Raw genomic sequence first — 128,827 nt, forward strand, 5'->3', positions numbered from 1 at the left:
TGGGACATTCCTACAGAGTTCTTGGCATAAAGATGGAGAAAAAAGATACTCTTTAGGAAGGAAAGGAGCTCTGGAAAAGCAAATAAAATCTTAAAGTGATCAGTGGTAGTAAAAGAGCTCTTAAATGGCCCCCAAAGAGATTTGCAGCAATTTCAACTTAGGAAATCCTTGCCTTTTACTGCATAAGACACAGTCTCAGCTTGTTTTAAAATAAGGCCAACATCAGGGAATAATCCAGTGGAACGGAACAGTGGCAATAGATGAAGCCAGACTGAAGCTGGCTGGTGGGTACATGGGTTCTTTATACATTCTCTCCACTTTTAAAAGATTGAAATTTCCCAGAAATTAAGTCCAACTAGAAAGAGGAAAACTCTTCATTATAGACCCTTTCATATATTTTGAATTTGGAATGTGACTGTCTTAACTATTCAATAAATAAAATTATGTTAAAATTGAATAAAAGACTGTATTAACACAATTCTGCTTTCTAAAAAATGTCTTCAGGACTTCCCTGGTGGCGCAGTGGCTAAGAATCTGCCTACCAATGCAGGGGACACGGGTTTGAGCACTGGTGTGGGAAGATCCATATGCCGCAGAGCAACTAAGCCCCTGCACCACAACTACTGAGCCCGCCTGCCACAACTACTGAAGCCTGTGCACCTAAGAGCCCGTGCTCCGCAACAAGAGAAGCCATTGCAATGAGAAGCCCGCGCACCACAACAGAGTAGCTAGCCCCTGCTTGCCGCAACTTAGAGAAAGCCCGTGCGCAGCAACGAAGACCCAATGCAGCCAAAAATAAACAAAAAAAAACTCCTTAAAAAATAAACAAGTAAAACAATATAAGGACCTATGGGAGACCTTTTCTTACTACTGACATTCTACTGGATGAAGAAGTGAACCAGGCCCTGAGACACATTATTAATCTAGGACAAGTTCAAAAGACAATCCTGAACTATACCCACAAGGCACTGCAAGCTCCCACTAAAAATACAGAGGAAGGAGCTGTTCCTTCACAAATCCCAGGGACCAAATTCTTCTTAAAACCTGGAAAGGGGTCCCCCGAAGACCAACTATTGCCAAAATGGAAGGGCCCCTATAAAGTAATCTGAACCACTCCCACTGCTGTCAAAGTGCAAGGGATATCTAGTTGGGTACATTTTTCCAGACTAAAGCTTTTACCTCCAGAAACCCCGCAGGTTACAACAGAAGAGCAATACACCTGTAAGCCAGTGGAAGGTCTGAGATACCTATTCAAAAGACAGGCACCATCGACAGATAAGTAAAATGATGTAGTGGGTTGGACTCCTGTTTGCCATTCTTGCTACTGTACTCAGCGGATCATACGTGAACATCTTGTTAGAAATGTTGTAGAGCTTTATATGCGTAATCATCAACATAATAGTCTGCTGTCCCCTAACTGTTTAAGTACTAACAACAGTTATGTCCTCCAAGGGCTATCCGGTCTTAACAACTGTGAGACAGACATTCAGATCTGCACCCGTGGAAGGGTTTGTTTTCCTCTGCGGACACCCAAACCATCATATGTTACGGAATTATCGACAGACCCTGTCTTTTCCAACCAAGCCATAGCATATAAATGCACTGACAATGTTCACTTCATAGGAGAGTGTGCTATAAGGACTACAGGGTTAAGAGGGATTTTTATCTGTAACAGAACCAGTCAGGCTCACCACCAAACCCAGAAAGCACTAGGAATGATCTTTATTCTCTATATATGTTTGTTTGTTTGGCTACGTGGAGTCTTAGTTGTGGCACACAGGATCTTTAGTTGCGAAACGCAGGATCTTTTCGTTGTGGCATGCATGTGGGATCTAGCTCCCTGACCAGGGATCGAACCCAGGTCCCCTGCATTGGAAGCACAGAGTCTTAACCACTGGACCACCAGGGAAGTCCCCTAGGAATGATCTTTGCAAAGGCAGAGCTGGCCACAGGACTGGCAGCTCCATGGGGAGGCTTTACCTATCATGAAGCAACACTGAGATCAGACAGCTTGGTTATATGATGGAACAGACAAGACAAGCCTTAATGGGACTTAAGACCTCTCGTTTCTTTGGCGAATTTAGTTCTTGACAGTCGTCTAGCTCTTGATAACCTTCTGGAAGAACAAGGTGGAGTCTGTGCGATAATACTTCCTACTGCACCTGAATTAGTGTGATAGGACAGGTGGAAGTTAACATTAAGGAAATATATGCCCAGGCAGACTGGCTTCATAATTTTAGAAGTGGCAATATCGCCTCCACTGCCTGGTCAACAGTTAAGGAAGCCCTCCTAAAGTTACCCTGGTTCCTTCCCTTTCTAGGCCCTTTAGTGGCTACTGGTGTTCTTCTCCTTTCTGGCCCTTGTTTGTTTAGCCTTCTGGGCAAGTTTGTGTTTTCTAGGCTCTAAGAGTTTCAGGTAAGACTCATGATGGCTCAAGGAATTCAACCCATTCCAGCAGAGGGTGGCCCAGGTCCCTACAGGTCCTTGGAACAGTCAGAGAGGGACTTCTACACCCCTAGGGTAAGCTAGGGTCTGCAGCCCCTGTCTGGCAGGAAGAAGTTCCAGATGATGAGACACTTGGCCCTTTACCCCTTAAGAATAAAAGGTGTAGAATCCCTCAGGGGATAATGAGACAGACTAGGACCTGGGACCCTTTGCTGCAGTGCTTACACCTGAACAAATGAAATACAAACAAAATACAAAGAAACTATAAGGGACTAAAAATAACTATATACATGCATGCACAGCTGGGGGAAGTTATAGACAAGATACAAAAAGACCAAAAAAAAGCCAACTGCCACTTCTGAAGAGCTGGGAGCAAAAGCAGGGGTCAGGAGCAAAAGCAGGGTCCTGTGCATGCCCCCTGCACTCACCACCACCAGAGTGGGGAGGCAGACCACCCAAGCCACCCCTCTGGCCTGACTCCTGGACCCACCCCTGCCCTCACCCCACATAAGGAACCAGCTCGCTGCCGGCCTCGGAGCAATCAAGGGAGACTGTTACTTGTTTTCACTCCCGCCTGCTGCAGCAGGAGCCCAATAAAGCCCTGCCTGAATTTTCTGTCTGGCTTCTTATAAATTTCTATTGATTAAGGAGGCCAAGATCCCTGGTTGGTAACACTTCACTAATGTTATCTCCACCCTCTGTCTTAATGGAAATGCAGCTCTCCTGAGGGAACTGTCACTGTCACACAGCCACCAGCCCTGTTCCACTGACCTCACCATCAAGAGGCACAGTCGGCATCCTCCTTGCTTCTGAACCATTACCACTCAGTCACACTTGGAAAAGATCCTGTTCCTTTGTGCCTTAAGTTAGCAGGCACGCCTACCTAGCTCCGGGCTACTTCCTATTAAGCCACAGGCACAGCTCTCTCTACATCCGGGTTCTGAACCCATACACATGGCTCTTCTCCCAACCTTTAACACCACCTTCTCTCTTCCTTCATCGAAGCAGATAATCTGTCTCATCTTGTTCCCCAAAACGCCACCTGTAAACCTCCCTGCATCAGCAAACCATCCCTGCCTTCCTTCACAGGGTCAGAAATTAATCCCTTACAACGGCCTGGATCCCCCTTCCTGCCCCCTTCCCCTGAACCGAGCTCCATCAGCTGTCCTCCCTCTTTCACATACCCTCACATTTACCTCCTTCTCCTCGGCATTTAGATGTGCTCAAGTACCCCCTCCCCCCGCCCAGGCGATTTCAGAAATAAAGCTCCAAAACACTCAATTAGCAATTTTTAATTTTTAAAATTCTAAAATGATGGTCCTTGCGAAAAATCAAAAACAGAAGGAAGATTTCTCTCCACTCAAAGGTCACCAATACCAGTATCAATTATATTTTCCCAGAATGTTATTATTGCAGCAATGAGCTGCCCTGATGTTTGCCACCACCTTTGTCTTAAGTCCTTTTTTTTTTTTTTTTTTTTTTTTGCGGTACGCGGGCCTCTCGCTGTTGTGGCCTCCCCGTTGCGGAGAACAGGCTCTGGACGCGCAGGCTCAGCGGCCATGGCTCACGGGCCCAGCTGCTCTGCGGCATGTGAGATCTTCCCGGACCGGGGCACAAACCCACGTCCCCTGCATCGGAAGGCGGACTCTCAACCACTGCGCCACCAGGGAAGCCCTTAAGTTCTTCTTTTATTACCTTGGTGGTGGCATAGTTGGCCTGTGGACTTTTTAAGCAAAAATTTCCTAACATGTATTTCACAACCTGTCTTTTTTATTTCCCGTCCTACTCTCTTCTGAACCAAAAGTGGTCGGGCTTCTGCCCCACCAGGCCACTGCACTCCTCTCACCAGGAACGCAAATGTTGCTCCTTTCCAAGGGCACTTTCTGGGCACCATCTCACTCCCTCCTATCCACACACTCTTTCCTTGTTTTCTGTGGCACCTTCTGCCCTGATCACTGGCCTCTCTCCTCTGCCCTTCCCTCTGTGTTGACGTCCCCCAGGGCTCCCGGAGGCCAGCTTCGCTTCCCCATCCACCACTGTTCAGGGTGATTCCCTTTCCTGCCATGACTGATGGCCTAACCCATAGCACTCCTGAGCCTTAGACCCGCACGTCTAGTGGAAGAAGGGCCACCTCCACTTGGACTCCCACAGGTCAAACTGAGCACATCCAAAAGGTAAAGCCATCTTCCCCAATCTCCAACTCTGCTCCACTTCCTGTGTCCCCCAGGAACACCATACACTAGAATTCTGGGTGTCATCCCACATTCCTCCCTTTCTCTCATCTCCTCTCTCCAGTCAATCATCAAGGCCTAACCAACAACCCTACATCCTAAATCTCCCTCCAGTGGATCTACTCTCCATCTCCACTGCCCTGAACTGAGCACAGCCCGCCATCCTCTCTGTTTACTGCAGAAGGTTCCCAACTGGGCTTCCCGCCTCTCATCTGCACACCATTCTCCCCACACAGAGGCCTGAGCACATCTCTGAAATGAAGATTCTAGGGACCTCCCTGGTGGCGCAGTGGATAAGACTCCACGCTTCCACTACAGGGGGCGCAGGTTCGATCCCTGGTCAGGGAACTAAGATCCCACATGCCGAGGACGCATCCAAAAAAAACACCAAAAAACAAAAAAACAGGATAGGAAACAATGGCATCAGAGTCTATTCCAGTAGGTTTGGCAGCGATAGCAAAGGAGTGAGATCAGAGGAGATAAGCCAGTAGAGAAGAAACGGAAAATGTCAAAGACAACAAAGTAAAACACACACCTAGTTGAAAGTAAATTACGTGTTTAATTTCTGCTAAGGAGAAGAATTCCTGCTAAACAATCTCAATACTGATGCTGGTTATGCTCAGATCTGCTTACACCAACAAGAGCAAGAGGACAGCTCCAACTCCTTCTGAGCTGTTCCTCTGCATGGTCACAACACCTTGTACAAATTGGCTGCTGGTCACAAGGGAGACTGGATGAGAAGAGACGGATTAACACAATATTTCCCACACCTGCCTCCAAATGAGAGCCACCTGGGACACGTGTTTTAAAACACACACACTCACTCACTCACTCACAGGCTCCCTCTCTGGAGATGCTGATCCTGCGGTCCAGGGTGCTGTATTTTTCAACAAGTGCACCAGGTGATCAGCCAAGTTTGAGAACTTAACACAAATCTCTAGCCCTAGGAACGTGTCCCCTTCAGCCCGGCTACCTCGCCGCCCCGCAGCCCCCGACAACATGCTTACAAGGCACGGGCGAAACGGGCGTGAAGATGCCAGAATCAAATCTCGGTGTCATACACATCAGGCCCAAAGGGTCAAACGTTGGGAAGAGAGCTCACCGCCCCGGCCTGGACGTTTCCACCTAACCTCACCGCTGACTCTGCAGCACTTTTACTGGTTAGTTAAGCACAAGCGGACCGCACGTTGCCACGCGGGAAAACAATTCCGCCTGCAGAGACGACCCACCTGGGCAAGCCCGACCCACGCTGGGGGGTGGGGGTGGGGGCTGCCTGCCCGAGGCGGGCCTCAGGAGCGAGGTTACCCCGGCCGCCCTGGGCATCCGGGCTGGGCTGCGGGCGCCTGCCAGAGCCGGTGCGCTGGCCCTGGGCAGCCGGGCACGGGTCCGCGAGACGCCACCGCCGCAGAGAGGCTGAGGGAGACCGGGCGACGCGCTGTCGGCCCCGGCGGGCGGAGTCCTGGCGCCGGGACGCGCCTTCCGAGGACCAGGCAGAACCGACGGGAAACGAGGGACGCCGGAAGCCCCCTGACCGAGACCACAGCGGAAAGCGGGGGCGCTGGGGGTCCCGGGCCGCCAAGGTCCGCGTGGACGGGGACGCCAGGGCGGCTCCGCAGCTTCTCCTTACCTCACGGGCGCCCTCGGGCTCCGCGCTCAGCAACACCCCGCCTGAAGCGGGGCAGCAGCCACAACCGTTGCCGGGGTTCCCGGGGTCCGGAAGGTGGGACGGGAGGGAGAAAAAAGCTCCCGTGACGCGAGAAGCCAGCTACGGTTTGCCGGCTCTAGTCCTCCTTCCATCCGACGTGCGCCGTGACGTCAGGGTAGAGCTCCGCCCCTGACACGTGGGGCCTGTTTGGGTCTCGCGAGGCCCCGCCCCTGGGTGCGTGTAGCGGGGAACCGCCTCTGCCAAGATGGCGGTGAGCTGCAGGCCTGGTGTTTCAGGGCCGCTTTAGGACTCTAGCCCCGGGCCCTGTTAAATTGTCCAGGTGCAGCCGGGATCGCCATGATGGCGGCAGCCCCGCTGCAGTGTGGGGAGGGCGGGGGTTCTCTCTTCCTTCTATGCGAGTCCCCAGGCCTGGTCCCACGAGGTCCACCGCCCAAAGACACTAGTCAGGGCGTAAAGAAGATTCTTGGACTGACTTTGTTTTTTGGAAGTCGCCCGGGTCTTCTTGGGCGAATCGCTAGCAGAGCAGATGGGAAATCCTGTCTGCTGGCCCGGCCAGACCTCGGAGGCAGGATAAGAAGACCTGAGCTCCGGGCCGGACCTTACTCTTTGCGTCTTCTCTGCGTGTCTGGACCAGAGGAAGAGGAATCATTCACTCCGTCTTCAGAGAAGCTCCCCATCACCTTGATTACTATCACATCGCCCTGTTTTCTTTCCTTTATAGAACTTGGCACTGAAGTAGATCAGTGTTTGTTGACTGCCTTTCCCACTAGTTGCAAGCTCTGCCCTGTGACGACAGAACCTAAATCTCGTGCAGGGCCATGTTCTCAGCACTTAGAACAGAGCATGGCACAAAGTACATATTCTTTGAATGGACAGCGATCTAATGGTACAGCCTCCCCTGCGTGTTGGGCCAACTCGCTAGTTCCCATTCTTTGGATTCAAGGCCATCTCACCACACAAGCCGATTTCGTTCAATGGATGGCCTCTTGTGGCGGGGCATCCTGCTGGGTGATGGGATAAACATTGCACATAAAACCATTGTCCTGTTACCGAAGTGTAAAAGAGAATTTGAGAACTGACATAGCGACGACACAAACGTTTACAAGTGTTACTCTCCATGCAGTGGGGGCATGGCTGGGGGAGAAACCCCATTCCTCCCCCTGAAGTTACTATCGCTGTCGCTGGACTTGACATCCAGCCTTACACTGACTCCATGGTAAGAACCTGGCACAGGGCGTATCCCCCACGCACCTGTGAGCCCATGTTTGTGTGGAAACCAGGGCTGTGCCTACACTCTTGTTCACACCTGTGGGGAAAATGCTCACTGTCTGAGAGAAGCAGCCGGTGTGCTCACCACACCAACCTGCACCCACAAATCATGGTGCAGTTTTGCAGTAAAACACCTGCTATGGACTCAGTGCGGTGCAGGGTGCTATTTCAGAGTCCCTATAAGACAGAGTAATTTTATAAGTGGCTCCTGTGCCCTAACTGCCTTGCCTTGTTGAAACTTCACCACAACTGTGTGAATTAGAGCAGAGTATCCCTGCTTGACCTGTGAGGAAAGTGAGGCCTAGAGAAGCACGTTCTCAAGTTGCAGATAATAAAAACCAGGCCTCACGTCTAAGTATTTATGAAGTAGTGAACTATTCAAGTCAGTGCTAAGAAATGTGGTAGAGACAGTGGTGGTGCATTAGAATCACCTGGGGAATCTAAACCCATATCCTCCACAGGAACTGGAATCAGTAAGGCTGAGAGACACATCTGTTCTTCTAAATAGCTTTCCAGGAACTCCCCTTGTATCCGGAATCCACTGGGTGCCAACTCTTGAAGAGTATGGAGGAGAAATAGTAGTTGTGTAAAGCTTTGTGGATGAGGCAGGACTTGATCTGGTTCTTAAAGAACCTCTGTTTGCCAAACTGTAAAATGGGGCTAACGCTGGAGTGGTCTCAGATCAGCATGATTCAGTCACTCTCTTTGTTCATAGAAACCAGCAGTAGGTGGCGCTGTGGCCTATGAAATGGGGTTTCCTGGGTTCAGAAAGCCCCTCATGGAGGACACACTGTGGCGATTAGTTAGAAACCCAAGTCAGACTAATATCTCCCCGGAGAGATGATAACTGACAACCCAGCGTGGTCCCTGTGACACAGGAGCGAATGAGGCTCCTTTGGTGTAGCCTCCCAAAGAGAGGTGTGCCCATCCCTCCGCTCTCTTTCCCATGAGAGGCTCTGTAGAGTTAGGGACCCTCAGACACTTGGATCTGCGGCATCATTTGACTGGAGCCTCTCAGAGTCCAAGCTGAAAGGGTTGTTGTGGTGGTTGGTTAAGAGTACAACTTTAGAGCTGGCCAGCACTGCCTCTTCCTTAGTGTATGACCCAGGTAGCCACCCAGGGAGGTGGTTACCTTTCCTGGACCTCTGTAGCAGTCACCAACAGAGACTAAATCTAAAGAGAAAGAGCAATTTTTAAATTGATTTAAATCAATTTTCAAATTGATTATGATAGGGCTTCCCTGGTGGTGCAGTGGTAGGAATCCACCTGCCAATGCAGGGGACACGGGTTCGAACCCTGGTCCAGGAAGATGCCACATGCTGCGAAGCAACTAAGCCCGTGCGCCACAACTACTGAGCCTGCGCTCTAGAGCCCATGAGCCACAACTACTCAGCCCGCGTGCCTAGGGCCCGTGCTCCGCAACAAGTGAAGCCACCGCAATGAGAAGCCCACGAGCCACAATGAAGAGTAGCCCCTGCTCGCCACAACTAGAGAAAGCCCACGCACAGCAGCGAAGACCTAATGCAGCCAAAAATAAATAAATAATTTTAAAAAATTGATTATGATAGTAACCAGTTAATACTTTCACTTGGGCAAAATGTCTCACAAGGATGGTTCAACATACACAAATCAATCAATGTGATACACCACATCAACAAAAGAAAGGACAAAAGCCATATGATCATCTCAATGGATGCAGAAAAAGCATTTGATAAAATTCAATATCCACTCATGATAAAAACTCTCATTACTTCTATTAAATATAGTGTTGGAAGTCCTAGCCATAGCAATCAGACAAGTAAAAGAAATAAAAGGTATCCAAGTTGGAAGAGGTAAAACTGTCATGATATGCAGATGACATGATGCTATACATAGAAAACCCTAAAGACTCCAAACAAAAACTACTAGAACTGATAAACGAGCTCAGCAAGGTAGAAGGATACAAGATTAAAATACAGAAACCTGTCGCATTTCTTTACATTAATAATGAAATATGAGAAAAGGACAGTAAAAAAGGAAAATCCCTTTTAAAATTGCATCAAGGGAATTCCCTGGCAATCCAGTGGTTAGGACTCTGCACTTTCACTGCTGAGGGCCCAGGTTCGATCCTTGGTAGGGGAACTAGGATCTCACAAGCAATGCAGCACAGATAAAGATAAAATAAAATAAATTTAAAAATAAATAAAATTGCATCAGAAAAATAAAAATACTTAGGAATAAACCGGAACGAGGAAGTGAAACACTTATGTGCTGAAAACTATAAAAATATTGATAGGGGCTTCCCTGGTGGCACAGTGGTTGACAGTCCGCCTGCCAATGCAGGGGACACGGGTTCGTGCCCCAGTCCGGGAAGATCCCACATGCCGCGGAGCGGCTGGGCCCGTGAGCCATGGTCTCTGAGCCTGCGCGTCCGGAGCCTGTCCTCCGCAACGGGAGAGGCCACAACAGTGAGAGGCCCGTGTACTGCAAAAAAAAAAAAAAAAAAAAAAAAATTGATGAAACTGAAGATGATTTAAAGAAATGGAAAGATAGCCCATGCTCTTGGATGGGAAGAATTAACATTATTAAAATGGCATACTACCCAAAGCAATCTACAGATTTAATGCAATCCCTATTAAATTACCCATGACATTTTTCACAGAACTAGAACAAATAATCCTAAAATTTACATGGAAACATAAAAGACCCAGAATTGCCAAAGCAATTCTGAGGAAAAAGAACAAAGAAGGAGGCATAACCCTCCCAGACTTCAGACAATACTACAAAGCTACAGCAATTAAAACAGCATAGTATTGGCACAAAAACAGACATATGGATCAGTGGAACAGAATAGAGAGCCCAGAAATAAATCCACACACCTACAGTCAATTAATCTTTGACAAAGGAGGCAAGAATATACAATGGAGAATAGACAGTCTCTTCAGCAAGTGGTGCTAGGAAAGCTGGACAGCCACATGTAAATCAATGAAGTTAGAACACTCCCTCACACCATACACAAAAATAAACTCAAAATGGCTTAAAGACTTAAACATAAGACATGGCACTGTAAAACTCCTAGAAGACCACATAGGCAAGATATTCTCTGACATAATCGTAGCAATGTTTTTTAGGTCAGTATCGCAAGGCAACAGAAATAAAAGCAAAACTAAACAAATGGGACCTAATCAAACTTATAAACTTTTGCACAGCAAAGGAAACCATAAACAAAATGAAAAGACAACCTACAGACTGGGAGAAAACATTTGCAAACAATGCAACCCACAGAGCTTAATTTCCAAAATATACAAACAGCTCATACAATTCAATAACAAAAAGACAAACAAAAAAATGGGCAGAAGACCTAAATAGACATTTCTTCAAAGAAGACATCCAGATGGCCAATAGGCACAAGAAAAGATGCTCAACATTGCTAATTATTAGAGAAAAGCAAATCAAAACTACAGTGAGGTATCATCTCACACCAGTCAGAATGGCCATCATCAAAAAGTCTACAAATGATAAATGTTGAAAAGGGTGTGGAGAAAAGGGACCTTCCTACACTGTTGGTGGAAATGTAAATTGGTGCAGCCACTATGGAAAACAGTATGGTGGTTCCTCAGAAAAACAGAGTTGCCATATGATCCCACAATCCCATTCCTGGGCATATATCGAGACAAAACTCAAATTCTAAAAGATACATGCACCCCAACATTCATAGCAGCACTATTTACAATAGCTAAGACATGGAAGTAACCTAAATGTCCATTGACAGATGAATGGATAAAGATGTGGTGTATGTATATACAATGGAATACTACTCAGCCATAAAAAAGAATGAAATAATGCCATTTGCAGCAACATGGATGGACCTAGAGATTATCATACTAAGTGAAGTAAGTCAGAAAGAGAAAGACAAATACCATATGATATCACTTACATGTGGAATCTAAAATATGACACAAATGAACTTATTTATGAAACAGAAACAGACTCACAAACATAGAGAACAGACTTGTGTTGCCAAGGGGGAGGTGGGGTGGGGGAGGGAAGGATTGGAAGTTTGGTATTACCAGATGCAAACTATTATATGCAGAATGGATAAACAACAAGGTCCTACTGTATAACACAGGGAACTATATTCAATATCCTGTAATAAACCATAATGGAAAAGAAAAACAAAAAACTGGGACTTCCCTGGTGGCGCAGTGGTTAAGAATCCGCCTGACAATGCAGGGGACACGGGTTTGAGCCCTTGTCCGGGAAGATCCCACATGCCGCGGAGCAACTAAGCCGGTGCACCACAACTACTGAGCCTGCGCTCTAGAGCCTGCTAGCCACAACTACTGAGCCCGCATGCCACAACTACTGAAGCCTGCATGCCTAGAGCCCATGCTCTGTGACGAGAAGCCACTGCAATGAGAAGCCCATGCACCGCAACGAAGAGTAGCCCCCGCTCACCGCAACTAGAGAAAGCTTGCATGCAGCAATGAAGACTCAACGCAGCCAAAAATAAAAAAAAACACAAAATAAATAAACTTATTAAAAAAAAACGCTATGTATTTGAAAAAGTTTTACTGCCAAGGAATATCACCTTGGACAAACATTGGCAGTGACTGTTTGAGCTTGAAACCAACTTGGGCCCCCAACCTTCTCTGAGATCAAAGCAGGATGAGAAAACTGCCTAGCCCTCGGAGATGTGGCGTATTCAGATGTGGCCAAGGAGGAGAAGGAAGGGGGTAGAATGAAAAGCCCAGAGGACAGAGTAAGGAGCTACAGAAAACAATGTGCTAGGGGCCTGCTCCCCAAAGCCAGAATGAAAATCTAATCATAGAATATTTTCCACCTGGAGAATAGAGGGCTCTTGTAACATTTGCATCCCAAGATTTCAGAATTACTCTGAAACAAAGAGTGCTGTGTGCGTCCCATCTTCTCCTTTTCCCAATGGGAATGTTGACTGTGGTGATCCTGTCCTGTTTGCTGGATGGCAGAGGAGGAAAGGCAGAACAGGGCAGAAGACATGTCTTGTTAATTAACAGGTCTTTCACTTAAGTAGAATGGATGCATAAGTTGTGGTATATTCACGGCAATGGAAAAGAACTACTGCCAAACCTAACTACATGGGTAAGTCTCATGGACATAATATTGTTATGTCTAACAAAACCCCAAAGAATACATGCTGATATAAGTTTATTTATCTGAAATTTCAAAAATAGTCAAAAAGGGCTTCCCTGGTGGCAGAGTGGTTAAGAATCCGCCTGCCAATGCAGAGTTCACGGGTTCGAGCCCTGGTCTGGGAAGATTCCACATGCCGCGGGGCAGCTAAGCCCGTGCGCCACAACTACTGAGCCTGCGCTCTAGAGCCCACAAGCCACAACTACTGAGCCCGCATGCCACAGTTACTGAAGCCCGGGTGCCTAGAGCCCGTGCTCCGCAACAAGAGAAGCCACCACAGTAAGAAGCCTGCACACAGCAACGAAGACCAACACAGCCAAAAATAAAGTAAATAATTAAAAAAAATTTTTTTTAATAGGCAAAAAGAGAGAGAGAACAAGTAGGATGTGTATATATGTAGAGGGAGAGATTTATCTCGAAGTGACTCATGGGATTGTGGGGCTGGCAGGTCTGAAATGCACAGGGCAGGTGGGCAGTCTGGAGACCCAGGGAACAGCTGATGTTGGGGGTCTTGAGTTCGTAGGCAGTGTGGAGGCCCAATTCCTTCTTCCTCCACAGGGTCTCTGTCTTTTCTCTTAAGACCTTCAACTGAACGGATGAGGCCCACCCACATTATGGAGGGTAATCTGCTTTCCTGAAAGCCTACTGATTTTACTGTTATTCACATCCAGAAAATACCTTTACAACAATATCTAGACTGGTGCTTGACCAAACAACTGGTCGCCATATCCTAGCCAGGTTGATACATAAAATTAATCATCACAGCCTCCGATTACTTGCTTGTAAAACGGGCAATGATACGTTTGGGTTTTTGTTTTTGCAGACTCAAATAATGCGTATAAAATACTTGGCCCAAAATTTGTGAAAAATTTTACACAACAGCTACTTTTATTATTATTCTTGCAAAGTGAGCTGCACGGCCTGGCACCTGAGGCTCCAGACTGTGGGAGGTGTGGGTGATGAGCCAAACTGAATGACCATGGAGGCTGGTGACATGCAGCTGAAGAGCAGAGACCTGTGCCCAGGCCTGTGAGCCTGACGCCTGTGGCGGGAGCTGGGCGGGAGTCCCCAGGTGCCCCTGGGGCTGATGCTTTGTGCTCATTATGACTTGTTTACGAGCTACTTGGGCTTGGTGGAGACTCACTCAATCAGGAGGCAGCCTGGGAATCCAGTGGGCTTGTCTGAGCTGAGTGAGCTCTTTCCAGGCCCAGGGATGCATGTGTGTGGATGACCTGTGAGCAGCTCTACTCTGGCCTCCGGTGATCTTGGCTGACTTGGCCTCTGTGCTTTCCAGCTTTTCCAGGGGCCTGAGTAGCACTGGACGTTTGTGCTTCATTCCCACTTGGACCAGCTGGCCCCCCTCTGCTGGCTACACCTCCTCCCCTGGGTGACCAGTTTGGACACCCAACCTCTGTTCCTACAGGCTCTAGGTTGGAACATCACAGCAGCCTCCCAGGAAACTTGTGTCCTGTCTCTCAGCCCCTTGCCACAAGCCCCTGCCAGCCTTGCTCCTTGAGGAGCAAAGACAGCCAGGACCCTTGGCCACAGAGGAGAGTGTGGATTCAGGGGAGCCTGGCCAGAGTCTCACCCAAGCAGAGGGCCCCCACTCGTGACTCGTTCCCCTTATCCTAGCAGCTTTTTAAACCGAAGCTCAGCAGAATCACAGGAGGAAGACACACCAGTGGCAACAAGCACGGAGGACTTGGGCCTGAAAAAGCAGGATCCCACTCTCCTCTCCACTCGTGCTCAGTGCCAGAGCTCTGGGCCTACAACACGCTTGCTTGTTCTGGGCTCCACCTTTCCTCCTCCAAATGCTTTCTAAATGTCTGGTCCACATACCCTTCTCATTAAAGGTTAGGCACAGTCTCTCTCCATATGACCTGGTGACACACCCCATCCCACATGTAAAATTCTCTTTGCCTAGCCAGGCCATGCTTTCCTCCTCCAGGCAGCCCTCCAGGATCTCCACCTGCAGATGCCCAGCCAGTCAGGAGCTAAGAAGAACAGAGAACAAGAGAGGCAGATGGGGATGCCACCTCCAGGCTCCTGCAACCTCTAAGCCCCACTGCACCACCTGAGGCAGGGGCAGGTTCTGTAGACTCGAGAGGGCTCGGGGCCAGTCCAGCACCCTCAGCAGCCAGGAACCCTCCACGGAGGAGCAGTTCTGACCTCAGGGAACCAGCCTTGGGTAACTCTGGTCTCCAGCTCAACCATGCAACCCAACCAGGCGAAGGTCTTGGGCTGCTGACTCACATAGGACCTGCTTATTATTTTCCTTATGACTTACGTATCAGCTTTTTATGACTGATTTTTAAGTTTAATTTTGACTTTCATCAAAGTAATACCCACACAAATTTTAAGTCAAGTAATACTACAAGTGATTCTCAATCTCGAGGGGTAATCGTCTGACTCTTACAGGTCTTTCTTCTGGTGATTAACTCTTTTTTTCCTAATTCATGCTTATCCTGCTATTTTATTGGTTTTCCAGTGTTCAGATATTCTCTGCTGACTTGGAAGATGATTTAGCTCCCACGCTGTATACACACACTCGTTCCTTCCACTTGCCACCAATTTTGTAAGCTTTGTTTTTATTTTCCTTTTGGATTAAATCCATATTATTTACATTTTTTGTCTTTATAAAAATTATTCTCAGCTGAGCCATACAAATTCATTTCCTTTTTTGCATTTTACTTATTTATTTTTTTGCGGTACGCGGGCCTCTCACTGCTGTGGCCTCTGCCACAGAGCACAGGCTCTGGACGCGCAGGCCCAGCGGCCATGGCTCACGGGCCCAGCCGCTCCGCAGCATGTGGGATCCTCCCGGACCGGGGCACGAACCCATGTCCCCTGCATCAGCAGGCGGACTCCCAACCACTGCGCCACCAGGGAAACCTGCATTTTATTTTTAAAGATTTCAAATGTACTGTAAAGTTAAAAGCATTTTACAGTGAATATCAAAATACTTAATGCTAGATTCTACCATTTTTCTAAACATCTTTTATCAGATCTTTATTCATCTATTCATCCTGATATCAATTCACTAATTTAACCTGGTTTTGGTGCATTTCAAAGTAAATTGTGGACATTAGTCCACTTCACCCTACATACTTTTCTTGTAATATCTTTGTCTGGTTTTCGTATCAGTGTAAGGCTGGACTCATAAAACGATTTGGTAAGTGTTTCCTACTGTTTGTTTGCTTTTTAAACAGCTTTATTAGGATATAATTTATCTTCTGTGAAATTCACCCACTGTATATGTACATTTGAATGACTTTTTGTCAATTTATACATCTGTACAACCTTCACCACAATCCAGGTTTAGAATATTTTATCATCCCCAAAAGTTCTGTCATAAATATTTATAGTCAGTCCCTACTCCCATCTTCATCCCCAGACAATCACTGACCTTTCTCCTCTAGAGATGTCCCTTTCTAGAAATTTCCTATAAATGGACTCATACAATATATCATCTTTTGTGTCTGACTTCATTCACTTAGCTAAAGGCATTTGAAGTTCCTCCATGTTGTGGCATGTGTCAAAATTTGTTCCTTTATATGATAATTATATGTCAATAAAGCTGGGGGGAAAGTTTGTTCCCTTTTATTGATGAATGATATTCTATTATATAGATATACCACAGTTTATCAGCTCACACCTTTTTGATGGAAATCTGGGTTTTTCCAGCTTTGAGCTATTACGAATGATGCTATGATCATTTGTGTATAAGTCTTTGTGTGGACATGTGTGTCTATTTCTCTTGGGCAGATAACTAGAAGTGGAATTTCTGGGTTTGGGGATAAGCATATATTTAACTTTTTAAGAAACTGCCGAACTGTTTTCCAAAGTGGCTGTAAAATTTACACTGCCCCTAGCAATACATGCAGGTTCCAATTCGACCACATCTCATTAAAACTTGGTATCATCAGTCTTTTGGACTGTAGTCAATCTACTGAATATGTGGTGGTACCTCACTGTGGTTTTAATTTTCATTTCCTTAGTGACTAATGATGTTTAGCATCTTTTCATGTGCTTGGTCTCCATTCATATATCTTTTTTGTGAAATGTCTATTAAAATCTTTGCCCAATTTTTAATTGGTTGTTTGTTTTCTCATTGTTTAACTGTGAGAGTTCTTTGTGTACTGCATATAAATCCTTTATCAGACATATGATTTGTAAATATTCTCTCTATGTGGCTTGTCTTTTCATTTTCATAATGGTGACTTCTCAAAGCCAAAAGTTTTAAATTTTTATGAAATCCATTTCATCAATTTTTCATTTTATGAATTGTGTTTTGGGTATTATAACTAAGAATTCTTTGCCTAACCCAAGGTCACAAAGATTTTCTCCAATTTTTTCTCTAGATGTTTTATAGTTCTAGCTCTTATACTCAGGTCTATGATCCACTTGAAATTCATTTTGTGTATGATGTGAAGTAGCTGTGTAATCTCATGATTTAGCATATCCAACTGTCCCAGCACCACTTGTTAAAAAGATCATCCTTTCCCCCACTGAATTGTCTCGGCATCTTTGTCAAAAATCAATTAACCATAGGAGAAAATATATATTTGCAAATGAAGCAACCAACGCGGAATTAATTCCAAATATATACAAATGCATAGATACAAAATATACAAACATGCAGCTCTATGTCAAAAAAACAAACAACCCAATCAAAAAATGGGCAGAAGATCTAAATAGATATTTCTCCAAAGAAGACATACAGATGGCCAAAAAGCACATGAGGAGATGCTCAGCATCGCTAATTATCAGAGAAATGCAAATCAAAACTACAATGAGGTATCACCTCACACCGCTCAGAATGGCCATCATCAAAAAATCTACAAACAATAAATGCTGGAGAAGGTGTGGAGAAAAGGGAACCCTCCTACACTGTTGGTGGGAAAGTAAATTGATACAGCCACTATGGAGAACAGTCTGGAGGTTTCTTAAAAAGCTAAAAATAGAACTACCATATCATCCAGCAATCCTACTCCTGGGCACATATCCAGAGAAAACCATAATTCAAAAAGAGTCATGTACCACAATGGTCATTGCAGCTCTATTTACAGTAGCCAGGACATGGAAGCAACCTAAGTGTCCATCGACAGATGAATGGATAAACAAGATGTATATATATTCCATTGGCATATATTTCATGGTATATATATTCCATTGTGTGTGTGTGTGTGTGTATATATATATATATATATATAAAAAGAACAAAAGATAACAAAATAATGCCATTTGCAGCAACATGGATGGACCTAGAGATACCACACTAAGTGAAGTAAGTCAGACAGAGATAAATATCATATGGTATCACTCATATATGGGATCTAATTTTTAAAAAATGATACAAATGAACTTATTTACAAAACAGAAACAGACTTACGATATCGAAACAAACTTATGGTTACCAAAGATGAAATGTTGGGGGTTGCATAAATCAGGAGCTTGGGATTAACATGCACACACTACTATATATAAGACAGATAACCAACAAGGACCTATAGTATAGCACAGGGAACTCTATTCAATATTCCGTGATAACCTATATGAGAAAAGAATGGATATATGTATATGTGTAACCAAATAACTTTGCTGTATACCTGAAATTAACACAATATTATAAATCAACTATACTCCAACAAAAAATTTAAAAAACCAATTAACCATAAATTTAACTATTTCTGGAGTATCCATTCTCTTCCCTTGATCTATATATCTATCTTTAATCCGTACCACATAGTTGTGTTTATTATAGTTTCATAGCAAGTTTTGAAATCAGGTAGTATAAGTTCTCCCATCTTTTACTTTTTCAGATTTGTTTTGGTTATTCCAATTCCTTTGCCTTTCCACATACATTTTAGGATCCAGTTCTCACTTTCTTTAAAAAAAAAAAAAAAAAAGGCGGGCTTCCCTGGTGGTGCAGTGGTTAAGAATCCGCCTGCCAATGCAGGATGGGTTCGAGCCCTGGTCCGGGAAAATCCCACATGCTGCGGAGCAACTAAGCCCGCGAGCCACAACTACTGAAGCCCGCGCGCCTAGAGCCCGTGCTCCACAACAAGAGAAGCCACCGCAATGAGAAGCCCACTCACCGCAACAAAGAGTAGCCCCAGCTCACCGCAATTAGAGAAAGCCCACGTGCAGCAATGAAGACCCAACGCAAAAATAAATAAATAATTTTTTTTAAAAAAAAGGTTGTGGTATTTTGATAGGAATTGCATTGAATCAGTAGATGAATCTGGGAATAACTGGGATCTTAACAATATTGAGTCTTCTAATCCATAAATATGAAATGTCTCTCCATCTATTTAGATATTTTTCCATTTCTCTCAGCAATGTTTTATAGTCTTATGCACTTAGGTCTTGTGCTTTTTTATGCCATTGTGAAAGGAAATATTTCTCAATTTCATTTTTGGATTGTTTATTGCTAGTTTACACAAACACACTTGATTTTTATATATTTATTTTGTATCCTGAGACCTTTGTTCTAGTAGGTTTTTTTTTTTTAAACATTGCTTAGGATTTTCTAAATACAGGATCATATCATTTGCAAATAAAGACTGTTTTACTTCCTCCTTTCCAATCTAGATGACTTCAATTTGTTTTTCTTGCCTTATTGCACTAATTGCACATTCAGCAGTACAGTGTTGAACGGAAGTGGTGAGAGTAGACATCCTTGCCTTGTTTCCGATCTTAGTGGGGAAAGCATTTAGTATTTCACCACTAAGTACAATGTTAGCTGTAGGGTTTCCATAGGGGCTGTATGAGTTTGCTAGGTTGCCATAACAAGGTACCACAGACTGAGTGGCTTAAACGACAGAAATTTATTTACTCACATTCTGGAGGCTAGAAAGCCAAGATCAAGGTGTCAAGAGGGTTGGTTTATTTTGAGGGTCTCTCCTAGGCTTACAGATGGCCATCTTCTGTGTCTTTACATGGTCTTCCCTCTGTGTGTATGTGTATCCTAACCTCCTCTTCTTATAAGAGCACGAGTCTGTGTCCAGGACTTCCCTGGTAGAGCAGTGGTTAAGAATCCGCCTGCCAACGCAGGGGTCATGGGTTCGATCCTTGGTCCAGGAAGATCCCACATGCCGCAGAGCAACTAAGCCCGCGTGCCACAACTACTGAAGCCCACGTGCCACAGCTACTGAAGCTCACACACCTAGAGCCCGTGCTCTGCAACAAGAGAAGCCCCCACTCGCCCCAACTAGAGAAAGCCCGTGCTCAGCAACAAAGACCCAATGCAGCAAAAAAAAAAAAACTATGTCCAAATGTAGTTACATTCTGAGGTACTGGGATTAGTATTTCAACATACGAATTTGGAGGGATGCAGATTGTATTAGTCCATAACAGGGACCCTTTAACAGGATGAGGAATTTCCTTTCTATTCCTAGTTTGTTGAGAATCATCATATGAAATAGGTTTGGGATTTTATCAAATGCTCTTTCTGTGTCTTTGAGAGGATCATATGGGTTTTGTCCTTTGTTCTATTAATACAGTGCATTACATTGACTTTTACATGTTAAACCAACCTTGCATTCCTAGAATAAATCCTACCTGGTCATGGTGTTAATCATTTTTTTATGGTGCTAGATTCGTTTTTATAATATTTCATTGAGGATTTCTTTAAATTTATTTTTTGCTTATTTGTTTAAATATTTATTTTTGGCTGCATCAGGTCTTAGTTGCAGCACACGTGATCTTTTGTAGTGGTGTACAGGCTTCTCTCTAGTTGTGGCATGCGGGCTCAGTAGTTGCGGCATGCAGGCTTAGTTGCCCTGCAGCACGTGGGATCTTAGCTCCCCGACCAGGGATCGAACCCACGTCCCTTGCATTGGAAGGTGGATTCTTAACCACTGAACCACCAGGGAAGTCCCTCATTGAGGACTTTTGTGTCTGTATTCATGAGTGATATTGATCTATAGTTTTCTTTTCTCGAGATATATTTGTCTGGCTTTGGTAGCAGGATAATACTGATCTTGTAAGATGAGTTGGAAAATCCTCCTCCTCTTCTGCTTTCTGAAAATGTTTATGTATGTTTGGTATTACTTCTCCCTTAAATATTGACAGAATTCACCAGTGAAGCCATTTGCACTTAAGCTTTTCTTTGTGGGAAGTCTTTTTCATTCAGTTTCTTTTGTTGTGATAGATCTACTTAGATTTTCTATTTCTTCTTCTTTTTTTTTTTAGATTTTCTATTTCTCCTTGAGTCACTTTTGGTAATTCGTCTTTCTAGGAATTTGTCCATTGTTCTTATGTTGTCTATTTTGTTGACATAAAGTTGCTGTTAATATTCCCTTACAACCCTTCTGATTTCTGTAGGATCAGTTGTGATGATGTCCCCTCTTTCCTTCAGGATTTGGGTAATTTTGTCTTTTCTTTCTTTTATACATGTTTATTAAACGGAAATTTTAAATTGTACAATCATGTTTATAGCAACTTTATTCATAATAAACAAAAGCTTAAAACAAGCCAAATAACCATCTGTAGGAGAATGAAAATACAATGAAACACTACCATCAATTACAGCAACAACAATGACAAAAGCAAAAACAACCTACTAATACTAAACAACAACATGGATGAATCTCACAGACATTTCATGGAGCAAAGGAGACCAGGCCTCAAAGCGTGTATATTCTATGAGTCTGTTTCTATGAAATTCAGAACAAATAAAATTAACCTATGGTGATAGAAATCAGAATAGAAGTTGCTTATTGGGGAAATTTGTCTTGCAAGAAATTGGATGCCCATTCTCAAACCCCACTACAACCACTCAACTGTAAAAAGTTTGGACCCAGGAGGAAATATTACATACACCAAAGTGCAATGCCCTAGCTAGGGAGTCCAGCGAGATTGTCACCCCTGCTTTACACCATTGGACACTGAGACCCAGGGTGGAAGTGACAATCCCAGGGTCACAGAGAGCACCTCAGACAGAAGCTAGGCCCTCAGATGTCTGGTCTGGTATTTTCTCCGCTCAGCTTCTCCTCTTCCGGCTCCTGAAAGCCGGGCTCGCCCCGGCCTCCTCTTAAGGTGAGCCAGGGCCGCTCAAAAGTTGTTCCACCCCAGGTCCCAAAATATATTTTCCTCCCACCTGTGTCATGTGCCCAGCATTGTACTACAGGAAAACTAGCCACATTTATCTTCAAAGCCCAGGAGCAGGAATTGGGTCTTTTGTTACCTGGTGCAGAGCAGGGCTGTGGGAATTGAATTCAAAGGGCCGTGATGTGAACTAAAGCAGATCTGCACTAGGGTCTGGGAATGAATGTGAAGACAGAGCCCCCGGATTAGCTGGGATGCACCATGTGCCTGCCGGGTGACCTGGGGCAAGTCCCTCAGGCACGCTGAGCCCAGCTTCCGCATCTAAAACATGGGCTCCTCATCTTCTATTGCCCCGGGTTGTTGCAACAATTAAGTGAATTCACATATTCGAAGCTGCTTTGTAAATGCTATAGAAAAATATGCATTTTATTAAGCACTGCTGGGACCCAGACAGGGTGAATTTGAGGTTGTCTGGTCATCCGTTTGAGGGAAAAGAAACTCCTCAGGCCCTGGGTATTACAGGGGGATCCCCAACTCCAGACTGGCTTAGGGGTCCTTGTGCCTGGCCCTGTCTCCACTCCCCAACATCCACAAAGGTATACACATTCCATCCGTGTTTCCCCCTCAAAAGCCAAGCCCACTCGCCTCTCAGCAGAGCTTCCAAGGAACTGACATCTGGTTCTGAGAGAGTGCTAGCCCAGGGGTCAGGGGTCACTCAAACTCCAGAAGGAAGAAGTACCTGGCTTTCAGGGCTGTCCTTTGGGATGGCTGAATAACCTTTGATCTGCCCTGAGGGGAATGTGGGCATTTGGCTGTGGCCTGCGGGACAAATTTTATTTTCTAGGAAATGTGGGCCATGGTGCAGATCTTCTTCAGCTTATTCCAGTGGGACTGTGCTGGCTGCAGCCAGGCCCCGGAGCATCATGGCAACTGGCTGCCCTCCTGCCTGTTTGTCTGGAGGCCGACTTGTTCCCAGCAGGACTCCAGTCAGCCAAGGGCATCACGTGCTCTCTTCCCACTTTTGCCCTCTCCTGGCCTGCAGTCACGTGGGTGGACCTGGGGGGGCAGCAGGGCTGGGACCCAGCCCCGCACACAACCCAGACAGACTGTCCTAAGGCACCCATTTCCTCCCCCTGGGGCAGCCCCTGACCACTCCCCTACAAACCCACTGCCCCAGTGCCCCCACCCACCGGTGGCACTTGACTGGTGTGCGGTTACCATCCGCCTATGTTTAATTCATGGCTGGGGGTTGGGACGGGGCTTCCCAAGAAAGGAAAGAACTCCCCTGGGGTCTTGCCCAGTTCTTGCCCGCCCGCAGGGCACATGGCCGCAGCCTCCCTGGGCCTGGGGCTGGGAGGAGAAGCTGCCAATGGGCCTGGAGGACACTGTTCCAGCGTGGGCACAGCCATTATTCGTTAATCTGCAGCCCTGGAATGTCTGCGGGCCAATCAGCAGGGTCTCCGAGGGCTCCCCAAGGGCTCCGATAATCCTGCAATGATTAGCAGGGGCCACAGGGTCGCTGCGAACCACTCGGTGGGTTGGTCGGTTGGCTGTCGGCGGGCGGGCGGGTGGGCTGACCAGGCCAGCAGCCGGAGGAGGGAGGGAGGGAGGGAGTCCCGGGACTGGAGCTGTCTGTCTCCTTTCATGCCAGCGCCAAGGAAGGGAGGCTGTTTGGACTCACCGATTACTCACCAGCCTCCCCCTTTTGTCTGCCAGCCCAGCCTGACTCTTAGAGATTGTGAATAGCTCCATCCAGTCTGGGAAGCGAGCTGGACAGCTGAGCCGGGCAGAGCCCAGAGAACCCAGCAGGCCCATGTTGAGGCTGGAGCCCTCCCCTGGGCTGGGGGGCCACCGGCCTGGCCTCCTGCCTGTACTCCTGGCTCTCCTTGGCATGACCTGGGCAGAGGTGCGCCCACTCCAGCTACAGGAGAAGCAGGTTCCAGTGCCTGGAGGTAAGGGGCCGCGGGGTGAGGAAAAAGTGGAGGAGCTATGAGCTCTGCAGAGGGTCCCAGGGGGCTTCTGGAAGCCAGTTCCCAGGCCTGAGCCCTGGGCAGGCTGGTGTGATTTAAAGAGCCACCCTCGAACAGTCCAGGGGCCGGAGATGGATGGAGGAGGCTGGGACTGGGGCAGAAGGATGAAGGGGAGTGGGCCCAGGCTTGGGGGTGAAGGAAGAACACTGGGAGCCTGCAGCAGGGACCCCAGAAGAGACTCAGTGGCTGAGAGAAGCCCCAGCCAGAGGGCCCGCTGCGAGCCCAGGGCTGGACCCCTCTTCACACCTAGCCCCCAGGCCCCCATTCCCTTCTATCACCCCACCCCCAGCTCTCAGCCTAAGGCTCCTTTACGCCTACACCTGTCTCTCTGTCTCAGCCCCACTGCTTTCTCCACATCTCCCTATGCCCCCATGCCTCTGCCCCGGGTCCTCCCATACACACCCACCATCGTCCTGTCCCATCACTTGTTCCATAAGTGCAGGGTTGCATTCTCGTCTTGCCGTGGCGACACCCGCCCCATCGCTAGGGGCCGGGCCCAGGTCCCACCGCTCAGGTGGCCTGACCGTGTCTCCCGCCCCAGCCCTGAGCAAGAAGGAGAGCTTCCTGCTCCTCTCCCTGCACAACCGCCTGCGCAGCCGGGTCCACCCCCCTGCAGCCAACATGCAGAGAATGGTGAGTACCCCCAACCCGGGCTGGCCAAGGGGGCACCTGGAGGGGCAACCCTGAAGAGGACTGAGGAGGCCATGCCAGTGCCAGGTGCCCTTTCACCTGGCAGAGTGGGGCAGCGGCCAGCCAACTTCCCGCTCTGGGACCACGCCTGGTTGCCGGGGGGCGCGGGGGGGGGGGGGGGGGGCCGTTGCTTCCCCCTCCCCCAGAAAGGCAGCCCTTGGGTTTTTCCTTGCATCCCTTCCCGTTGCCCCGGAGACCAGAAGACATGGAAAGAACTGGGGTCCCCTCCTCCAAGAAACAGGAGCATCACAAAAGAGTCCCAGCAGGACTGGAGACTAGTCAGGGAGGGAGAAGCATCCTGCTGGGGGTGGGAGGGGTGAGGCTTGTGTGTGACCAGACCCACTGCTTCTTCAGCAGTTTGTCTAGGCGACTAGGAGGGGCCCCCTCCCCAATTCCCAGCCCATTCACTGGGGGCCAGGGAGCAGGGTATAGGGTTTCCCACCACTCCCTCGGGGCTTCAGGGTTGAAGGTGTCATCCTGGGGCCCAGAAACACTGCCCCGTAGTATGGGACCCCAGCTGCGCCCTCCCATGGTAACAGTCGAGGGAGCGAGGGAGGGGCAGCGTGGGGCAGGCAGGGTTCCCCATGACTGCTTCCCATAAACTGCTCTGAGGCTGGCGCAGCAGTGGCGACCTTGAGAGCTCCAGGGTCAGGTTCCCAGGAGGTGGGGGCGGGGTGGGCAGGAGGGGGGTCGCCTCTCCCCCTTTCCCTGCTCGCAGCGGCTCTGCCCCTCCTCAGGCCCAGGTCCTGGCTCTCATCCCCACACTCCCAGCCCTAGTGCCCAGTGTGAGGCTGCTCCGGTCAGCTTCTACACTTCCCATGGCCCTGTTGCCAAAGTCTTAGAAAACAGCATTTCATAAAAAATGCAACTGGAGCCCCACCACTCAGCCTCTGTCACACCCGCAGCTCTGGCCCTGGGCACCCCAGTGGAGGCTGAGGCCCTTGGGGGTGGTCCGGGCTGCTGAGGCGCCCCACGCAGTCCCCGCTGCTCCCAGCTCCAGTCCCCGTCAGCAGTAAAATCACAACTACCATCTGCCCGGGCTGCTGCAGGTCAGGCCCTAAATGCAGCACTTTTCTCTCTGCATTCATTTAATCTTCACACAATCTTACCCTATGGGTACCTTATTATCTGTTTGTTTTGTTTTGTTTTTTGGCCACACGGCACGCCTTGCAGCATCTCAGTTCCCCGGCCAGGGACTGAACCTGGGCCATGGCAATGAAAGCCCAGAATCCTAACCACTAGGTCACCAGGGAACACCCACCTTATTATTCCATTTTACAGAAGCGTATGTTGAGTCTCATGGAGATTAGGAGACTGCTGGAGGTCACAGAGCTGGAATGAGGTGGCTGGGCTGGACCAGGGCATGACGATCGGGTGACACATGTCATCCTGGTTGCTAAGCCCCCCGTTTCAGAGGACGGGGAGCTGTTGGATGGGGGTAGGGAAAAGGGCAGCTGGTACGTGGTGGGAAGAGCAGATTAGGCCCACTCCAGAGAACTCCGCTTGCTGAGACCAAAGCGCTGAGGCCCTGGAGACCTTTTACACCCTCTCTGGTCCTGACTCCCAGCTGGTGTCCCTGTGTACTCCAAAACCAGATTTAGGGAATAAGACACAGCGGTATGGCTGCTGCGACTTTTTGCATCACAGAAGGGAAGCCAAGAGGGAGCCTTTCTGACAATGGCCAGGGTCAGTTTTACCTAACACGGAACCAGTTTCAAAGGCTTGGGCACTATCCAGGGCTCCCATTACCAGACGGGAAAAATTACGGCAGAGGCCCATCCTATCACATGGGCTGGCACCTCGTGCCCAGGAACACCCATCCCCCTTAGTGGGCGGGGCCTGAGGGTACAAGCCGCTGGAGTCAGAAGGACTGAAGCTGTCAGTCCAGGGTGGAGCCGGGCTCTGCGTGGGGGGTCCAGACAGGGCAGGTGCTTTTCCAACACCACCTTGGAGCGCCCCTTGCAGGTCCTGTCTGACCTTCCCTGGCCCCAGTGAAGGCGGTGAAAGCGGCTCAGAGCACTCAAGCCGCCAAGCAGGACCCCTGTTTGGGCTGGGGTCTCTTCCCTGCAGGACCAGCACCTCTGGATGTGCTGGTGGGGGGGCTGGATCACTAAGGCCTGGCCCAGGGGCCCCTGCTGATGTTGCTGTTTGCGTTCCTTTCCCCCAGGACTGGAGTGAGAGCCTGGCCCAACAGGCCCAGACCAGGGCAGCCCTCTGTGGCGCCCCAGCCCCAAGCCCAGCCTCTGTCCCCCGGGCTACCCCGCAAGTGGGCTGGAATGTGCAGCTGCTGCCCGTGAGCTCGGCGTCCTTCATCCACGTGGTGGGCCTGTGGTTCTCAGAGGGGCAGCAGTACAGCCAGGCAGCGGCCGAGTGTGCCCCCAATGCCACCTGCACCCACTACACTCAGGTGAGGCCCGGGTACTGGCTCTGAGGCCCCTGCCCTGCTGGGCTGGTTCAGAGGTCTGCAGTTTGTCCTAAAATTGGTGGTTGCTTTTCCTCCCATTTGTTTAGTTTTACTTTTTTCAGCTTTAAATATGAAATATTTCAAAGCTAAATCAAATAACGGACTCCTTCTTATCCACTACCTAGCATTAGAAAATGTTAACTATATTTGTTTCTCATCTCTTAAAAAAACAAAACTAAGCGTAAGCCCTCCTTCTGCCCTTTCCTCTGTCCCTCCCCAGAGGTAAACTTGCTGAAGTCCAGGTGAAACACCCCATGTTTCCTTTTCTTCCCCCTCAACAAAATTTGTTGAATGTCTTCTCTGTAACTGGCATCGTTTATGTACTAGGATCCAGCACTGGAAAACACAGGCAAAATCCCAAGCATGTTTTTCTCTTTTTTTTTTTATGGTTACTTTTATGTGTCAACTTGCAGGGTAGTGGGTTGTTATTGTTGTTGTTTTGCATGACATTAACATTTTTTTTGACATTAACATTTTTTATATTAATTAATTAATTAATTAATTTTTGGCTGCGTTGGGTCCTCGTTGCTGCGTGCCGGCTTTCTCTAGCTGCGGCAAGCGAGGGCTGCTCTTCGTTGAGTTGCGTGGGCTTCTCATTGCGGTGGCTTCTGTTGTTACAGAGCACGGGCTCTAGGAGCATGGGCTTCAGTAGTTGCGGTGCATGGGCTTATTTGCTCCGCGGCATGTGGGATCCTCCCGGACTAGGGATCAAACCCATGTCCCCTGCATTGGTAGGCAGATTCTTAACCACTGCACCACAGGGAATTCCTTGTTTTTCTTTTCTTTTTTTTGGGGGGGGGGGCCGAGGGTAGTTCCCCGACCATGTATGGAACCAGGGCCCCAGCAGTGAAAGCACCAAGTCCTAACCACTGGTCCCTCAGGGAATTTCCCCAAGCATGTTTTAATACCTTTACTACACGTGGAAGGGTTTTGATACCTTTTCTACTTGTGCAAGTGGGTTGTGTGTTATTAAATCCTACCTAAGTGCTCTCTCTGTATGTCTCCTTTTGCAATTTGTGTTTATCACTTCAGACCACATTTGTAAGATTTGTTTCCGTTGATCTGAGCATGCATGTGTGATTCACTATGAATAAACTGCAATTTACAGGCATCTGGGTTACTTCCACGTTTTTTTTTTTTTTTTACTATCCCAAGTCATACCGAAATGCATAAATCCTAGTTCCGGTCCTCTTGTACATATGTGTCCAGACTTTTTCTAGGACACACTTGGAAGGGGAATGGCTGGGTCAGAGGGAGCACGCACCTACAACCTTAGTAGCTATTGCCAAAGTGATGTCGCCAACTCTACTCCTGCCCACAAAGCAGTTCTCACTCCCCATTCTTACTCTATTCATTAAGGAGTATTGTCAGCTCCTTCATTTTTGCCAACTCAAGGCTGTGAAATGCTACCTCATTCTGTTTTTAATTTGCATTTCCCTGATTACATGTGGGACTGAGCCTCTTTTCTGTTCTTTTCATTACCTTTTAATTTCATCTTTCCCTTATTAATTTGTAAGCATCTTTGCTATATGCTTTGTACTTTTTGTTGGTCATATTGGTTGCAGATACTTTTTTTCTAATATATGGCTTGTACTTTCTCTTTGTTTATGTTATCTTTTATAAGATAAATCTTTCAGAAGATTTCAATATTAATGTAATCAATTTTCTCTTGTTTTTCATTATAGTTCATCCATTTGTTGTATCATGTTTAAGAAATAAATCTTTTTCAACTCTGACATCAGCTAGATATTCTTCCTGTATTTTCTTCCAAAGTTCAAATGTTTTCCTTTTTTTCATATTGAAGTCATTAAGCCATCTAGTGATATAGGATTTAATTCTATCTTTTTTTTTTAAAGGAATTTTGCCTTTTTTTTAAAAAAAATTATTTATTTATTTATGGCTGTGTTGGCTCTTCGTTTCTGTGCGAGGGCTTTCTCTAGTTGCGGCAAGTGGGGGCCACTCCTCAACGCGGTGCGCGGGCCTCTCACTATCGCGGCCTCTCTTGTTGCAGAGCACAGGCTCCAGATGCGCAGGCTCAGTAACTGTGGCTCACGGGGCTAGCTGCTCCGCGGCATGTGGGATCCTCCCAGACCAGGGCTCGAAACCGTGTCCCCTGCATTGGCAGGCAGATTCTCAACCACTGCGCCACCAGGGAAGCCCAATTTTATCTTTTTTTTTTACTTCTTGTATGAAGCACTGAATCTTTCCCCCCCAGACTCTAATGCCACCTCAGCCATATACCAAGCTCACATATCCACATGGGTCTGTTGCTGAGTTCTCTCTTCTATTTTGTTGCTTTTTTTTACTCCTGCATATATGTGCTTTAATTATTATGGCTTTATAAAAAGTTTTGACAGGAAAATCCCCCATGTTATTATCATTCAAAAATTTCTTGGCTATTCTTGATTCTTTCTCCTGATTCTTTCATATGAATTTAATAAGTAGCCTTTATCAGGTTATAGACAGGCCTAGCTGCTCCGCGGCACATGGGATCTTCCTGGACCGGGGCACGAACCCGTGTCCCCTGCATCGGCAGGCGGACTCTCAACCACTGCGCCACCAGGGAAGCCCCAGACATTTCTTTCTAATCTAAGTTTGTTAAGGATTTTTAAAGTCATGAAAAGGTTTTGTGTTTTATCAAATGCCTTTTGTGCATCTATTGAAATAATTATAAGGTTTTTCCTTAACTATTTACAGCGATGAAATACATGAATAATTTTTTTGTGTGTGTACAAAGCTGTTACATGACACTACATCCTGGTCATGTATTTTAAACATTTTATTATAGAAAATTTCAAATATATACAAAGCAGTCAGAGTGATATAATGAACCCCCATCTACCTATCATCCAGCTTCAACAATTATCAGCTCACGGTTTCATGACTCATATTTATTTAATTATTTATTTATATTGAAGTACAGTTGTACAGTACTATATAAGCTGTACAGGTACAGCTGTACAGGTACAGGTACTTATATACCTGTATAAGCTACAGGTACACAATATAGTGATTCACAAATTTTAAAGGTTATACTCCATTTATAGTTATTATAAAATACTGGCCTTGGGCTTCCCTGGTGGCGCAGTGGTTGAGAGTCCGCCTGCCGATGCAGGGGACACGGGTTCGTGCCCCGGTCCGGGAAGATCCCACATGCCATGGAGCGGCTGGGCCCGTGAGCCATGGCCGCTGAGCCAGCGCGTCCAGAGCCTGTGCTCCGCAATGGGAGAGACCACAACAGTGAGAGGCCCGCGTACAGCCAAAAAAATACCGGCCATATTCCCCATGTTGTACAATGTATCCTTGTAGTTTATTTTATACCTAATAGTTTGTAGCTCTTACTCCCCTACCCTTATACTGCCCTCCCCCCTTCCCTCTCCCCACTGGTAATCACTAGTTTGTTCTCTATATCTGGGAGCCTGCTTCTTTTTTTTGTTATATTCACTAGTTTGTTGTATTTTTTAGATTTCACATATAAGTGAGATCATACAGTATTTGTCTTTCTCTGACTTACTTCACTTAGCATAATACCCTCCAAGTCCATCCTTGTTGCTGCAAATGGCAAAATTTCATTCTCTTTTATGGCTGAGTAGTATTCCATTGTATATATGATGTGATGCGAAATAAAGCGATGTAGGGTGTGTGTGTGTGTGTGTTGTTGTTTTTAATTAATTGCTATATTTGGTTTCCTAAATACTATTTGATAGTGAAATTGACCTCTGATTTTCTTTTCTCATTCTGCCCTCACCTGGTTTATATTAACCTCATAAAATGAGTTGGAGGTTTTGCCTCATTTTCTGTTTCCTGGAATAGGTTCTATAATATTTGCTGTAACTGTCCTGTAAAACTATTTGGGCCTTTTTCTATTTTTTGATTGTTTTGTGTGCATGTGTATGTATCCATGGATTTTTAATTACTGATTCAACTTTTAGAAATGGTCGTAGATCATTTCAGATTTTCTATTTCTTCTTGAGACAGTTTTGCCAAGCTCTATTTTCTAGGAAACTATCCATTTTATATTTTCCAGTTTGTTGGTGCTGTCATTTAAGAGATTTTAAACTAGAATTAAACAGATTTTTTAAATGTTTCCTGTGTCTGCAGCTATGTCCTTTTAAAATTCTCTATTTATTTGTGCCTTCTCTCTTTTGTTCTTTACCAGTCTTCCCAGAGGTTTGACTATTCTAACGAATCAGCTTTTTGTTTTCCTTCTCTCTTTTTTCCACCCATCCACAACCTTATTCTTCTTTTTATTAATTTCTGCTCTTTTTTTAAAAAATTAATTTATTATTTATTTATTTTTGGCTGCGTTGGGTCCTTGTTGCTGTGTGCGGGCTTTCTCTAGTTGAGGAGAGTGGGGGCTACTCTTCGTTGCAGTGTGCGGGCTTCTCATTGCAGTGGCTTCTCTTGTTGCGGAGCACAGGCTCTAGGCGCACGGGCTTCCGTAGTTGTGGCACACGGGCTCAGTAGTTGTGGCTCGCAGGCTCTAGGGCACAGGCTCAGTAGTTGTGGCACACGGGCTTAGCTGCTCTGCAGCATGTGGGATCTTCCCGTAGCAGGGATCGAACCCATGTCCCCTGCATTGACAGGCGGATTTTTAACCACTGCGCCACCAGGGAAGTCCTTCTGCCCTTGTTTTTATTATTTTCTTTCATCTACTTTCTTAACTCATTAATTTTAACTCCTTTTTCTTTTCTGGTATATGTCTTTTAAAGCTATCAATTTCCCTCTAAACTCTGTTAGCTACATCCCATAAGTTTTGGAATTTAGTGATTTCATTGTCACTTAGGTCTATGAGTTTCCTATTTTCCATTATGATGCTGTCTTTGATTTTGAAGTGTATATTTAAATTTCCAAACTATGTTTTCTCCTTTACTTACTTCTAAATTATTTCCTTGGGAATTCCCTGGTGGTCCAGTGGTTAGGACTTCACGCCTTCACTGCCGGGGCCTGGGTTCAGTCCGTGGTCAGGGAACTAAGATCCCATAAGCCATGCAGCCAAAAAAAATTTTTTTTAATTTAATTAATAATAATAGTAAATTATTTCCTTTACATTCTATTGCATTGAATTCATAGAATGTGTCCTGTAGGATGTTGGTTATTGAGTATTTATTGAATCTTGCTTTGTGGCTTACTGAGGGGTCAGTGTCTGCAAAAGTTCCACGCACTCCTAAAAAGAATGCATATTCCCTAACTGTTGGATAAATAGGTATGACTACATGTGCATCTCTCCCTGCCTCATGCTGGTCATGTTTAGTGGCTACCAGAGTTTGCTTGGCTATTCCTGTGTATTGACCATTTGTGCTATTTCCAAGTTGTCACTGATTCTAAAGCTCTAAATCTAAGTTTTGAATACTATTAAAGACCTGTATCTGTTAGCTGTTGCTGCATGACGCACTACTCCCAAATATAACGATTCTGCAGCTTGGCAGTTTGGGTTGGGCTCAGCTGACAGTTTCTTCTGGTCTTCGCTGGGCCCACTCCTGCAACTGCAGTCAGCTGCTGCGTTGGCTGGGAGCTGGCTGTCTAGAGTGGCCTCAACTGGTTCATCTCTGCCCTATAAGGTTCTTCAACCTCCAGCAGCCTTGTTCACGTGGTGGCTGAGCATGAGAGTTCTATGAGAATGAGTGGAAATTGTAGGGTCTCCTGAGGCCTAGGTTTAAAATGGTTCAATATCATTTCTCCTGCATCCTGTTGGCCAACAGAAGCCACAGGGCCAGCCAGATTCAAGATGTGGGAAAGAGATTCCTCCTGTTGATGCAAAGAACTGCAAAGCCACATTTTATAAAGAGGGGGCTGTAGGGAGAAGTGAAGCGTTGTGGCCATTTTATCAGTCATCACAAGGCCTTTGATGTCCAAGTCTCTTTTCCCACTCTCCTCCACTATCCACAATCTCCCTTCCCTTCAGGTATCTGCTGACCCTCACCTCCCGACCCAGAAGGCCTTTCTAGACTATTCCCACCCATCCTTATATCCCTGCCCAGCACAGCTACTGCTCCTGGGGTCCCCAGGGAGGTGACAAAACTGTTTAACTGCTTGGCCTGGGGCAAGAGCTGTGTCTACCCTTCCCAGGGGAGCATCATCTAGGCTGTTGGTCCCAAGGCTAGGAGTGGAGGTGGCCCATGAGAGGGTTTCTGAGCCACTGTGTCTCCTGCAGCTCGTGTGGGCCACCTCGAGCCAGCTGGGTTGTGGGCGGCATCCCTGCTCTGGGGCCCAGGCTGAGATGGAAGCCTTTGTCTGTGCCTACTCTCCCGGGTAAGCCTCCTCCATGGCAGCTGCCCTGCCATCCCCTGCTGGGCTGCGGGGTAGGGGATGCTGTCACCCAGGGTGAGACACTCACCCACCCACCCACAGGCCTTTACCCCTTGGTCTGCACCCCTGCTGGGAGAGGGAAGAAGGAGGAAAGGGAGAGGGTGCAGAAGTGGGCAGCACCCAATATTCTGGCCACGCAGAATGTGGCTTCTTCTCAGACGCCCCTTCCTGGAGGCACCACCCAGCGTTCAGGGCATCTGCCCAGTATTAGTTTGGAGGTCATCTTTTCTTTCCTAGGAAATCTCCCTGTCTCTCCCAGCTCCCTGCCTTCCTGGCTGGGCTGGAAGGAGCTGAAGGGGCTGGTGGGGCAGGCAGCAAGGCCCAAGGCCAGTTCCTTCTAGCCTCTGCTGCTTGCTCTCACAGAGGCAACTGGGAGGTCAACGGGAAGACCATCGTCCCCTACAAGAAGGGCACCTGGTGTTCGCTCTGCACAGCCAGCGTCTCGGGCTGCTTCAAAGCCTGGGACCACGCAGGGGGGCTGTGTGGTAAGTGCCCCACCCTGCCTGCCTCTGGCTGGGGCGGCTTGATCTGGTGATCCTGGAGGAGGCGGGCAGCATCCTGAGGGACTGTCCCAGAAGCCCTGGTCCTCAGCACTCAGGGAGGCACCTGCCTGGCCTGCCGGGGAGAGGCGCCCTCACAGCATTTCCTTCTCATCCGACCAGAGGTCCCCAGGAACCCATGTCGCATGAGCTGCCGGAACCACGGACATCTCAACCTCAGCACCTGCCACTGCCACTGTCCCCCGGGTTACACAGGCAGATACTGCCAAGGTGAGGGGCGCCTGGAGTTCTGGACTGTGACCACCCGGGGGACCCAGGGAGCGATCCTCGCACAGCCTATCCTCATCCAATAAGCATTCACTGAGCACCGACGGTCTGCCAGACCCTGCGCTGTGCAGGGAATTCAAAGTGAAATCAGATCGGCCCCTCAGGCCCTGGGATGGTGGAAGGAGGACAGTATTAGGATCCAGAAGTGGATTCCTTTCCCACTGTCCCCCACCCCCCAGCTCTGTGACCATGAGCAGGTCCACTCCCAAACCCCAATTTGCTTCTCTCTACAAGATCAAACCAAAGATGCCAAATGTGGCAGTGGTTGGGAGCCCCGATGGTTTCCATCTCTGGGGGGCAGGGGTTGTTCTTGCTGTGGTTGGCCATTCTGCACACATCCGTGGCCTGTGAGGGGCAGCCTGGGGCCCAGGGGCTGCCAGCTGAGTGCCGTCCCCTCCCTGCCCCATCCTGGCAGTGCGGTGCAGCGTGCAGTGCGTGCATGGCCGGTTCCGGGAAGAGGAGTGCTCCTGCGTCTGTGATGTTGGCTATGGGGGAGCCCAGTGTGCCAGTGAGTCCTGCCGCAAAGCCCCCCAACAAGACGAGCCCCTCCCAGGACCCCCTCAGCTGGTGCTGGGTCTGGTTCGGACCAGCTCACAGGAGCCCATCGTACGCACCTCTCCCCCATTCCCCGATCAGTGACGTCACAGTGGTAGCTTGAACTTGGCCATGGTGGGGGTCTTTACACCACCACAGAAATGGCAATGCTAAAATCATAGACTTTTTTTTTTTTTGAGGGAGAGCTGGTTGTTACACATTTACCAGCACACCACTGACCCCAACCCCCTCTCCTGCTTGGTGGCCAGGGGAAGGGGTACCTTGAGCTTAACATCCTGGCAGGACCGGAAGGGTAATGATTCTGAGGTGCCCACACACAAAATCAGGCTTCCCTCCTCCCAGCCAAGGTGCACTTTCCCTTCCACACCTGTGACCTGAGGATCGATGGAGACTGCTTCATGGTGTCTTCAGAGGCAGACACCTATTACGGAGCCAAGATGAAATGCCAGGTAATGGTTGGCCCCTGCCTTCCCAGGGACTGTCCCCCTGGGTTCTTAACAGAGGGACCCTGGGCTAAGAGATGAATTCCTTTGACTTCTCCTGACTCTCATCTTTAGTATAAAGCAGGGGTTACAACTCAGAGGCCCATGGAAGCCAGGAGGTCACTTAATGAGCTGAGGGACCCAGGGACAAGGCCCCACTCAACCCTCATCTAAGGGGCCATCTTGACTCAGCTCGAGCTGCTGGCTGCCGGGCAGGAATGCAAGTTCAGGGAGGCCAGGACCTGGAATTTCTCAAGAGAACCAGAAATGCAGATTTTCACTGAGCTCTCAATTTATTAATGTTGGCAACCAATTCAAATGTATTAAAGACACTGAGCAGGTGAAACAAAACCCTTCCAAGTGTGGGACCCTGACAGAGGAGCCGTGGGCAGAGAAGAGAAGGCAGACTCTGCTCTAAGAGGCAGGAGGCTTTGGGGGGCTGATGACAGCCCAGCCAGCACACAGATTGGACATCCATGGCCACGATGGGTGGCAGGATGGAAAGGAAGGGCTGGCCTGAGCTCTGGGGCCAGAATGACCCGGAGCGGGGGTTACAGGGAAAGGGCGGGGTGCTAGCCCAGATTGAGAGCCAGAAAGTGCAGGACATCCTCGCCTTCTACCTGGGCCGCCTGGAGACCACCAACGAGGTGACCAACAATGACTTTGAGACCAGGAACTTCTGGATCGGTGAGTGCCTGGCTGACTGGTGGAGCGGGGAGGGATGCAGTGAGTGTGGGGCTGGGATGCCTTACACTGCTTCAGGAATCTGGGCCGTGGAAACCCAGAGCACCTACCAGCGGGCAGTAAGGGTGTGGTGAGGGCTTGGGGCCCAGAATGGGGCCAGTAGTCAAGCTGGTGACTCCTTTCCCTGCAGAGAGAGCCGAAGGGAGGGAGAGCCACCAGAGGGGCTGGAAGTGCTGGGAAGGGGGCTTAAGGGCTGGGGGTCGACAGGCATTGGGCAGCAGGCTCTGGGCTCAGGCCCTCATCGCAGGGAGCCTGGGCTGCCAGCGGGGCCCAGGGATCTCGGGTGTGAGGCCAGCCTTGGCTGCTGTGGCTCAGGGCTCACCTACAAGACCGCTAAGGACTCCTTCCGCTGGACCACCGGGGAGCACCAGTCCTTCACCAGTTTCGCCTTTGGGCAGCCTGACAACCAGGGGTGAGTCTGGGGTGCCCTCCCTCCCCTGTGCCCACCTTCTCACCTGGGCCTGCTTGCTGAGCCTTCAGACGCCGCTGAACAACCTCCACCCTGCCTGCTGCTTGGCTGAGCGCCCTGAGGGTCTGGGCCTTACCTGGTGCCCAGGTGCCAGGAAGTCTGGGCACAGCTGGGTGTGGGCCCAGTGCTGAGATGAGGTACATCCCTGACCTCCAGGGGCTCAAATAAAAGAGAGGGAACCCAAGAAGGCTTCATCCATCCACAGTCCCCATCATCCCTCCAGCTGTCTCTCCGTCTCTCTATTATCTATCCATCCCTCCCCCACCACCGTGCCCCCTCTGCCTGTATCAATACACTGATTCTGCCCTCCTTAGCTGGCCACCCACCTGCATCCACTCCTGCACACATCTGCCCACTGGCCCGCCTGCACTGAGGCCCAGCCCTGGTCTTCAAAGCCCAGGAATGCCCAGGGCAGGGGGGGAGGTGGTCAGGCTGTGTGGCCACCAAGGCTCCAGATACCCCGCCCAGTTCTCCTTTGACCTCCTTGATGGCAGCCACGCCCAGGCCACTGGCCCATCCCTAGAGGAAGCCGGCTTGGTGGGCCCCCAGGCATACCTTCTCCTGCTGGGAGGAAAGATGTGGGCCTGTCTGTTCCAACCCCACTACCCCCACCTGCAGTGGCCGGCATGGCTGAGGGCTGCAGCGGTGGGTGGAGCTGTCCCCACTGCACCCCGAGAAGAGAGGAGCTGCAGTGCTCTGAAGTGCAGGCATGGGCTTGGGGCTGGCTCCCAGAAGCCCCATATGTGGGAGGGGGCACCCAAGAGGCACCTCCCTAGGTGCAGGTGGCCCACTGTGGGGGAGGATTTAAGGACTCATAATTTCATTCCTCCACCCTGAGCACTCGACAATCTTGGCAGGTTTGGCAACTGTGTGGAACTGCAGGCATCGGCCGCCTTCAATTGGAACGACCAGCGCTGTAAAACCCGAAACCGTTACATCTGCCAGTTTGGTGAGGGCCTTCCCACGGCTCCCCTCCTCTGGTCCCTGTCCCCTGGGGATATCCAGATGAACAGTCTAGAGTGTCTGAGCACACAGGGCCACGAGGACACCCTGCTCAGGGCCTCATTGGACCTGTAGGCCCCTGAAGCACAGAGAGGGAGATTGGCCTGGGCTCAGCCACGCAGGGGCAAGACCAGAACTACAGCCTGGCTGGGGATTTCACCAAGGTCCTTTTCCTCCTGTCACTAAAGCTGCCACATGGGAACCCATCGGGTTCTTCAGCGTTCCCTGATTCCCTAGAGCACAGTGAACTATGGTGGGGACAGAGGTGAGACCTAGCCCAGAATCAGCCCCCAGCAGCACCTGCTAGAAGGATCTGGAGCTGCAAGTGGGATCATGGCTATTTCTGGACCTAGTGTAGCAGGGTCCCCATCCCAGGACCGCCTGGGCTGTCACTGACCCTTGTTCTGTTCTCTTCCTTTCCAGCTCAGGAGCACATTTCCCGGTGGGACCCAGGGCCCTGAGGCTCACCCATGCCTCTCCCCTGCCAGCACCTGGATGCACAGCCCTACCTGCCCTTCTGCCCACCTGTTTAGAACAAGGGTTGGGCTAGGACTGCAGGCCCAACAGCCAAAGAGGCCTCAGACCTTGCAGGAAGTGGGGCAGGGGGTACAAGTGAGGCCGATGGAGAGCCTGGTATAGGAGGAGGGGAGCCTGGGGTCCCCCAGCCTGCTTTTGAGTGGGAAGATGGGTCTTAATTAGGCACTGAAACAGGAGTCCGGGGCAGTGGTCAGAAGAGACCACTCTCCTCCATCTGGGCTGGACCCTCTGGGGCAGACAGAGGTTCCTTGCTGCCCAGGATGCACCCCACAAAGGATTAAACTAAGTTATGGATCAGCTGGACTTGTGAATGCTCATTGTGAAGGGGAATTCATACAACCCAGAATGAACCCAGGAAGACTGGTTTCCTCCCAGCCACCTCAGTCCCATCCCTGCTCGCCCACATGACCCAGGCCACCATCTGGAGGTTTTCAGACTCTTAGTCCTGAATAATGCACAGATTTAGAAGCCTTGTTTGTCTGCATCCCTAATTTCCAGCTCCTCTCACCACTGCCTCTGTCAGCTTTGTGTTTCTGTTCACACCTCCTCCTTTATTAATTATGCTTGCTTCTACTTGTCTCTTCTTTCTTTGTGATAATCTGAACTGGGGTCTGTTATGGCCCCATCTCCTCCCTCTCCCTATAGCGGTGAGAGGGTGAGTCCAGGCAGGTGCAAGACTGGGAGGTGCTACCATTAGCATCCAGAATGCACACTGTTATGTGAGAACATCGAGTTGCTTTGCTGGTTGGAAGTATCAGTACAAGTGTGGCCTGGGCCCATGGAACCGGGAGAAGCAGATCAGTCACGGTTCTTGGTTGCAGCCAATAGAAACATAGAAACAGCCCTGGCTAGTCATGGCAGAAAAGGAATTTATCAAAAGGGCAATGATTTTTAAATGGGCAAAGGACTTGAATAGACAGTTCTCCAAAGAAGATATACAAATGGCCAATAAGCACATGAAAAGATGTTCAACATCACTAGTCATTAGGAAATCCAAATAGAAACCACAGTGAGACACCACTTCACACCCATTAGGATGGCTGTTAGCAACGAAACAGACAATAACAAGCGTTGATGAGGGTGGGGACCCATTGGAACCCTCATACATTGCTGGGGAATGTAAAACGGTGCAGCCATGGTGAAAAATCGTTTGGCGATTGTTCAAAAAGTTAAACAGGACTTCCCTGGTGGCACAGTGGTTAAGAATCCACCTGCCAATGCAGGGGATGCAGGTTCGAACCCTTGTCCGGGAAGATCCCACATGCCGCGGAGCAACTAAGCCTGTGCACCACAACTACTGAGCTTGCGCTCTAGGGCCCGCATGCCACAACTACTGAAGCCCGCGCACCTAGAGCCTGTGCTCCACAACAAGAGAAGCCACCGCAATGAGAAGCCCACGCACCGCAATAAAGAGTAACCCCTGCTCACCACAACTAGAAAAAGCCTGCACGCAGCAACGAGGACCCAATGCAGCCAAAAATAAATAAATTAATTTAAAAAAACTAAACACAACTACCATATGACCCAACAATTCCACTCCTAGGTATGTACCAAGAGAAACGAAAACAAGTGCTCAAATAAATCCTTAAAACACAAAGTTCATAGCAGCATTATTCACAATAGCCAATAGCCAAGAGGTAGAAACAACCCAAAAGTCCATCAATGGATGAGTAGCTAACAAATCGTGGTGTATACATGCAATGCAATATTAAATCAACCATTAAAAGGGATGAAGTACTGATACATGCTACCAGGTGGACGAACCTTGAAAACATTTTAAGTGAAAGAAGCTAGTCACAAAAGGTCACATATTGCATGATTCCACTTATCTGAACTACTCAGAAAAGGTAAATCCATAGATGCAGAGACGGGTGGTTGCCAAGGGAAACAGGAAAATGAGGGTATGGGTTTTATTTTGAAATGATAAAAATGTTTTGGAATTTAGATAGAGGTGGTGGTTGTACAACACTGTAAATGTATTAAATGCCACTGAATTGGTTAATTTTGCGTTATGTAAATTTCACCAGGGAGAGTGAGAGAGACACGCTGGGGCCTCTGTAGCCCAGAAATAGTGCTCCAAATTCTGCTGCAAAGCCCATCTGGGTAGACTCCCATGCCACTGCTGCCAGGCACAGGAAATGCAGAGCCTGCTCTGACAGCAGCGACACAGGAGCCACCTTTATGGCAACTAAGGTTGGCAATCCAATGCCCTTCTGAGCCTCTAACACCCCAGACGCCAGATTCCCATTCAGCTGCAGCCTCTCCCATCAGCACTCCTGGCACTACAGTGCTTCCCTCACCAATATATTTCTCAGTGCCTCGGCAAAGGACGCGCTTGGGGCCGTCCCAGGGTTCCTAGGTTGGGGTGTCAGTGAGCAGGTCCTACCTGAAAAGTCCATTCCAACATTCTCATCTGGAGGCGAGGTAGCCGAACGCCGCGGCTCTCCATGTTGGTCCACGGGCCAGCAGCATCGACATCACCTGGGAACTTGTTAGACGAGCAGATTTTCAGCTGCCCCAAACCTAATCTGAGTTTTAACAAGATCTCCAGCCACTTCAGATGCAGGCTCAGGTGTGTGAACCACTGGCAGAAGCAGAGTTCGGGTCTAAAGTCAGCCTACCTGAATTGGAGGACAGGCTCTGCCACTTACTAACTGTGTGACTTTGGTCAAGTTATTAACACCTAGGTGGACCCACTGTTCCAGTTTGCCTGGAGCTGTCCTGGTTTTAGCACTCAAAGTCCCACATGCTGGGAAACCTCTCCATCCTAGACACACCAGGACAGCTGGTCACCCTAAAACATCTCTCTGTCTCATGATCCTCTTCTGTAAAATGAAGATAATAAAATGAGTTAATACATTAAAGTGTTTGAAACAAAGCCTGGGGAGGGTAAACACTGATGAATATCAGCTGGGCTGAGCCAGTGTCCTCATTTCTCAATTCCTCCATCAACATTAGACTATCTAAACTTCATTTGTTAACTCAGTAAATTTGTTAAATAAATGAAGTGCTTAAAACTGTCCCTGGCAGGATAGTAAATGCTCAGTAAGTTTTAGCTATTCTTTTTTTTTTTTTTTTTTTTTTTTTGGTGTTACGCGGGCCTCTCACTGTTTTGGCCTTTCCTGTTGCAGAGCACAGGCTCCGGACGCGCAGGCTCAGCGGCCATGGCTCACGGGCCCAGCCGCTCCGCGGCATGTGGGATCTTCCCGGACGGGAGCACGAACCCGTGTCCCCTGCATCGGCAGGCGGACTCTCAACCACTGCGCCACCAGGGAAGCCCAGTTCTTATTCGTATTATTATTATTATCTATTAGCTTTTAGCTAATATTTTTCGGCCACAATTGAGTCCAGGGTTTAAGCAAACATCAGGGCAAACAATTGGAACCATCCCAGCCACTCAAGGTAGCCCCATAGAATCCTAAATATCGGTATGTTCAACCAGACTTCCCTGGTGGCCCAGTGGTTTAGACTCCGTGCTTCCAGTGCAGGGGGCCTGGGTTCAATTCCTGGTCAGGGAACTAGAGCCCACATGCCACAACTAAGAACCGGCACAGCCAAATTAAAAAAAAAAAAACATTCAACCCCATTTAACATTTTCTTCCTTCCCCACTCTCCACCCTCAGAATCCATTCCCAGATCATTTTGCAGGTTTTGTCAATATAAATTAGCAAAATCTCATGGTTCTTCTGGTGTTTCAATATCTTCCTCCCAGATTTGAAGTCATCAGCCCCCTGGGGTCTGCTGCGATATGCTTGTTATTTAAGTCTAGAGAAAATGAGGGGTGATGGGGTAGGACACACAAGGGGTCTCCTTCAGGGCAAGGTCATTACAGAGTATATTTTTTAAGGAAATGCTATCTGCTGGCCTGGTTGCACATGTGCCATGGAGCGGGGGAACCCAGGCTGAGCAAGGCCCTGCCACCAACAGCACATGGCTTCCCAGCTCACCCAGGGCACTGGCATTCAGGTGGCCAACTTGGGAAGCAGGAGGGCTGATGGCCACTTGGAGGATGCTATGGGTCAGGCATGAAAGCAGTGCACATCCCGCCCTCCCATTGCCACTGGCCACACCTCAGCCATGCAGCACACTAACTGCGAGGGAGGGTGGGCAACTCCACCTAGATGTGCACCCAGGAGGAAAGGGATCTGGGTTTGGCAAAGAGCTAGTGAATTTCTGCTACCAGTACCTTCAGAATGACTAAGAAGAGTCCCTTTGGCTGGCAAGGGAACCTCTGTAGCAGTGGGGGTCCTGAGTCTTCCACACCTTCCCGCAAAGCCCTCCACTCTCTCTGCTCCCCACTCTCCACTCTTTCCCAACTAGAGACCCAGAGAGGGTGTGAAGCCACCTCATGGTGTCATTTTATAACCACTGATTAAGCCTTAAGTTTGGGTTGTAACTCTCTCAGCCTTGCAGCCACAAGATATAAAAATTCCCTGATTTTCTAACCATGTCTTGAGGGGCAAATTTGGACTTTGATCTTGTCTTTCCTTTATGCTGTTGGTGCTGTTAGCACACAGCCTGCCTAACAGCCCTTGACTTCAGGGTAATCTTTATATTCTTCTATGGCAAGAGCCACCAGGTCCCGAAAGCCTTGCCCTTGATGGGCGCTTTGTTCTGAGGACCACAGGATTAACTGTCTCGCCATGGCATGCTGTGGGCTACTGGTATCCTGTCCCTTAATACTAGCTGGATTTTCACTGTCCTCTGGCCACTTGCCAGGCTTCCATCACCCCCATTTCCCACAGGGCTTCTTGTTCCATCCACCTCTAGTCCTGTTTTTGTATCCATCAAGGTTCTTAACTGTAAGAAACAGAGTCTGGTGACTCTAAGCAGTAAAGGAACTTGTCCAAGTTACTGGTTAGCTCCCAGGAGTTCTGGAAGGTTGGAGGATCAGATCTGGAAGAGACCCTACTGCCTCTGCTGGGCACAGATGCCACAACGGGCATCACCAACGAGGGATGGAGGTGCCATCACCTTTGAAAGCCGGATATAGCTGCTGCCACTGCCGCCATCAATTGCTGAGATGAGCTTCTCCCACCGGCAGCTTTACCTTGAAGTTGGGCACGTAGCTCTAATTGGAGGAGCCACGTCATGTGCCCAGGACCTTGCTTCAAGGGAGGTTGGGAAAAGGAGGCAGAAAGGGGCATTTTCAGCTTCTTTCAGGGAGGCAGCCTCTGTCTTCAAGCTGGGGGATACCTCTAACACAGGAATGGGACTCTGATGTGGGACGGCCAAGAGAATGACTCAGGTCCACTGCAAGAAGCCACTTGGTACACCTGGGCCCCTGGGCCCCTGGCCTGCAGCACTGGCCCTGTCGTCCCATGCTCTAACCAGGGGCCTCGCCAGCCTTTGGAGTCTGTGCAGGGTAAGGTGGGTAATGGAACATCCCCGTACAAAGGCAGTGTGGCCTGGAGGTCCTGACAGAATCAGGCTATGCTTGTAGCCGAGCCTACCAGTAAGTGTCTTTCAGTAAGTCCTCTAACTTCTTGGAACACGTAGTGATTGCCAGGCAGGCGACTGAGATCTCATCACTCCTCTCAAGTGGCTCTCCATGTGACCCTGGGCACATTCGGTAGCCTTTCTATAAGATGGGGAGCAGCTACCCTGCAAGGTTGTTGTGAGGATTAAATGACACGATGGATGTAAGTTTGTAGCACAATGCCTGGCAAATTGCTGGAATTCAATCACTGTTAGCTGCCGACTGCAATTTTAATACTGGGGATGATACAATTACCCTTTTCTTTCTTTCTGGGAGCTCTTTGCAAATAAGTGAACTATTTTGTATCCATCTCATGAATTCAGGGTAGACGTGTCTGGGAGTCAACTCAGGGAACTCTGGGGACCAGTTGTTCAATATGTCCAGCCCCTTCTGCTCCTCTCCTTTTTCCTTATTCTTGTCCTTCCGTCAGCTTGGCCTCTCTGTTTCAGCCTTCTTCTGTCTTCCCACCGGACTGCCAACCTCCCCATCCTTGCATCATTTGCTGTCACTCATTATGACTCCCATTCATTAACTGTCCTACCCATGTTCTGTGCAGTCAAGCACTCACAACCTGGGGGAATACAGGAGGGTGTCCCTTAGGAAATCTGTCTGGGAATCTTTGTGAGAGGTGAAGATGGAGCAAAGACCTCCACCTCATTTCCTGATTCTTGGTCCCTATGATGGTTAATTTTTTGTGTCAACTTAATTGGGCCATGGGGTACCCAGACACTTGGCCAAATATTATACTGGGTGAGTCTGTGAGGGTGTTTTTGGATGAGATTAACATTTGAATCAGTGGACTGATAAGTTTCCTCCTTTTGTAATAGATTGAGTGATGTGGACAAGAGCATTTGGTCTTTCCAAGAAGAAGAGGGAGAGGATAAGGGAAGAAGTAACAGCAGGAAAGAGTATACAGTCCTGTTCTGGTCATCTTGGGAAAGCTGTCTCCTTCAGCTGCTGTCTGCTTCAATTCCTGGTGAAATTTGATTCAGAGGTCTCCAGTGCTTGATTATATCAGACTGGATGTCAGTTGGAGCCTTTAACTGTGAGATGTACACCCAAGGCTTGAGTCTCAAGTTTGGCTGCCATCTGGGTAATGAGGAGGACCTGGTATAGTCCCTTCCAAGGACATTTAAGGGCAGTCTTTGTTCTTACTGATTTCAAATCAGAAGGATGGGAGAAAACTGGAAACAATTTGGAGATTTATAGTCAGATATTTGAGGAAACTAGAAGAGTTTAGAATCCAGTTCAGCTTACAGCTGTATAAAAAAACCTTGAAACTTTATCATTAACAGGACAAGAATCTAATATCTACAAAGTTGCAAACACAATTTCTCTCTCAATAATTATTACCCTTTTTATCAAAGATAATCATAGTAAAACTAATTTGTTTGTAGTAAATTTGGCTTGATTATTTACAAAAATACAGCAAGAATAGTGCTTTTTTTTTTTTTGGCCATGCAGCTTGAGGGATCTTAGTTCCCCAACCAGGGATTGAACCCGGGCCACTGGCAGTGAAAGCACAGAGTCCTAACCACTGGACTGCCAGGGAATTCCCTCATATAAGCCCTTTTTAAGATTACTTTGCTGGGGGCTTCCCTGGTGGCGCAGTGGTTGAGTCCACCTGCCGATGCAGGGGACACGGGTTCGTGCCCCAGTCCAGGAAGATCCCACATGCCGTGGAGCGGCTAGGCCCGTGAGCCATGGCCACTAAGCCTGTGCGTCCGGAGCCTGTGCTCCGCAACGGGAGAGACCACAACAGTGAGAGGCCCGCGTACCTCAAAAAGATAAATAAATAAAATAAAATATGACACAAATGAACTTATTTACGAAAGAGAAACAGACTCACAGACATAGAAAACAAACTTACGTTTACCAAAGGGGAAGGGGGAAGGGATAAGTTAGGAGTATGGAATTAGCGGATACACACTACCATATATAAAATAGAGAAACAAAAAGGATTTACTGTATAGCACAAGAAACTATATTCAATATCTTGTAATAACATATAATGGAAAAAAAACCAAAAAAGAATACGTATAGATATAAAAAAAGAACCACTTTGCTGTACACCTGAAACTAACACAATATTGTAAATCAACTATACTTGAAGTAAAAAAAAAAGAAATGGGGGATGTGTATATCAACTATACTTCAATTAAAAAATAGAATAGAAAAAGAGAAATGGGGTATGTTCTTTTAAATAAGGATTGCTACTTGGCTGTAAATTTGAAAAGACAAGGCAACAAAGTTTGAACCTATCAACAAGTGATTATAGCCTGGCACTGAGAAGTTATCACTGAGAGTGTCCAGGGCAGAAAGGGTGGTTGTTCTTCTACTGGCCTTTTCAGCTGGCTGTAAGACCCTTTTGTTGCTCCATTTACTGTGGTATAAGAGCAGTTGCTTTCAAATGTGTTGGATCATTCCACAATAAGAAATATTATGGCCCAGCATATACTTACGTATATAAAAACATATAAGTAACTGAAATAAAAGTTAAATAAACTGTATTTCCTATTTTCAGTGTATGTCATGCATGCACTCTATTTTGCATTTTATGAAACTATTCTCTTCTATTTATATATAGATAATAAACAAATCTATAATAAATTTATCTATAAATTATAGGTAAAATTGAAGATATATATTATTAATTTATCTATGTAGGTACAGACAATATGTATATGTTCTATTTAATTAAACATTAATCAAATTCACCAATGGTCTGTGATCACAATTTGAAAAACAAGAAGTTACAATAAGCACTGGGGCTTCCCTGGTGGCGCAGTGGTTAAGAATCCACCTGCCAATGCAGGGGACACTGGTTCGAGCCCTGGTCCAGGAAGATCCCACGTGCCGCAGAGCAACTAAGCCCACGAGCCACAACTACTGAGCCTGCATGCTGCAACTACTGAAGCCCACGCACCTAGAGCCCGTGCTCTGCAACAAGAGAAGCCATCTTAATGAGAACCCCGTGAACCACAACGAAGAGTAGCACCCGCTTGCTGCAACTAAAGAAAGCCCATGAACAGCAACGAAGACCCAATGCATCCAATAAATAAATAAATAAATAAAATAGATTTCTTAAAAAACAAACAAACAAAAAAATACTAGGAATCACACATTTTCCCCACTTTGAACAGGAAGGGCGACTTACCAGAAAGCTTCATGAAAACAGATTCCAGTAAAGCTAGAGAGTTCAAAATGCAAAGAGAGTAGAGCTTGGATTCAGGAAAAAACTTAGCTTCAAACTCCAGGGTTGACAAGAAAGCAGTGAGCTCAATGAACTCCATGGGTACCAACACCTGCTTGCTCACCAGCCTCCAGGTCATTAGAGGGCATCGCTGGATCCCACTTCTGACACCATGCAATGTCAACCTTTAAAATAAAACATCCAGTTATTTTACTGGCAAAATAGGTTTACTCAGAAATAACAGAGAATTGCAATTTGGGACAAGCATGTTATGATGTATCATAGGCAAGCCTGGAGAACAAAGGAGAGGCACTTGCTTTTATTAAGTTTTAGGGGGAAATTGGGGAGAGCTGTTTTGAACAAAACTTCATTGGAAAAGAACAAGCATTCAAGGCTGTGGCAGTTTCTCATTGGCTGCAAGTGGTGGTAAGAGAGCTGTTGCTGGGGCAGGGAGGAAATTTCCTTTTTTTTTTTTTAAAGCAGGAGAGGGAATTCGCTGGCAGTCCAGTGGTTAGGACTCCGTGCTTTCACTGCTGAGGGCCTGTGTTTAATCCCTAAGATCCCACAAGCCGGACTTCCCTGGTGGTTAAGACTCCATGCTCCCAATGCAGGGGGCCCAGGTTCGATCCCTGGTCAGGGAACTAGATCCTGCATGCCGCATGAGGCAATGAAGATCCTGTGTGCCACAACTAAGACCCGGTGCAGCCAAATAAATAAATAAATAAATATTTAAATTTATTTATTATTTTATTTTTGGCTGCTTTGGGTCTTTGTTGCTGCACATGGACTTTTTCTAGTTGCGGCGAGCAGGGGCTACTCTTCGTTGGTGTGTGGGCTTCTCATCGTGGTGGCTTCTCTTGTTGCAGAGCACGGGTTCTAGGCACACGGGCTTGAGTAGTTGTGGCATGCAGGCTCAGTGGTTGTGTCTCGCGGGCTCTAGAGTGCAGGATCAGTAGTTGTGGTGCACGGGCTTAGTTGCTCTGCGGCATGTGGGATCTTCCTGGACCAGGGCTCAAGCCTGTGTCCCCTGCATTGGCAGGTGGATTCTTAACCACTGCGCCACCAGGGAAGTCCTAAATAAATATTTTTTTTAAAAAAAAAGGCAGAAGATAAAATCCCCATGTGATTAATGTCCTCCTCCATCAAAATAATTCTTATCTTCCCTCTTCCTGCTGGTTATACAGACTGCAATGAATGGTACATGTGTGCGAGTTCCCTCTTCAGAGCTTCCCAAGTCCGTTTTAAATGAGATTTTCTTTATATATTTTCATGGTGCTCATGCACTGTTGCCCTACACAGTGGACATGGGTGTGTTTTTCTGTCCTCTCCTGACATTGCAAATACGAAAGTCAAAGAAACAGACATAGAAAGCCAGACAACATGGAAGTACGGCTATTTTCTTGGTGCATGGATATCTGTTTAATGTGTTCTTGAGTGGATAACTGGATAAGGCAGGATCATGAATGGAAGAGAAGGGCTGAGGGTGTGGGTACAGAATTGCCAGCTTCCTCCCAAATGAACACTTGATCTGGATTGTCAATGCCTCAGGGACATCGTTGCTGGTCTCCTTGTTCCTCACCATGAGCAAGCAGATGCTGGATAACTGCTCTTGGTGATTGTGTTGCAGGAAGTCTTGTGAACAGGAAAAGGAGAAGGCTCGCATTTGTTGCTGTCTTGGCAGTTAAAAGTGGGCCATGGATGATGATCATAGATTCAGGAAGAAAGCGGGTGGACTCAGGGAGGGGCCTCGAGGTCACAGATGAAACTCTGGGGTCTGATCCAAACCCAGAAGCAAAAGCTGGAATTTATTTAATGGAGTTCCATTCATTTATTCAGCAGATAGCAACTGAGCACCTACTAAGTGGCCAGGCCCCAAGTGAGCTGCGGGAATACGGCAAGAAGCAGATTCTCCTCTGTCTCCCACGAGCATAGAGCTACGTGCTCAAGTGGTGAACACTGAAGGAGCCCAGAAAGGAGACACTCTGCCCGTGACTGGTGCACAGACGGCTGCCTTGCTTGACTTCTCAGTCCTCCTCTAAGTCGGGTTCAGCTGACTCTTGACTCCCCTGCCACCAAGAGAGAGGGCAGCGGGGTGTCCCCACCCCAGACCAGGCAGGCTGCTTGCTTTGTTTCTCAGAGCCACCCTGGCTGTTTCAGACGCAGCCAGCCCAGGAGCTTAGACCAGAGGCAGCTGTGGGGCGTGGGCCTGGCAGCAGGCAGGCCTGTGGGCGGGCAGACAGGCAGCAGGAGAACACTCAAGAATTAACCCAACCAGGAACGGGTGTCTCCTCAGAGGATCACAGACATCCCCTCTCCTGCCCTTTGACGGTACCATCCCCAACTTCCAAGGCCTGGGCGATGGGGTTGATTACCGTGGTAATTTGGGGGAAAGAGGAGAGCAGTCTCCCCATCCTCGGGGGTTTTTCGTTTTGAAGTTAGCCAAAGGGACTGTTTGTCTCAGAACCACGGTCCCCTGGGGATGGAGATGAGCCCTCTGGAGCTGGAGCCCAGCTCTGAATAGGTGGGCCCAGGGTCTGGAGGCCAGGTCGGGCTGCCCACTGACTGGGGATGGGCGCTCCATTGCACTGCCTCTCAGGGGGCACTGCCCACCGCCTCAGAGCGGAGGAGCAGGGAAGGGCCAGCCAGGAGGCAAGCGGGGCCTATGTGCACTTGGCCCCATTTTCCTGCACCCCTCCCTCTCTCTCTCCTGCTCTGTCCCACTCTTTGGCTCTCTTTTCAGATTGAGACATGGCTCGGGAGCCCAAGCCCGGCCCTTCCCGGCCAGGCCAGAAGAGGCCGTGGGGCAGAGCCATCTCCTGGTGAGTCTGCCTGGGGTTGCCTACCGGGGAGGGAGTCTGATCAGCTTGTCTGGGGCTCTGGGCTCCCCTGAGACAGAATGAGAACCCCAGGAGGCTTGCTCAGTGTGTTGCCCACCCAGCCGGCCAGGCTGCTCGTCTTACTCTCTGTGGTACCAGAGGAGGTCCGGTCTCCCTTGGCCACAGGTTTTGTCTGTAAACTGGGTGTGTGTGTGGAGGGGGGTCAACCCAGCTCATTCCAAGGCCCCTTCTAGCTGACACAACCCAGCCACCCTCCTGCTGGTGATGCCCTCTCCTCTCGCCTGGACCCGGGGGCGTGAGTCCTCCAAGGGGAGCCTCACCTGTGGGGTGCTCGGGGGCTTTTTCTGGGTATACATGTTTGGGAAGTAGACAATGGGAACCCTTCTGGATGAAATCTTCCCTCTAACTTGGAAAGCTTCAAGGAATTTTAAAGAAACCTTTAAACATGTTTAGAAAGGAGCTCACCAACTTCTGCCAGCCAACGTGCCATTTTCACAGGCGTAACCAGTGTGTGTGAACCAGTGGCCCCTTAGTCCCCTCAGCTGGGAGCCTGTGATGTCTGTGATCAGCTCCTGGCCTGTCTGTGGGCATTTGAGTGCTTTCTGTCTTGCCAGTGGGGGAGGCAGGGAGGCAGTGGGTCAGGTGGTTGCTGTTAGGTACAGCACTGTGTCAACAGCCTGCTGCCGAAGGTTCTGATTTCTTTTGGGTTTTTGTTTGTGGGGGTTTTTTATAATTTTTTTTATACTTAATTTACTTATTTATTTACTTATTTTTGGCTCTGTTGGGTCTTCGTTGCTGCGTGCAGGCTTTCTCTAGTTGCGGCGAGCTGGGGCTGCTCTTCACAGCAGTGTGCGGGCTTCTCACTGCAGTGGCTTGTCTTGTTGCAGACCATGGGCTCTAGGCGAGCAGGCTTCAGTAGTTGTGGCACATGGGCTCAGTAGTTGTGGCACATGGGCTCAGTAGTTGTGGCTCACGGGCTTAGTTGCTTCCACGGCATGTGGGATCTTCCTGGACCAGGGCTCAAACCTGTGTCCACTGCATTGGCAGGCGAATTCTTAACCACTGGAACACCAGGGAAGTCCAGTTCTGGTTTCTTTTGGGTCTCATCTCCTCAGAAGTGCGATGGCAGGAATGGGTAGGGGCTACTCTGAGAAGCCTCTGCACCTTCAGGCTGACCTCGAGAGTCATTAGGCCAAATCTCTCCCTGCCTGCGGCAGCCAGGCCTACATCACCTTTGCCGGCATGGACTGCTTTTTCACTGTGTTGTTTTGGGCTGATGAGTAGATGTGTACTCGTAGTTTTTTAAGCTTGCGTTTCCTCAGTGATGCTGAACTGCGTGTGCGGTATGTTGGTTTGCCTCGAGTCTTGTGCGTGACACTCTCATCTGGGAGTTGATATGGTTTGGTAAATATCCGTCTGATGGGAGGTAAGTGGTTTCTTCCCATAGTTCTCTGCTGTGCTTTTTCACACGGCCGCTTTGAGGCTGGGTTAACCCTTTCTCAGTTCTTCAGTTCCAGTTGCCTTCTCCAGATTTCATGTCGCCCCACCCCCTTGCCTAGCAGGCTCGGACCCAGTGCTGTAGGTGCAGGTGGGAGAACAGGGAAGCAGTGGGGAGTGATGCCAGCTGTCCTGCAGGAGCTCAGATTCCGTTCAGAGGGGTGCCTGGCATTCAAGGCCTGGGGCAGGGGTGGCTTCCTTAAGACCCATGTGTCCCTAGGGCACTCCAGTGGGGAGAATGAAACCCTTCTCTGGGGACTAGGGCAGCATGTCTGGAGCAGCAGCAGGCTGTTGCTGTGGCTCTGGCCCCTTTGGATAGTCACCCAAAGAGGGGTGGTTCGGGATGAGGTTCTGGTGGCCCCTGAGTTGTTGGATGACTTCTCTATGAGAGCTGGTCAAGTCCAGGCCTTGTGTCTTGGGTCTCAAAATGGCATTTGTCAACCTGGAGGGAAAGGTTTGTGGTGGAAGGATTGCCCCAGGTCCCCTCCCCCCCACCTCCCCCCACTTGGCCCCTGAGGACACTGAGGGAGGTGGCTTGACCTCTGCCCAGAGTCATACTGATGGTGCATTTTATTTCTCTTACTGTGGGAAGTCCCAGCTTGCACTGTAACCATTAGCCCAGACCAGGGGACAGATGTGACTGCAGACCCTGTGTGACCAGGCCACTGCCCCTTAGGAAGAGAGAATCAAGGCCACACACCCAGGGCACAGGCCTCAGCCCTGGCTGATGACTGGGGACAGGGGCAGAGCAGGGATGACCCCAGACCGGGAGGGACCCTCTACCTACAGCAAGCTGGAGCAGCGAATATCGCCTAACCTCTAACCCGCAAACTCATCCTGCCTTTGTCTCAACTCCGGTAGCTCCCAAGTCTGTGCTCAGCAGTCAGTGAATTACCATTCCTTTACCATTAATTTTTAGGTACTCTAAAAAGTCATTTTAGGAAAAAAAGTGTGGAAGAGGTGTTTAAAGAAAAGTGTGCTTCTTGCATTGGCTGGGAATTGAACCCTGGCCTCCCACGTGGCAGGCAAGAATTCTACCACTGAATCATCAATGCTGTTGTAGAATAGGGTTCATCGAGGTAGCTCAGGTGGTCGGCTACTGGTCCCTCCCCATCTCCCTCCCCTCTCCTCCCCTCTCCTCCCCTCCAGCTGTCTGATCTCTGCTGAGGTTTCAACCCAGTCAGGGAGAGGGGGCCCCCATGGCCAACCCAAGGCGGGCCAGACAAGCGAGAATTTTCCCGGAGTGGTCATGCTCAGCTGAGACTCGTACTCAGCTGAGACTCGTAACCTGGAGCTCTGTCCTGGCCCCCAGCTGTCCCAGCTTGGTCGTTGCCGACCCTCAGGGGGCTGCCTGTTTCCTGCACCGTGGCCCGGACCCCGACCCCAACCCCAGAGCGCCGAAGGGATGGGTACCTGCCCTCCCGCGCTCCACTGGCTCGCTTTCCTTTCTCCAAGGATGGGCCTCCCACCGCCGGAATCAACATCCCAGCGGCTCCTGGGCTGCCCACCAGACTTCCTGAGGCCAGAAAGCGGGGACGGGGTGGCCGGAAATCTCATCCACAGGCTTGGGGACCTCACGGCATGAAGGGGAAGGGGCCCCCTAATGTTCCCTATTCCGCTCCGGTGGCTTCCATAGGCCTTGCCCCTCATCAGCTGGGCCTGAGCTGGTGGTGTGGGCGCACGGTCCCAGAAAGTTATTTCAGAAACTTTACTGCCCCCAGCTTGCAGCCCCTCTCCTCCCCCTCAACTCCTCACTTGCCTTAACTGAAGCCTCAGGCTGCACCCGAACTGCCTGCAGCTGTATCCCCACAGGATCTTCCTGCCCAAGCCAGACCCAGCTGTCCCTCTGCACCCATCTTCCCTTCCCTCCTAGGCACCAGTTCCCTGGAGGTGCATGGTGCGTGAGAGCAGGCGTGAGGCCAGGCAGTGACAGCCTGGGACCTTCCAGACTCAGCCTCTCTCCCAGGGCCTGGAGCGAAGGGAAGGTGGCCTGGGCACGGCCCTTAACCCCCCACTGTCTGGCCCTGCCAGTGCTGAGCCCTGCATCCTGGCGATTCCCACGCAAGGATTAAAGGCTCTCTCGGTGGCTTTGAGCCCTGACTTAATTCTTCCCTTTCATCCTTTGCCAGACTAAGAACCAGAATAACATCAGCAGTGCCTGGGTCAGGCAGAGGAGGCTTTGGACAGCCCAGACCTGGCGGGCCAGAAGCCTGTGGGCAATCGCCCCCTCCTGCCACCTGGAGGCACCCGGAACGTGCCCCTAACAGAGGCCAGCTATGGGGAAGCTGGTTTGCTGTGGTCTCCCAAAGTGACCTTGGTCAAGTCCCTAGGGGCTCTTATGGTGAAGAATCCTGGGATTCTAAGGAAAAGCTGCATACATCAGTTTCTCCAAATTAAACTGGAGTCGAGGCAAGGATTCTGGCCCTGGACAATGACCCTTTCCTCATTTATCTCTATTTCAACAGCAACTATGACCTGGATTACAAGCTGTACAGGGAAGATTTCCCCTACAGGTAGGTGGGTCCTGCCCCCTCAGTCCTCTGGGCAAGCAGGTGGGGCTAGTTGGCCTGACTCCCTCTCCATCCTGTCCATAGGGTGTATGAATACCAGAGGATCCCTCCACTAATCAACCGTGTGCCTATCAAGATCCGGAGGACCCATATGGGCATGGGGGTCAAGAGCAACTTCAGTCCCCACAAGTCTCCCAGGAACAGTCAGCTGACCCCCAAGATAAAGCGTGAGTGAGGGAGCACAGCCCTCAGCTGCAGGGCTAGGGGAGAACTGGGAGGCCCTTAGCAGTGAGGGTGGGTTCAGGAGTCCTCGCAGCACTGCCCTCTGCCTCCTGAACCTGACTGATACCAACTCTGGCCCCTCTCCCAGCAGTCCAGACTGAGGAGCTGCACTCCATCAGGGGAGAGCTGAGCCAGATCAAAGCCCAGGTGGACCGTCTGTTGGACAGTGTGGAGCGCATGGACCAGCAGAGGGACCAGCTTTCAGGTCAGGTCCCCCCAGGTGTGGGCCCAGGCCACACCCTTAGCAGGCTCCAGGTTTTCCCACTCCTGAAGGTACCAGGGGGTCCTGCCTCCAGCTTTCCCTGGGTGCAGGGCTCCTCCTCACCCTCCCTGGAATTCACTTCCCCCTACTCCCTCTGGGTGTCTCTGTGGCTTGAGGACCTTTTTGGCTTCTAGATTGTTCTATGACCCCCATCCACTCAGCAGCTGTCTGGAGCCAGAGCAGTGTCCCAGCCCATCCCCATCTTGTCCTCTCGAGCCCTAGATTCCCTAGATCAGTGCTGGGCATCAAGTGGCATCTTTGGGGTTAGCTGGGGCCTTCAAATCTAGCCACTGACCAGTGACTCTCCCTGTGCAGGGACAGAAGACTGTGAACAGAACAGGGGCTCTGGAAGTAAAGGCTCCTCATGCAGAACCACTGATCCCCAGCAGGAGCCCAGGGGCCAGAGGGCCCATCCAGAGGCAGACAGCTTCCAGAACACAGACCTGGAGGAGGCAGTGAGTGGCCTGGCGCCTCCCCCCATTCTCACCCTCCTTGTGGCCTCTCTGTGAGCAAAGGAGGGACTTGCGTTTGCATGGGAGACCACAATGATGGTTGCGGGGAGGCGTCTGACTTCCATCACAGCCAATGACCAGAAGACGGGGCCCTGCCCTGTTTTTTCTCCCCTCCTGATTTGGGCTTGGTCGGCTCAAATGGACCAGGGGCTACAGCTGGGTAGCTGAGCCAGTTCTGGGCTGAAATACCATCTCCTCCTGGAAGGTGGGTGGGGAGGGGGCTTTGAGCATTGCACAGGGAATATCACAGATGTGCCCCATAGCCCCAGATCCCTTGCCCAAAAACCATGTGGTAAGCCTGCCCCTGCCCACCTGCTACCCCAGAGTCTTTGGGCTGTCTTGCATTGTACCATACTCCCCAGGAAAGCTGGAGCACACTGACCTTCCTGGACTGAGAATATCCAAACCTGGATCTGATAACAGCCTTTTGTGCAGCTTCAAAGGGCCCAAATGTTCCCTGCCCTACCATTCCCTCCTCTCCTATTGGTGGTCCCTGAGATGGGCCAAGCCCCTACTGTTGCTAGGGCCATCTCAGCAAGGCTGGGGCTGCTGGGGGGTTAGTAGTGAGGAGCTTCCTCTCCTCCACTTGCCTAGCCCTGGCCTGTGGGCTCCAGGGGACACTTACTGCTGCCCAAGACTGTATCACATCTAGGAAAAGACTGGGGTAGGTGCAGAAAATGCCTTCTTCTGTCTGGTGGTCCTGGGTCCGTTCCCAAGTCTCAGGAAGAATCTACAGTAGCACTGAGATGTCAAAGCTGCCAAGAAAGGGAGGTGGGGGTGAGAGACTGGGAGTTGTTAGCAGATGGCCCTCCCTTTCCCAGCCATTCCACACCTCTCAGCCCTTGGGGCTAGAGTCCTGCTTCTGCTTCTCCTACAGGTGAAGAATCATGCAGCAGACCAGGAAGACAGCCAGTAGAAGGTTGTAACCCCTCCGGCTCATCAGCTCCAGGCACCTTCCCTAGTGGTTCCTTTCCTTGCCTTGAGTGATTTTCCAAAGGCCTCTCAGTGGCACCCATGCAACCCATTCTGGAGCAAGGGCAACAGAAATGGAGGCACGGCTCAGCCAGACCAGCCAGGAAGCCTCCCCCCAGGTATTGGCTTTAGCTTTGGTCATGTTTCCAGATGACAGTATGGGGACTGGCAGGGAAGGGAAGAGGCTGCAACTGCCCAGCACCAGCTCACCATTCTTAGAAAGCTGAGGCCCACTCGTCGAAGGGGCAGCTGGATGGGGCCCACCTGGGAGCACCATCAGACTTCTCTGACTGCAGGTACTGTTCCAGCGGCTCTTCTCCCTCTCAAAGCCCCCAGTCCTGTCTGGGTGTCAATAGGGGTATCCTTTTTGTGTCGTTTCTATCTTGTTTCTTGCTGATGTGATACCATGTATTTCAGATCTGCTTTGGAAATATGTATTATGTCACTGGGGGGAAATAAAATTTATATTTTTTTCCTCTTGATCAGGGGTTCTCGGTGTGGTCTCCAAGCCTTATTCTGGCCCTTTGGCTGTCCCAGGCCAACCCTTCCTAGAGAAGCTGAGCAGGCCCGAGACACACAAGCTCAGAAGCTCACACCAAGCCAGGGCAGAAAGGGCACCAAGCTGCCCCGCTTTTCTCCAAACCAGACCTGAGCACAAACCTGCAGGGCTCAGGAGCCACAAAGGGAACATCTTACCCTTGTGGTCAGGCCAGCTCTGCCCTACAAAATGGCCAGACTCCATCTCCAACATCCAGAAACTCTCACTCCTGGCAATTCAAGTGCCCTCTCCCAGGAGCCAAGACTAGATGAGGGACACCAGGACACATATAATGCTGTCCCAAGCCTTTGACACCAGGAGTCCGAGAACACACTACCCAGCTCGGAAGAGCCTTGCTCTCTTAAATCCTGTATCAAGAACAACAGAATTTTTCAGATATAAGAGTTTTTGTTTTAGCTCAGATATTAAGTGGGAAAGCACAGGCCCCTTGTCCATTCTCTCAAAAGCAGCCCAATAATATAGGAGGGGGTCACTGGCTGGCCTGCATAGGGTCCATCCCTTACGAGACACTAGCTCCAGGTTCCACTTTCCAGGTAAGTCCAGCTGAAGTCCTTTCCAACTTGGGGGGGTCAAGCTGCATTCGCAGGTTTCTTCACCTGAGTCGTGGCTGGGAGCGAACTCAATTAGAAAAGTTCCTTTAACGGCACAGTTTTTAAAAATATCATCCCAACACAGCTGTCCAGTGCATCAGTTCTGAGCACGCCTCCCCAGATCCTCTCCCGTGCTCCGAGTTCTCAGCTTGGCGCACGCAGTCTGCAAGCCGACGGCGCGGGTCCTTTCGAGGAGAGCGGTAGCTGTCCTCGGCGTCCGTCCTTGCTCAGGGTTCTGCTTCAGGGCGGCGTGGCGGCGCCCCTCCGGCGGGCGGCCCGTACTAAACACTGCTGCAAAACGGGGTAGAGGCGCTGGCAGCCCTCGAGACCCAGGCGCACGGCCTCCGCCCAGCTCTCGGTCGGGCCGCCCTCCCCGCTGCCCAGCAGCCCGGCCACCTGGTTGAGCACCGGCATAAGCGCCACGGTGAGGCCGGCGGCGGCGCGTTCCTCCTCTAGCAGCGTGGGGTCCAGCAGCCAGGTGGGCTCGGGCCCCGGCGCGCGGCTTAAGCCGCAGCCCACCACCAGGTCGTACATCTCGATGCCCGCGTCGGCCAGGGCGATCGCGGCAGCCGTGAGCGCGGCGGCCAGTGCCGAGCCGCCGTCCTCGAGCAGCAGCGCCGACACCTCGAGCTGCGCGCGCGGGTAGCGGCCCAGGCGCACGGCCGGCTCGAGCGCCTCCTGCAGCGCCAGCGCCAGCTCACGCTCCTCGCTGCCACCCGGGGGAGCGCGGCGCCGGCGGCCCGAGAAGGGCGCGCGGCGGAAGTCGCAGAGCAGGCGGCCCCGCAGCGCGGCGGGGGTCTCGCCGCCCGCTCCGGCCGGGCCGCCACCGCGCTCACCGCCCTCTACCTGGCGTGGGCCGGACACTGCGCACAGCACCTTGGTGCCTCCCGCCTCCAGGTAGGCCGAGCCCTTGGCCTGGCTCAACAGCCCGGCGCGCGCGTACACAGGCCGGAGCCGCGTCGGGTCGCGAGCGGCCGGCACCTCGTCCTCGTCGGTCGTGTACAACTGCGGCGGCTGCGACTCCTCGGGCCCGCGGATGCGGCGGTTGTTCCCAGGCATGGCTGCATCTGGCGCACGAGTCCCCCTCACCCGTCGGCCAGGCCTCGCGCGCCGGCTCTTCCGCCCGCTCAAAGCCGCGCGCTCGCGCTAGGACTGTCGGGATAGCGGCAGGCCGCCCCGCACCGCCCCCTGCCGCCCCGGAGGGAGAACGGCGAGCGCTGCAGAGTCCTGGGGCCGCCGCAAGGACGCCCAGGGTTCGGTGGATGGATGGACGGATGTACCGGGCAGGCCTGCAGAAGTGGGACCTAGGCCGGCTCGGCTGACCTCTAGCCTTTGCGCTCAGGGCGTAGGGCTTCTTCCTTTCACTTGTGAAGCTGTAATTATTTTAATTTTGCACTTACGTGTGTGACTGTTTTATCCATGTTCCCCACTGCCTTGCCCACGAGGGCAGTGACCTTCTGTCTTGGTCACTCCTGTACTGTTAGTGCCCTGGCTGGCATAAACGCTTGTCGAGTGAATGAATGGAACTATGTCTCTCCTGCTCCGGATTGTGTGGGCTCTTTGTATCCCTAACACTCCTCACCTGGCATGCACATATTGCAGCCAAGGGCCTAAGCCCTCTGTCTGCTTTTCATACTCCTCACCCCCAGGCCTTGTGACTGCTAGCCTCTGCTTCTTCTCTCAGCATAGACCTGCTTTTCCTCCTCCCTCAAAGTCAGCAGGCCTGAAAATGACCCAGGGCCCCAGAGCCAGCCTGCTGTACTCAGGGGACATGAAATCAGCCAGAGCGGGCACAACCAAGTACTGTACACTACTGTTACCAAACCCAACTGTCTTCACACTTGGGTGAATGGACGCAGAACCATGTCAGAGTATCCACCCTCACCGTCCAAGTGAGGTCCTGGAACCAGGAATGACGTGGCAGTCAAAGGAGTGGGGGGAGGCAACTGATGTACCCTAAACACCTCCTATACCAAAGAATGCCTCTGACCTCACGCCCAACCTGCACATCAAGTGAGGAAACGGGATATGGGCCTAAGAAATGAAGATATTCTCCTACAAGGGGCTCTATTCTGTGGGCCACCTCCACAGATGTTGAGGAAAATCCAGCAGCCATTATTCCCGAACTTCAGGGGTCTGGGGCTAGACTCGGCAAGGACTGCGACCAGAAGCCAGCTGGAGCCACAGCATTTATTCTACAGACACCCAGGGAGCCACGGGCTGTCACACTGGGGGCACCCGTGGGGTGGGGGGTGGGGGAGAGAGGGGAGAAGGAGATAAGAAATCACACAGCATTATCGAGTATTGCACATGGTCCTTTTATTCTCTGCAGCAAAAACGATTCCTCCCTGCAGGCCCAGAGCCTTGGGTCTGCAGAGAACTCTACAGACACAATCCTGGGGTAGTGGTTCTAGACAGATGGCGCTGATGTGCTCAGGGCAGAAGCGTAATGTGGGAATTGAGTCACAGGCTGGCTCCCAGGCTAAGTTCCAGTTACTGCTGGGTTAGGAGGACAGATGGGGCTGTTTAAAGGTCCCATGATTAGAATGTCCTTGTGGGGGATGGAGCGCTCCTGGCTGGACGGATCCATCTGGGTGTGGGGGAGATGCCTCCTCGTGGAAGCCTCCCTTCCCCCTCAGTTCTTCACATCTCCCAGGTGGAGCTGGGCAAAGGTGGCGGCCAGCTGCAGCGCCTCCTGCAGGCAGCCCACGTTCTTGCCTGTGGCCTGAGCGGACACATCTTTGCCACCACCTTTGCCATCCATCAGACCTGACACCTGTTGCACCCACTCACTGGCTTTCAGGCCCCGGTTGGCTGCATTCTAGAAGACAGAAAGGAGAAGTGGGGGTCAGGACGGAGGACAGGATTGAGGGAGACAAGGAGAGGGGTGGGATGGAAAAAGGATGGGGGAGCCTGACACTCAATCCTGCCCTGGGTGATGCATGCTGCCAGAGCTAAGAGAGATCCTACAGTGGGTACGACAGCCAGGGCAAGGCATACCAAGTAGCAAAGCCATCACGGTTAAACATATCCACCAGGGAGGGGAGAGCCTGAGGGGAAGGGGTGCTGGGGAGGTGACAAACAGTTGAGCAGGAAAACGGCCACTTCTAACAGGGGTTGCACAAACACACATGGGTCTTGGCAAACAGGTGTAAGAAGAACCAAGCTCCCTGAGAAAAGCTATGGCCACTGGCACAAAGCTGCTGTGAGCAAGACTGCAGGGCACTCTGACCTGGGGGACTTGACACAAGCATGTGATCTTGCCAGCCTCATTATCCACTGTGAAGAGCATGGCAGACGTCTCAGGGGAATGCGTCTTGAAGAGCTTCAAGGCTTCGTTCAGGGCCTGTGGGGAGAACCTGGCTTCAGGCCACGGCCCTGGGGAAGGGGGCCACGCTCTCTACAAGTGCAGCGGGTCTGCAGAGCTCAGTTCTCAGAGAGCTCCCACCCCCTACCCCCTTCTAAGAGCAGGTGCTGGTCCCGGGAGCCTGGATGGAGGACTAAGCACAGGGCCTCGCCCACGCTCTGGCTCGGAGCTTCGCCTTCCACCTCGAGGAGCCACAGCTCTCCAGCCACCAGCTCTCTTCATGGCTCAGCCCAACCTCAGTCCCAGAGAGTGGGCCGTCAGGCAACTACTCTGCTCAGAGCCACAAGGCTCCCACTTCAGCCACCAGAAGGCTGAGACTCCGAGAGGAGGAGACAAGCAGCAGACAGGCACAGGGTGGTGCCATGGAGCCCCAACCCTGGCTTGCCTTGGCCGAGGCGCCGCTCTCCATCTCCAGGATGACAAGGGGCTGGTTGGGGCTGCTGTCAATGAGCTGCTTTGTCTTCTCCAGCACCTGCAAGGAAGGGAGTCCAGAGGAGAGGCCTCAGGTCAAAGGCTCAGACTCCGAAACCCAGCGAGCAGTCTGCACAGCCTTTGCTGGGTAAATCCTCCCGGCTCCTGCACTGCCAGGACTCACCCGCTTCTGGACATCTGCTTTGTTAGCCCGGTCTAGGTCATCCATGATTTTCTTCAGGGATTTGAGATTCTCCCGGAATTCATCCTTCTGCCACTGAGGGATGACTGCGGTGGCCAGAGCCTGGAACCAGAACAGGAACTCCACTGGGAGCTGGGCCACGAGGAGCGAGGATGTGAGCCCACCCCACCCTTCTAGCTTCTGACACCAGAGTCCCCCAACCAGTGTCCAGAAGGAGAGAGAACACAAGAACAAAAAGAATCCACTGGCCTTGAGACGAGTCACTTTATGAGCAACTGCATGAGTTGTAAGGAGCAGGGCTGGAGAGAAAGGGGCAGAATAAAGAGAGCTGGGACCCCATTAGACCTGGTCCCCCCACGGCAGTGAACACAGCCCGTGATGGGCTAATGGGAAGCCACCGAATGTTAACAAACACCAGGAGACCCGGAGACAGTGGGCTCCCACAGTGCCTCTCCCACCCCCCTCAACACCAGTGCCCACTAGTGCTCAGAAGGGGCTGCCCTGCCATCGGCAACGGGGGCAGCAGCCGGTTCCAGGGGTCCGGAGGCCAGGATCCGGGAAGCCCCCTTGGCAAGGTTGCCGGACATCCGAAGTCAGTCCAAAGGCCCACTGCACCGAGAACCAGGACCTGAGGAGGGAGGCCGCCCCTACCTCACCGAGGTCCGCGATCTCCCTTTGCACGTCCTTATTTGGAGCAGTCTGGGCCTTCACTTTGGCCTCCGCGACAGAGAGAGATTTCTTCAAGCTCTCCGCTTTCCTGAGCGCCTGGGAGGAGACAATCAGTGTTGTAAACTGTGGGTCAGGCAACTTTCAGCTTCACGACTCTGTGAACGGTGGCAGACACCAATGGCAGGCTATGGAACAACACACCCCCAGAACACCAGAACTTTCTCTTCCTTCAGGAGCAAGTGTTTGCAGCCTCATGCCCCAGAAAGGAGCACCCTCCTCACACACCTGGCCAGCGGAACTCAGGTTCAGGGGGTGACAGAGAACTCATGAGCCAGGAGCCCTTCCCACCTATGAAATCATCACTCCTCAAGCCTCGGCACACGTCAGGCGTGAGCTACAGTCCCCACCCCCAGAGCAACTGTCCCCATACTCCATGCATCTCAAACTGGGTACATACCCCAAGGGAGATGTGGCTAAGTGCTGGGGGCACAGAAGCCACAGCAAAACTGTGGCCTACCCTCCTAGACACAGACATCTTATGGCAGAATCTACCTATATGTTAAAAGATTAAATGTAAGATAGCTAGAGCGTTTCGTGCGGTGCTGGCTTTCTTCCGCTAGGCGGGGTAATGGGAGGACACTCTGGAGGGAGTGCTGTACCTCCGATTCTGACCGCAGCGGCCACGTGACCATCGGCACTGTGGATCCACAGATTGGGCCCCGCTTGCCTTGTTCAAGTAAGCCACAAACCAGCCTGACCTGCTCACCTTCTGGGCTTCGGCACCTGTGACAGCAACAATCCTCCGGATGCCCTTGGCAATAGCTTCTTCACTCACAATCACAAAAGCTCCCGCGTGACTCGAATTCTGCAGATGCCTGAATGGCAGAAGGCAAAGTTCATGGTCCTCACGGCACCCAGGAGCCCTTGGCTGGCAGGCAGGAGCCCTAAGTGGTAGTCGCTCCCAGGGAAGCTCCCTCAAGGGGATGATGAGCAAAGGCCCTTCGTGTTTATTTCAGAACGCAGCTGTGGCCTGGAAGGGGCAGGCAGTCAGGGAAGGCCTGGCTGGGCCGACACTGAGCGAGGCGCCACGTTCCTGTGCCTCAGTTTTCTCACGCATGAAATGTGGGTAGTTGTCCCTCACCACACTGCTGCCGTCTGTCCCTGCTCAACAGCCTGAGAGTATCGGTGGATTCCCTCTCAAGTCTTACCACAGCACCTCAGACAACCCCAGGGGCTCAGAGAACCTCAAACGCTCATTTACTCTCAGCCACTCCGCAAGGATGATGTAAAGTCTCCGAAAGCTGTTTCCAGTGCTCTAGAGTGTCATGGAGAGAGGTATTAAGGCAGATGTGGGACTCATTTGAAGGCCCAATTCTACTGGACAGAGGGAGGCCTGGAATGTGATCTCCCAGATCCCTACCCCATCCTCCATGCACCCACCTGCTCTCTGCCTGCCTGAGGCTCACAGGAGGACCTGGATGGGCTCTATCATGGCCTTAAGAATGTTTTTTTCCCCCTGATTTCTTGGCAGGCAGGAACTTCCCAGACCACCAGACGGTCCCAGAAAGACCCCAAGGGTTATGGAGGACTCCAAGTTGGCAGAAACACGTGGCTGCCCACAGCCAAACTGAGCCGGGTCTACCGTGGGGCCTGACTCAGGGGCTCTGCGACGATGAGGTTAATTCCACAGATGCTGCTCAAGCCTGCAAAGGGAACTATGTGAGGCCCTGGGAATGAAAAGGGGCTAGGACCAGGTCAGAAGCTCCAGGGCCCTGCGGAATCATGAGTTCCCAGGCCTCCTGTCATCATGCGTCCAGGGAACGAGAGCAAGCAGCCGTAAGTGTTAGGATGACATTTTTCACCTTCCCTCCTTGGAAGAACGTTTCATCACACACCCAGTAAACGTCAACGTCAGACACGCAGGGGTCTGATGGGAGCACACAGATGCTGACTCCTGGGAATGCTGTTTGGCAACTGCATTTCTGAGGACTCTGTTTCATCCTTAGACAAGTGAGAGCTGGTCTAGCCTATTACCCACACCTTCCGAGGGTAACGCAAATTAACGAAAGGCAGGTCCACCCACTGCTCCCCCTGAGGTACTCACGTTCCCCCACAGAACTCAACAGAAGTGAGCGAGCCAGCAGGACCGGAGGGGTCATCCAACAGCTCAGACACCGGGACCCCAATAGAGACGACTCGCACAGGGTCAGGATAGGTCTCATCAAACACAGCCCGCAGGCCCTGGATGGCTTTAGCTGCTGCCAGAGGACAATCCTGGGTGTAGACGGGCTGCCACGGAAAGAAGATAGGAAAAAAAGCTGGGAAAAGATCTTCTCTGAAGGTGCAGTAGGAAGCAGCAGGGAGTCTTGCAGGCAGGGCTCTGGGTTTCTGATCTCGGTTCTGCGCATCACGTGCCCTGAGCCTCCCAAAATAAAGCCCCATGTGTAAAGTCAAGGGGGTCAAAATAGGAATTTCCAACTACTTTGTTAAACTGTGAACCAAATCTTAAATGGATGTGCTATATGTAAAACAGATTTAACTAAAAGAGCTCTGGTTGTCCTAAAGAAGGGGCGGACCAAAGACCTCCCTGAGGTCCCCCACTGAACACCAGCACTGCCCCCTACCCAGCACAGTTAAGAATCACTGCTTTGAACACATGTGTTCACCGGACAGACTATGGCTCGACAGAGTGAGAGCATCTGGGCGGGGGCGGCTCCGTACATAGAAAGCGATGGTGCAGGAAGGAGTGGAGTTCATGACCCAAGAGCTCGCATGTAACGCAACCTACCTTGGCTGCTTCAATCATCTCGTTTGCAATCTCCTCGGACTTCTTGATCTGTTGGGTGGACATGGCTCCCTTGGCGGTGAAGTCAAACCGAAGGCGGTCAGGAGCAACCAGGGAGCCTCTCTGGTCAGCCTCCCCAAGCACGGAACGCAGGGCGAAGTTCAGGATGTGGGTGGCTGTGTGGTTGCTCATGACAGGCCTCCGTCGGGGCTATAAAGGGCAGAGCAGGCTGGTGGAGAGGTCTGCAGCGGACTGCTGCTCGGCCCCCAGCACCTGCTCTCCTCTTCTTCCCAAGTACTAGAGTTTTTAGCTGGACCCATGGCTGCCCAGAATAAAGCCTACAGCTTCCCATGCCGCTAACTGTGGCCATGTAACTAAATTCTGGTCAGTGGGCTGTGAGCAGAAGTGATGTGTACCCTTAAAGGAACACACCGTCCCCTTCCTCTTTCTAGAACAGGAGTTGGCAAGTTATGGCCTGTGGGCCGAACCCGTCCTGCAATCCATTTTTATATCTAGGTTTATTGGAACATAGCCACACCCGTGTGTTTACGTATTGCCTACGGTGCTTTTGTGCCACAACCGCAGAGTCGAGTAGCTGTGATGGAGACAGTATGGTTCAGAAAACCAAAAATATTTACTATCTGGCACTTCACAAAAAAAGTCCACCAACGCCTGGCCTAGAAAATGGATCGCATAGCTACCTTCTTGGACCATGAAAGCAAGGGCAACACCCCAGGAATGATGGTGGAACAAAAGCAAGGAAGAGCAAGGCCCTGTGACTTTGTGGGGAGGGCCTCTGCATCAGCTCAGACTTTCAGGTGACAAACACACTTCCGTCTTGCTTTATGCTACTATTATTTTGGAGCTCTGGCACGTGCAGCAGAACCTATTTCTTAACACAGGATCCTTGGCTCCTGAAGAAGTATTTGAGGTTAAGCTGGAGAAAGGCAATCCGTGAAAATGAAGCTACAGGATCTCAACTGAAATCACTGTGGTCTAACTTGGGAACAGATTTAACTCTCAGTGACATCCCTCAAAATTTACTTCTGCACCTTACACGCAATCATCTACTTGTAATTTCACTTAGGAGGGACAGTAATGATGGACCAATTTAAAGCCAGAGGAGGAGATGAATTCCTTTCACAACCTGCATCAAATCACTATGACGTACACTTTAAAACAACTCTTGTAATTCTACATGCCAGGTATGCCTCGATAAAGCTGACATTTTTTTTAAAAGGGGAAGGAAAGATGATTACTAACCAGCCTAAAGCAACTCAAACTCACCTCATCAATAAACAGCCGGACCTGATCCCCCACTTTCAGGCTGCCATAGATTGTTCCTACGTGCAGGACGTACCCTCCTCGGACCTGAGCGTTCTTCACCGTAAACTCAGTTTTCTAAGAGGAGTCAAGGAGGAGACCAATACATAAATAAATCCAAATACATATGTGTGTGTATATATGTATATATATAAATGGACATAAATATGAATTCTCCCTTTATGTACTATACACACATACCATTAATACCATTATATATACACACATACATATATATATGGATCACTATATAAATATTTATCATTACAAACACACAACACTTTAAATATGTAATACATGTGTATATATACATAGAGACAGACACACACACACACTCTCCATTAAGGAGCATCTTAGAGAATTAAAGCCAGTGTAAGGAAGCTCAAGCCCGAGACTAGGTAACTCATCCAAGACCACAGAGACAGCAGTGGCTGAGCTACAGGCCACGTCTTCTACAAGGATGTCTGCCCTCCAGAGAGCTATCTCTCCTTATTTACAAGGAAAGCCTGGAGGAACCAGGGATCAACCTAAGCAGCCTGGCTGCAAGGATCCTGCTACAAGGGGACCTAACGGTGATGAAAGCAACACAGTACAAGAAGCAGCTCCCTCGGCTTCAGAAACACTGACCACAGAACACGACCCAAAGATCGGTGGTGTCTGCGCCTCAGGGCTGGGAGCACCAAGAAGCCAGAGCAGCTGCCCGGCGCCCAGGCCCGGCCCTTTGCTGGGCCCCCGCTCCCCACTGATGAAGAAGAACTGTTGGCTCACGTCTTCGCTGCTGTCATCGACCTTCACCAGGTAGCCTTCGTCGTAGATCTGCCCTCCTTGCTCGGCATAGAAACAGGTCTTGTCCAGCACCACCCCACACTCCTGGCCCGTGGACACTTCCTCCACAAACATCTTGTCCCTGCGCAGAGCCATCACTGTAGCCACCGCACTCTCAAACACTGCATACAAGGGGAAAACACGGTTGATGACTTCATTCACACATTCTTAGCTGGCTTTTATCGGATTCTATTTCTCAAACTCTCCTTAGGTCCTAATTGTCTAATTTCATGTTGGAAGAAGCCTATTAGACTCCACAAAAGGGCTTAACATGCTGGTTTTCTACTGGAGAATATAATACTCAGTAGGGGTGACCAACTGTCCCGGTTTGCTTGGGACCAGGGGATTTCCCAAGGTGTGAGGAAAACACTGGGACAATTTCAGTGTCAACACTGGGACAATTCTGGGAAAATGGGACAGATGGTCACCCTAACTGTGAGCTACTGAACAGAAACCTGATGAATTTGATTAGTAGGTATTTAAGAGTAGTAATAAATTCCCTACTCCAAGGTCAATTCATAAGGAATGTATTCCTTTTGTGGGCTTCCTTACGTAGATTTAGGTATCTCTGCTGGAGCAAAAAAAACCAAAAACATGTAGCACCAGTATATTTCTTTTGAGTTGTCTTAACTTTAGAATGCTACTATCCCGATGCAAAATTCAACAGCCACAGTGAATTTTATAAGTCAATGTCATTTTCCTTATTTCCTGCAAGATGTTGCAATTAGGGAAAACTGGGTATAAGGTACAAGGAATCTCCTGGTAAATTTCTTTTACAACTTCCTGTGAATCTATAATTATTCCAAAATAAATAGAAAGTCAATCACCATGGGTCTCTCTGAGTATAAAATTACACAGCATGACTACACAGCACTGCAGGCAAGGCTACCATGGATATCCTGGGTTCCTAATCTTGAGACTCATTGCTTGAAAACCACCCCAGATGAGCACACTAACATACCGTAGCTCCCACTGGAGTCCGAATGGTAATTATACTTTGGGGAATCATCTGTTGCCTCCAGACCCTTTTCCCGGAGCTCTTCAATAGCATAAATGTCCAGCATAATGAGGTCTTCCCCACCAGCTCCCTTGCCCTGTGATTTTAGCTGCCGGTAAGAGAAATAAGCATAAGTTACCTTAATATCAAAGAAAAAGAAATCTGAAGGACTTGAAATTGCTAAACTATGCCCAATGTAAAGCTCTAGAACAGAGTTTTTTGATCTCAGCACTACTGACATTTGGGGCCAGGTAACTCTTGTTCTGGGAGGCCGTCCCCTGAAGGAGGTTGAGCAGCATTCCTGGCCTCTACCCACCACAGGCCAGTAGCATCCATCCCCAGTTGTGAAAACCAAAAACTACCTTCATACGCTACTGCCAAATATCCCCTGGGGAAAGGGGGGCAAACTGCCCCCACTTGAGACTCACTGGTCTTGGGAAAAACAGAATTTCAAAGACTTTAATGGAAGGAAACTCTTTCTTGCCTTGCAGCCAAGTCCTGCCTTGATTGGGGCTGAGTTTCTTGCTCACTCCCCAAATGCTTTACCTGAGCCAGCTTCCTCTCCTCTTCAAAGCCATCCATATCTACCACCAGGCCCTTCTCTTCAGCAATCAGTCCAGTAAGATCCACTGGAAACCCATAGGTGTCATAGAGGAGCCAAGCAGTGTCCCCTACACAGCACAATGGAATCACATAAGAATGACAGGGATGGCCCCCCTTCCTTTCCATCCCAACCCCTTCCCAGGAGGACACTGGCAGTGACAGGAGGGATTAAAGAGCCAGGCAAGTTAGTAATGGTTCTGTGTATTTGCCAGAAAATCCATCAAATCTTTTGCAGTCAACCTGGGGGAAGCACAAGAGGTTCCTGGAAAAGTTCTGTTTCTTAATCTGAACACAAGTGTGTTCAGTTTGTGGAAATTCATCAGGCTTTCACCTTGCACATTATATTATACTTCCATAAAAAGTAAAAACTTCTGGAATTAATTTTCCTGTCCAGTAAAAAATTAAAGTTGTAAAACACTATATACTACTCGTTCCCATTTTTTGCTTGCACACGCACACACACCCCTATATGCGTTTGTATGCAAATACAGAAAAGTCCTGAATAGTTATACAACAAACTCCAAAGAGTTGTGACTTCTGAGAAATGAGTTTGGGAAAGAGGATTTTCACTTTTTACTTCTGTACTGTTTGAATACTTTGCCACAATAATATGTTACTTCTATAATCTTACTATAAACCCCATTTTACACCAAAAGTGGTCTAACCAAGCTATGCTCAGCCTTTGGAGACACAGGAGTCCACTGTCAGTTTGTGAGAAAGGGCTTGCCTCTTCCAGAAAGATGAACCAGCCTATTGAAGAAAGGAACAAACCGGTCCTTACCGGGAATGGTTTTGCTGTCTCCCAGGCTCTGAATTTTCCTGTCCAGGATGCGACGCCCTCTGCTGAGCGTCTTGAGAAATTGCACTTCTTCTTCATTAATGATGTCCTTCACCATATCTGGGTCCTTCTTTAGCTCAGGAAATGCATCTCCCTGGTAAACGGGAGACACAGATATGAGCCCAATGAAGACAGGGACTATACTATGACTCCTCTAAAAATTCTCATTAACAGTGTGATATCTCCCACTCTACACCTTTTAAGGTATGTGCTTCAGTACAGAAGAGGTGAACAGAAAATACACCTACCAGGGACTGCACAACAACATCTGCTAATGTAGCAAAGAAACCCCTGCTGGCGTTGAGTTTCTCATGGGAGTATCGAACAGCCCGGCGGAGAATCCGTCTCAACACATACCTATAAGAGGCAGAACCCAGTTTCCTGCTAGACAACATTCCCAGCCGAGCGTTTGGTAGTGGGTCCTTTGGAATTCTACCCAAGCAACATGACCAATTTTTTGTCTTTCTCTTTCAGATTCTTTCTTTTATCCTAAGCCTGCTTTTTCTTTTTTTTTTTTTTTTTTCATTTCCCCCAAAGTCATTAACATTAATTCCAGCATAAAACTCAGTAATATATCCACAAAGATGCATCAAGGATAACCTGGAAAAAAAAAAAAAAAAAAAAGGATAACCTGGGGTAACCTTGGTTTATTTTCCAAGCTTGTTCTGCTGAACCAGAGATGAAGGCAAGAAGTACAGACCAGACGGCCAACTTGATGCCCACAATCCAATTCTGGGTCCTGGCTGTCAGTAATGAAGTTGCCTGGGGTTCATCAGTATCTCCCCTGCCCCTGCCAGTATCTTATCAGACAACCCTAAATACAATCCTTATCATCTTGTACTTGGCAGCAGAAATTTAATATAGTGAACTCTTCAAAGTGAGCTGAGACTCCCTTTATCCCTAAAAAAAATAAAAGGATCTCTCCAACTACCTAGAAGACAAACAATAATGAAGTACGGTGTTAAGTTCCACAGAGAGCCATAAAACTCAACAGCGTCAGTCCTAACCCTGCCCCACGTGTAACACACTTACCCCCGCCCTGTGTTGTCAGGTCGGCCACCATCAGCCAGGGCCACGGTGACGGTCCGAGCGTGGTCGGCCAGCACCCGGTAGGCCATGTCGATCCCATCAGCATCATCAGCACCAACCTTGCCAGTGTATGGCCGAGCACCTGTGCCCTACAGATAAAAACCAGGAGGCGGCTCATCAGGAAGCAGCCCTTCTAGTGCTGCCTCACCCTAGGAGGTTCAGAGAGGACTGACGGGGCATAAATCGAAAGGATGACCTCTTGCCAGATCCTATAACCCCAAAAAAGGTAACAGGAGCAAGAGTGAAGAGCCTCCAGCTAGGCCCCTGCACACAATAAAATACAGTGCCTTGTGCTTAGACCCCTGTGTTATTAACAGTGAAGTTGGTAGATGGTCACAGGTACCCTCACCCGGCAAAGCATATGATTGTTTTATCTTTGACAGTACTAAGGGTCCAGCCTGGAAACCTCCACAGAAGTCTGCAATAGGACCAGTACCTTCTGAATGGCTTCAAAGTAAGGGACAAAAAGGTCAGTGTCATAGTTGGACATTTTATTCTGCAGCACAGACACTAGTCGCTCCAGGCCCATCCCTGTGTCAATGCTTTTCTTGGGAAGAGGCTTCAGAATGCCATCGGTTTCCCTGCAAGATCCAGAGAAAGAGGAGGATGAAACACGGACTCAGGCTGCCACCTCTCCCTGCTGGGCAGAACTCACTTTGCAGTTTGCAGGCTGTGACTATTTGCCATTTGCCTCTGCCTGTTTTGGTGGGAGGTGGGGAGTGAAGGGAGAATGGGAAGAAATACTCTGGGGTTCATTAAAGAGTGAGGCAAGCTTCAAGGAAATGAGCTTTAAAACAGCCGTTCAAATTACAGCAAAAATGACATTATAGGAATAGCCCTTAAGCAGGTAGTATGTGGAATAAAACTAGTTTATAAAAGAATAGGCCCAGCCCTGTCCCAGAGATCAGAGGGAAAACCTGAGAAATAAAATTGAACAAATGTCCACAAGATCCCATGATGCCTTTAGCACTGCTCCACTGGCCCCAAAGACGAGGATGAGAAGACAGCCATGCGCTGAGTTCCTCTCGCTCTACGCAGCTTGAGGAAAGGTGCTGCTCTTAGCAGGAACAGATCAGGACCCCAAGACCACCTGTTATACTGGATGAACACGAGGTTCCAGATCTCCAGCACATTGGGGTCATCCTGGTTGACGAGGTGCGCCGCATCCCGACCACCAATCCGGTCATAGTGGATCTCACTGCAGGGACCACAAGGGCCCGTGTCACCCATCTCCCAGAAGTTATCCTTCATGTTGCCTGGGAGGATTTTGCTGTCATCCAGCCTGCAGAGAGCGGGAAGATAAGCCCATTTATAGCTAGTGACAGGATTCTGCACAGACTTGCATCCACCAAAAAAGGAGATCCTTATGCATTTCTAGAAAGAAGGCTCATTCTTTGGCAATTACTAGTGCTGAGTCTGCATTCAAATCCTGATAAAGAAGCAGAACATGATTCTTTTCAAGCGTGACTACAACAGAATACAAAATGCACATATGCTGTGATCATAAATAAATAAAAACATGCAAAGATATAGATAAAGCCTAGACAGGAACACATAAAAATGAAAACGTTTATACTGAATATGACCAGAATTTACCTATTTGTCTGTCTGTCTATCTATCTATCTATCTATCGGCTGCCCGGCTTGTGGGATCTTAGTTCCCTGATCAGGGATGGAACCCGTGTCCCATGCAGTGGAAGTGCGTAGTCCTAACCACTGGACCGCCAGGAATTCCCGACCAGAATTTAAACAAATTTCTTTGCACGTTTCTTTGCAAATGTTCCTTCATTTTTATAAATGAAAACAATTATATTATGACAGCATAAGTGTTGAAAAAAAGCAGCTGATCATTTAAAGTCACCTCTCTATGCCCCAATTTAGTCATCTGTCTTTTACCTTAAGATGATACCAAAAAGAATTTAAGGTTAAAACATTTCCAAAATATTGACTCTGCTGAGAGTTGCTAGATAACAGAGCACTCAAAAAAGATTATGCTTGCTTGAAAACAAAGTACAGATATATACAAGCCAAGTAAAACAGGATTCAAAAAGTCAAGATTAGTATTTTAAGTTTCACATGTGTTACTACTCAAAACATCCAAGTACATTTAGACTATAGAGTCTAACCAAAGAGGGATTTCAGACCAAGTACAAGGGGAAGCTGGATTGAAATAATATACCCTGAGTAAAAGTAATTTAAAAAAAAATTAAAAATAAAGAAGTAGCAGTGCTTAAGTATATAAAAAGCTACACACTAAACGACAAGAGAGTTTAAGTAAAAAGAATAGGAAAATGAGACAAGGACATCATGGGCATTCTTGTTATCTATAGGGGAACATCACTCCACAATCAGATTCCTCTTGATACAGAGCTTCATAAATTCTATTATGTTCTAAGCCCAGAACACATATTGCTCATCTATCATGTTACCTTTTATGCTATGTGATTTTATATTAGAATTATATTACATTAAAAAAACAACAACCCACGGGGCCTCCCTGGTGGTGCAGTGGTTGAGAGTCCGCCTGCCGATGCAGGCGACACGGGTTCATGCCCCGGTCCGGGAAGATCCCACATGCCGCGGAGTGGCTGGGCCCCTGAGCCATGGCCGCTGAACCTGCGCATCCAGAGCCTGTGCTCCTCAACGGGAGAGGCCACAACGGTGAGAGGCCCGCGTACCACAAAACAAACAAACAAAAAAACCACGAGACTCTTTATGTTGGCTTTCAACGACAGAATGATCAAGTAAACCTACTAAGAAGCAAAGGATGCACCAAAGGATAATTACTCCCAGCCACCTCCACCTCCACATACACACCCCAAAATAGGAAATGGCAATGCACCCCAAGTCCTAAGACCCCACTCTGGCACTGAGTGTAGGAACCATTTTATTCCTCCGTACTCATACTCTCCACATGCGAGCTACATTCTTACCCCAAGTTGTGCCAGATCTGTTTGCACTCCAGGTCTGGTTCTAAGCCGGCTGCTTCATCCCCCCCAAAGTAAGTAACGTAGAGTCTTTCAACTGGAATGCCAAACTCTTGGGTGAGAAGTTCTAGAGCCATCTTACATGCCAATTCCTACAAAACGATCAAAAAGATGTGGAATATAACCAAACCAGAATCTATTTAATATGAGTAGGAGAGGTCCAATAGAGTATCTTCACCATAAACAGTCAAATTTATACAAGAAATCCACATGTAAACTGAAATCACAAAATTACAGGTACTGCTTCCAAGAAGTCTTAGAATTGATAAATGTCCTTCACTTCTGAATCTCCTAGATGATATTTTGTATCATGAAACCATCAAAGTTAGAACCCATTTCCCTCAGTAGAAATGACTGTTTTGCTCAAAATTCCTTTGATCTCTGCTCAGAGATCTCCTCTTTGAACTTACCTTGAAGTAATCTCCAAAAGACCAGGAGCCCAACATCTCAAAGAAGGTGTGATGATAGACATCCTTGCCCACATCGTCCAGGTCATTGTGTTTGCCCCCAGCCCGGATGCATTTCTGGGTATTGGCAGCTCTGCTCAGCTTTGCCATAGGGTGAGATGGGTCAACAGTATTCAGAAAGATGGGTTTGAACTAAAAAAGAAAGGGAACATTTCAACTTTTAAAGAGCTGCAGATATATCAGGTGGTTACAGGCTGGCAGGAAGAGAACACACATAGACTATTCATTTCCGGATTTGATTAGCCTGCAATACAGAAACTTATCAGAGGCAGGTGGCCCTGTGGGCTGCAGCAGAGGCAGCCTGTCTTGGAGCAGCTCCTCCCTGGTCCTAGTTCTCCAACAGTCTCCACCACTGCCAGTAACACCAACTGCACAAAGGAAAGCCCTGCCAGATCTGGGATAACAGTCAAGGTTGATGCAGTGAAACCTGTGTTTCCTCTCAAGTCTCTGCAGTTAGGGCTTATACCATCTTTCTGGAAGAACATATTCTAAAACCAATGTGCTGGCTTGGTAGTAAAGGTGATAAGGAAGAAAAAATTTTGAGACCTGTTCAGGGAGTAAAATTAGCACCACTTGGTCACACTAAGTCACACTAGCTCCATAATCACACATGGCTGGTGTGTGATTAGATATAGAATTACCATCATTGCAGAAAGTACACTGCACAGTCCTGCGCTAGACCGTAAACTCCTTAAAAGCAGAAACTATCTTACTTAGCTATTATCTAGCACCTAGAAAAGTACCTGAAAAGAATAGATGCTCAATAAATACTAATTCAAAATGTAAAAACAAACAAAGCAAAACAAACAAAAAAAACACAAGGTATTTCTGATTAAGAGGCATACAGCACATAAGCAAATGACTGCCTGGATTCAAATCCATGCTCCAGCATTTACCAGCTTTGTGAGCTTGGGCAGTTTACTTGCGCCTTCAGTGCCTCAGTAGGATGGCACAGAATGAGGATTAAATGAGTTAATATACATAAGACACAGAGCAATGCCTGGCGTATAGGAGGTGCTACATGCAGGCTACTAGTTACTGTTATTCAGAGAATGTTTATAAACCTTGGACTCCATGGTCCTTCTGCCAAGTACGTTCAGTTCATGTGGGAGAAGACAAAGCCTAGGTATGGCTGAGTAGAATAAAACTGTTCCAGTATTCCAGAAAACACACCACCTTGAAAGAGTCCACCTAAAATTAGTGCCCTCAATTCCAGGTGTATGCATGGGACTCACACAACTGAAAACACTTTTATAATTTCATGTAATACAGGTGGAAAATGTTCCCAGTGCCTCTAGTTTTCCATGCCAGAGAAGAGACCTGAGAGAACAGAAAATGTCAACTTATCCCACAGTGAGGGGCATCCTAAGGGCTGGTGGGTCCACCGGGCTAAGCAGTCACCCAGAGAACCTCCAAAGGAAAGTCCTGAGGGCCCCATCTAACCTGAATCCACTTCCAGCCAATTAAATAGTTTTCAATGTCACAGGTACAGTGAAAAACTCCTTTTAAACAGCTTTATAAACTTGTGATGCTCTCATTACTTCACAAGAAAATGCTTGTCTCCAAAAATAAAACTTTTAAATATCTTTTATAGTTCAATTGCCCCAAACACAAATCCTACTAATAAAGTTTCGTCAGCAGTAGATCCGAATTGGCATTCGTGGCAGTAGCTTCAAGAAAGAAGTTTAAAAAAAGGAAAAAAGTCAATAAGACTGTGCATGGGACTTCCCTGGTGGCACAGTGGTTGAGAATCCACCTGCCAATGCAGGGGACACAGGTTCGAGCCCTGGTGCGGGAAGATCCCACATGCTGCGGAGCAACTAAGCCCATGCGCCACAACTACTGAGCCTGCGCTCTAGAGCCCGTGAGCCACAACTATTGAAGCCCACGTGCCACAACTACTGAAGTCACACACCTAGAGCCCGTGCTCCGCAACAAGAGAAGCCACCGCAATGAGAAGCCCGTGCTCGCCACAACTAGAGAAAGCCCGTGTGCAGCAACGAAGACCCAACGCAGCCAAAAATAAATACATTAATTAATTAATTAAAGAAAAAAATAAGACTGTGCATGGCCTAGAATGGGAATGAAAGCAAAGCCTTAAAAGAATCCTGAAGAGGGGCTTCCCTGGTGGCGCTGTGGTTAAGAATCTGCCTGCCAATGCAGGGGACACAGGTTCGAACCCTGGTCTGGGAAGATCCCACATGCCGCGGAGCAACTAAGCCCGTGAGCCACAACTACTGAGCCTGCGCGTCTGGAGCCTGTGCTCCGCAACGAGAGAGGCCGCGATAGTGAGAGGCCCGCGCACCGCGATGAAGAGTGGTCCCCGCTTGCCACAACTAGAGAAAGCCCTCGCACAGAAACGAAGACCCAACACAGCCAAAAATTAATTAATTAATTAATTAAAAAATGATAAAATAAAAGCTCCTTTAAAAAAAAAAAGAATCCTGAAGAACTGACATTTTATAAAGAAAAAAACAAGGACAATGAAAAGATGAAGGACAACCACAACAGCTGAGTTAACAAGTCTCTTCAGGGCTCAGCAAGATTAACCCAGCCTCTGATTTTAATAAAGCACAGCTATTTCCTTAGGAGAAAAAAAAAAAGGCAAAACTTTACAGACTAGATGTAGGCTGTATTTTTCTTGAGAGGCATACAAGTTTAATCCATGAGTATAGGGGTCTCTCATCATAATTAAAAATAATGATAGTTAATATTCAAGTACCCACTTCAAATACTGTGCTAAACATTTTAAATGCATTATTTTATTTACTCCTCACTACAACCTAAAGGCAGGCACTATCATTATTCCTCATTTCACAGACAAAGAAACAGAGGTTCAACGACATAAAGTAGATTCTGCAAGATCACACAGGAAGGACAGAGCTGGGATTCTGACTGACTCCAGGGCTGCTTTGCTGCCTCTGTGGACAAAAAAGCCAAGGGGAAGGGAAAACACCCTTACCTGGTTCATGCCTGCATTGGCAAAGAGCAAAGTGGGATCATCCAAAGGGATGGTGGCAGATGAGTGAACATAGGTGTGTTCATTTCTCTTGAAGAAATCTATAAAACGCTGCCGGATTTCACTTGCTGTTAGGGTTGAGTCCATCTCGAAAATAACCCTATGGAACTAACCAAAGGAAAAATGAAAGAAAATTAGGGGAATTGAAACTAAGATAAGTAAACATTACACAAGACTCCTAGCTTCTCAGGCCATGTCAAAGCAGGACACGGGTAAGCTGTTTGATCCTAAAACCTCTATGTTGTAATGTCCAAGGCTAAAATCATCATCGAAGCAAAACTTGCTGCAGTAGCAGACAGCAACCCCACATGCTCTTCCTTCCCGGGCCAACCTCAATCTGTTCAATACACCAACACATTAAGCGGAGGAGGTGGTTTCTTCATGCATTCATTCACTGCAAAAATGTACGGAGCGTCCGCTGTTCCAAGCCCTAGGTCAGGAATTAAGAAATGGGAATAGGGCTTCCCTGGTGGCGCAGTGGGTGAGAGTCCGCCTGCCAATGCAGGAGACACTGGTTCGAGCCCTGGTCTGGGAGGATCCCACATGCCGCGGAGCAGCTGAGCCCATGTGCTACAACTACTGAAGTCCGCGCGCCTAGAGCCCGTGCTCCGCAACAAGAAGCCACCGCAGTGAGAAGCCAGCACACTGCAACGAAGACACAGCACAGCCAAAAATAAATAAATAAATTAAAAAAGAAAAAAAAAGAAATGGGAATAAAACCTCACAGTTCAGTCTAGCAGAGGAGCCCCCGGGAGACGAGGGAGGCTCAGGAGACCCAGGTTCCAGCCCTAGCTCCAAGTCCTTAAGGGAATTACTTCACCAAAAAAAGGGGGCCATAATAGATGAACTCTAAGGGCCCTTCCAGCTCTGTCTTAACCCACATGCCTAGAACATGCAAAGTTCCACTATCCCCCAAAGCCAGGGCCTCTAGGTTTGGCGTGACCATCTAGGGGAGGCAACAGTGGACCTGGGCATGGGCCCATCTGTACAAGGAACTGCCCTGCAAGTAAGTAGCAGGAATGTACCTGCCTCCACTTAGCTCCTCCAGAAACCAACTGCTAAACTGCTGCCTTCCCAGCTATTTGACTGCTAGGGAGTGAGGACGTTGTAGCCACACTGAGGAAGTAAAGCTCAAGAGCCAGTGAAAGAGAGAGGGAATCAGAAGAGAGGGAAATTAGGAGTAAAACAGCTTTACAGTTCCAAAGCTCTTTCACATATATTACACGGCTTCTCTGACAGGCAGGTTAGAGAGAAGTGACAGGCCTTGGTAGAGGGTACTAATCACTGGCATGGAGCTGTAGTGCCATGTAGCACTGGGTGTCTAGAAAAATAGGAACCATCTCATTCACAGCATTATCTAAAAGTCTCTAGAATTCTAGACCTAGCTCTAACCTTTAAAAAGTCACTTTGAGGACTTCTGTGGCGGCGCAGTGGTTAAGAATCCGCCTGCCAATGCAGGGGACACGGGTTCGAGCCCTGGTCCGGGAGGATGCCACATGCTGCCGAGCAACTAAGCCCATGCACCACAACTGCTGAGCCTGCACTCTAGAGCCCGCGAGCCACAACTACTCAAGCCTGTGAGCCTAGAGCCCGTGCTCTGCAGCGGGAGGGGCCACCGCGATGAGAGGTCCGCGCACCGCAACGGAGAGTAGCGCCCGCTCGCCTCAACTAGAGAGAGCTGGCACGCGGCAATGAAGACTCAATGCGGCCAAAAATAAAAATAAACAAACAAATAAATAAATAAATTTATTTTAAAAAACAGTCACTTTGGGACTTCCCTGGTGGTCCAGTGGTTAAGACTCCGCGCTTCCAATGTGGGGGTCGTGGGTTCGATCCCTGGTTGGGGAACTAAGATCCCACATGCCTCACAGCATGACCAAAATAAACAATTAAATAAAAAGGCACTTTGTCCTAAATTTGTTTCCTCTTTTGTAAAAAAGTAAGATCTACTCTGCCTACGCCACCTGGGGTGTAAGGCCAAAAGCCATCCTGTATCTGGAAGCAACCTGTAACCTGGAACAAATTGGATACTACTACTTTACATCACTTAGCTCAAAGTTTTCTTCCTTCCTAGGAGGAAGATACAAAGAAAGATGTACACAACGAACATGATGAGACTGTGACTCTTAGATTTATGTTTAATCACAATTTCAATTGATTTATTCACAACTCAATCAACTCATTACTCAAACAAAAAGCCCTTTGGGCAAAAAGATGGTGAAACACGGGCAGACAGAGCCAAGGAGCTGACTAAAATCCCCACAGCTGAGGATTTTCTGTTCATGCTAAGGAGTCAAGGCTACGGTTTCTATCTTCCTCGACCCTTCTCATCATGGCTCTCAATGAATATTAATCATGGTGGCAACAATGAACGTACGGTGCTAATTCTGACTGAGCAGCGACATCACAGCTGTTTCAGAATGTTCATTGCTCCTCCTCTAAATGTGTTACCTGAGGAAAATAAGCAGTTCCATTCCAAAAGACACATGAATTTTCCATCGTTGTTTATTCATTCAACGTACTGAATACATACTGTATGCTAGGAACCAAGACGAAAGAGAGTCCATGCCCTTAATAGGGAGATAGTCACAGAAATAACTGCAGTATGAGGTAAAAGGATCCAATATATTGCTGTTAGGCCCTATGGACGCTGGGACTATTAAAGGCTGTGTCACCATCACCACTCATTCATTTATTCAATATAAATACACAGGAAGGCTATATTGGGTACAGAGGTAGCACAAAGGAGGTCAGATTCCATTTCCCAGCAGGAACTGTAAAGGTCTTAAGTACCTTAAATCTCACTGGCCTTTGGGTTTAAGGCTCCAGCCACTGGACCTTTCAACATGCTCTTCACTTGCCAGGTAAGCTGACTACCCTATTCTCCCTTTTTGCCTTTTCCTAGTTTATTTCTCATTGTTGGCATCTCAATTTCAAAGAGACTTATTTAAGGAAGCCTTCTCCTTCTTAATCAGATTCTTCCTATTTTAGTCTCATAGCCCCAGGTGTCTCCCGTCATAATTTGCACAGGCATTTGACAGCTGGAGGTCCATCTCCCCAACAGGCTGTAAGTTCCAGCCCAGTGAGAATCATGACTGGTGGTTTTTGCTCACCATTAAGGGTATGTCCTCAGCATCCAGCACAGTGGTTGCTAAGTATTTCATGGTATAATTAATAACCCTTTAGTAGCGAACTGCGAATGAACTTAAAGCACACTGGAAACGCAGACCCTGAAAAAGTAATAGCTAAACGTGATGGAGAACGGAAATTGCTTCTAGGTAGGCTCGGACTACTATCAGTTATTAGCTAATTTTAAGAATTTAGGGAACGGCTCACAGCCAGATTCCACCCGTCTTGACCACTCTACCCGCCCGCAACCCCGCCCGCCCCTAGGGGATTTAACCAGGGGAGATAAAACCTCAGCTTTGGGCGGATGGTCAGCGACAACAGTGATCCTTCCAAGGTCTCGGTCCTCAGCAAGGCCACCCGAGGCCACTCCACCCCCAGCGCAACAAGGGTCTGACAAAAGGCCACTCTCCAGCTGCCGTGTCGCCAAGCGGCTGCCTCAACCCCGGCTGCAGCCCGCGCCCCGTTCCAGAGAACTCACAGGGCCTGGCCCAGGGTCCAAACGCCAAGCACAGCCGCTATCGCGGCGCCGTAGAACTCTCTCAGAGGTCAATCTGCTTCTTCCGAGGGTCGCAGTTCCTAACTCCTCCCTCAAAGCCCAGTGCCCGGAGCCACGGTTACCTGTTCCCGCAGACACGCAGAGGTACCAGCGCCAAACCACTGCCCTTGGCAGCACGCACCACCCCGTCCAACCAGAGCGAGCGGATGGAAAGTGCCCCGCCGCGCCTTACCTTTCCGAGAAATTATTGGTTATCCGACATGCCAGTCAACTGGAGCACGAATCAGCTTATTAGTTGGTTTCTGGGAAGGCGGCTCTAAATCGGCTGATGCAATGGCAGGGAAAGAAGGGACTGGGGCATGTCACGTGACAAATAAGGATGTGGACTTCTGGGGACCGACATTTTAGTATCCATACTCTAAATCCTAGTCGTTGACATGATTAATAAGGGGGAAATGGTGACGTGTGTTTGGTAGAGGTCACAGCTCTTAGTATCTAGTTATGTTGGTTTTAGTTGCAGAATGGTATGCAGACCTCAGATTCTGATACGTTGTGCTCATGGATACACTTGTCCTTTAGACCTTGTTGGATTTAGTGTGGAAAAAATAACATACTCTATGAGAGACAATTAAATTGGCATTTGGTCCTCGATTTGCCTTTGAAAAGTAATAGTTAATGTTTATATGTGAGGCATTATTAAACATTTCCTACATTATTTCGTTTAGTTTTTAAACTGTGTATGAGGCAGGCCAACTGGCATACCTTTTACAGATGAGGTAACTGCCTTGCCTAAGTACACACTGAAAAGTAAGTTAAAGAACAAAGATTCAAACCCGTTTCTGTTCAACTGCAAAGCCCATGACCTAAACCTCTCCACTATTAACCTACATCATCTTGTATATCTAAATACAAGGGTATAAAATTGTGCTGCTGGTCATAACTGGATTAAAGATATTGTTACGGAACACAAGTTCATATGCCCGATGTACAGTGAGGCCAAACAACCCAAAAAGTGGGAATTTGGAGCAGAGAAAGGTTTATTGCAGGGATAAGCAAGGAGGACGGGTGGCTGGTACTCAAAAACCCCAAACTCCCTGATGATTTGGGTGGGGGAGGGTTATGGTAAAATTTAGGGTGAGAGCTGCAGGGTGTGTGACCTTCTTCTGATTGGTTGGTGGTAAGGTAACAGGGTGGCTGGTGCGCCAGGAATCTTGCGCTCAGCCTGAAGTTACCATCCTCCACCTGAGTGGGGGGCCTTAGTTCCTGCAGAAGAACTTAAAAGATATTATATGTATATTCCTTGAGGAGGAACCAGGACCCTACCCCAAGGCTGCACTATTGTTTCTTGACTGCTCTTCCCTTGTTTCTGCGTCCCCTCTCTTCCCTGATTAGCAACTGTCTGAATCTGCCCTTTGGAACTCTGGTAAGGTCAGGGAGGCTGAATAAAACCTATTTCCTAGAAAGGCTTTTGTGCCCAGGACAGCCCCACAGGGTCCTGCTTGGTTTCAATACTTCAGAAAAATTTTACTCTTTTCATGTAAAAGAGCATGCTACACAAATAGAAGGTCAAGCTCAAAAGCTAGCAAGAAGTCACTTAATTTCCCAGTTCACAGCAAAGCATTAATAATCATCATCACACCTAATGCTTGTTGAGCACTTAGTATGCAGCAGACACTGATCCTCACAACAACCTTACAGGTTACTTTTATTACCTGCTATTAACAGCTGAGGAAACTTAGGCACCCAGAGGTTACGACAGCTAAGGTCAAAACCAAGAGAGACAACTGTTCTGATCCAAAATGGCCCAAAATAGATCTTCCCTGGTGGCGCAGTGGTTAAGAATCCGCCTGCCAACGCAGGTCACATGGGTTCGAGTCCTGGTCTGGGAAGATCCCACATGCCGCGGAGCAACTAAGCCCATGCGCCACAACTACTGAGCCTGTGCTCTAGAGCCCGTGAGCCACAACTACTGACCCCGCGTGCCACAACTACTGAAGCCCACGCGCCTAGCGCCCGTGCTTCGCAACAAGAGAAGCCACCGCAATGAGACGCCTATGCACCGCAATGAAGAGTACCCCTCGATCTCTGCAACTAGAGAAAGCCGCGCAGCAACAAAAACCCAATGCAGCCAAAAATAAATTAATTAAAAGAAAAAAAGATATTTAACAAAATGGCCCCAAATAGCATATTTAGTCACAACAACCTGAGAAATGGGTCAGACTTTTGTACCCGCACATTTAAAATGGAGAGCCAAAATTGTACAAACTGTACTTTCAAAATAAAGTAATATTGGTTGTAGCCTTAATAACTTAGCTATGTCGCCATAGTTGTTGCTGTTAATATAGCACTTTCACTAACAAAAGAATTGAAGATAGATTAAAAAATGTTTTTTATTCCCCAGTGATTGGTTCAGTACACATGAAGAGAAACTGTTGAAGTCCAAAAGTCACATTCTTCTAAAAATGAATTTTCTACATGAATTATTCAGATAATTACCCAGTTCTCTATGATACTGTTACCAAGTCCAAGCTCCCTCTGCTCGCCACACAACAGGCCAGTAAATCAGAGACAAAGTGTTGAGGCAAGGAATACAAGTTTATCCAGGAAGCCAGAAGACCGAGAAGATGGCAGACTAAAGTCTCAAAATAACCACTTATTGGGGTGTGGATGCCAGTTTCTTTTATAGTAGAGAGGGGGAGGAGATGAGGAAGCAAAGTAAAAAGACCGGAAAATTTGCAGATATCCCCTGTAATGGCCAACCTCAGGGCTGTGTTAATTTCTTATTTCTTGCAGCCATCCACAGGTGGACAGGGTCGGGATATTTCCCTGAACAAAGGCGCTTTGGTTTAACATTCAGGGGCAGGGTTCCCTGAGGCAGGCCACTATGTATAGACGGTATCCTTTTAGTGAACAAAGCAGCGGAAAGCAAAGGTTAAAGTAAAAGAAACAGATCCAACATGTAGTCAGATTTGGCTCTTCCCTGTTACAATATTTTTCCCTGGCAGATAGTGTCAACTATATAATAGAAGGAAAACTATCTTAATGCAACATGCAAGTTGTCTATTTTAGGAAACTACTAACTTATTCTGGGCTAATTGCTTAGGACTGTAGGTAACAGTGAGTGCTATACACATGGCTTGCTCTGCAGTAGAATACTGGTTGAAACTTACCTGGGGGCATGAGGAACATAGAGGGGCTCAAGATAGTACAGCTAAAATACTTAGTTTTGGAAGGATGTAGTCTAATTCTTCCATGGCACCTAAGCTACTTTTATCATCTATAAAATGAACTTTGAATATTCATTTATTTGCTATTAGGTCAAATGGGGGTGACTGAAGAGTTTTCAGACCATGAAGTACCATAGGAATCACCTAGTGATTTCGGATGCATGCAGCAGTAAGCAGTAGCTTGCAGCAATTAACAGCGAGTGGTAGCTGGAAGCAAGATCTTAGTTCCCGGACCGGGACTCCTAACCACTAGACCACAGGGGCCAGCGGCTAGGGCTTGGATCCCTAGTTCTTGCCTGCCTTGTCAAGAATGAATTCAGGCGAGGCGGCAGAAGGTAAAGAGAAAAGGAAAAAGTTTATTGGAAAAGCAAAGTACATGCAGAAAGACACATGGCCGAACTCAGAGAAAGAGTTGCGCCTTTGGGAAATTCTTAAATTCTTTATAAAGGGGCAATTTTCCGGGTCTTTGTCTTCCTTCCGGCCAATCATCTTGTTTTGTTCTCCCCTGGCTAATTTGTCTCAGGACCCTCCCCTTAGGTGCGGATGCACCTCTCAGTCAAGATGGATCCCGACAGCTGTCTGGGAGAAGCAAGAGTCACCATGGCCTGGAGTTGTCCCCTGACTTTTGACCCCCAAGGAGCCTTTCTGCCCATGTGTAGTGTCTCCCTTGCCCCAAGGTGAGGGGAAGCGGAGATCCCTTGGTCCTTTACTGAAACAAGGTTTTGCCCCTCTTTGCTCTTGCCATGACTGTTATCTTAAGGCATCCACAAGAGACAAAGCTTGGCTATTTACCCTGTCCCTGTCATTGCTTCTATTTCAGAGCAAGCAGGAGACTGATTGTAAATGCCTAACCTGCAGCCCACCTATCTCAGGAAATGCAAACAGGAGGCTAGTTCTAAGTATCCAGGCTGACCCACTTTTTTCTGTCTCATGAAACGTAAACGGGAGGCCAGTTGTAAATGTCTAACCTGGGGCCCATCTATCTACTGCCTCACTAGGATCTTAAAATGCAGATCCCAATTTAGTAGGTCTGGAGCGAAGCCTGAGATTCTGAATTTCTAATAAGCTCCCACGTGTTATCTGTGCTATTACTGGGGGATCACACTTGGAGTAGCAGTGGACTAAACTAGAGAATGAGCTTCTTCACCTATTTGTTCAGAGGCAAAGCTTAAAAAGTTTGATCTGGGGTTCCCTGGTGGCGCAGTGGTTGAGAGTCCGCCTGCCGATGCAGGGGACACGGGTTCGTGCCCCGGTCCGGGAAGATCCCACATGCCGCGGAGCGGCTGGGCCCGTGAGCCATGGCCGCTTAGCCTGCGCGTCCGGAGCCTGCGCGTCCAGAGCCTGCGCTCCGCAACGGGAGAGGCCACAACAGTGAGAGGCCCAAGTACCACAAAAAAAAAAAAAAAGTTTGATCTACAGGGACTTCCTTGGCAGAACAGTGGTTAAGACTGCACTTCCACTGAAGGAAGAATGGGTTCAGGGAACTAAGATCCCATATGTTGCAGAGCCTGGCCAAAAAAAAAAAAAAAAAAAAGATTAAAAATAAATTTAAAATAGGAACTTGCCTGGTGATCCAATGGTTAAGTCTCCGCGCTTCCAATGCAGGGGGGTAAGGGTTCGATCCCTGGCCGAACTGGGATCCCACTTGCAGTGCAGCCAAAAAATAAAATTAAATAAATAAAATTAAATAAAATATTCATTAAAAAATAAATTAAAAATAAAAATGTTTGATCTGGGGGTCAGGGAGGGAGGATGTGCATTCCTCATCTATTTATTCACCAAGTGAGTGTCTATTATGCGCTAGACCCTAGAGATCAAGATTAAGGAGAGCACTGCCCTGTCCTTATGGAGTTTCCAACCTAAGGCGGGAGCCTGACATTCAGCGAAAACAACTCGGTTTAAAAAACTCAAGGCGGGGGGAGGGGGGAAAAAAGCTCAATACCCGAAGGCTACTCCTTTTGAAACTTAGACCTAACCTTTTGCACCCAGGTACTTTGGTGCGCATGCGCCAGGCTTGCCGTTCCCCTTCTCTGATTGGCTGGCGGGACTGGCTTCTAGGCCTCAGCCAATGAGGCTCGGGCTGTGAGCGGCCGTTGGCGGTGGTAACCGCAATGCTGAGGGGCGATGGCTGGGGCTGCTAGCCCGTTCCAAGATCGCGCCGTAGGGCGCTTTCCGCTCGCCCTGCCTGTGGGCGACGTGAGTATCTCTGAGGGTAGAAACAAGACCTTTTTCTCCACGTTCAGGGTTCTTCCCTGCCCCCACCCCGGGCTGGGACGGGAGGGAGGGACAGGAATAATAATAACAGCGTATATTTAATCAAGCCTTCGCCAAGGGCCAGGCACTGGGCTGATGGCCCTTAACCTTGTGATGTCGTCGAATCCTCGAACCGTGAGTTGAGTGCTTACCAGGATTTCAGAGGAGACGGGCTGCCTAAGGTCACGTGGGAGTAAATGCAGGAGGCTGAATTCAAATCCAGGTGCTCTTATCCCCTTGATTCCTCTCTTCACGCCCCACTTTGGGAACCAGTTTCCTTCTTACCAGGAGTCTCACATTGTGCAGGTGTTGGGGGTGGACACAGAAAAGTCTAGAATCCTGGGGCTTATTTTTAAGGTTTTTTTTTCTTTTTAAATAGGAAAAGCTATACATACTAAAAGCATTTATGGGAAAGATAAGCACTAAAATTCAGGAGAGCTTCTGTCTCTTGGGATGGCAATGCAGGGGCTTCATTTGAATCTTAATTGTTTTATTTCTTAAGCCGTGAGGTGGGAATCTAGGTGTCTGTTATAGTATTCCCTTTCCTGTTTGTCTGAAATACAATTTTAAAAGGAAAACACACATGGAAAAATTTTCAAAGGATTAGCTGTACACAATGAAAAGGAAGTCTCCTCCCACCCCAGACTTCTAGAGCCCCTCACTAGAAGCAGCCACCGATACCAGTTTTGTGGGTATCTTATACATTTTCTGTAGTACGTACAAGCATATATGTGAGTTTGTTTTGTTTGCACAAGTGGATCCTATTGTATACAGTTCTGCACCTTTAATGGCTTATTTTTAACCTCACTAAACATAAAACTTCCTTAACGTCTTTTAGCCCTGTGATCAATATAATTTGGCAAGACATTCCCAGGGTTGCTTCTCACATGAGGAGATGTAGGTCATGGCCTGCCATAATGCATATTTACCTTTTTCTTCTTGCACATCCTCACCTGTAGGGTCCAAAAAAATCTCCCCCAAATTAACCCTGTAAAGAGTGCGGGAGAAAAAGAATCATGGCAAGAAGAGGATTGCAGGAACTGCTTTACCCTTTCCCAAACATTTTTACTTACAGCCTACAAGTAAAATTCCCCATAGACCCCACTGTTAACTTGAAATTAATTTGTTGTAGTGGATTACTGGCAAAGTGAAAGAAGTGGGGATTCATTTCTCACTCAGGTTGCAGGGAATTGCCCAGCTTCTTTCTAGTGAAGTAGCAAGGAGAGAGAAGCTTGTTTGATCCCAGTTAAGGGAAAGTGTCACACTTAGTCCTTATTTTACCTCTTCTAAAAGCCATGTATACACACACACACACACACATATTTTTAATTCTCCCAGTCACAGAACCCTTACATAAGAGAGCTGGGATTCTAGCCAGGCAAGGCTAACTCTAAATGTTACACCAGAGTGGGGCGATCCCTCGAGTAAACTCATTTGCTCATAAGCTGCTCTGCACGGCCCTTTTCATGGACCTCCTATCAACTTCATCCCTGGTTCTTGTCATCATCCCAGAAACTGTGTTTGGTTCCACAAACCTGCTTGCTTTTTGTCTGATTTTCTACCTGGAACACATTTCCCTAGCACCCACTCTGAGTATTTTTCAAGGTCAAATTCCTGTAAGTGATGTTGGCACATAGTCTGTGGGACAAATTTTTAACCAAACGGTGTTAGAGAGGGCTGATTCCCAACACCCTATCCAACACCTGGACATTTAAAATTACCAACCTGAAAAGCGAAGTTAAAAATCTCTTTCAAATTCATCTTGCTCACTATCCGTAACGGTTTTGTGTATTGGTATATTCAATCTATATGAGCATCTTCTATGCCACCGTGCTGAGAGAGAATGTGGCATCTCTCCCAGCACGGTGGCGAGCAAAACATGGTTTTGCTCTTTGGTTGGACAGCCGGTTGACCTTAGGCACTTTAAGATACTACCTTAGTCTGTGGTTTTGGACGTTCGATAAGAAACCAAGAGCAATGAAGAGGTGGGGGCCTGAAGGCGACGAAAGCGCCAGTCCAAAGCGGGTGAGGGATGGTCGGTCCGGCGCGGATTCTGACGTCACTGCGGCGCGCCGCTTCCGATCCCCAGCGCCTGAGCGAAAGAATTCCCCCCTCTTTGGGGCGGGAGTCTATCCAGATCGCGGGTCGCGCCGCGCCAGCCGGCTAGTTTGCCGGCATCTGCGTCCCAGACGTGCCTGCGACCATGGCCACCGACTCGTGGGCCCTGGCGGTGGACGAGCAGGAAGCGGCAGCCGAGTCGGTGAGTCGGCTTCAGCCGTAAAAGGGTCAGGGGGCCGTTTTGGCCGGGATCAGATGCCTGGGAAAAGACACTCCCTAGGGTGGTCTGGGCCGGGATGGGGTGCGCGTAGGGATGGAGCCTGGACCCTGAGCTGGCTTTGTTTACCCACCCGCCAGCCCCCGACAGATTACGTAAGCGCAGGTGAGCGCTCCCATAGCTAAAGAGCCCAGGCGCCCGCCTGTCTTCCTGGAGTCAGGACCCTGAATTGTAATAATCACCTATGTAGGTGTCATTTTCCACCTTCCGATTCTGAGCTGCTTGGGCTCAGGAACCATGGCTTATTCATTCATATTTGTGTGCTTCCTCAGCTTGCTCAGTGATGATGAATGATTGACTCTGTAGGCTTGGCAGTCAGTAAATCCTCTCCTGATCCGCTTAACTTTGTTCTGGGCCTGACACACAGTAAGCAAGATATGGGTTAAACGTTACTATGTGGAATTCATTTTTCCCGCCTAAACACTCGAGTTCTCATAGTGCTTTGAACCCGCTTTGTTGGTACTTATTTCTGTTAATTTCTCGAGAACAAGGACTTGGTCTTATTTTTTTATAACTGATAAAAATGTTTCATATGCACATAGATAAAGAGTCAAATAGTTTCATAAAGTGGTTCCCACCAGTTTCTTCCTCCCCAAAGAAAACTGTTATTTCTCTTGACATTGATTTACGATACTGACCTCCTTGTTCCCTGAATAACATGCTTGCTTTGCTACTTGTTGAATTTTCCGGTTTAGGTGTTTATTGATTTTGACACTTTACTCCATCCTCCTTTCCCCACCACAAAAGCACACCTTCCCATTCCCCATCTTTCCATTATATTGTGATTTTAGTTAGATCAGTATTCTGTGCTTATATTATTAGTAACTCAGGAATACCTTTATTTCCTATACAACTTTTCCCTTGGAATTTGTAACTGCCGTTTTTTTTGTTTATCGCCAATTCAACCCCAGCCTCTTTGCTAATTGTCTAAGTTTATCTCAGGATGTTCCCACACATCAAGTGATCTGTCAATTCCATTTCTGAGTCCCCCTGCGATGCAGGGGACATGGGTTCGTGCCCCGGTCCGGGAAGATCCCACATGCCGCGGAGCGGCTGGGCCCGTGAGCCATGGCCGCTGAGCCTGCGCGTCCGGAGCGTGTGCTCCGCAACGGGAGAGGTCACAACAGTGAGAGGCCCGCGTACCGCAAAAAACAAACAAAATAACTGTACTAGTTGCCCCAGTTCATTTTGGGGGCTGGAGGGGAACAGGGCAAATTTCCCTTTGCCCTCAATCTGGGGACTTCCTCCTCTTCTCTTGTATTGGATCCCTTCCTTTCTGTATCCCCTCTCTTCATCTTTCACGATTTGGTGGAGCCATTTATCAGCTTTCTGAAGGTGTATGGGAAGTAAATTTTTTAAGATACTGCCTTTCCGAAATTAGCTTATTTTGCCCTATCATTTGAACAATAGTATTGCTGGGTGTAGAATTGTTAGTTGGAAATTATTTTCCTGCCAAATTTTAAAGACATTGTTGTATTGCCTTCTAGATTTCTGTATTTGTTGTTGAGATGTCTGAGACCATTCTGATTCCCGATGTGACCTCTTTTTCCCTTTCTAAGCTTGAAGACTCTTCTGTTTGTCTCCAGTATTCAGAAAATTCATGATGATGTTTCTTGATATGGGTCTATTTTCATTCATTTTACTAGGCACTGGGTGGGAACTTCAATCTGGAAAACTGTTGTCCTTGTGTTATGGGAAATTTTCTTGAAAAATTTCATTGTTGATTTCTTCCCCTTGGTTTTTCTTCATTTCCTCTTTCCAGACTCTTATCAGTTGAATGTTGGATCTCTTGGACTGCCTTTTAATTTTTTTAAGTCAAGTTTGTTGTGATATAGTTTATATAAAGTAAAATTCACCCTTGTTAGTGCTACAGTTCTGTGAATTTTGACAGAGACATACAGTTGTGTAGCTACCATCACAATCAATATATAGAACGTTTCTACAACTCCAAAAAGTTCCCTCAAACTTTTTGCATTCACTTCCTTCTCCCCACCCATCTCTGGCAGCTGCTGATTTGTTTTGTGTCATTTTAGTTCCACCTTTTCCAAAATGTGGTATAAATGGAATTATATAATATGTAGCCTTTTGAAAAATCTGGCTTTCACTTAACATAATGCGTTTGGGATTCAACCATGTTGTTGCGTGGATCAGTAGTTTGTTCTTTTTTATTGCTGGGTAGTATGCCATGCATGGGTGTACCACAGCTTGCTTAGTCTTCTGTTTGTGTATTTTCTAGTTTTTGGCATTTATGAATAAAGCTATTATATACATTAGGATACAGGTTTTTGTATGGACTTACGTTTGCATTTTTCTTGGGTAAATACCTAATAGTGAGATTTGCTGGGTTATATGTTAAGTGTACGTTTAACTTTATAAGTTACAAACCAAACTGTTTTCCAAAGTGGCTGTACCATTTTGTAATACCACCAGCAATGGCTAAGAGCTCTAGTTGCTCCACATCCTCACCAGCACAGCATGGCCAGTTTTTTCCCTCCATTCTAATAGGTGTATAGTATGTCAGTGAGGTTTTGTTTTTGTTTTTTGGGTTTTTTTTTTTGTGGTACGTGGGCCTGTCACTGTTGTGGCCTCTCCCGTTGCGGAGCACAGGCTCCGGACGCACAGGCCCAGCAGCCATGGCTCAGGGGCCCAGCCGCTCTGCGGCATGTGGGATCTTCCCGGACCGGGGCACGAACCCGTTTCCCCTGCATCGGCAGGCAGACTCTCAACCACTGCGCCACCAGGGAAGCCCGTCACTGAGGTTTTAATTTACATTTCCCTAATGACTAATGATGTTGAGAGTCTTTTCATGTGCTTATTTGCCACCTGTATAACTTATTTGAAGTGGCTTTTCAAATCTTTTGCCCACTTAAAAATTTTGATTGTTTTCTTATTATTGAGTTGGGAGAATTCTTTATGTATCCTGGATACAAGTCCTTTATCAAATATGTCATTTGCATAAATATTCTCCCTGGCTGGAGCTTGCCTTTTAATTTTCTTAACAGTACTTTTTTGAAGAGGAGACATTTTCAATTTTGGCTAATTCTAATTTGTCAATTTTTTCATGATTAGTTCTTTTTGTGTTCTGTCTAAGAAATATACCTTACCCAAGGCCTCAAAGCTTTTCACCTGTATTTTCATCTAGAAGATCTATGGCTTTAAATGTCACATTTATGTCTGTGATCCATTTTGAGTTAATTTTTTTATGTAATAGGAAGATTAGATCAACATTACCACAGTCAATTTTAAAACATTTTCATCACCTCAGAGAGAAACCTGTACCTATCAGCAGTCGCCCCTATTTCTCTTCAACCTCCCAGCCCAGCCCCTTGTAACCACTAATCTATTTTCTGTCCCCTTAGATATGCCTATTCAGGACATTCCCTATAAATGGAATCATATAATATGTGCTCTTTGGTGGCTGGCTTCTTTCACTTAGCATGTTTTCATGGTTCATCCATGTGGTGACACGTTATCAGTACTTCATTCACTTTTATTGCCAAATGATATTCCATTGTATAGATACCACATTTTATTTATCTATTCATTGATGTCCATTGATGGGCATTTGAATTGTTTCTACTTTTTGACTATTATGAATAATGTTGCTGTGATCATTCATATGTACTTGATCATGTACAAGTTTTTGTGTGGACATTTTCAGTTCTCTTGGGTATCTATCTAAAAGTGGTATCACTGGATTATATAGTAACTCTGTGTTAAACTTTTGAGGAACTGCCATACTGTTTTCCAAAGTGACTGCATCATTGTATCATCTTTAAGTTTATTATTATTTTTTTGAGATTAGTATCATCTATGAGAGGCACTATTGTGTAGAAGTTAAGACCTAAGACCTTGTAGCCAGACAGACTTGGATTTGTATTCTGGGCCCAACACTTATAACCTTGGGCAAATTGCTTAACTTCTCTGTTCCTCAATTTCCACATCTATTAAATGGGGATAATCATAGTACCTACCTCACTGATTTATGGACATGCCTGAAATAAGTGCTATATAAGTGATTGTTATTATTATAGTTATTGTTATCTGTAATTCATTTTCTTTGCAGGAATCTTGAATTACTTATCCATATTGTACAGATTAGTTGAACCTGGATAAGTTTTGTGAATTTACTTAATCATGCACAGGTAAATTATAATAGATCCCAATATTCTAAAACTGAACAAATGAGTAAAGACAGATCTTTCCTTCTGCCTTGTGGAACTCCCACTGAGGATCTCCACAGGAATTGTGTGATGTAGGTGACTCTGACATGTGCAGTGCAAGGTTACTGTGTTTTAAATATTCATCAAGCTCCATTTCTTATTCATTTTAGAAAAGAAAATATTAAATCCTATTTATGTTTATTTCCTCATTCCCCTGTGGTTCCTCTTTGTTCCCCTTGTTCCTTAGGAAATTTCAATTTAGAGAAGGGCAAAGGGAGTAGGAAACTCTAATGAGTAAGACTCTTAAGTCTCCTACTTCACCATTGTGCCTAAGGCATTCCTTATTCAGTATAACTGAATAACCATTTAATCTTCCTTCTTCTGTCTCAAGAATCCTTTCTCAAGTAGCTTTTGAATAAAATGCAGTGTGTAACTGTATAGATTCCAATTATTTTAACACATCTTAAAAGCTAAAATATTAACTAAAGGCCTTGAAAAAATGTAGATATTATAAGGTGGATGTTTTGGCTTTTTTGCCTTTTGGTTAATTTTTTGGATTGCAAAATAGTTTTGAATGAAGCTGCAAGAGAAATTGGTTTCTCCTTTTTGGTCCAAGTAAATGGAGCAAAGGAAGGAATCGGAACTAACTGGACTTTCAACGTAAGTTTCAGCGTTCAGTTCACTGACACTGCAGTAGGTGATGTGAACTTCACTGTCCTGGTGCTTTTGCTGTTTAGGCTTTGAGATCCTTACAGCAAAGTGAGGGCTGAGTATGTTTTCAGAATCTGCTGGAACCTCTCCAGAATTCTGATACATTGTAATCAAAACAACATTTCTTGGTTTCATTTACATTGTTGCTATCAACTTTTTCTGTACATTGCATTTTATTTTAACTGTTTATTTACTCTGTTAGCTTCAATTTTAACAATATACCAACAAAAGAATAGGTTGTCCTTTTATCACTGATTATTACAGTAAAGGATATTTCTAACTCACTTATACCTCAACCCTGTCATTTATTTTAGGTAGCAGTTATCACCCTAGGAGTGAGTACTATTAACCCTGCTCTTGTAAATATTGCCAGTAAGTCAGTCTGTCTGTCTCTGTTTTTAACAGCCTTGAATATTAGGCTTAAACCATGTTCATTGGCAGGATGTGGAAGAGGAGTGCTTTAGTGAAGACTAGAATATATTGAACGCCTACTATATATCATAACATGGTGCAGGTTGCCTCATTCATTATCTGTTAGTGTGCTCTCTGTCCTTCAGAATTAATGAAGGATTTTTACTGCTTCATAGTGATTTCCTTTTTTTTTTTTTTTTTGCCAATTCCCTGTCTTGCCAGTCTCTCCAGTGTGTTCCCCCGCCCCCTGCTTCCTCCTCCATCCACCCCAACAGCGAAGTAGACAGACACCAGAAACTCCCTTTTCAGTTTCCATCAATAGAAGTGAGGTTCCTCCATTCCCAGCTAACTACCCATTAAAACAGTTTTTTCATTCCTCCCTCCACTTTCCCCCTTCTTGGACTTAGAGGAAGAGCAGAAATGAACCTCAAGACATAGAAAACCTGTGCAAGTGGTGCTTTAAGCAATAGCCATTTGATTGTGGTGGTGATTTTCATTCTTTTTCCCTTCTCTACATGACGCCTTAAGCCCCACTTAATATTTTATGATTAGAGCACCTGCTTTGGCTAGATCCAAACGTCAACTAAAAATAAAAATATCCCCTGTCTTTAAGTTCTGTTCTTTTCTTTCTTTTTTCTTTTTTTTTTTTTTTGGCTTTATTGAGGTATAATTGACAATTTTTCATACTAATAGGGGAGATAAGTCCTTCCAGGATATCCCTAACTTACAGTGTTTGATCAAAGTCCTAATAAATCTTTCTTTGATATGTCTTTCCTTTATCCCTTCCTTTCTATTCCCACTTCATCCTGCTGGGTATTTTGATTACATAGTGTGCCATGATGCTCTAGGCTGTTCCCAATTTTAAATACCAGACATCTAGCACAAGGCAACCCGAATGTGAGGATGCATACTGGCGTGCTGTGGCCCTGTTACTCCAACATAGCCTGCAGCGTGACTGATTTCCAGCCACAGATGCTTTTCATTGCAGTCTTCCCACCTCAGTGTTATCTGAAGAATGACTGCATTTTCCAGTATGTCTCTAAATTTCCTCTTGTTTGAAAAATGAGAGTGACAACTTAAATGGTATTCTGTTGAGAGATTGAGAGAATCTGTGTAATCCGGGCATTAAGCAAACTCACAAATTATTATAATTCTTTCTAAGGATTGTAGTTAGGAAGTGTGGATTTTGAGCTGTTGTGTAACCAGTTTTTTTCCACTAGTTTTGTGGGATATTTTGTTTATTCTCACTCTAACATTTAGTAAACAAAAGGAGCCCAGCAGAACAACCTAATGAATATGTCCTAACGAATAGGTCATGAGAGTGGTTCATTTCTTCCCAGCTTCACTGGGGGAGGCACTATTGATGCAGAATCTTTTAAGTGATTTTCCTGACACTTTCCCCCCCCATGTTCTCCATTTAGTTCAGCAACTTGCATCTTAAGGAAGAGAAAATCAAACCAGATGCCAATGGTGAGTAACTAAATGCTAGTTTGAAAACAAAAATAATTTCCTTTAGTATTAACGTTTTAACATAACAACTGTCTGGAAAAAAATTACACGTGTTCCAGACAGGGCGCGGGCAGATAGTGGCAGTCATTTGATTTGGGAATCAACAAACGGGATTGTTTGCTGTTCTGCTTCATATAAGCATGAGGATGCCTAATTGGCTTATAAATTATAAAGTGTATTACTAACCATGAAAATATACTGCCAATGATTATTTGTTTTTTAAAATATTCCTCAATTTGAGATGAGATAGACAAAGTATGAACAACCTGAGGGTTAACCTATTGTAATTATTCTGAAATCGTATCTACCAAAAACCTAAGATGTCCATTGAATTTTTGTTGATGTATTTAACATTATAGGGGAGAAACTGTAACACCTCACTCTGAATTATTTTTCTGTATGTTTTTACAGAACTACAACATTGAATATATGTTTCTATTAATCAACAATTTATATACAAAGAGTCTTAATGGCACTATGGTGTTTGTATATTGACGAAATATGATTTGCATAGATGCTCTGTTGAGCATCAAGGTGGTTTTGGTCATTGCTGTAACCATCTTTCTGTAACATGAGAGAAATATTGATGCTGTGAGGGATTAATATTAGTTTTTGAGGTAAAGTGAGAGAACTTGGAAAGAACTGAAATATAAGCGACAGTTTTCATACCTTTGTTTATATAGGAACAATAAAATGTTTTTATCTGTGGCTTGGTTTCCTCATTTATTTTTTTGCTCCCCAGGCCTTTACATTTCTAGTGTCTCATAGAATTTGAATTGTCTCAGCTGTTGGGTATGGGATGTGATTTTGAATGACGGCCGCTTTGTGTCTGATAAAGGTGCTGTGGTCAAGACCAATGCTAATGCAGAGAAGGCAGATGAAGAAGAGAAAGGTAACTTAGCCTAGAGTTACATATACATGAAGTTCTACAGTCTAAGAGAATGGAATGTTACGAGGTTTCATTTTTACACCTTACTTGGCTGGACTTTAATGGGAGTCACAGTGCTAATAAAAAGTTCAACATAGTCATTGGTAAAGGGATTCTAATTCTTTACATTTTAGAGAAATTTTACTTTGAACAACTGATAAACTTCAGCAGCAGCAGGAAATATTCCCTGAATGATTATCTTGTATTGGTCTTTATAAAAGAAATTTTAACTTGCGTCACCATTTCCTAATAAAATTATATATATTTGTTGGTATTTTGACACATTTAATGAACAGCTTATCCAACATCAAGATACAGACTTTGTTAATTTGGTTTTTTTTCCATTGTTGTGATGTGTTTTTTAAGCTCATAATTTTATTATTTTATTTATTTATTTTTGGCTACATCGGGTCTTTGTTGCTGTGCGTGGGCTTGCTCTAGTTGCAGCGAGTGGGGGCTACTCTTCGCTGTGGTGCGCGGGCTTCTCATTGTGGTGGCTTCTCTCGTCACAGAGCATGGGCTCTAGGCACGCAAGCTTCAGTAGTTGTGGCACGTGGGCTCAGTAGTTGTGGCGCACGGGCTTAGTTGCTCCACAGCATGTGGGATCTTCCCTGACCAAGGATCGAACCTGTGTCCCCTGCATTGGCAGGCGGATGCTTAACCACTGCGCCACCAGGGAAGTCCCTTAAGCTCATAATTTTAAATTTATATTGAGTGTAAATTGGGGAGTAAATATTTGGGTTTGGATAGGAGAAATCAGTAACCTCAAGAAAGGATAGTTGTTAGGAATAGAGTTCTGGAGAAGAATATGAGGCCCCAACAGATGATACGAGTATCATAATTTTTCCCTTTAATAAAACTATTTTAAATGCATTTATAAATCAAAACTAAGCTATACCTTGAATTAGGAGCCCCAGTACAAATGCATGTTATTGCTTAAAATACCAATGGCAGCTGAATTCAGATGAGATCATCACGCTGGATTTCATGGACTTTTTAAAATCTTCACACTCTTTTTTTCCTGACAGAGGACAGAGCCGCCCAGTCCTTACTCAACAAGCTGATCAGAAGCAACCTTGTCGATAACACCAACCAAGTGGAAGTTCTGCAGCGGGATCCAAACTCCCCGCTCTACTCAGTGAAGTCCTTCGAGGAGCTTCGGCTGTGAGTATCTACTTTCTGTCTCTCCCCTTTGTGTTTAGATAGAAATCCTAGGCCTGTTACAAGTGTTTTTTCATCACTACAGAACATTTTTAGTTAACACAAGTTTAATAAAAGAATTTAGCTGCTTTGGGCTAGTAAGTAAAATTTCTAGGTAATTTGTAAAAGCTTTAGCTGCACTCATACATTGTGTCCAGTTCACAATTCTAGTACTGTTAGCTAGATATGTGGCTTCTTTCCTTAACGAAAGAGACTGTGACTTTCATCTTTAACTGTTTTTCTAGGAAACCACAGCTTCTCCAGGGAGTCTACGCCATGGGCTTCAACCGTCCATCGAAGATACAGGAGAACGCATTGCCTTTAATGCTTGCTGAGCCGTACGTGTCCTAATGCAACTCTATCCCATTTTTAACCTCCCATGTTTTTTTTTTTAACTTTTATTATTTTAAAAAACTATACTAGTAGTAATACATGCTCATTTTAGAAAAGTTAGAAAACAGTGAAAAATAAGAAAAAAGAAATAATTTGTAATCTCCCTCTCCCCTACACTATTAATATTTGGAGTAGAGACTTCTAGATGTTTTTCTATGTAAACTTGCACATGTATACTTTTTTCTTAAAGGAACCATATAAAATGTTTAAATGTTTTTTTGATACGATAATTACATAATAATATTTCTATGTTGGTAAATACATTTATATCATTTATATACACCATGATTTCATTATATGGATAAGTAAAATATATGTGTCAAATGTAGAAGACAAAAACCAAACAGGGTTCTAGGAGACCAGAATAGTACAATTGCTAAGGTCATTTTCTGGTGCAGTGCTTCTTACTCTTTCACAGGTGTTTGAATCTCATAGGAATTTATTAAAATGCAGATTCTGATTTCAGTAAGTCTGAGGTGGGGACTGAGGTTCACCATTTCTAATAAGCTTCCCAGTGTTGCTGGTGCTGCTGGTGTCAGACCACATTTTGAGCAACAAGGTTCTAGAGCATGAGGAACTTTTTATAAAAACTGATCCCTACATCACATATGATTATCTAAATTTGTACTGCATATAATCCTAAATCCCCCTTTCCCTATTTGTCTGAAAATAGATACTTTAGGTCTGTATTTTCTCAAAGTTTTTTTTTGTTCTGTGTCATAATATATTTTTCAAGATGGATAATGTCTTTTGAGCATACTTAAAAATGAATAAATTGAATGTTTATTAGATTGTTTCACATTTGCCACTTGTATTTATGGATCTTGATGCTTTCATAGATGCTCAGTGTTAGATTGTCAATGTTAGAAGAGATCTGAGAGAATTTTCTAGTACTTTTTCTTCACTAACATATTTATTGAGGGCTTGGTTTGTAACAGATACTATTCTAGGCACTTGGATACATTAGTGAACAAAGCAGACCAAAATCCTTGCTCACAAGGAGCTTACATTCTAGTTTGGAGTATAGATGATATATTTTTATTAAAAATAAATCAAATATATAGTCTGTTAAAAGGTGATAGATTGTAAATATAATTAATGCCCCTGAATTGTACACTTAAAAATGGCAAATTTTATATTATCTATTTTACCACAATTTAAAAAAATCATTAATGTAATATACCAAAAAGCATTGACTTGTATACTTTAAATGGATGAATTGTATGGTATATGAATTATATCTCAATAAAGTTCTTTTTTAAAAAGGTGATAAGTGCTAAGGAGAAAAATAGAGCATGATGGGGGGATTGGGAATACCAAGGACCTGACTGCAGTTTTACTCTCAACGTTTTGTTATGGAAAAGTTGAAAGGATTTTATAGTGAATATCTATATATACCCACCTCCTAGATTCTTTCAGTGACATTTTACTGTGACTATTTACTATGGCTTATCATGTATCCATCTACCAGTACATCTTTTTTAAGGCTTTTCAAAGTAGGTTGCAATTTTAAATCAAGTAGTGAGGGTAGAATCTCATTAAATAGGTGATATCTGAGCAAAGACTTGAAGGAGAGGAGAGAGTTGGCATGTTATCATCTGGGGACAGTAGTACCAGGCACTGTATAGCCGGTGCAGAAGCCCTCAGACAAGAGCATGGCTGGCATGTTTCCAGAGCAGCCCCAGGGCCATTGTGGTGGAGTGAGGAAGGGGGAGGGCAGTGGTGAGGTGGTAGAACAGAGAGCTAGTGGGGAGCCACATCAGGTGCGACCTTGTATGGCATTAGAAGAATTTTAACTTTTGCTGTGAATGAAATCTGGAGTGATTGGAAGGTTTTTGAGCAGAAGAGTGACATGAGCTGACTCACATTTTAAAAGAATCGCTCACTGCTATGTCAAGAATAGATAAAAGATAAGGAAGGAGTACTTCACATCAAAAGCATAAAATCTTCTATTTGTGAAGCTAGCGTATGTAACTTTACTACAGAATCCAAGGCCTCCTTCTGTAAATTAAGTTGGAATATTCATTCTTTAATTAAGCTTTATGCTTCATTTTTATTCACTGAAAGAATGCATGAGATTTATACTCCTAAACAGTTTGTTTTCTTGTGCAGCCCACAGAACTTAATAGCCCAGTCTCAGTCTGGTACTGGTAAAACAGCTGCCTTTGTGTTGGCCATGCTCAGCCAAGTAGAACCTGCAAACAGATACCCCCAGGTAAGGGCTTGGTGAATTTGGGTTTTCTAACTCATAGCTGGAAGGGAAATGCCATTTGATGGATTAAAAGCCGAGCTTTGTATTACTTTTCACATAAACTAGAACCCCGTAAGTTGACCACAAACAGCATGGTTGATCTTCCAGTAATAACAAAAATCCTGTTCCTCTTTTGATGATTTGCCAGTCCTGGGATACTGCTGATAGGCTTGGCTTCTTTAGTTGCAAGAAAAACCTCCTTAATCTACAACTATCATCCATTAGGAACTTCTGAGAACCTTCTGAGTAAGAGAAAAGGAAGCTTATCTCCAATTGGAATTTCAGGTCCCTACTCACATGGGGCTTTTGGTACTCCAGTGGCCAATAGCTGTTCTCAAGTGTCTTTACCGAGCCAGAGTTCTGACCCCTGAGAATTACAGCTTATGACTCTGCAGCTTAAAGAGTCAAATGGTGGGCACTTTATATATTCTTTGCTTCAGCCTCAGCTGGAGGAATCATTAAGTTCTAATGGTAATTCCCTGTTGCATAATAGTGAGTGTCAGAATTCTCTCTGCATTCTTTCCCTACCAGTGTCTGTGCCTCTCCCCAACTTACGAGCTCGCTCTTCAAACGGGAAAAGTGATTGAGCAGATGGGCAAATTTTACCCTGAACTGAAGCTAGCTTATGCTGTTCGTGGCAATAAATGTGAGTATGAATATGTGATCCTTGTTAATTAAGCTAATTACTTTTTATTTTGAAAAATTTCAAAATGTATGCAGTTGAAATAATACAATGAACACATGTGCCTTCCACCTAGATTCGAAAAGTAAACATTTTGCCATATTTGCTTTATCTGTATGTGTCCGTATTTTTTTTTTTTTTTGCTGAATCATTTGAAAGTAAATTGTAGACACTGTGGCTTTTTATTCCTAAGTACTTCAGTGTGCACTTCATAGTAAGAACATTCTGCAGCATATCCACAATACCCTTATCACAACCAAGAAAATAACACATTTTTAATAACTAACATCTAGTCCATTTCATTTCCCCCTAATTGTCCCAGAAGTGTTTCTTTACGTCTTTTTTGTTGAACCAAGACCGAGTCAGTGTATATGCATTGCATTTGGTTGTTATATCTCTTTCTTTCAGTCTAGAATAGTCGCCTCACATTCCCTCCACTATGTTACATTTGACTTTTTGAGCAGACCAATTACTTAAAAAATAGCCTGATTTTTTTCTTCATTGGAAGAGCAAAAGTGTTCTAACATGTTCATGGCAATTAACCCTGGGAGATGCTTTTATTATTCTTTTCTCTTTATCCATTCTTTCTAGTTTTGCTTGTTTTACAACAAACTACAATATTTAAGTAATTATAAATTCGTTGGAATCTTGGTTGAGTCCTCTGGATCTTTAACACAAACCTGTGACTTGATGACTGGCAGAAGTCCACTTGCTGTACATGTCCTAACGCCAACTTAAGTCACTTCTTTTTTTTTAAATTTTGTTTATTTATTTATTTGTTTTTGGCTGCATTGGGTCTTTGTTGCTGCGCACAGGCTTTCTCTAGTTGCAGCGAGCAGCGGCTACTCTTTGTTGCAGTGTGTGGGCTTCTCATTGCAGTGGCTTCTTTTGTTGCGGAGCACAGGCTATAGGCACGGGGGCTTCAGTAGTTGTGGCTCGTGGGCTCTAGAGCGCAGGCTCAGTAGTTGTGGCGCACGGGCTTAGTTGCTCCATGGCATGTGGGATCTTCCCAGACCAGGGCTCAAACCCATGTCCCCTGCATTTGCAGGAAGACTCTTAACCACTGCGCCACCAGGGAAGTCCTCTTATGTCAGTTCTGAAAAGTAAATATGACAATAAAGCTTAGTGGAAAATCTAAGTCTAGATTAGATGTCTTAAGACATCTAAAATATCGCAGTTTGTATCTGAGTTAGAATGACAGAGGATTCTGAGTATTTGTTTGTGGAGGGCAGTAATTGGTTTGTTAACTGAAGTAAAGAGGAGCATTTGTTAGCTTTAAATTGACTCAACATTCGTGTTAAGGCAAAATTTTCTCTGTGACTTTTTTTTTAATATTTATTTGGTTGCACTGGATCTTAGTTACGGCTCACAGCCTCCTTAGTTGCGGCACATGGGATCCTTAGTTGTGGCATGTGAACTCTTAGTTGCGGCATGCATGTGGGATATAGTTTCCCGACCAGGGATTGAACCTGGGTCCCCTGCATTGGGTGCGTGGAGTCTTAACCACTGCACCATCAGGGAAGTCCCTTGGCTGTGACTTTTATGGGAGCTTGTATGTATTTGGTTAAGGTTATACTGTAATTAGAGGACTAAAAATTGAATCAGTAAGTACCATCTAACCCAAAATGAGCCAAATTCTCCATTTCAGGCTGCACAGGGCCAAGAATGTGCCATGCTGTGCCAGGCCTAGTCTGGGGAAGCACTCTAAGAGAGGCAGTTTGTTTCTTGGAAAAGACAAAACCTTTCATAATGAATCTTATTTACTGACCTGGGAAAGGGGCACGTAAAGGCAACTGACTCATTTGACATAGATGCTGGGAGAACTGAGAGGCAGAGTATACTGGAGTGAGAGCTTTGAAAAAGTCTACTTGTGAAGAAATGCAAACCCAGGCAAGGGAGAATGATGTTGACAGAGAAGACATAAAGATAAGAAATCCTTGAAAGAGGATTGATGATTATAGAGAATGTAAAAGAATACCATTTTCATCTCATTGTTTATACTCTTACCAAATCTTTTCAGCATTACTGTTTTGTGTATGTATGTCCATTAAATACTGTAGTGCTATCCTAACCTTTCCTTAAAATATGAATGCAAACATCAAAAGAATTGCTTTAAAATACATCGTAGCTTTAGAATTACTCAGAGAGTAGAGCTGGCTTTGCCATGGAAGTACCCACAGAACACATCTTGTCTCCACAGTGGAAAGAGGTCAGAAGATCAGTGAGCACATTGTCATTGGCACCCCTGGGACCGTTCTGGACTGGTGCTCCAAGCTCAAGTTCATTGACCCCAAGAAGATCAAGGTGTTTGTTCTGGATGAGGCTGACGTGATGATAGCTACTCAGGGCCACCAAGATCAGAGCATCCGCATCCAGAGGTAGGAACTCATGAGCCAGGAGGAACTTCTCGGCCTCCTGATCTGCAGCATCATCTCCTTTTACTTCACCCTCCTCTTCTCGCCCCTGCCAGGTTCTTTACTCTGCAGCTTTCAGAGGCATTTGTTTGGTGGGCCATTTCCATGTCACACTGACCATACCCCCAGCCTGGGTTGAGGAAGGAGACTTAGGGACTCTACCACCAGCCGTCCCTGCTCCACGTCTGCTCCTCCCTCCTCCCTGCAGTGCTCCTCCCTGCTTTGCCACCTTCCTGGGGACGCAGGTCATCCAAGCCTGGGGAGGCTGTGCTTCTGTTCCTTCCAGTGAAACACTCGGTCGGGGTCATGTCGAACACCTGGGCCTTCCCTTGCAGGATGCTTCCCAGGAACTGCCAGATGCTGCTTTTCTCTGCCACCTTCGAAGACTCTGTCTGGAAATTTGCCCAGAAAGTGGTCCCAGACCCAAACATCATCAAACTGAAGCGCGAGGAGGAGACACTGGACACCATCAAGCAGTATTACGTCCTGTGCAATAGCAGAGATGAGAAGTTCCAGGCCTTGTGTAATATCTACGGGGCCATCACCATTGCTCAAGCCATGATCTTCTGCCATGTGAGTAGCCGCGGCAGCAGGAGGAGGCCTGGGGGGAGGAGCTCCACTGGAGGGTGTGGCCCTGCGCCCTCCCTCTCAGCCAGCTCCACTTCGTGCTGGGGGACCAGGTTCCTTCCCTGTGGCTGGAAAGGAAATGAATCACCTCCATCTGCCCCAGGACATATTCTCGCAGGTTGTAATGAGTTGTAAGGGGAAGACTGAAGATCTAAACCTTCTTTGGTCCCACTTCTTAGAGATAACTTGGGAAAAAGACCTCCAAATAACATCCAGGAAAATAATTTTAAAGTTTTAATAATATAGAGTATTTAGGAATGAAGACCTTTGGCTCGAACCAGTCTTTATAGATAAACACTAAGATCATTGAAGGAATTTATCCAAAAAAATCACATGGCTAAAAAATATTCAGAAACTTTATGCCTAACCTGCTGACTGAACTCAGTAGAGCCTTCATATATATTAATGGCAACAAGCCACTTTTCTGCAGGTGTCTTCATTTGTTTTTTTACAGGTATCTTCCCTTAAAACAATTCTTTTCACTCCAGACCCGCAAAACAGCTAGTTGGCTGGCAGCAGAGCTCTCAAAAGAAGGCCACCAGGTGGCTCTGCTGAGTGGTGAAATGGTGGTGGAGCAGAGGGCTGCAGTGATTGAGCGCTTCCGAGAGGGCAAAGAGAAGGTTCTGGTCACCACCAACGTGTGTGCCCGCGGTGAGCAGAGATTGTGTCCTGGTCTGCAGGCTCGGGGTAGCGGGAGAGATCCTCGTCTGCGGGACACTCCGGTGGTTTGCGAGAGATCCTGTTTTCTAGAAGAGCCTGTTTGTATTCCCTCAGCAGAGGAGAACTTTCACAGAAGCCAGGAGTCCTGACTTGGTGGCTTAGAACGGCACCTGCTCTTCTTGGGGCCCCCAGTGAGGCTTTAGCTGCTTCTCCAGATACTGGTATCCAGCAGAGGCTCTCTGGAGCCTGATGGCTGATTTCATAATTTGGTCAGCACCTGCCACAGTTCTGTTTTCTCCCTCTGGGTTCTGCTACCTGCCCCTTTGTCTGAATCCCAGAGCTGGTCCATCCCAGACTGTTCCTTCCACCTGAGGTTGGTGTGTGTAGGCCTGACTGTGGACGACAGTGATTTCTGTCTCCCATCCTTACTCCTGTCCAACTCTCCTTCATGCAGGTATCGATGTGGAACAGGTGTCTGTCGTCATCAACTTTGACCTTCCCGTGGACAAGGATGGGAACCCGGACAACGAGACCTACCTGCACCGGATCGGGCGCACCGGCCGCTTTGGCAAGAGGGGCCTGGCCGTGAACATGGTGGACAGCAAGCACAGCATGAACATCCTGAACAGAATCCAGGAGCATTTCAGTGAGTCCCTGGGAGTGTCCCCTGCTGGGCCCTTACCTTACAGGGGCAAGTCCAGGGCGGGAGGGGAGGGTGACGGGTAGGTTTTCCTGTGGCCCCGAGAGAGGCCTTTGTCTCTGTCCCATTCCCCTCCTTCCCTACAATGTGGAAGTTCTCAAAGAGCACACCTGGAGAGCTCAGGGCTCAGGGACTTGAATGACAGTCCCCCCGGCCAGGCTGAGGGGCCTGGGGCTCTGGCTGTGCTGTCCGTGTCCCTTGCTCAGTCACTGAAAGCCTTTGGGGTTCAGTGAAGGATCTCTGTGGCCAGAGGCACAGCACGTTCCTAGGTAGCAGAGACCTGTGTTTCCTCCCTCCCTGCTGTGCTGTCCCTTGCCTGAGTGTGTGTCTCTGTAACCCCATGTTTGTCTCTCTTTGAATTCTCTTTTCTTTCCCCCAGATAAGAAAATAGAAAGACTGGACACAGATGACTTGGACGAGATTGAGAAAATAGCCAACTGAGAAGCTGCTGCAGTCACTGGTGCCACCCTTGGTGCTCCCCCTGCACGGGACACTAGTGCTTTCATGGCACAGGCCTCAACAGTCAACACAAAGATGAAGGCACGAGTAGAGAGAAACTACCTACCTCATTTTAAATTACGTTTGGACTTGACAAAAATTGTACAAGTGATGGGGGAAGGTAGAAAAAAATTGTTTACACAACTTTTGAAGATTAGGCATGAATACATAGAAATTTACCTTTTGGAAATTCCGTCTTTTTCTTGGCCAGCGTTTTCCCACATCATTACGCTAACCTAGATGTTGTGGCTGATCACTTGCTCAGGAGCCTTTGTGGCAGCCCCGGCCTGTTCTCTGCTTAGAATTGTTCAGGCCAGCCTCCAGCCCTTGTGAAAGTGACAGAGTAGAGGTGAAGAGGGAACACAGAGAGAGACCGAGTAGCTTAGGTGTGTAAGCCAGTCATCGTGTTTGGAGTGTGGCATGAAACAGCAGAGGAGACCTGCGAGCTGCTGCTTTGGATTTGGGTTGGGACAGCTCGTCTGAGTGTTGTCGGTCCCTGCTGTCCTGATGGCCAGAGCAGGAAGATTTGCTAAGCATGGACCACAATGCCAACCTGGGATCTCTGGTGTACACAAGTCTGTGTTGCAGACCATGACTTGTTCTTCTCAGCGGGTGCAATCTGTGCAGAATGCACATCTGATAACTGTGCTTGTGCTTGAGCAAGTCCTGTGGAGACGTCATCGTGGAGAATTAGTGGTGGTCCTGGCTTGCCACAAAACCTGATCTTGTGGGCACTTGCAGCATCTTCTTTACATCCCTAACATCACCTTGACCGTTTAGTAGCCCTAAGCAAATAAAAGGTGCTCTGAGGTTTGGATCCTCAGTGAAAATTGTGGTTTCAAGTTGCTAATGGCCAGTCTCAGGGCTCCAGAAGCGATCAGCAGTAGTCAGAAATCCTTGCTTTGCCTCCAGATCACAGAAGGCAAGTTTTTTATCAGAGCTGGGGAATGATTTCAGAATTTAGGCATCTTGATTATAAAGGGATTCTGAATATCTGCGTTCACAGTGCTTGGAATACAAACAGGTGCAACTAAGGGACAAGGTGGACTGCAGCCATTCATCTGTCCAAGGCAAGAGCAACTGCCAAGGCCTTTGCTCCACCCTTACTTGGCATCTTTGTGCAGAGCAGTCAGAGCAAATAATAGTAATGGACACTTCCTCATACCTGGCCAAAGCTGTTGGTACCCACAGAGTGACAGAGCAAAGATGAGATGAAACTGAGTTACAAGAGCAATATGAAACCCCAGCTGAGAGTCCTCTTCAGCTCTTTGACTTCGATACGGAAGGGCCACTTTATCTAGGACCAGGCCTGAAAGACGGATTTTCTGTGATGAGAACTATTCCAATCCCAGACCTTCCTTGCAGACATTTCTGTGTTTTAGGGCCAGATTTGTCTCCTGGGAAGGGAAGGGGCCAATGTCAGCCTCCCAGGTGGTTTCCCTAATCTGACGTTACAGATGCTACAGAGAGAACCGCAGACTGTCAGTCCTGCCACATTCCCCTGGGGGCACTTGACTGTGTTAAGTCTTGTTTGTACTTTTGGCCAACTCTGACCCACCTAGGGAGTCTTGTAAGAAGGGAAGAAATTTTATGCCCCCTCCAACCCCCCCAAAGTCCTGTGGACCAACCCTGGAATAACTTAAAACAAAGGCAATAATTAAAGGAGTGTGGACTCCTGAGGCTGCAGGCCGAGTACATCCCACCTTCTCACAACATGTATAACCTATCTACTGAGTAGCCCTAAATCTAAGCAGGAAAATGGGAAGCGATGTGCTTCAGACTCTTCAATAGTAGGAATAAATGGGTATCTGGTAGAAATCTAGATTAACAGTTCCTTATCTGGGGCTAGACCCCTAAGAACTCACTGGATGGGTTTTATGGAGTTTATGAAGTTTATGCAGTGTTTTGAGTTTAAATGTATTTTCCTGGGGAGAAACTCCCAAACGAGTATGTGTCTTTTTAAAAGGTAAGAAAGACTCACTGTATGGATGGCTCTGGAAAGTCCCCCCAGTGTCACTGCAGCCCATGTTCATTCCTGCCAGTGCTTAGCCTCTAGGGCGTAATGGTCCATAGCTGCTTCTGTGACCTTGTGCCATTTTGAGACATCAGTGATGTAAAAATGTATGGAGCCCTTGAGCTTCAGTCCCCAGAGTTTCTTCTGCTGATTTTAGTAAGTTCCTATGTATGGAATGATAAACTGTGCCCTACAAAAAGAAACTTGCTTGAGAAAAGGAGATTTGGGCCCAGTGGAAAATTCTGGATATGTTCATTATCCATAAACAATGGATTTTATTGTTTTTTTGGAGTGTTCATTGGCTGTATGCGTAAGAACTAATCAGTCATTAATGTATTCTTTATTGATGTTTAACTGAATTATGACATGTTCATGTTACTAAGACATCATTTCTGAGTATAAGAAGAAAACAGCACGTTTTGGTTGCTGGTATTAGTGAAGATTTATGTATTATTCCATAGACTAGTCATCACCTGATACTACTATTCCATTTCAGAGTTGACATTGCTTCAACATAAGCAGCTGGGATGTCACCATAGGCCAAGGGCCCTACTCAGTTGCCAGAGGGCTCCTTACATTCCTGTTTTTCCTGCTGGTAAACCAGAGTATGCTGGCTAACTAATCAGAAAGAAGGTAGATGCCTGCATTACAAAGGCCTTACATTCGATTTTCTAGTCCTAGGAAAGGAATACAAATAGGGCTTGGAAACAGGTCTTCTCCCTTTTTTGTTCCCATCTTGTTTATTATTTAACGTGAAGGTTGTTTCATTCACAGTGTCTGGTATTCAGAAGGTAAGGATTTCTGAGGTTAGAGAAGATTTCATGAAGGGGTTGAGTTTGCTTATGAGAGAAAAGTGGTGGGATTCCAAGTGACAAGAAGAGTGGCCTAGGCAGATGAGGCCCTATTAAGACCAAAGCAACTTCACTAGGATTAATGCAGTACACTGGAAGGGTAGTGAAGGGAGCAGCCTTGCCACATGGGCAGAGAAAAGTCTTGTTAGGTAGAAAATGAGATTTGATTATTTGAACAGTATTTGGATTTAGTAGTGAATTGTCATAGATTCTTGGATCACAGGAAGTGAAGAAATGGGGTTTTGGGAAAAATGGTCTAGCAGAGATATACAGGATATACTGGAGCTGGAAAAGGCTGGCATCTGAGAAACCAGTTAGAAGATTATTACATCGGTCCCATCACACAGTAAGTGCCAGGATGTCACTGGTTGTATTGAGAACACAAAAGAAGAAATGGGGAATTCCCTGGCAGTCCAGTGGTTAAGACTTGACGCTCCTGCTGCAGCGGGCGTGGGTTCAATCCCTGGTCAGGGAACTAAGATCCCACATGCCAGGTGGCATGGCCAAAAAAAGAAAAAAAGAAGAAGAAATGGACTGGAGGGGTGCTGCAGAGGAGGAATGGTAGACTTATACCTGCTTACTGTTGTTATTCCAAAAAGAATCTGTGGCTCTTAAAATTTAGACACACTATACACAAATAATTCTGGGGAGAAATCCAAAGGGAAGGTTTGGAAAGAACAAATGACATCAGGGTTGAGTCATGAATGAATGACTCATGAATGATGTCAGGCCTGTCACCTTTGCAAGAAGGGACTGGCCCTTCTTCACCAACACCCCTAACCTATTGTAAATTTCAGAGGCCCTCTTCAGGTTTCTCTTGATCCTGAACATAGAAAACAGGTTCTTAGGAACCCCCTGCAGTTTTATCTGACTTTGCTTTTCTGCTTGAGAATAAATGTTCTTTATTCTGTTGTCTGACTCAGGTTGCAGCATCTTCCAAAAATGACACAGTGGAGGTGAGGGAACCTGTAGGGCTGATGCTAGGAGGCTCCAGTACCCTGCTTTCCTGCTTTCCTAATTCTGAGTCTGGAACAGGGCTTTCCCGGAAGAGCTTCAAACACCTAGTGGGAAGTTAAGAGGGCAGGTGGGGATCTGCTTGGAGGATATTTGTCACACTCCTACCTTCTGTCCTCTCTTTCTCGAGCCCCTGTTGTTGGATGCTTCTGCTTTGGCTTAGAAACTGTTCTGGCATTATTATTCAGCAGAGCAAGGGGCTTCTCCTTAGTAGTCCTAATTGTAAAATGGGGAATAGGAGTAGGTGGAGAAAAAATATTAGATGAAGCCTGAGAGTGGTCGCTGTCCGGGATGTCAGCTGCTCAGGTGAGACACTTATAGTCTCTGCTTTCTCCATACCTCATAGGCAGAGGTGCTTGGGTGGCAGATCTTCCTTTTTTTTTTTTTTCAGATATTTCTTTTATGCAGGACTACAGCTAGCTACTTCCAGAGGAAGCAGGGTTGGGGAGGGGGGCTGTTTAAATGGAACTCTCCTGGAAGTACTAGTACACAGTTTTTGAGTCTTTACAACTGTTACATTCTCATCCATAGGCTTCCAGCATCCTTGGAATTCTGCAATTGGAGAAATGCCAAATAGTCTTAAGTTAGCTTAGACCCTGGTCTAGATCACCACTGTCATCTGTTCTACTACACTGGCTTCCTAACAGGTGCTCCTGCCTCTACTTGGGTTTTCCTCTAGTTCATTTGTCACACAGCAGCCAGTGTGATCTTTGTAACATTTGAGTCTGATTTTCCCACTCTCCTGCTTAAGCCCCCCATTACTTTCCATTTTCCTTAAGTGCAAACCGTGTAACTTGTTGTGTATATACATCTGACACATCTATGTAGTAGGCATTCCAGATAAGGCACCTCAGGTCTCTAGCCTCACTTGCTTTACTTCCCCCCTTGTACTCTGCTCCAATTCCACCCTCGCCAAAATTTGCTTTTGTGCTAGGCCACGCCGCGGAGAGGTTCGTGATCCTGTGCATTTCCCTCTCCAGTTTCTCATTTTGAGATCGTTATTTCCTCCCCCAGCCAGCCCACTTTGAAGCAGGAACAAAAATTCAAAGAAACTGCCAGGACGTATGGATGAGGTTAAGAATGTTTCAAAAAAAAAAAAAAAAAAAAAGAATGTTTCACCTCCAGGATTCTAGCTAAGATGGGCATGAGGAAAGAGAGAAGGTAACTCAAAACGGGAGTCCTCAGAGGCTGCAGGTGGTCAGGGAGCAGAGCAGAAGTTCAGAGGATACTTTCTTCACGCCACCCCAGGGCATCCCCCGTGGCCAACCTCCTGTTCCACAGTCCTTGTCTCTTTCAAGTCCCCCCTCTCAGCAGAGCACCAGAGATTTCGGTACTCCGTGTGGGGAGAGGAGCCTGGAGGCGGAACCTCTCCCCTCTGCCAAGTGGGCCCCAAACAACCAGTGACCGGGTGCATCAACTGCCTCTACTTGGAACTCTTCTCCCAGTTCTTCCTCCTGTCTCACCCCTCCTAGTCCTTCCTTTTTCAATGGTAAAACCCACTTCTTCAGGAACGTGTGCCTCAGTCCCCTGTCATCAGCTCCAGGGTGCCCTGTACAGGTGCCTGTACTTCCCTTATTATTATTTATTTTTTTGGCCACACTGCACAGCACGTGGGATCTTAGTTCCTCGATCAGGGATCAAACCCGTGCCCCCTGCACTGGAAGCACGGGAGTCTTAACCACTGGACCACAAGGGGAGTCCCCACTTCCCTTATTGACATTACTGCGTCAGGTGACTTTCAAAGGGTCTATATAGATAGCTTATTTACTCCTGACAACAAATGTGTTATGATTCCCATTCTACAGATGAGGACAGGGGCACAGAGAGGGTAAGTCATGTGTCCCACTACATACAGGTCAGAAGTAGCAAGGCAGGCTACACGCCTGGGCAGTCTGGCTCCAGGACCCACCTTCTTAACCGCTAGGCTGTATTTGCCTCATATACAAATATGTGTATGTTTGGAACTGCTTGTTTAGCGTCTGTCTTCCCTGAGGTGAAGTCCAGTAAGGGTAGGAGGTGTGTAGTCAGTCATCACTGAATTCCTAGCTGTCAGCAGGCGTGTTGCCGCTTTGTTAATGTGTGTTAACAGTGGAGTATGTTTTACAAGTTTTCTGTAAAAATTATCCCCAATCACTTTTTCATACAATTTTTACAAATTGATCTTTATAAATTAGTCATTAGAATTTTGCGGGCCAAATACAAACTTGGTCTGGCTCCTGCCACTATTGCTAAATTATTTTCTTAATCTTAACGGCATTCCTCTTCCCCTTCTCGTCACTTCCGGTACACAGAGGCATCACGAGGGAGAAAGACCAGTCATTCCAGAGCAGAGCCGCTATCCTATCGTGCCCACCCTCACCGCAAGCGTAAGCAATGCGAGTGCCCGCACGCCTCGGCTCAGAACACATGATGGCGCCACAGAATCAGGCACGATCGTGAGATGTTCTTTGCCGACCCTTAATTGACTTACTGATACGTTCACTCCCTAATTCAACAGTTGTTTATTGTGTCTCTGCTATGTGCGAAATGCTCGGGATCAAGAGGTAAGGTCCCTGCCAACGGGACATACAATTCACTGATATAGACGAAGTCATCATGTGACCCAGCAGTTCCAAACTAGGCGCAGTGCAAGCTCACCCAGTCAGCATCTAAGCCGGGATTCGGGCCCAAAGGCCCAGTTAGAAAGTGCCCGGGGCAGGGCTATTGCCCACCTCTGATTGGCTGGAGCACCCGGCCTCGGCCAATCGGATACCGTCACGACTCGAAACTTGAGTAAAGAGGTCCCAAGAAAGCCTGCCCCTCATTCCGCCCTTGGTTTTGGGTTTTGTCGCCGAGAGTTTTCTGGAATTCGGTTGCCCAGATTTGCCACTTATTAAGCCATATGGTCTTGGAAAGTCAACTTCTCTGAACGTCAATTTCCTTATTTGTAAAATGGAGAAAACAGGATTGTTGTGAAAATTCAAGTAAATCATGTAGGATGCATTTTTAAAATGTTAGCTCTTGTTGTCATCTGCCCAGTTTAACTGAATACGACTTGGGATAGGCTGTCTAGTTCGCAGCTTCATGAGAACGTGCCCTTCTTGTTGGTCTCGGATCTGAAGAGGAATGGGATTCTCAGTGGCTACCAGCGGGATGCTGTCCTTTAGGGATAAAAACCTCAGCTGACCAGGGTATTGGCAGGCTTGGCAGAGGGTTCCCTGTTGCCCAGAGCTGCTCCAAACAGGCTGGCTGGTTTCACTGTCCCAGCTGGAGCCTCAGCCTGCACCTCCCTGAGAACACTCACCTGGATTAAACAAATGCCAATCACCCTTCCAGTAGAGGTGCAGGCAGTGAAATAAATTAAAAAATTTGTTTAGTAAGCACCCTAAAATCAAATGCAAGGAAAAATCCTATCCTCAGTTCCCCCAGAGACCACGTTTATCTCTAGGAATTGTTTCAGTGGAAGCAATGTAGGAATCACCCTCTCAGTGCTAGAGCAGCTGCACTTCGTAATGAAACAGCAGTGGAAAGAGGGTAGTGGGCACCCAGACTTCAATATTTGTTCTAAGCAAGATACTCTGCCTCCATAATAACTTTAAATTGAGTCTTGATATTGCTGCTTTTGACTGTCATGAAAAGTTTTGCTGTGTTTGAGATAAAGAGTAAGAGGGATAGTTGCCTCAAGATCTAGATTTTTTTTTTTAAGTGATTGTTATAATAGTAAGACAGAAGGAGCATTTTCCCCTTAGATAACCAACTAGCAGTCTCCCTCAGTGTTGCTGCCTTACGTGGAGTTAGACTGTGGCGCTGTCTCCTAATAAACAATGTAGTCTCTAAGCAGTAACTCCATTGGTGATGTGCTGGAAATTAGACTAGTCACTTGGGAAGACAATATGGCGTTTGGCATTCTTACTTCTGTAAGCATAATGTGTGCATGCCCTCTGTTTTGATCAGTAGTTAAGAACTGAGAAAACATTCTTACCCTCCCCCCACTTTTTTAAGTAAAAATAAATTTATTACTACCTCTATTTTTTACACTTTTTCTCATTACATTGCTTTGTTTTATTTTTAACTGACATTATACATAGATGTGCAATGCACAAATATTAGGTGTATAAATCTGAGTTTTGACAATTGTACACACATGTGTAACCATCACTCCAATTAAGATACAGAACATTATACAAAAAAAACAGAACATTTTCATTGTTATCGAATGGGGGTCCTGCTGCTTGCTGCTTACAAAATCAATACTAACAAATGGTAAAAAGGAAAAGTGCCTTTAATCAGAATGCCAGCAATCTGGGGAGATGGTGGACTCAACGTATCCCAAAAACCACCTCCAAAGATTCTGCTCATGAAACTTTTAAAGGGAAGGAGGGAAGTAATCTCAGTTAATCATTGAGATGGGTCGTCGCCATCCCCCACTGTGTGCAGGCTCCTCAGCTTCTTGTGATCTTCCTCTAGATGTGATCGTGTTCACACAGTTTGGTCACAGAGTTTATTTGGGAGATTACTGAAGGGGAAGCTAGGGAAGAGATCTGGTCATCTGTTAATCACTTATTCTTCTTTTCTACTTCTTTGATCTGTGGAAAGGACCAACAAGTTAAACAAGGTTTTTTGTGACTAAAAGATTTGAAAGGTGTGCTTGGGCCGTTGATGAGTAGAGCATGGGGGTGCTGGGTTTAAAAGTTAGTTACTATACAGCTTTACTAAAGTGACAAGAAAAGGGGCTTCCTGCTGAGGGCGGTCTCCTGCAAAGAGCTGCTTACACTGACTCATACAAATGGATTATACAGTATGCATCTTTTGTGTCTGGCATCTTTCCTTCAACATAATGTCTGTAAGATTCATCTATTTCATCATGTGTATCTGTAGTTTGTTCCTTTTTATTGCTGAGAAGTATTCCATTTAATAAATATACCAAAATTTATTTATCCATTCTCCTGTTATTTATTTATTTTTGGCTGTGTTGGGTCTTCGTTGCTGCGCATGGGCTTTCTCTAGCTGCGGCGAGCGGGGGCTACTCTTCATTGCGGTGCACAGGCTTCTCATTGCAGTGGCTTCTCTTGTTGCGGAGCACGGGCTCTAGGCGCACGGGCTTCAGTAGTTGTGGCTCGTGGGCTCTAGAGCGCAGAATCGGTAGTTGGGGTGCACGGGCTTAGTTGCTCCGCAGCATGTGGGATCTTCCCGGACCAGGGCTCGAACCCGTGTCCCCTGCGTTGGCAGGCGGATTCTTAACCACTGCACCACCAGGGAAGCCCCTATCCATTCTCCTGTTGATGAACATTTGTATTGTTTCCAGTTTAGGACTATTATGAGTAAATCTGCTGTGAACATTTGTGTACAAGTCTTTATGTTTCATTTCTCTTGGATAGTAACTAGGAGTAGAACTGCTGGATCACAGGGTAAGTATAGGTTTAACTTCTTGAGAAACTGCAGAACAGTTATACAAAACCATTGTACCATTTTACCTTCTCTCCAGAGGCTTAAGAGAGTTCCAGTTGCTCCTGACAGTTTCCTTGCTTGACCAACATTTAGTCAGGCTCCTGAAACTTCTCCTAGGACCATCTGTGCACTTGTAAAATCTAGTTTTAACAAGAACCGCCCACCCTTGATATCTGATCACCCTCAATATCTGGTCAGGTTCTTCATCCTCCACCATCTCCCAGGTGTCATCTGATCATCCTGGCCTGTCTTCAGCAAGAATCCTGTTACATCAGTTTAACAAAAACTCTCCTTACCCCTGATGTTTCCTCTTAGTAATTTTCCATCCACTCCCCTGTTTCTTGGCTATAAATTTCCACTTGCACATGCTGTATTTGGAACTGAGCCAAATTTTTCTCCTCTGGTGCAAAATCCCATTGCAGTCATCCTTATACTTATGGCGATGGTCCTAAGTAAAGTTTGCATTATCATCTTTAACAAGTGCCTTTGATTTTTCTTTTTTAACATTCCACAACCTTACCAACACATGGTGGGTCAATCTTTAATTTCAGCCATTCTATCCAGTGTGCAGTGGTATCTCACTGTGACCTTGATTTGCATTTCCTTAATAACTAATGATTTTTAATGAGCTCTTTTTCTTGTGCTTACTGACAATTTATCCTTTTTTAAAAAATATTCATTTACTTATTTATTTTAGCTGCGCCAGGTTTTAGTTGTGGCACGTGGGATCTTTGTTGCAGCATGCAGGATCTTTTTTTTTTTTTTTTTTTTTTTTTCAGTTGCGGCATGCGTGTGGGATCTAGTTCCCCGACCAGGGATCAAACCCTGGCCCCCTGCATTAGGAGCTCGGAGTCTTAGCCACTGGACCAGCAGGGAAGTCCCTCATTCATACATTTTGACATAAATGTTGCAATGATTAGAAATGTGTCCTAGAGTAACACATTCTGAACTAAAATCTTCATTAGTCTATTCAGCCATGCATTAAAAAATATTTATTGGGTGTCTACCATGTGCCATGCACTTTTCTAGGTTCTTCAATCAACTGTGATTAAGACAGATAAGATCTTTGCTCTTGTTTGAAGAGTTAATATTTTAGTGGGGAGAGACAAAAAGTAAACTGGAAGCAAACAAGTAAGATGATTTTTGACAGGGTGGGAATGCTCACTTAAGTGTTATCAATTAATAATAAAACATGGAAAAAACCTATATCCCTAACGGGCGGGGAGAAAGGGGACTTAGTTAATTTACGTGATATGAGACTGACGGACTACAATGACATTAAATCGACAAATGACTTTAAAAAATACTTAGCCGTATAAAAAGTCAAATTTAAAATTGTATGTGTACTTTGTTTAGGACTATGTAAAACACCTGTGCTACGATGCATATGTACAGAAATTAGAAGGACCCAGAAGGTAAAGAAAACGCTGGGGGCTTTTTTGGTTTTGTTTTTTGTGGTGGAATTATGGGGGTTTAGGGCGTTTGGTTTCGCTTTCTTTTTTGCTGTCTTACACGTTATCTCGTTCGTTAACAGCAGAAACTGGCATCATATAGTTTTCTCCTAGGACTTTGCTTTGCGCAAGGCTTTACAGCTCAGAAACTTAACACATTTATTATGAGAAGTGGCAGACGTAAAAATAAAATTTAGGTTACTTCAGAGTGATGTAAGGCAAAGAAGTGAGGTCTACGAGTTTCACCCCATTGAACTTACGGATTTCCAGGCACGATGAGGTGGCTCCCGGGGAAGTCCGCAGAAAAACCGGGTATGGGCACGACGAGAGGAAGCGGGGCACGACGAATGGAAGCGAAGCCCGATGTTAGGCCCTGCGTGGCGCCGCGCGGACGGTGACGTCTCGCCCCGGACGGAAACTGACGTCACCTTCGCGCATCGCCGCTTCCGGTCCGAGTGAATGTGGTTCTTGCGCCTGCAGAGTTCAGGGTTGGTGCTGCTGTGCGTGCGGTTGTGTTTTTCGCCAGTCGGCCTTTCTCCTCCGGGACCATGGCCACCGATTCGTGGGCCCTGGCAGTGGACAAGCAGGAAGCGGCTGTCAAGTCGGTCAGTGGCTTCAGCTCCAGGCGGGGCGAGCGTACTGGAGGGCCCAAGCCGACCCTGCTTGGAGTCCAGGGAGCTCCCTGGGTTGGGCAGGCCGTGGCCCACACACCCCTAAAGGTTTGCTGGGAGGAATCTCTTAGCCTTGATTTGCGGCTAAGGCAGAAGAGACCAGTATGGAGGCTTTTCCTTTGATCTGGGCCAGTTAAAGACTTTTATCCTGTGGCAAATCTGTCCCTGCTATGTATGCTGTCTTTTCTGCACTGCACCTCCTCAGTGGGGATTGTAAGAAAAGGCGCAATGCTGATTCTCTTTTTCATCTGGTTTCTGAGTGATTGTCTGCTACTCTTATATTACCGTTTTTTAGATGCGTGCTTAACATGGTTGGCGGTTTGTAGCAATTTGCAGAATAACAGATTCAGGTTTATATTTAGTGTTTCAATCTACTGCAAACGGGGGGAGGCACTACAAACTGTTTCATCTGTGTTTAAAGAGACATTTAATTTCATATACTGGTTCTTTGATTAATGAAGATCCATTCAGTGGGAAGTTAACTATAGTGTAAACTGTGACTCCCCGTTCTTATCTCTAAGTTACCTTTGTTTGGTGGTAATGGACCATTGATTTTAAGAATATAGGGTTTTTTTGTAGTCAGAAGTCTTTCCCCCCACCCCCCTTCAGTGCGGCATGAGGAATCTTAGTTCCCCTACTAGGGATCGAACCTGTGCCCCCTGCAGTGGAAGCGTGGAGTCTTAACCACTGGACCGCGAGGGAAGTCCCTTGTAGTCTGACGTGTTATGTAACCTTTTAATGCCTAAATTACATTTCTTCTCCGGTCACCCTTTATTGCCTTGGGAGGATTGTCAGTTTCTCAGCAGATTGTTGAAATGGGCTAAATCCAGGGACGTTTAGGAAGAAGCTTTACAATCTAGTTAGGAAGCTTAGAATGTGGGAGGTGCTGTGAAAATGGTAAGAATAATGTGAGAAATGAACTTTGAATGGGGAGAGGATGTTTATGAGTAGGAAATTCCTCGTGAAGAAGTTTATATTTGTGCTGGATATTAGAAAATAATCATTTAAGATAGAGATGAAGGTGAACAGCATTTTAGAATAGAATGCACAGAAGTGCTGGACTTGCCTAGAGAACAGGAATCAGAACTCATTTTTGCTGCAGCTTAAGGTTATCGGGTTGTAGTAGGAGCAGTACTGAAAATATCGTAGGAGTGTACTTTGGCCCTTAACAAAGAACTTGAAGATGAAAGGCTTTATTTGGCTTGTTTGGGGTTTTTTTTTTGTTTGTTTGGGGGTTTTTAAGAAGGATACTGACAAGATTAGATCTGAGAGCTAGCAAGATTTATTGGACTGCAGAGAACAGAATATATTAGGAGTGATGTCCAAAGGAAAGGAGATCAATGTGGAAGTTACTCTCATAGCCCAGAGATAGGGGGCCTATGTTGAATGATGAAAGTAAAGATGAGGGGATGGATTCAAGAGATAATTGTGGAGGTGTGAAGATTTAAAAAAGAGAAGAGAAGGGAGATAAAGGCAAAGATGACTGTTTTCAACCTGGATCCCACAAGGTGATATTAATATAGTGCTAATAACAGGATTAGGGGAGTGGGAGGAACAGCAGATTTGATACGTAGGGTGATGAGTTCATGTTTGGCTGTTCTGAATTTGAGGTAAGGAGGACAACTTGGTAAGTACCTGTGTTGGGAATCACCGAGAGGTGTCCAGGTTCAATGATTTCGTGGGAGAACTCATAGGACTCAGCATGTGATTGTACTCACAGCTGTGATTTATTACAATGGAAAGCAAAATTAGCAAAAGGAAAAGGCCCCTGTTGCAAAGTCCAGAGGAAACCAGGCACAAGCTTCTAAGAACCTTCTCCCAGAGGAGTCACAAGCTCCACTTAATTCCTGCTTAATTCCTCTAGCCACAGATTGTAACAACACATATGAAGTGTTGTCAGAGAAGCTCGTTGGAGACTCAGTGCTCAGGGTTTTTATTAGGGGTCTATCACATCGTCATTCTTTGCCTAGCAGGTACCAAAATTCCAGACCCCTGGAAGGAAACCAGGTGTTATCATAAACCACATGTTTTTAGAAAGATAGTTACTGAACCCCTCAGCGGTTCTGGGAATGGTGGGAACTCTCTCCAAATCCAAGTTTCCAGGTGTCAGCCAGGGGCCAACTTTGCAAGCTGGCTTTCCTAAGGATAGCAGTCAGACCTGCTGTGTTAACTCTTTTCTATACAGTGCCCATCAAGCATTTGGAAATGTGGCACTGGAGTTCAGGAGGAATCAGGTCAGAAGTATAAAATTGACAGCCACAAATAAATCAAAAAGTATTATAAAGGATATGATTCTGTACTCTAGAATTTAAATCTAGTATTTAGCATCAGATATTCCCTAAAAGACAGTTACTGAGAATTGGTTTCAAATCTTTTTTAACCTACAACCCTAATCTAGCTGTGTTCTTATGAATAACACAAATATAGACCTAAAGATACTTGGTATCTGGTTTCAACCACTCTGCTTATTGGGTGGCTGATATAAGTAAATGTTTTAAAATGTTGCTTCCTGGGAATTCCCTGGCGGTCCAGTGGTTGGGACTCTGCACTTCAGCTGCAGGGGGCACAGGTTTGATCCCTGGTTGGGGAACTAAGATCCCACATGCCGTGCAGCACGGCCAAAAAAATAAAATAAAAATTAAAAATAAGTAAATAAACATTGCTTTCTAACAGTTGGGTAAGACCCTCCCCCCTTTTTTGTTTTACCATTTAGACTTGTGTACATGAGCTTAATAAATGTAGTTAACCATTGAACAACTTGGGGGTTATGAGCCCCCAACCCTCCCTGCAGTTGAAAATCCCCAAATAACTAACATTGTCCATCCGTATATGTGGTTCCACATCTCTGGATTCAACCAACCATGGGTTGAGTAATACTGTAACATTTATCCTTGAATAAGTGAACCCTTGAAGTTCAAACCTGTGTTTAACTGTCAATTGTGTAATTCATGGTATTTGGTTATCAGGTGTCTCTACTCTTAAGTGTTTCCTTTTATTCCCATTCAGATGAGTAATTTGCAGATCAAGGAAGAGAAAGTCAAACCAGATACCAATGGTGAGTCACTAGTAACTACAAGCTACATGTGCACTTCTGCTTTGCACTCATAGGTGCGATGTGGAAAGGAGCTTTCATTTAGCACGTTTGGCAAATGTCAGCGCTGGATTTGAGAACCAGTAAATTCGGTTTCATTAATGATGGAGGTATATTAGTTTTCCACATTTTAGCTTCTGACTCCTTAAAATCAAGAATCACTATTGGATTGTACAGTCACTGTTCACTTGATAATGTTTCCTTACGTTTTTTTTAATTTAATTTTTTGGAAGGTTAATCTGGGTTCAAAATTCAGAAAGTATAAGTAAGTGAAAGGCCTCCTTCCCATCCCGGACCACCATTTACCCAGATCCCACTCCCCACCTATATTACTTTGCTAGGGCTCCCACAACAAAGTATCACAAACTAGGTGGTTTAACAACAGAAATTTATTGTCTCAGATCTGGAGGCCAGAAATGTGAGATCAAGGTGTCAGCTGGTTTAGTTCCTCCTAAAGGCTGTGAGGAAGAATCTATTCCATGTCTCTTCCTAGCTTCTGATGGTTTGCTGGCTATCTTTGGCATTCCTTGGCTTATAGGCATTTCTTCCATCATCACCCCAGTCCCTGCCTTCATGGTATTGTGCATGTCTACATCCAGAATTTCCCTTTTTAATAAGAACATTGGTCATACTGGATTAGGGCCCATCTTAACAACCTCATCTTAACTAATTACATCTGCAGTGAACCCATCTCAAAAGGAGATCACATTCTGAGATACTGGGGGGTTAGGACTTGATCATACGAATTTTGGGGGGGACACAGTTCAACCCATATACCACCCTATGCCATAAGTAACCACTGTTATTGGATTTTTAATATTCTTCCAAAGTTTCTTTTTTTTTAATTGAAGTATAGTTGATTTACAATGTTGTGTTCATGTCTGCTGGACAGCAAAGTGATTCAGTTATACATACATACACATTCTTTTTTTATATATTCTTTTCCATTATGGTTTATCATAGGATATTGAATATAGTTCTCTGTGCTATACAGTAGGACCTTGTTGTTTATCCATTCTATGTATAATAGCTTACATCTGCTAACCTCAACCTCCCACTCCATCCTTCCCCCAACCCCCTCCCCCTTGGCAACCACCAGTCTGTTCTCTATGTCTGTGACTCTGTTTCTGTTTCATAGATAGGTTCATTTGTGTCATATTTTAGATTCCACATATAAGTGATCTCATATGGTATTTGTCTTTCTCTTTCTGACTTACTTCACTTAGTATGATAATCTCAGTTGCACTTGCAATGTTTCTTTATGCAAAACAAATACAGATTTTTCTCCCTCTCTCCCTCTCTCTCTCTCTCACCAAAAGATGGCAGAGTATACACAGTGTACTTACTTTTTTTCATTCAACAACATACCTTGGCAAGCTTTCCTTACCAGTAAATGGAGTTTCCTCACTCAGTTTTGTAACTGCGTAGTATTACATTGTGTTGATAGACCATAATTTATTTAACCAGTCATCTTTTGATAGATACTTGGGTTGGTCACATTCTTTTGGTGTTATAAAGTGTTTCATGGAATAACCATGAACTTAATTCTTTTTACATGTATGCAAATACGTTTGTAGGATAAATTCCCCCAAAATGGATATCCATGGTCAAAGGCATATGCACTTGAACTTTTTATCAGTATTTTTCAAGGTACCCTCCATAAGTATTATACCAATTTATATTTCTATCAGTAAAGCATGAAAGTGTTTCCCTATAGCCCCACCACAGAATTTTTAGTCAAAAACTTGAAATCTTGCTAATCTGACAGGTAAAACATGGTGGATCAGTGTAATACATTTTGTATTTCATTAATAAGGCTGAATATTTTCATAAGTATTAAGGAATTTATTTCCTTTTCTACCGAGCTTTTTGTCTTTTTTCTAAATATGAAGAACTTCATATTTTAAGATTGTGATAGAAGTTGCTAATACTTCAGCCAGTTTTGTCTCTTGACTTTTTTCTTGTGTATTTTTGCTCTGCAAACTTTTTTTTTTTAATTATTTATTTGGCCGCGCCGGGTCTTACTTTCGGCATGCAGGATCTTCGTTGCAGCACGCAGGATCTTTAGTTGCTGCATTCGGGACATAGTTCCCTGACCAGGGATGGAACCTGGGCCCCCTGCATTGGGAGCATGGAATCTTAACCACTGGACCACCAGGGAAGTCCCTCTGCAAACATTTTTATATAGTCAAACGTATCAGTCTTTCACATTATTATTTCTGGAATTTGAGTCAGTTTTCATAGCCCAGTCTTTGATCCTTTTGGAATTTTTCCTGGTGTGGATTGTGAGGTATGGATCCAAAGTGTTTTCTCTAGTGTGTTTCACCTTTTTAATGTCAAGATGGCTACAGATTTGTTTCAGTGCCGCTTTTGTAATAGTCCATTCTTCCTCTCTAATTTGAGATCCACCTGTATTATATACCAAATTCTGCATTTTCTCATCTATCCTATCAAGCTTATTTTGCATATTCATGTACCAGGATCATATTCCTGATTGCTGGAGCATTATGACATGCTTTAATGTCTGTGACTGCTGGTCCCCATTCACTGATTTTTTTTTTTTTTTTTTTTTTGGTTGTGCCGCACAGCATGTGGGATTTTAGGTCCCCGACCAGGGATCAAACCCATGCCCCCTGCAGTGGAAGCGCAGAGTCTTAACCACTGGACTGCCAGGGAAGTCCCCATTGATCTTTTTTTAGAGTGTTCCTGGCTATTCTTATTTTCCATACGTATTCTGTTATAGTCAACTTGACTAGTTCTAAGAAGACAAAGAATCTTTTAGTATTTCCCCTAGGACCATGTTACATTTATAACTTAACATCTATATGCTATTGAGTCTTTTTATAAAACCTATGATTAAGTCTTTCCATTTTTTTCACATCCCTTTTTGTGTCCTTTAGGAATGTTTTAATGACTGTAGCATATGTGATGTCCCCTCTTTCATTTCTATTACTGGCGGTATGTGTTTGTTCTTTTTTGATGAGTCTGCCTAGAGACTTACCAGGTTTTTTTATCTTTTCAAAGAGCTAGGCTTCGGCAATGTTAATTTTCTTGAATATTTGTCTTTTATTTCATCGATTTCTACTCTGTATTTTTTTCCTTCTACTTACTTTGGGTTTACTTTCCTCTTCTTTTTTATCATATACTTCAAATAGTTTCAGTTTCCCTTTTGATTTCTTTATTGGCCCATGGATAATTTAGAAGTGTGTTGTTTGATTTCCAGATACTTGGGGGGTTTCCAGATATCTTATTAATTTCTAATTTAACTCCATTTTGATCAGAAACCATTAAATATGATTCTGCAGTTATTGGGTATAGTGTCCTCTAAATGTCAATTAGGCCACTCTTGTTGATAGTGTTAACTCAGATCTTCTATGTCTTAACTGTTTTTTGTTGTTTGCTTTTTGGTCTAGTTCTTCCAGTTGTTGAAAGAGAAGTGTTAAAATTTCCAACGACAATTGTGGAATAGTCTTATTTCTCCCTTTAATTTTGTCAGTTTTGGCCTCCTGTGTTTTGCAGATCTGTTGCCAGGTACATTCACATTTATGTCTTCCTAATGAATGGACCTCTTATTAGAAGTATCCTCCTTTATCTCTGGTGGTGATTTTGGTCTTAAAATCTGCATTACCTGAGCCACTTCAGCCTTCGTATGCTTACTGGTTGCGTGATGTATCTCTTTCCATCCACTGACTTTCAACTTATTTGTGTTATTATATTTAAAGTGTGTCTCTTGTAGGAGTATAATCTGTAAAAATTTTGAATCACTATGTTGTACACCTGAAACTAATACAATATGGTAAATTAACTATACCTCAATTTTAAAAAATTAGAAAATAAAGTGTGGGGCTTCCCTGGTGGCGCAGTGGTTGAGAGTCTGCCTGCCAATGCAGGGGACACGGGTTCGTGCCCCAGTCCGGGAAGATCCCACATGCTGTGGAGTGGCTAGGCCCGTGAGCCATGGCCGCTGAGCCTGCATGTCCGGAGCCTGTGCTCCGCAACAGGAGAGGCCACAACAGTGAGAGGCCCACGTACCACAAAAAAATAAATAAATAAATAAAAATAAAGTGTGCCTCTTGTAGACAGCTGACAGTTGGATCTTGCTTTTTTAGCCATTCTAATAATCTCTGTCTTTTAACTGGAGTATTTTATCCGTTTGCATTTAATGTAATTATTGATGTGGTTGGGTTTAGGTTAGCAATTTTACTGTTTGTTTGTCCCTTTATATTTTGTTTCTCTCGCTCTTTTCCTGCTTTCTTTTGGGTTAATTGAATATCTTAGAGTTCCATTTTATTTATGAGCTTTTTAGCTTTATCTCTTTGCATTAGTTTATGAGTGTTTTAAAGTTTTCTTCATATAAGTCTCACATATTTTTTGTTAATTTTATTTCTAGGTGCAATATTTTATCTTTTTAGTTGGTATTATAAAGAGGATCTTTTCAATAATATCTCTATTTATAAAAGCTACTGTTTTCTATTTATTTATTTTGTACCTAGCTCTTTTATTTTTTACTGAGATATCTTATTTTGTAGTCATTTTTAAGTTGATTCTCTTAGTCCTGCAAGTTTAAAATCTTTTTTTTTTTTGCGGTACGCGGGCCTCTCACTGCTGTGGCCTCTCCCGTTGCGGAGCACAGGCTCCAGATGCGCAGGCTTAGCGTCCATGGCTCACGGGCCCAGCCGCTCTGTGGCATATGGGATCTTCCCAGACTGGGGCACGAACCTGTGTCCCCTGCATCGGCAGGCGGACTCTCAACCACTGCGCCACCAGGGAAGCCCCTACAATCTTTTGTAATCTAAAAAAAGTGATCGTTTTACCTCTTTTAATTTTTAATACCTTTATTTTCTTTCTCATGTCTAATTGTGTCTGCTAACATAATGCTATATTTTAAATATAGTTATAATAATGCTATATTTTAAATAAGTAAGTCAGAGGTGACATATCTGATCACTCTGAAGTCAGCCAGCATTTCTAGAAATTTGAAATTTTCTTATGCACTAAACTTCCTAGGAATAAAAATCCATTAAACGTATAGAAATGCCAACTATTTAAATTTTGATCACTTAAATAAGGTTTGATATTTATATTGTCCCACCTTTTGAGTGGATTTTTTTTTAAATAAATTTATTTATTTATATATATTTTTGGCTGTGTTGGGTCTTGGTTGCTGTGCATGGCCTTTCTCTAGTTGCGGCGAGTGGGGGCTACTCTTCGTTGCATTGTGCGTGCTTCTCATTGTGGTGGCTCATCTTGTGCAGCACAGGCTCTAGGCGCGCGGGCTTCAATAGTTGTGGCTCGTAGGCTGTAGAGCGCAGGCTCAGTAGTTGTGGCACACCACTTTAATTGCTTCGCCACATGTGTGATCTTCCTGGACCGGGGCTTGAACCCGTGTCCCCTGCATTGGCAGGCAGATTTTTAACCACTGCACCACCAGGGAGGTCCCCTTTTGAGTAGATTTGATACTTGCCTTTCTGATTATGATAACTCTTTTCTTGTGTAGGTGTTATCAAAACTAATGCCACTGCAGAGAAAACAGATGAAGAAGAGAAAGGTAACTAATCTTTGAAACCCTGTAGCAAGAGACATAGTATCACCTAGGACGTGCCTCTCTGGAGCCAGAGGCATTCTGAGTTATAAGATCAAGGAGATGAGGGGAATCAGCCAAGGAAATTGAAAACAGTGAGATAGAAGGAGAACCAAAAGAGAGTGGTATCCCGGAAACCAAAAGAAGGAAGTGTTTCAAAAGTAGGGAGTCATATATAGGTAATAAGTTGGTTAAGAGAACTAAAAATTGTTCAGTTGATTTAGAGTGTAGAGTCATTGGTGAGCTTGACAAGGGCTGTTGAGGTCAGGTGGGGAGGTTAAATTAAAAAAACCTCTTCAGTGAAGAGAAAGTGAAGACATAAGTATAGACAGCCCTGTCAGGGAATGTTCCATAAAAGGGAGCAGAGAACTGGGACAGTAACTGGATGGGGATGTGGGATAAAGGAGGAAGCACATTTATGATGAGAGGTGTTACAATGTGTGTACATGCTGGTGCGAATGATCCATTAGAGGGAGAAACTGATCATGCAAGAGAGAAGGTCACTGCTGGGAGAAATATCCTTGTCTGAAAGACGGAATGGGACCCATTGTATAAGTAGAGGGGCTAGCCTCAGGAGCATGGCGGTCCATCCACAGTTACAGCAGGGAAGGTGGAAAGGACACTCAAAAACGCAAGTGGGTATGTGGGTTGTCACGGCAGCGCTTGGAGGTGCTTCTGATTACGTTCACTTCTCAGGGAAGTGAGTAGCAGGGTCATTAGATGAGTGAGAATGTGGAGAGGTTAGAAGTTGAAGAGAGAAGAAGAGTGAATAAGTGGCGTATAGAAACATAAAGTCTTGCTGGGTAGCTCAGCCCACTTGAGTCTAGCAGTCAGGAGTTTAAAGTGAGACCTTTTGGTGTGATTATGTTTTTCTCCTACCTTGCTGGGCCATTCAGGTGTGGGTGCAGACATGGGGAGAGAGGTTTCACAAGGGTGGGGTTTGCCCACTGAGTATGAGGAAGATCTACTGGTTGTTTCCTACAGAGGACAGAGCCGCCCAGTCCTTACTCAACAAGCTGATCAGAAGCAACCTTGTCGATAACACCAACCAAGTGGAAGTCCTGCAGCGAGATCCAAACTCCCCACTCTACTCGGTGAAGTCCTTCGAGGAGCTTCGGCTGTGAGTATCCGTTCCTTTGAACAACTGTTCCCTGCTAGTCCCTCCTTTATAAGACTTAGCATATCAAGGATCTTGTGGGAATTTTACTTTCTACTTTTATTTTTTTTTAAATCTTAGTATATTTACTTTCTTTGACTAGTTAATAATTCACAGGATTCAAAAGTTTAAAAGTATGGAAAAGTGATGGTCTCCCTCCACCCTTGTCTCTTGGCTACCCAGTTCCTCTCTTTAGGGATTTTTAAATGCCACAAATTTATTCATCATAGCTGAAAGTCTCTTTTCTTTTATGCTCTTAGAACTTTCAATAAAATATTGGCTGACAGGTGATTTCTGGATGTCAGGAACATTTCTTATTAGGTAAGCCCTTTTGTTAGACTGTAGGGTTTACAGTGTTAAGAACAGTTTATCTGCTTTTATAAAATCTGTCCAAGAAGCCTGTGCAGGATTCCCAGTAACTGCAGTGGAAATCAGCCTTCAGTGTTGCAGAATTTTTTTAAAAATCCAGAACCCAGAATTAAGCCTTATGTGTGCACATTTCTGCACTGTGGTGAGAATGACTTCTAACATGTCCTTGTTTTAAAGGCAGAGAATTATGTAATGTTATGCCAAGTTTTTCGTTTCCTTCAGTAAGTTAGTAAAGAGGTATTTAGGGTTGTTGGTTTATGTACATGACACTGTGCTGGGTGTTATGAGTAACACAAGACATAGCTACCCTTCTTGCTGCCTGCCAGGACTCAAATCATAGACAGAAAATAGCTAGTGAATAAGAAAGTGGTGGAATGAATGGATTCTTTGCCTTTGTTCAGCAAAATCTATCATATGCCCACTGTAGGCAAATAGGGGCCACATTTCTGCCAACTATTACCACCACTTGAGAGTAAGAGACACTTTAAATAAGAGAGCTAACTAGAACCAAATCAAGTTGTTAATGCAGCAATAGCTAAGAGCAAGGTTTTTAAAGTGTGGCCTTTTTTTTTGAATATTTTCAGGACATTATACTTTTCTATGTGTATTTTCTCTGTCAAAGGCTTTTTTCAGCAAATCTGTCATCTCTGCTTCCATTCATAAATTCTGTCCGAGCAGCTAGATGTGCTCTGACAGCTTGCTTTTCCAAGTATCAGTGGTCTTTTTAAATTCCTTTCATTTAAAGGACTGGAGTTCTCAGGTCAACCAGTGATGAACTGTCCTCTTTGAAAAGGCAAGTTCTTTCCGATTTAATTGTTAGTAGCCAAAGGAAACAAAGAATAAAACCTAGGTCACCTAATATACTTGGTCTATTTTTTACTGAAAAGATCTGCAAAATAAAAGAAAAATAATGAGCCACTGAAAGTTCTTGGATCACTTGCGTCCTCTTTCAGTAGTGACTTTGTTTCCTTGGCAACCAAATCAGAATCTGCTAAACTTCACAACCTTTTCTTCCAAATGGATGTTACTGTTCAAAGTTCTTTGTGTCTGAGAACCACCATATGCCAGAAGAATTGCCTTTTAGAGAGCCTGTTAAACTCTAAGGAAGGCTTAGAGAACACTCTTGACTTGGTTTGACTTTACTTTAAAAACAATGTGGTGGGATTTTTGTTAAACACCCTGTCAATTTAGAGGTAGCAGAGAGCTTATTATAAATGTACTACAAAAGCAGCTTTATTTGATATTTGTTGTGTGGCTACTTATGTAAGAAGTTGGCGCTTTTCTAGTTTTGATTTTGACTAGACAAAATAAGTAAATCTAATCACTCGTAAAGTTCAGTATGATTACTGAACTCCCTTTACCTATTTACTAGAAACTGGCTGAATCAATTTTCTTACCTCTCAATTGTCCCGAGTTCTTGCACAGCTGGCTTTGGAAGGCCCATGGAACACAAAATGACTGTGGTTCAGTGGAGCATCTGCACTGAGAAATGAAAACTGAAATGTCATTCCCTAAAGGGACTTCTGTATCTTAGCAGCGTAGTAAGCAGTGTTTATTTTTAGATATGTCTTTTATAATTTATTTTATACTATGAATTAATAAGTACCATTCTTCCAGTATCCTGGGAATGTTTGTCATCCAAGGCCAACCAAATTTGTGGGTCTCCTGAAAGATGAATTTCTCCAAGAAAGGAAACTAGCCCGGATTTTATAAATTGCGTAGTAGTTTCAGATTAAGATTTAGTAGGGAAAGATTTTGGTTTTGTTTTGTTTTAGTTAGTATTTTTTAAGGCATAGGAAAATATGTCTGACAGGAAGTATCATTCTTTGCTAGATATAGGGAAAAATAAAATTCTAGGCTTTTAAAACAATTTCAACAACTAGGAATCCATCTTTCTCTCCCTGGCCTCCTAGGAAACCACAGCTTCTGCAGGGAGTCTATGCCATGGGGTTCAATCGACCATCCAAGATACAAGAGAATGCGTTACCCATGATGCTTGCTGAGCCGTAAGTATATGGACCCTGGCACACCTCTTCAGAACTGGGTTAAACGTCTTCCACCAAGAGCTGTAGTGTTCCTGAGCACAAGATGGGCCATTGAGAGCAACGTGCTTCTTCAGGGGAACAGCTTAGACAGGTGCAGAGAGAGTCAGATGCAATTCAGTACAGTTTCTGCCTTTTCCACTTAATAAAAACTGATAGAAAAAGTTAGTGCTGTTATTCTATGCAGTTTAAAAAACTGTTTTGTTGTTGTCGTTGCTATTGTTTTTTAATAATTTAAAAATTTTTGAGACCTGCGAAAAATATCAGGAGCAATACCAGGAACATCTCCGTAACCCCATCCTGCCAAGAAATAAAGCTGCCATTAATGTAGTCGGCAGTTGTAGCTCCCATGTAACTCCCTCCATTCACAGCCCCC

General features: G+C 46.4%; 7 protein-coding genes and 1 long non-coding RNA gene across 13 annotated transcripts in view; 4 read left to right on the plus strand and 4 right to left on the minus strand.

The window, feature by feature from the left end:
- The first annotated feature begins 23,118 nt into the window (after positions 1-23,118).
- CLEC18C (C-type lectin domain family 18 member C) lies at positions 23,119-38,221 on the plus strand. Of its 2 annotated transcripts, none has more exons than XM_029207890.1 (12): positions 23,119-23,346; positions 23,530-23,765; positions 24,385-24,476; positions 26,701-26,940; positions 33,152-33,249; positions 33,670-33,791; positions 33,969-34,076; positions 34,549-34,641; positions 35,031-35,137; positions 35,728-35,857; positions 36,149-36,326; positions 37,241-37,777. In XM_029207890.1, the coding sequence occupies exons 2-12, from the start codon at positions 23,627-23,629 to the stop codon at positions 37,458-37,460; spliced, it is 1,527 nt and encodes a 508-aa protein (XP_029063723.1). In that variant the 5' UTR covers positions 23,119-23,346; positions 23,530-23,626; the 3' UTR covers positions 37,461-37,777. The 2 variants fall into 2 exon arrangements, with proteins under 2 accessions (XP_029063723.1, XP_029063731.1); XM_029207898.1 differs by adding an exon at positions 37,809-38,221 and having other exon boundaries at positions 23,334-23,765; positions 36,230-36,326; positions 37,241-37,332.
- A 10,271-nt stretch (positions 38,222-48,492) lies between these two features.
- LOC114904144 (RNA-binding Raly-like protein) lies at positions 48,493-55,560 on the plus strand. Its single transcript, XM_029237657.1, has 7 exons — positions 48,493-48,922; positions 49,335-49,413; positions 53,394-53,441; positions 53,523-53,665; positions 53,812-53,925; positions 54,298-54,437; positions 55,372-55,560. The coding sequence occupies exons 2-7, from the start codon at positions 49,343-49,345 to the stop codon at positions 55,408-55,410; spliced, it is 555 nt and encodes a 184-aa protein (XP_029093490.1). The 5' UTR covers positions 48,493-48,922; positions 49,335-49,342; the 3' UTR covers positions 55,411-55,560.
- An 832-nt stretch (positions 55,561-56,392) lies between these two features.
- EXOSC6 (exosome component 6) lies at positions 56,393-57,717 on the minus strand. The gene has a single exon (XM_029237644.1). The coding sequence runs from the start codon at positions 57,672-57,674 to the stop codon at positions 56,856-56,858; it is 819 nt and encodes a 272-aa protein (XP_029093477.1). The 5' UTR covers positions 57,675-57,717; the 3' UTR covers positions 56,393-56,855.
- A 1,189-nt stretch (positions 57,718-58,906) lies between these two features.
- AARS (alanyl-tRNA synthetase) lies at positions 58,907-79,988 on the minus strand. 2 transcript variants are annotated; one of them, XM_029208905.1, is made up of 21 exons: positions 79,945-79,988; positions 76,141-76,305; positions 73,122-73,310; positions 72,658-72,803; positions 70,815-71,006; positions 70,161-70,305; positions 69,668-69,813; positions 68,884-68,992; positions 68,579-68,729; positions 67,741-67,865; positions 67,159-67,303; positions 66,141-66,319; positions 65,337-65,450; positions 64,053-64,259; positions 63,369-63,553; positions 62,031-62,139; positions 61,247-61,360; positions 60,578-60,697; positions 60,368-60,454; positions 59,848-59,961; positions 58,907-59,436 (listed from the first exon to the last, which is right to left on the minus strand). In XM_029208905.1, the coding sequence occupies exons 2-21, from the start codon at positions 76,282-76,284 to the stop codon at positions 59,251-59,253; spliced, it is 2,907 nt and encodes a 968-aa protein (XP_029064738.1). In that variant the 5' UTR covers positions 76,285-76,305; positions 79,945-79,988; the 3' UTR covers positions 58,907-59,250. The 2 variants fall into 2 exon arrangements, with proteins under 2 accessions (XP_029064738.1, XP_029064747.1); XM_029208914.1 differs by having other exon boundaries at positions 79,805-79,952.
- A 5,146-nt stretch (positions 79,989-85,134) lies between these two features.
- LOC114887321 (ATP-dependent RNA helicase DDX19B) lies at positions 85,135-109,793 on the plus strand. Of its 3 annotated transcripts, none has more exons than XM_029208924.1 (12): positions 85,135-85,245; positions 94,344-94,392; positions 95,270-95,323; positions 96,388-96,523; positions 96,805-96,897; positions 99,065-99,167; positions 99,735-99,849; positions 102,086-102,263; positions 102,635-102,872; positions 103,415-103,577; positions 104,041-104,232; positions 104,666-109,793. In XM_029208924.1, the coding sequence occupies exons 1-12, from the start codon at positions 85,174-85,176 to the stop codon at positions 104,725-104,727; spliced, it is 1,455 nt and encodes a 484-aa protein (XP_029064757.1). In that variant the 5' UTR covers positions 85,135-85,173; the 3' UTR covers positions 104,728-109,793. The 3 variants fall into 3 exon arrangements, with proteins under 3 accessions (XP_029064757.1, XP_029064774.1, XP_029064765.1); XM_029208932.1 differs by lacking the exon at positions 85,135-85,245 and adding an exon at positions 87,412-87,562 and having other exon boundaries at positions 104,666-104,976; XM_029208941.1 differs by lacking the exons at positions 85,135-85,245; positions 94,344-94,392; positions 95,270-95,323 and adding an exon at positions 87,396-87,562.
- On the minus strand, positions 109,062-115,955 carry LOC114887359. Its single transcript, XR_003791540.1, has 2 exons — positions 115,802-115,955; positions 109,062-113,228 (listed from the first exon to the last, which is right to left on the minus strand). It is a non-coding gene; the product is annotated as an uncharacterized LOC114887359 (long non-coding RNA).
- Positions 115,956-116,001: 46 nt separating this feature from the next.
- DDX19A (DEAD-box helicase 19A) overlaps positions 116,002-128,827 on the plus strand; it is a 26,416-nt gene continuing 13,590 nt past the window's right edge. Inside the window, exons 1-5 of the mRNA XM_029208957.1 lie at positions 116,002-116,146; positions 119,219-119,267; positions 124,801-124,851; positions 125,869-126,004; positions 128,323-128,415. Of these exons, the coding sequence (XP_029064790.1) occupies positions 116,090-116,146; positions 119,219-119,267; positions 124,801-124,851; positions 125,869-126,004; positions 128,323-128,415 (386 nt within the window). The 5' untranslated portion in view covers positions 116,002-116,089. The remainder of the gene's footprint in view (positions 116,147-119,218; positions 119,268-124,800; positions 124,852-125,868; positions 126,005-128,322; positions 128,416-128,827) is intronic.
- Positions 124,768-128,827, minus strand: part of ST3GAL2 (ST3 beta-galactoside alpha-2,3-sialyltransferase 2) — a 73,970-nt gene continuing 69,910 nt past the window's right edge. Inside the window, exons 10-12 of one of the 2 annotated variants that reach the window (XR_003791537.1) lie at positions 128,397-128,751; positions 127,807-127,891; positions 124,768-124,821 (exon numbers count right to left, since the gene is read on the minus strand). The gene's annotated coding sequence lies outside the window, so the exon portion shown is untranslated. Of the gene's footprint in view, positions 124,822-127,806; positions 127,892-128,396; positions 128,752-128,827 lie in introns of those variants that run through there. The other variant, XR_003791538.1, reaches the window with a different exon arrangement.

The sequence above is a fragment of the Monodon monoceros genome, unplaced genomic scaffold (assembly GCF_005190385.1).
Source record: "Monodon monoceros isolate NGI ecotype Baffin Bay Population unplaced genomic scaffold, NGI_Narwhal_1 Super_Scaffold_10, whole genome shotgun sequence".
NCBI lineage: Eukaryota > Metazoa > Chordata > Mammalia > Artiodactyla > Monodontidae > Monodon > Monodon monoceros.

What these genes read in the sequence shown, in the direction of transcription:
- LOC114887321 (XM_029208924.1), top strand. Translation starts at nt 85,174, where the DNA reads ATGGCTGGGGCTGCTAGCCCGTTCCAAGATCGCGCCGTAGGGCGCTTT. An exon ending in CTGCAAACAGATACCCCCAG is followed by an intron (nt 99,168 to 99,734) that starts GTAAGGGCTTGG and finishes TTTCCCTACCAG; the next exon opens with TGTCTGTGCCTCTCCCCAAC. An exon ending in TGCTGTTCGTGGCAATAAAT is followed by an intron (nt 99,850 to 102,085) that starts GTGAGTATGAAT and finishes TTGTCTCCACAG; the next exon opens with TGGAAAGAGGTCAGAAGATC.
- CLEC18C (XM_029207890.1), top strand. Translation starts at nt 23,627, where the DNA reads ATGTTGAGGCTGGAGCCCTCCCCTGGGCTGGGGGGCCACCGGCCTGGC. An exon ending in CAGCCAACATGCAGAGAATG is followed by an intron (nt 24,477 to 26,700) that starts GTGAGTACCCCC and finishes CCTTTCCCCCAG; the next exon opens with GACTGGAGTGAGAGCCTGGC. An exon ending in CCTGCACCCACTACACTCAG is followed by an intron (nt 26,941 to 33,151) that starts GTGAGGCCCGGG and finishes TGTCTCCTGCAG; the next exon opens with CTCGTGTGGGCCACCTCGAG.
- EXOSC6 (XM_029237644.1), bottom strand. Translation starts at nt 57,674, where the DNA reads ATGCCTGGGAACAACCGCCGCATCCGCGGGCCCGAGGAGTCGCAGCCG.
- AARS (XM_029208905.1), bottom strand. Translation starts at nt 76,284, where the DNA reads ATGGACTCAACCCTAACAGCAAGTGAAATCCGGCAGCGTTTTATAGAT. An exon ending in CCTGACAACACAGGGCGGGG is followed by an intron (nt 68,993 to 69,667) that starts GTAAGTGTGTTA and finishes TGCCTCTTATAG; the next exon opens with GTATGTGTTGAGACGGATTC. An exon ending in TCGATGACAGCAGCGAAGAC is followed by an intron (nt 65,451 to 66,140) that starts GTGAGCCAACAG and finishes GACTCCTCTTAG; the next exon opens with AAAACTGAGTTTACGGTGAA.
- LOC114904144 (XM_029237657.1), top strand. Translation starts at nt 49,343, where the DNA reads ATGGCTCGGGAGCCCAAGCCCGGCCCTTCCCGGCCAGGCCAGAAGAGG. An exon ending in AGGGAAGATTTCCCCTACAG is followed by an intron (nt 53,442 to 53,522) that starts GTAGGTGGGTCC and finishes TCCTGTCCATAG; the next exon opens with GGTGTATGAATACCAGAGGA. An exon ending in GCTGACCCCCAAGATAAAGC is followed by an intron (nt 53,666 to 53,811) that starts GTGAGTGAGGGA and finishes CTCTCCCAGCAG; the next exon opens with TCCAGACTGAGGAGCTGCAC.